We start from the raw sequence: 133,278 nt of genomic DNA on the forward strand, positions 1-133,278 counted from the left end.
GAATCGGGAATATTTTGAGTGGTTGTTTAAATAATATTGATATATAGTGTATTTGATAAATAATTGATTTAAGACGTGAACTTTATAAAAAGATATTTATTGAGTATTATTTATGGAAGATAGAAGCACAGAATACATCAAGATATATTCTGTGATCTAAGTATTTTGTTGTTAAAGATGTTCAAAATTGTAAGCGTTCCATAGTAAAAATATATTATTAAAAAATCACTTTAACACTTTTCCTCTTTTCTCGATTGAGTATTAGTTTTTGTTGTAGGTACATATAAACTATTACAATCACTGAATACATAGTTAGTGAAAAAATTATCATATTTATTAACTGAATTAATAATTTGCAATTATACAAAAAATAACAGTTATCCAAGGACATTCAAAAGCCATCTCTTTAAGTTAGTTATGACATTGTCAAGAAGTAATATTTCTAGTCTAGTCTAGTCTAGTAATATTTACATATCCATACCAGTATTTTTACTACACGTAATTTGCCATGTAAAGACAGAAAAAGTAGGTATAGCCGTAAAATATTTGCGAATTATGTACCCATAGCCTTAAGTAAATGGTCACTATAAAAAAGCCTACTTTTTATGGTCGCCTAGGGCCCCATGATGCCTTAAACCATCACTGCTTTTTCTTCGTTTTTTTAGTAGTATTGATATTATAAACATTCTTCTTTCAAGTGCTACACGTAGAATTATTATATCTTCATTATTGGACACCCTTTATAAATAATTATATTAACGTTTATATAACTAAATAGAGAATAATTACCTTTCAAATGAGCTAGCACACGATCCCTATTCTCATTAAAAAAATCATGGATTACGTCATCACACCCAGACGTATGACCTCACTAGTATGATCTATATGCCAAAAAATCATAATATAAAAATAACAATCCACCTTTTTCGAGATTTATTTCCAAAAACACTCATTCTCGAAATAATGAATTTCAGAATTATTGTGAGTTTCATTTCAGAATAAATATTATAACGTGGTAACTGGCCTGAAAAGACTTATGATAAAATTTTTTAGGCATGTTCAATTTTTCACAGAGAAAATAATCACACTTGAACCTTAGTATATGGTGTAGATGTCATGGTGATTTATCCCAACATCATCAGTACACACATGAAAACATTATATTTATCTGTAATGAAATCTATAATGACTTTGTTTTAATAAATGGAACAAATATGATGGCAGATACCTACATGGAAATTATTACGATTCAATTGTTGCCAATCATTAGAGAAGTAATTTTTTATGAAATATAATAATTAGATATAATATAGGCTAACGCGTAACAGCAAAATTGTGTATTATGTAAAAATTGCGGCATGGTGAATAGTTGTAACGGATAGAAAATTTTTCCGGCATAAAAAAATAAAATCATGGTCAATGCAATCAGTTTTAATGTATCCAATAGGATCCTTATTATATTAGGAGTTGTAGGAGGAATACTTGTTTTTGGAGCGGTATTTTTAGGGTTTAAAATAATACCGGATGCTGTGACGACAAAACTTTGGGAGGTAAGAATATTCCGTATACATACAGCTCAACAAGTCTTAAATGCCCAGAGCCTGAAATTTTTCGACTGTGTTCCTCCATTTTCCTTTGTCCATGGCCGCAGTTCTCCAATTTGTTATCCCGATTGTTTCAAGGTCTTCTTTTACACTTCTAGCTACTTTTTCCGTGGTCGTCCTCTTCTCTTCTTTCGTTCGCATCTCAGCAGCGATTCCTTTGCCCACCTTCATCTCAGTCCATCTCAGTCTCTTTGTTCTGACCATCTGTATAATTTCTGGTTTCCGATCCTATGATCTCGGCATTTTTTCGTCTCCTCCAAACGTCTTTATCGCTTTTCACTTCCCCGAATATCTTCCTTAGAACACTTTGCTCCCAGATGTTCACATTTCCTTGATTTATGTTTCGCTCCCGTAAAGGACTGTGGCCTGGATCACTGTTCGGTGTAGTCTCATTTTGCCTCTCTGGAAATGTTTTTTGATCTTAGTTGTTTATGTAGGGCTCCGACAGTCTTCGTTCCTCTCGAAATTCACTTCTCAATTTTTTGGCTTTCTTCCCCTTTACTTGTCAAGGTTATTCCTAGATACTCAAACTCCTTCACCTTCTTGAAGCAATACTCTTTCTTCTCGTTGTTTGTGGTAGTCTTTACTTGCGTGTCTTCTTATGTGGTTTGCCCCATTTCCATATATACTTTATCTCTTGCTAGTGAATAATCAGTCCATACTGCTTAGCCTCAGCAGATCCCCTTCATTTCTTGCCATTAACACTACATCGTCCACAAAGGCCAGGACCTGGCTTTTGTTGTCATAAATCATATCTTTGGTTCGTATTCCACTCTCTCAATATTGCCTACAACAAGAAATTGAAGAGTAGGGGAGAATGGGGGAATGGGAACCACTTAACTATATTCTTTAATAAAAAATAAATTTTAGAGTATATAAAAAATCGGTCCAGGCTAAGAGCTACTTTAAAATATTAATTAACCTTCGCTATTATTATTGCGTAAATTTATTTAGTTATGTTAAAGTTATTATGAAATTACTAAATATAGTGAATGGCTCCAATTGCCCCAATAGGTCGGGTAATAAGAACCACAATTTATTTTAAGTTTTATCTGTATTAACTTTCTAATTTTCATAACAAAAATAGTAATACATTGTTTTTAACTCATTTTGTTTAAACAAAAGTCACAGAGATAATCTTTAGCTGTGTCAACCCCCGAACAATCTGCATGTACCCATCGACCACAAGCTGTACAGCGATACCACAGTTCTGCCACTTTTCCCAGAATCATAGCAGATCAAACATAAATCTGTTTCATCTTCATTATCCGAGTTATCATCACAAAGGTCTTTATCACTGACATTTTCTTAATCCGATGAGTCCCATCTGATGAGTCTTCATAATGGTTCCCATTACCCGTTTTGTTTAGAAAATTTTAACCTATGAAAAAAATTACCAAAACCAGGTGATTAAAAAAACAAATCACATGCAATTATTCTTTAGGTAGTTAAGTTTAGTTTGCATAAAATAGTTTTTAAGAAAAACATGTTGGGACTAACTTACCGTGAATTTTGTAAACCACGTGTATTATAACGATTACTTCAAAAAGTCTACTATGCTCACACAACATTCAAACAACACTGAATAAACATCTGCAACGATGTCGCTGCATCTCTGCATTGTCGGTAACGTGTCGCCAGTGTCAGCAAGTATTTAAAAGCGCGTAATTTAAATAAAACTGGGTGGCTCTCATTACCCGATGGCTCCCATTCCCCCATTCTCCCCTACTGTGGACTAGAATAGAAGAATATTACGTACGTGCTTAAAAATTTGTATCTTTATAAAAATTAAAATGAAAAATTCTAGTAATGAGCTACCATAATTTAAACAAACTTACAATGAAGTAAAAAACTTTTTATGTATAATGTTGTATTTTTTTATTAAAAATTATAAACTATAGACTATACTAGACTATTAATATCTTCCAAACGTTTTTGATCCAGTCCGACTGGGTCGTAAACGTTTTGAAAATATTTATAATTCATTTGGATAATTTTTTTAAATTCTTTGATAAAAAAATATACCATTATACATAAAAAGTCGATACCTCAAAGCTGACGGAGAGTAGGCAGACGTAAAAAAACTAAGAAAAAGACAGTAGGTACTAAACAAAGGGAAAAATGGAAAATTCCTGGCTTGAAATAAAAGATCTCTAAAAATAGAGTTTGCAGGTTAGGAATTTCGGGACTTATTACATCTCTAATGTTTATACAATAAGCTTTACACAATAAGTTTATACAATAAGTTTATACAATAATACACTCTAAAATGAAACATATTACAAGAAATTAATTTCAAAATGTTTTTTTTTATTATTTTTAATTTTTTGAAATTATAATTTTTTAGACCAAAGTATTAAAAGAAAATACGCAACAGTGGGACATTTTTGTAAAAACTCCCTTTCCATTTATTTTTAAAGTTTATGTGTATGATGTTCAGAATCCTGACGAAATCCTACAAGGAGCTAAACCCGTAGTGAAAGAAGTTGGACCATTTGTATACAAGTAAGTTACTTGGTAGTTTGCATAAAATAAATAAACAACCCCCCTACATGCGACACTAATATATACACGAAATTTTCGATTTTCAAAATCTGATTGAATTGAAAATTGGGCCAAATTCCATCTTAAAATTTAGAAAAAGTCTCGCCCATCCATATGTTAACCATCCATTTTGGTCCAAGGGTGTGGACTTTACGGCCCTCCCCATTTAGGGTCTGTTTTTCGTTCTCGTTCCCAAAAATTTCGAAAATGTAAGTACGACCTTTACGACTTCTGATAGTACTGATCATTACCTTTCCAACGAATGTACCGGGTGTCCCAATAAGAATGGCTCTCGGCTATATCTCAGGAACCGTTTATAGTAGAGCTTTGAAATAAAAAAATTTATAACAAAAGTTGCCTCAGGAAAAGCCTGGAAATTATTTTCATAATTGTGGGACCACCGCTAGAGGGCGTAATTGAATATCAAAAATTAAAAAAATCTAAATTTTACAAAATTTTCCTAATGATGGGGCACTGGAAATCCGATCGTCGTATTCTTCATAAAATTCTACGCATACTTGATTTGACAAGTTTAGGTCTACCTTTGGAAATAAGAGGTAGGGGTGAGTGGGAACCTTGTTATGAAAAACTGGCTGTGAGTCCGGTTCTGCTTAATCAAATTTTTCAAACTTGGTCTTGTTGAAGATAGATCTTTTTCATCAATGTAAAAGTTATGATTTCGAATCAACTTACTGAGTAATATGCCAGCTAGAAGGCGTTATTTAATTTTTTTCAGAAATCTAGTGTTTCTTGGAAAATATTAAATACAAACATGCATTTTTAATACCATATTACAAAATTAGACAAAATTAACAACAGAATAGCGAAAACCGCATGTTAATACCTTTTTTCTATCTCGAGATATCTTACAAAACGTGTAAATTTTAAAACATAACTGTTACTGTCACCGGTAAACGAAATAATTCATTAAAAGTAGTGTGCTATGGAAACAACAAAGAAACATTTTCCAGCTCTCAACGTATATTAGGTCTTTTCAACGCTTCTCATTTGTTTCGAGCCTCGTTCATATCTCGTATATTAATATTATACACGGATTATACGGCATATGACAGAGGCTCAAAACAAATGAGAAGCGTTGAAAAGCCCTATTACAAAGAAATAAAAACAACTATTTAGTGAGGACATAAACATTCAAATTTTTGCCCATCATTTTCGTTGCAAACATTTACTCTTTCAAGAGTAGATTGAACAGCAGTCTCAATTTCTGCTCTCGATATGCTGTGAATGGCGTTTAGTATTCTCTGGATAATGTATTCTAGAGTAGTGTATGATGGGCAACAATTTGAATATTTAGGTCGTCACTAAGTAGTTCTGTTTGTTCTGTGTTATATTTAATTTTAATAGTATTGCTTCTCTTTATATTGTTGTTTTAATTAATTATATTTTTATACGTTGACATCTGGAAAATGTTATTTTGTTTTTTCATTAACTTAGTTTACCGGTGATAGTAACAGTTATGTATAAAATTTACACGTTTCTCGAGATATCTTGAGATAGAAAAAAGGTATCGACATGCGGTTTTCGCTATTCTATTGCTAATTTAATCTAATTTTATAAAGTATGATTAAAAATGCATACTTGTATTTAATATTTTCCAAAGAAAACTAGATTTCTGAAAAAAATTAAATAACGCCTCCCAGCTGGCTTATTGATTATTAGGATGGTTCAAAATTATCACGCTTACATTGAAGAAAAAGATCTGTCTTCAACAAGACCCAGTTTTCAAAATTTGATTTAGCAGAACCGGACTTACAGCCATTTTTTCATAACAAGGTTCCCACTCACCCCCACCTCTTATTTGCAAAGGTAGAGTTAAACTTGTTAAATCAGATATGCGCAGAATTTGATGAAGAATACAATAATCGGATTTCCAGTGCCCCTTTATTAGGAAAATTTTGTAAAATTTAGATTTTTTTATTTTTGATATTCAATTACGCCCTCTAGCGGTGGACCCACAATTATGAAAATAATTTCCAGGCTTTTCCTGAGGCAACTTTTGTTATAAAATTTTTTATTTCAAAGCTCTACTATAAACGGTTCCTGAGATATGGCCGAGAGCCATTCTTATTGGGACACCCGGTACAATTTTGAAAATCAGTTATACCATTCAAAAGTTACCGAGCTCAGAAATATGACTCAATTTCTATTTAAAAATGGGAAAATGTTTGTATGTATGTATGTACAAAATATGTGTGTATGTGCGTGAAAAAGTTACACCGATCTGAATTTTTTTTTCTGTTTTTCAAGAGGGGTCAGGGCCGATTCAAAACCTGTGTAGTTTGTGACTTTTGACCACCCATAAGCCAGCTATAGGACTGGTTAAGTACAAAACGGCATATTTTTTGGGGGTATAGCGTTGAGTTAAGCTTTCAAATGGTACCTAATCGGTTAGGATCAGACATACACACGGCTCAGTATAGCCAAAAAACTAAAAAACTTGGTACTAGCCGCTTGGTACTATCGTATCTCGGTTAACAGGATCCTGACTCGTGGTCGAAATTTATTTTTATTTTAAAAAACTAAACTTTTAAAATTTTGGTTTTTCGACAATTATTCACAATTTCAACCTACGAATTGCGCCAATGACTGAGCGTTTGTAGGAGGTCTCTTGACGCGTCTAACGGTGTATATATCATATCTGGGAAAATTATAATTTTTAAGTTATAGGCTTTATAAATATGATCAAATCTATTTCCTATAAGAAAAAACGGTTTTTCAAGCTCATTAATTCCTGTAATACCTTCAGTTATCATGCATAACCTTGGATGCATCTGATACTACTCGTCAATACGTTTCAAACTCACGTTTAGTTATCAAAATCGGTTAAGCTAGTTATCGAGTTCCAAAAGTATAATCTATTTAAACATTATCACCGAAATGGCATATGTAGTTGTAGTGGTTACGACGCTAAATTTGATCGGGCAATTCGAGTTCATTTACCGGCCATCCTCTTATTTTTTTTAATCAATTTCGAATAGAAAAAAAATCTACTGTACATTCGATGGACATTAGATTATTTGGGAGATAATGCGACAGAGGCGACCATTTATAACGCTTAACGTGTAATCGAGAAACATTACATTCAATTTCATACATTGAATTTATAAATAGCTTTGAAAAACTCCTGATACAAGAATACAAAACCGCTAAACGCCGTAAAAATGAGTGGCGCATACAATATTCCTGCTACAAAAGAACTGATATCAATATTACGTGGCGCGAAAATGTATTTTCATTTTAATGGAAAATAAAATTCTCTTTTAATTTTAAAATATTTTTCCATCATATTTTCTAAATTTGAAGTAAAACGCTTCTGAAAAAACAGAAGAGCTTTAAAATGCAAACTGTACCAAGGTTACTCTTTTGTGGCGCGTTTTACTTCAAATTTAACAAATATGTACCATGGAAAAATATTTTAAAATAAAACGAGAATTTTATTTTTCACCGAAATGAAGATATATTTTCGCGCCACGTAATACTCATATCAGCTCTTTTGTAGCAGGAATATTGTATGCGCCACTAATGTTTACGGCTTTTAGCGGTTTTTTATTCTTGTGTATTATACAAGGGATAAAAATAACATAATTTATAGCGACTAAAGGTATAATCGAAAACAATAGTGAGCTGTAAATATTTTATTATTGTTTACTCAAAAGTTTTTAACTAACTTGTTTATTAATGGTTTTAAAAATATCACCTTTTTAGCCTTGCAAATTCACAAACGATATTATCAAATACCGTCTTGTAGACCAGGGCATTTAGAACTAAAAACACCAGAATCAATCTAAATATAGCACCTAGAGACTTGAAACTTTTTGCATTGTGCTGAGGATGATGTCAGGAAAAAAGTCTACAATAGAAAAATTGGCGTAAATGCATAATTGCATTTTAAAGTGCATAAGATGCATCCAAAAGTGCATAAACATGTCCAAATAAGTATATTAAAGGTCCGATTTTGTTATTGGGGGTTGTGGAGTCTCTTAACACGAATTTGCCATCAGACCGTCCCCGGAGCACCTGGAGCTCAGGGTCACTACTAAGACACTAAGGCAGTTTCTTCTACTATTTCGGCGACTTTAAAACACAACTTTCAGCTTCCAGTTGCAAGTCTGGCACAGGAAGTCCGATGTTAAATTTCTCACCTTTAATATCACCTTTGAGGTATATGCTCTCACTCGACGCCTCATTTGCTGTTCTATTAGTTCTAATAATAGACGGAGAGCTAGAGCCGAAAAATCATCGTCATAAGTAATATGGAGTTTTTATTGTGAAATGTGTCCATTGTATATTAACAATTATGACCCCTTTCAGGCTGACACCTCAGTGGATACAGGAAGTAGCAATAAGGGATGAAAGGGAAAAGTTAGTGCAGTCATTAAAGGTTTTCACCTCCTATTTTGTTAAACCTTCATCGATTTGAATGAAAATTGGTGACTAGTTAGAGCATACCTCAAGAAACAAAACTGATTTGGTGCCAACTTGCACTTTTACCCTGATGGTGGATACCACCACTTCCCGGGGGTGAAAACTATTTTATTAAAAATAACCCCACAAATCGATAGAGGGACAAATTTTAAGTAAAATTTGTTATATCTTGTTATTAAAATAAATAAATACTTTTTGAGTTATTAAAGATCAAAGATTTCTCTATTTAAGAGCACATGCGTGAAGTTGCGGATGATAAAAAAACATATTAATTAATTGTATGTTAGTAAAATATTATTTTTGTATTATTTCGGTATTTTATTGAATTTATTCTATCAAAATATAAACTGAATATATCCAGAAACTGGGGGTGTCCAATAATGGGTACATTTGACATATTCGAATACATTTTTGCTAAATTTATAATATCGAAATAATATAAAAATAATATTTTACTAACATACAATTAATTAATATGTTCTTTTTATCATCCGTAACTTCACGCATGTGCTCTTTAATAGAGAAATCTTTGATCTTTAATAACTCAAAAAGTATTGACTTATTTTAATAACATGATGTAACAAATTTTACTTAAAATTTGTCCCTCTATCAATGTGTGGGGTTATTTTTAATAAAATAGTTTTCACCCACGAGAAGGGGTGGTATGGCGGGTCCCCCAGGGAAAAAATGCAAGTTGGTACCAAATCAGTTTTATTTCTTGAGGTATGCTCTAACTAGTCTCCAATTTTCATGCAAATCGATGGAGGTTTAACAAAATAGGAGGTGAAAACCTTTAATGACTACACTGACTTTTCCCTTTCATCCGTTATTGCTACTTTCTGTATCCACTGAGGTGTCAGCCTGAGCGGGCGGGTCATAATTATCAATATACAATGGACACATTTCACATGCCAAACTTTATATTACTTATGACAATGATTTTTCGGCTCTCGCTCTTAGACTATAACGTTCTAACGATAGACTACATAACAATAATCCACACACAACCACAATTTACCGGTTTAAGGTTGTGAGCTCATACTTATATCTGGGATCATTGATCACAAACACATAGGGTCACTACAGGAAGGAATAAAAGGACTGGAATGAAAGGAGTGTCAAATTTCAAGAGCGTTAAGAATGAGGTTGACCAACCGCTTAATATTCCCAATACTGACCTCTTCTTCATTGTGTGGCGTGCTTGTTTTCAAGCGTTGGCGATCGTCGTATTAACAAGCTGATGAAATCTTTCTCAGTGAAACAATTCCTCGACCGTTCGACCTGTCCATTGTCTAATGTTACGCAGCCAGGACAGTAGTAGTTTTCTTCCAACCCAGCGTTTACCAATGATCAACCGGAGTAAGCGATATTTATGTCCTCTCATTATATGACCGAAGTATTGAACCTTTCTCATTTTTATGACGGTGATCAATTCTCGCTCTTTGTGCATGGTCTACAGCACACGTTCGTTGGATATGTGTAACGTTCACGGAATTTTGAGCATGCGACGGTAACACCACAACTCTAACGCTTCTAATTTGTTGAGATTCTTCACTTTTGATGTCCAAGTTTCACATCCATAGAACAAAACGGACCAGACGTACCACTTGAATACTATTAGACGTGTGGTAAATGATAGACTTCTACTGCACAATACAGAACGTCAGCTAATAAAGCTTTTTCGTGCAAGTTCTATTCTGGTTGAAAGGGTACCCTCCGTTAAGATAGGCAAAATGCCCTCACTCTCAGAATTAAATTTTTTTAATTTTTTTAGGTTCTGTGCAATTAAAAAATGAGATAACGCGGATTTTTAGCTCGCCACCCCACTTACCCCTCCCCCCACAGCCAAAAACGTAGATTTTTAGAATAAATTTTTTTTAGTTGGGTTACAATTGATTTAAAAATTTCAAAAAATTTACACGTGTAGCTGAGGCTTTTACAAAACATGTCCATTTTTATGGACCCTTAGGTCGAGTGTATATAACCTCAATTTTTTTTTAACTTTTTAAAACCTATAACTTTTTTTCGGAGGGGGCTGCAGGTCCAATTTTTTTTGGATATTGTGTGTTTTATCAAAAGCTATGTCTCTGATTTTTTTCAGATTTTTCCATCAGGTGCGCCATCTTGATAAATCCGGAAAACTGTTTTTTTACGGGGTTTATAGGGATTTTCTCCCTTTTATTGACTGCAACATAGATCAACTCAAGGTTTTGTTAATAGATTATGTATAATTTTAAATAAATGAGTATTTTAGGATTATCAAAAATTGGGCAAAACACCTTGTAACCCTCTAAAAACCATGTTTTCTAAGTTATATAAGGGTTTTTGCGGGCTTAATGATATTTTTTGAGATCGATACAGCCTGAATATTTTTTTTTTCATTTTTTTACTTTATATGTGATTAAAAATAAGACTAATCGCATTTTTAGCCCACCACCCCCTCCCCCTGCCCCCACAAAAACGTCAATTTTTCTATTTATTTTTTGTTTAAGGTTGCAATTAATTTAAAATTTTTATGAGGCTTTTACAAAACATATCTATTTTTTATAGACCCGTGTAGGTCGAGTGTACAATACATATAACCTCAAAATTTCTTTTTTATTTTTTTAAAACGTATTTTTGACTTCCAATCGATATTTTTTTAAAACGTCCAATGAATATTGTACAACTCTCTCTCGCGGACGGTTGCTTCAATACATGCTTAGCGCTCATTTTTAATTATTAAAAATAATAGTAATAAAATAATGACAAAAATTTCTTTAGGCTATTGCAGGGGGGCTTTAAACTTTGAGTTGGTCACTTTATGACTTTCATAATAATAATTTTTAATCGAGTTATTAAGCCTCGAAAATGGCCATTTTCGCGTTTTTCAAATTTGAAATTGCATGTAAGTCGAAAACAGTCAATTTTATAGAAAAATCATAAGATACCTTTTTTGCTCAACTTGATCCAGAGAATCTAAAACAAATTTGTCCGAAGAGAAAAAATTGATTTTTTGAATTCGTTTAAAAAAATGTTTAAACAATTTTACGACCGCGGTATTGCCTGGCACCTTGTGGGTTTGTTATAAGGACCAGTTTTTGAGTCAGTTTGTGCAAAAAAATTAATCGGAATAATTTACCTAACGGGACAAGCATACAGCGTGGACTATTTGCATTATGAGCCAAACGTAGATGGTTTGTAAAATACACAAAACACAAAAAAATTAGCAGCCATCGCCAAAAAAAGTTATACGTACCTATTAAAAAACAAAAAAATGAGGTTATAATATGTACACTCGACCTTCGGGTCCATAAAAATAGATGTTCTGTAAAAGCCTCAGCTGTGCGTGTGAATTTTTTGTAATTTATAATTTAATAATTACTAACTATTCTAAACGCGAAATAAGCCACAATTTAACTAAAAAATGATTTTATTAACGTTTCGACGTCCACCACGGACGTCGTTGTCAAAATACAAAATATTAATAAATTAAACAAAAATGTTGCATGGTAAAAAAATCTTCTAATAATTTAATTTAATCTGACTTATATAGATCGTTCCAAACCATTTTTTCAGTACGTCACAGATTATCGAATTCTCTCTATCGCATTACAGATGGAAAATCAAATCATTTTTTAGTTAAATTGCGGCTTATTTCCATTTAGAATAGTTAATTACAAAAATGCCACAAAGAAATAGCTTCAGAACAACATTTATAATTTAATTGCAAACCAACTTAAAAAAAAATAAAATCGAAAAATTGACATTTTTGGCTGTGGGGGAGGGGGAATATGGGAAGTGGGCTAAAATTTGCGGTGAGTTATAATTTTTTAAAATCATATAGAACGTAAAAAAATTAAAAAAAAATTCAGGTTGTATCGACCTCAAAACATATAATTAGACCCGCAAAAATCCTTACAAAACTTTAAACAAACATGGTTTTTAGGGGGTTTAAAAGTGTTTCGCCCAATTTTTTAATAACCTAATATACTTAGTTATTTCAAATTATACATAATCTATTAACAAAACCTTAAGTTGATCTATGTAGCAGTCTATAAAATGGAGAAAATCCCCAAAACCCCGCTAAAAAAACAGTTTTCCGGATTTTTCAAGATGGCGCACCTGACGGAAAAATCTAAAAAAAAATCAGAGAGATAGCTTTTGATAAAATATATAAAACGCAAAATAATTGGACCTGCAGCCCCCTCTAAAAAAGGTATAGGTTTTAAAAAAGTTAAAAAAAATTGAGGTTATGTACACTCGACCTAAGGGTCCATAAAAAATGGACATATTTTGTAAAAGCCTCAGCCACATGTGTGAATTTTTTGAAATTTTTAAATCAATTGCAACCCAACTAAAAAAAAATTAAATCTAAAAATATACGTTTTTGACTGTGGGGGGAGGGGTAAGGGGGGTGGCGAGCTAAAAATTCGAGTCATCTCATTTTTTAATTCCGCAGAACGTAAAAAAATTAAAAAAATTGAATTCTGAGAGTGAGGGCATTTTGACTATCTTAACGGGGGGTACCCTTTCCTCATCACTTCTCACCCTGCAGTCAATCCAGCTACCCAAATGTCTAAAGTGTTCCACCCTTTCCAGGATTTTGGTATCTAATTTTAGTACTGATTCTTCGATATTAATTTTTCCGACCATCATCCATTTTGTTTTATTTGCGTTGATTGTTAAACCCTTTGCAATACATTCGTTGTCTACAGCGTTCAACAGGGTTTGAAGGTTTTCTAGGCTATCTGCTATTATGGCAGTATTATCTGCGTATCTGATGTTATTAATAATTTCACCACCGATTTTAACACCTTCGCGACGATTATTTAACGCTTAAATACTGACCTACGGATGTGAATCTTGGACCCTGAAACAATCGGAACGCCATTGAAATGTTCTGTGGGATACGAATGCTGCGAATTCCTTAGACCAACCGTAGGACAAATAATTCAATTATTTTAAGAGAGCTAAAAGCTATTGAATATTGCATTGTCTTCTGGTTCTGAGCTATTCTGAAAATTACAGTTCTCTAGCTAGTCAGGAAGTATTTTTAAAATCGATTACAAGATTTTGCCGGACAAAGTGACAAAGAACAAGTGAAGTATAGAAAAGCGTTTTAATATTGCGAGGAAAACCAAAAATATTCAAATTACAACTTTTTTTATTCAGCCCCAATGCCTTGACAACTAATGGACGTGGTACAGTTGATTTCGAAATCAGAAAGTGTAATGTGTGGTGTGTGTGTAGAGTAAATGTCTTATTACTTAGTAAAGTAGACCTCATTGTCTTTACAAAAATAGAGAGATGCTAATTGTATCCGAACGGATATCTATCCTGTGGATAGAAATTATTTTCATCTATTAATTTTTAATAAATGAAAAATTTCTTTCTCAGCTGATATTCGAACTCACAACCCTTGGATTCAATGTAGGCTCTTTTACCACTGGGACACAGATGGGGTAAACGAAAACTTGTAACAAGGGAAAAAATGAAAAGCATTGATTACAAAAATTCTTAAAAATGAGTTAAATTATAAAATAAATATTTAACGGATCTCGTTATGTCGCTATCATTTCTTTGTATTTTACAAATTAACAAGCTATTTTTATACATTTAATTAATTTATTCTTACTATACCATTACCATTTTAAAATATCATCTCGAAGATTTGTTGAGTTTAGATCACAGTGAAATGATCTTTATGTATTTTTAATTCTAAATCAACAACATAAATTTAGCCTTGACATTTTTAGATTTTCACATCACATTTGTGGTAAGTTGACCAGTTCAAATGGCAAACACCAATATATTGCGATGTCAATGATGAACATTAGTTAGAATTTTTAAATAATAAATAATGTTATGGATAACATGTTGCCTAAAAAATACGGAAAAACAAAACCGACATTTTTACTAAAACTAAAAAGAAGTATTCAAATGTCATAGTTCCAAGCAATGATATCAATATTAAAATAAAGATCTGTTTTAAAAAAATATCTGGTGATCGAGGGTATTCTTCACTGTATAGTCTATAAAACCCACTCAAAATGTATTTTAGAACTTTTTTATGGGAAAGAGGTTGTAGATCTTCTAAATACCGTGCCCAGTCACGTCCATATAGGATGACCTGTCGTATGTTGGATCTAGGGTTGTAAGGCCCATCTGCACGCACTCCCTCTAGAAGACACGTGTTCACAGATACACCCATAGTTCTGTTTCTACCAACTAAAGTCCATCCCCTAGTCCGGACGACTCAGCCAGTAAGTCTTATCCAGACTGGTCCATCACATGAATAACCTGTCTTCCCTCTCTTTCTCTCCCTTTCTCTCTCTTTCACTCTATTTCACTCTCTTTGACTCTATTTCTCTCCCTGTCTATATATTTCCCTCTTTCTCTTTCTCTCTCTTTCTCTTTCCCTCTTTCTCTCTTATCTTTACTGCAGATCCCCTCTAAATGTTTTTATTTATATCAATTCGAGTTACCTACCAACTCCAGTATTGTAGCACCAGTGTGTAACACAAAAGAACTAGGCCGCGTTACTCAAAATCGGAAGATATAATAAGAGTGCCTCTTTGGATCATTCTTACTAGTATATAAACAAAAATATAATTGGAGAAAACAAAAAAACATATAAGATGACAGCTACTAGGGCTAAGCTAGAGCAGTGTTTTCCGCCTGTATAGATCACCAGCATTGAGAAATTGAGCATAGTTATTAAATCTGTTATTGCAGGATAAATAAACGCAAAATTAAAAAAACTTAAGTTGTCCTGCTTTCACCAAAAACTTCAAAGATGATGTAAAAACAAAACACTTTTTACCAGCATACTGCAACTTGATCTCTGAGGAACAACTTGCCAATATTTGATTACCTCGTATAACTTTATTGACTGCTTACTATATATCACAAACCATTACTACAGCTAAAGATAAAAAAATCTCAAACATCGCTGTACATCGCCTGTACCTACCAGCGAATTTGCCGAGAAGAAAATATTATTTCTCAACGATCCCATGCCAAGGGATTTTTGCTTATCTAACCATTTAATTTAGACAATAGAAAAAAAGTATCAGACGCAATCCAAAAACAAATTACTCATAGCCACTTAAGACATTCTTAGAGGAAGCATTATTCGGCGTTATTTAAACTAAGATAAACAAACACTAGTAGTAAACCTACGTAGGTATGTGTTTTCGTTTTAAGTTTTAAAACGCAAAACTTTTATGACTTCTGGGAACTACAAACATTTTTATGATATACAGGTCGAATCAAAGTCAAGTACTACTTCTGAATTAAATGGAACTAAAAAAATAATAGATTTTTGAATCGTTACAGTGTTGCCTTGTATTTGGTCTTTTATCTCACTGCTGCCTGCATTATGCTGTTTGCACTTACCCTACCTACCTTGTTATGGAATTAGTTTCTGTCCTCATCAAACATTATGCACTCGAGTACACAGTCTTCAGCCATATCAGCCACATCACAGTATGTGCAGTTTCCATATGTACCTTTCTTATCGTTTCCAGAGAGGACCTGAAGGAGCAGTGCCCTATTAGGAACTGAGTGGGAACGCAATTAGTGCCTCTGTTACCGCACTCCGTTATGTTGCAATTTCTAGCTTATCGTTTTTCCTGCTCATCCTTCCCAGATAAATGCTACTCTGAGTAGTGCTTTTCTTTGGGTTTTTCTAGCATCATCCTGTATTTATTGTGTTTAAGCACTTGTTGTCTCGGCGGTAAAGTGGAGTGGACCAGTTTAATTAATATTACCCTTTTGCATAATATTACACTACAGGAAGATTTGATTTTGATACTATTGATTGTTTGGATCAGTTCAGATTTATCAACTTGTCTTATAATAAATAATGAATTCGAGACCTTTCGTGAATTAGGGAGATAGGAAATGGGATCATGTTGTAGCAAAATAGTTGATGTTATATTTTTACTCACATTACTGTGCAGCGTTGCTTCAATAAAAGTAAGACAGTAACGTAGTAAATGAAAAAACAGTTATGTTTATATTTTGTTTTTGTTTATACTTATTACTTTTAGGGTTTACAAATGGAAAGGCGAGATAGAATGGGCTACACCTGACGAAATAGCCTATAATGCCTATACACGTTTTGAATTTGATAAAGAAGCTTCTGGAATTTATTCTGATGATACTGTGGTGACAATTTTAAACTCTATGTACTATGTACGTATCTATTTTTTCATTATAATTATAAATAATATTTTTTAATCAACTACAATTGTAATATTGTAACTGCCTTTATTTACCAATGTTGACCTTTTCACTTGTTTTTGCATGAAACAATGACACAAAGTGATTTTGAAATAAGATGGATTCTCCACCAGGGCATTTCCTCAAACAATTTTTCCATCAATTACAATCCACCAAAAATGTGAATTAGTACCCACAATTTTAATTAATGTTTAATATACATACAGTGAGGACGTTTAGGTTGAAATAAATTCATTTTCTCGAGAATGGGCGCTTTACGAGATAAATCCCAAAACAGGTCGGTTTTTATTTTTAAATTAAAATTTTTTACGTCATCTACCTTGGCATGATGACTTAATCGATGATTTTCTTAAATGAGAATAGGGGTCGTGTGCTAGCTCATTCGAAAGGTTATTCAATTATCTATTCATTAATATAAACATTGACATAATTATTTATATAGGGTGGCCAAAATATTATTTTTGAATTAAAGTAATTGACGCAAAAAGAATTTAATTTATTTAATTCATAATACATTTTATTGCTGTCAGAAAATATAAAAATATCTTTATTTGAGAAATAAACATTGCTATTCGCTTAAATTAATTGTTCAAACTGCTACCCACCCACCTCTTGGCAGTTTGAACATTAAAATTTTAGCGAAAACCTATGTTTATTCGTGAAATAAACATTTCTTTTCTGTTTCCTGACAGCAGTAAAATGTATTTTAAATAAAATAAATTAAATACATGCATACATACTTCCTTTTGCGTCAGTTATTTAATCAAAATTTTTTTTTGGCCACTTTGTATAAATTATAATATTAATGTTTATATTATTGAATGGAGAATTGAATAAACTTTTAAATAGGTAGGACACGACCCCTATTCTCATTTAAAAAATCATAGATGACGTCATCATGCTCAGATAGATGACGTCACTAGTATAAAAAATATGCCAAAAAAATTATAATTTAAACATAAAAATCGACTTGTTTTGCAATTTATCTCCAAAATTGTCCAATCTCGAGAAAATGAATTTATTCCAACCTAAACGTCCTCACTGTATTATGTTGTATTTTAACTGGATCGAGCCTAACTGATTATTTTTCCTTCCTGATGGTTGGGTTGTCCCTATGGTTGCTGATGATGGCTGTGTTGGGCCGAAACGTGTCCAATATTGTAATCTTACAATCGTTTTTCATAAATTTTGTGGATTATCTTGGAGAAAGCATATTATTACTAATATTTATGTTTGGTGTTTCAGAGTGTACTATTGAAGATTGAAGACACACAACCTGAAGCCATGGGCATAGTTGAACCAGCGCTACCGTCTATTTTTGGCGAAAACGATGGCATGTTTACTAAAGTCAAAGTAAAGGACTACCTTTTTGAAGGATTAAAGTTTTGTGAAGATGAAGGAAAAAGTGGTGGCTTTGCAGCTGTTATGTTTTGTAAACAGGTTATTGGAAAACTTTCAGAATCTAAAAATTTGAGACTGGAGAATAAAACTGTGTTATTTGCCAATCTATATTACGTAAGTACAATTCTTTCTTCTTTCGCCCTTTAATTCGTCCAATTTTCAACATAGGCTTCCCCCAGTTTCCTCCATTCTGTTTAGTGCTTTCTGTTTCCAGTGCGTTCCTCCTATATTTTTAATGTCGTCTCCCCATCTCATCTGGGGTCGTCCTCTTGCTCTCTTTCCTGTCCATGGTCTCCATTGTTGTATCGTGGTATTCCACCTAGTGTCCGTTTGTCTAGCTTTATGACCTGCGAAGCTCCATTTTAGCTAGGCTATATGTTGTTCTGCGTTTTTGACTTTTGTTTTATTTCTTACCCAGTTGTTTTGCTTTTTGTCTGTATACAGGGTGTTTGGTAAAGAATGGGTCATAGCTTAACCATAGATTCCTGAGGTTAAAATAGGTCGATTTAAGCTAACTTACCTTAGTACAAAAGTTGATAATAACCGAAATACAGGGTGTCAAAGTTAAACTTTTATTTTATTTATTTTTGAATATTTCCTGACAGGCATGGGACAACAACTCCCAAGGGACTACACCCTACTAAATTATGTTAAACAAAAGTTTCTGGCCACTACCAGAGGCGTACGATGGGGGAACGTGAATGGTTGACCCTTCCCAAATTCTACGCCACTGGCGGAATTTCTATTTGAGTGCAATTTTTTGTTTCTCCAATACTTTCTATGTAAATAACATTCGTAACGATAAAGCCATTAGTTTTCGAGATATTTGAAGCTAAAAACGAAGGAGCATAATACACTAATCAAAATAAGTGTGCCTTTTCATTTTTAACTTCAAATATCTCGAGAAATAATGACTTTATCGTTACGAATGAAGAGTATATTATTTTCATAAAAAGTATTGGAGAATCTAAAAATTATGCTAAAATAGCAGCTTCATCAGTGGCGTAGAATTTGGGAAGGGTCAACCATTCACTTTCCCCTGTCGTACTTCTCTGGTATTAACCAGAAACGATTATTTAACATAATTTAGTAGGGTGTACAGTACCTACACTTTCTACTAAGTATCATAAGGATATGTCAAATAGTTTTATAGTACCGGGCACACATAGTTCTTAAAGTTTTAAATAAAGAATAAATTATCTAAAAATATGAATACTTTAAATTAATATGACATATCCGTGTCGTACTTGGCAGAAAGTGTAGGCACTGTATACCCTATTAAATTATGTTAAATAATCGTTTCTGGCTACTACCAGAGGCGTACGACAGGGGAAAGTGAATGGTTGACCCTTCCCAAATTCTACGCCACTGATGAAACTGCTATTTTAGCATAATTTTTAGATTCTGCAATACTTTCTATGCACATAATATACTCTTCATTCGTAACGATAAAGTCATTATTTTTCGAGATATTTGTAGTTAAAAATGAGAAGGCACACTTATTTTTATTAGTGTATTATGCTCCTTCGTTTTTAGCTTCAAATATCTCGAAAACTAATGGCTTTATCGTTACGAATGAAGAGTATGTTATTTACATAGAAAGTATTGGAGAATTAAAAAATTGCATTAAAATAGTAATTCCGCCAGTGGCATAGAATTTGGGAAGGGTTAACCATTCACGTTCCCCATCGTACGCCTCTGGTAGTAGCCAGAAACATTTGTTTAGCATAATTTAGTAGATGGTATCATACCAGCACCACTTACCAAATTTCGTGTTGTTGTCCCATGCCTGTCAGGAAATATTCAAAAATAAATAAAATAATAGTTTAACTTTGACACCCTGTATTTCGGTTATTATCAACTTTTGTACTAAGGTAAGTTAGCTTAAATCGACCTATTTTAACGTCAGGAATCTAAGGTTAAGCTATGGCCCATTCTTTACCAAACACCCTGTATATGGTTTACTGGTGAATTAGACCAGGGCATTTAGCACTAAAAACAGCGGAATAAATCGATGTTTAAATACAGCACCTAGAGACTAGCGACTTTTTGCATTGCATTCAGGAGGATCCCAGGAAAAAAGTCTACTATAGAAAAATGGGTGGAAATGCATAATTGCATTTTAACTTTCATAAAATGCATCCAAAAGTGCATAAACATGTCAAAATAAGCATATTAAGTTCAAAATTTTGTTACTATGGTATCTTTGTGATCGCTGAACATAACTACGCCATCAGAACCGACCACCGGAGCACCTGGTGCCCAGTGTCACTGCTAAGGCACGTCATCTTCTGGAGTTTCTAGGGATTTTGGCATTAAATTGGTGCAAAAATAGATTTCTCGAGGGTTTTTGGGGTTGCTGAAAACGAATATGCTATCAGAACAACATCCGGAGCATCTGTTGTGCAGGGTCACGTCATCTTCTGGAGTTTCGAGTGATTTCGGCACTAGAATGATGCATACCGATAACAGGTTTTTTTGGGATTGCTGAACACGAATCGCCATCAGAAATGACCCCTGAACCACCTGGTGCCAAAGGTCACTGCTAAGGCTTGTTATCTTCTGGAGTTTGGAGGGTTTTTGGGTACCAGGAGCACCGGGAGTGCGTTTCGATGCATCCACTTTTGGATATTTTTTATGCAGTTTAAAATGCAACTATGCATTTCCACAAATTTTTCTATAGTAGACTTTTTTCTTGACCTCATTCTGAACATAATGCAAAATGTTGCAAGTTTCTAGGTGCTGTATTTAAAAATCGATTTATTTTGTCTAGATCTATTTTGCCCTGGTCTAGAAATGTCACTTGTAGGTATTCAAATATTTCTGTCCCTTTAAGATTTTAATATTTTTCTTGTATTGTTTATATTGTCAGGTATTGACTTTTATGTACTCCTGGTCTGTTTATTCCATATATCTTAGTGTTTGCTTCGATTATGTCTTATACATCTACTTTTGCTTTTCTTCTAATCCTACACAAAACTACCATCCTTTTGGCGTTATTCATATCCTGTTATTCTTGTGTACCATTTCCCTACCGTATCATCTTTGTTGCTACTGGCATCTTAAAAAACAAGGGTTTTAGCTTGACAGATGAGAAGATGGTTCATATTATTATGCAGTTGTGCAATGCTACTGACTATTTAATTAATTTTCACATTACATTGATTTTGCTTTGAAGATAATCTTCAAAATCTGTGTGACACTCATATCAAACACTCTCAAAAGGTAAATTTGCAACGAATCATTCTGCCGATATCCGCTACGTCACAAGTGGTTAACGCACACACAGTTTTTCCCAAACTTCTGTAATACTCTTCTTCTTCTTCTTCTTCTTCTTCTTCTTCTTCTTCTTCTTCTTCTTCTTCTTCTTCTTCTTCTTCTTCTTCTTCTTCTTCTTCTTCTTCTTCTTCTTCTTCTTCTTCTTCTTCTTTACGTGCAATCTCCGCGAAGGAGGTTGGCAATTATCATAGCTATTCTGATCTTAGATGCTGCTGCTCTCAATAGTTCTATTGATGTGCATCCGTACCATTCCCTCAAGATACGCAAACCATGAGATCCTTCTCCTTCCTACATTTCTCTTGCCCTGGATTTTCCCTTGTAGGATTAATTGAAGTATGTTTTATCTCTCATTACGAATAACATGCCCCAGGTATTGCAGCTTTCGTGTCTTGATGGTTTTCAATATTTACATTATTTTGTTGATTCTTCTCATGACTTCGTTGTTTGTTACACGCTCTGTTCATGATATCTTCAGGATTCTTCTATACACCCACAGTTCAAATGCTTCCAACTTTTTAACAGTCGACGCGTTAAGTGTTCATGCTTCTATCGCGTAAAGCAGAGTCGACAAAAATATATCACCTTGCCAGCCTAACTCTCAAGTCTAATTTCAGTTCTCTTGCACAAAGTAATAGTGTGTAATATTTCTTCTCTCTAATTAATATAAATTCGCACTGCAACTAGGTAAGGGAGAGATTCTTGGTTAAAGTTTGAGTCTAGCAGATGGATAGTCGCTCATCAGTAGCACGAACCTAGTATAGTAGAGTATCAAAATCGTAGACACTAAATTCTGAGAAATCATAATTAAGTTTTAATGACAACACTTTTGCCAGGTTTTGATTACAGATAATTTATTAACTTCTATATTAATAACTTATTAACTTACTCGTAGAAAAATAATACTCACCTTGGAAGATTTACTGTAAAATCTGGCCAAAAATCTAGAGAAGAAGCTGGAATATTAACTCTCTATAATGAAAAGGAATATATTTCTACCTGGGCGGGAGGAAAATCTACTTGTAATAAGATTGGGGGAGTCACCACCGTTTTTCCTGCAAACATCAAACCAGACATGGAGTTTGTGTCATATGCAGAAGATATTTGTAGGTAAGGAAAATTACTTGCTAATAATTCAATTCATATTAAACATTAAATCACGAAGATTATATTTTTTCTCTCATTCTTTAGATTATTCCCATTAAATTTCCACAATTAAATTTCCTACAACATAGGATTGGTTAAAATTTTTAAAAATTGTCACCCTTGTTGCAACATATGAATAATTGCGAAAAAAACCATAAAAAAAAACAAGTATTCGCATTGTACGTTTGTCAACCATTTATGCTAAACTTAGGACCTTCATAATATTTTACCCAGAAAAAACTTTATGATATAATAAAATAATACTGAAAATTTCATTAAGATCAATTTAATAGATTTTGCAAAATAAATTTTGCAATCCCGCTTTCGCAATAAAAATTCATTTTTTCAAAATGCTGCAAGACTGAAAATAAAGCAGATAGTAAGTTGAAATTTTTTTTAAATATAGAAGACCTTTCATCTGAAATTTGCAAAATTAAAATCGATTAGCTACCACGGCGCTAGGAATTTTTTTAAATAAACATTAATTTTTGGTGCTACGCGCAGGACAGCGGTGTTCGATTCACACAAGTTGATTTTCACCAAAATTTCTTCCAATGTTTATCTGATATTATATTATTTTCTTGCTCTATATTTTGTTGTATTTTAATATTTTAACTCCACAAAAATCACACTAATTTGATTATTGTTCGTGAAATATTGTTTAAACAATTGCATATGTTTAAAAATAATAAACTTTTATTCTCTAAGTTAAAATATATTATGAACAAAGAAAACTTTGCTAAAAAAAGTGTTATTTGAAAGGACGTTTTTATTTTGCAATAAACAAATTTATTTATTTATATCGAAATGTACTAAAAATTAAAATTTATCAATCATTTTCAAAGGTCATTGGAATGCCCAATCAGAGCAAACGTATCCGCTGTCCTGCGCGTAGCACCAAAAATTAATGTTTATTTAAAAAAATCCTGACGCCGTTGTAGTTAACCGATTTTAATTTTGCAAATTGCAAATTAAAGGTACAGTATTCTTATATTTGTAAAAAAATCTAACTTGCTGTCTATTTTATATTCAGTCCTGCAATATTTTGAAAAAATGAATTTTTTTGCGAAACTTGGATTGCAGAATTTATTTTGCAAAATCTATTAAACCGATCTTAACGAAATTTACAGCATTGGTTTATTTTATCAAAAAGTTTTTTTGAGTAAAATATGAATGGATGAAAGACATAAAATGCGAGTTTTTTATGGGTTTTCCGCAATTATTGCTATTTTTCAACAAGGGTGGCAATTTTTAAAATTTTTAGCTAATCCTATTTTATGGGAAATTTAATTACCCAACTTTTATGTTTGTGTTATTTTTCTCGAAAATGAATACTTTTAAAGTTATAATCAAAAAACGAAGAAAAAAGTCGAATTTGTCCTTCATTTTTTGACATTTTGATTATTTAAACAATGTTCCGGACCTTTTAGAGTGGGAGGATAACTCAAATATTATTATATGAGTTATTTTCAAGCAATTTCTGCAAAAAAATATGAGTCACCTCTCAACATCCAAATGTAATAATATTTTTACAGATGCGCCCTGGTCTATCTATCTTCTGCTTTTCTTAAAACCGTCTGCATATGTGTGTTTAACTCGGTCCAGTAGCGAATATTTTTCAGCCAGAATATTTGTCGTCTACCTTTTTCCTTTGATTTTATCCTTTATAATCAACTGTGACAACTCGTATTTATCATTTCTAACTATGTGCCTCAAATATGCCGTTGTTCTGAAGCTGTTTCCTTGTGGCATTTTTATAATTAACTATTTAGATGGGAAATAAGCCACAATTAAATTGAAAAAAAAATGTATTAACGTTTTGACGCCCAAATCGGGTGTCGTTGTCAAAATACACCCTACTACTAAATTAAACAGAAATTTTGTTGCTTAGTAAAAATTCTTCTTTTTGGGTTTTTTCTGGGTTTCCCTTGTGATTTACTATGGAATCTCTAACGCGAGAATTTTACTGTCACCGTTGCATTTGGTTGTCTGTTTAAAGACAGATCACATGCTATGATTTTTTGTTGTGGCGGATATTCTTGAGTTTGGGGTTGATTTCATGTAATCGAATGTACTATCTTTCAGGAAAGTCGTCCTAGGAACGCCACTCATAAATATTAGCAATATCATTTTAAAGTATTATACTTTAAAATGTAAAATATATGTCTGAATTGCCGATATAAATGAGTCAGATTAAATAAAGAATTTTTTACTAACAACAACATTTTTGAAAAAGGCTATAGCGGGATAAGATGGTCAAAAATGCCCCCGCACCGATCAGCCTCGCTACTTATGTTTTCGATAAAGGATATAAAAATATGCAATCATGCACATTTTTAGCTTCCCAGAGGTCCTAAAACTTTTTAAATCGAGAAAAGAAGAATTTTTAGGTTTTATTTTTTTTTGAGCGCAGTTTTAAGTTAAAAAATCTGAAAAAATTCAAGAGGTTGTATCTTTTGAATACAAAACAACCTTATTTTTTTTAGATTTCTGTAATTAAAAATAAGCCCAGGAAAAATTTTTGAAATTTTCAAAAAATTTTTAGGTTATGATAATATGATTTGGCCAACTTTTAAATAGTATTTTTTTATGTACTTTTTGCCGTTCTTTTGAATGGCAGAGGCAGAATTTTTAATATCGAAGCGGAAAGGACGAAAAAATTGAAAAAACCGTTTTTGGCTGTGACGAGATGCATATCGGGACAGCCAATTTTAGGATTTAGGATCCTGACTACAACAACTGAAAAAAAAACTAAAAGTGTGAATTTTGTCATAAAATTTGGTATGTGGGGTTTTAATAATATTTGGAACAAGTTTTCCAAATAACTTTATTCGATATCTCTAACGCGAAACAAATCGAATAGCATATCGAAAATTCACCCTGTTTGTATTAGGCCGCGTTTAAAACTTAAAGTTTAGTTGACTATTTTAAAAATTGTGAACCATCAACCTCTATGACTGTGCAAAATTTCAAATCTGTATATATTTTGATAGCCGAAACATAGGGGTGTCTTCATCTTAAATGCGACACACTGTATCTTATTAATTTGATAATTTATTGCAACTAATATAGTCGTATTTTTATAGATTAAAAATATAAAATCAAAATACTGACTAATTCACTAATTTTATCATAAAAAGTTCAAATTGATTGCATTGAAGTATTGAACCAATTAATGTGTAATACTTAATATATTATAATATACAGAGTGAGTTTTATGTATGGAAACAATCAATTATCTCGGAAATGGCTTGCACGATTTTTTTAGATTGTGGTGCGTAGGGGTTTTCTAACGTGGCCGATATTATAGTAATACTTACATCGTTGTCAGATCTTCCGTTTTTCTGAATATCTAATTAACTTTCTTATTTCAAATGGAACACCCTGTATATTTTTTGCGTTTTAAAGTCCTTAAGAAATACTGATTATTTTCCATGTTATATTCCCTATACCTAAAGGCCATAATTTCGGAGTTATTGCTAGGTACATTTATTTTAAAAAACTTTTTAAACAAATTATAAAAATCAATTTTTTCGGCCTGGGTAGACAATATTTTAGGTTTCTTTGGACCATTGGGAACAAAAAAGTTCTTTTGTAATTTTTCTCTAAAGTTAATCCTTTTCGAGTTATAAATAATTTAAAACTGAAAAGAAATCGAATAATGACGATTTTCAAGGGTAAAAAAGACAAATCAAAAATATTATTTTTGAAACTGCGAAGTACAGAAATTCAAGCTGAAGCCTTATTTTATCAATTAACAATAAGTAATTTGAGCTTGTTTCATTCTAAAATACTGTTTTTTAGTTGTTGATGCAGCCCGATCGCCCGTCCTCTCATATGCGCTTCAATAACATTTATTAAAAAGCAATGTTTTAGAATCAAACGTGCCAAAAAATTTTATAGCGAGCTCCTGGAAGAAGGGTTTAGCTTGAATTTGGGTAAACAGCAGTTTCAAAACTAATATTTTTTATTTTTGTTTTTGAACCTTGAAAATGGTCATTATTCGATTTTTTTCAGTTTTAGATTGTTTATACTCGAAAACGATGAATTTAGAGAAAAATTATAAAAGACCTTTTTTGTTCCCAATGATGCAAAGAACGTAAAATAATGCCTACACGGGCCTAAAAAATTGATTTTTATAATTTCTTTAATTTTTTTTTAAATCAATGTAGCAATAACTCCGAAACTATGGCATTTAGGTATAGAGAATATAATATACAAAATAATAAGTATATCTTAAGGACTTCGAAACGCAAGAAATATATAGGGTGTCCCATTTGAAATAAGAAAGTTCATTAGATTTCCAGAAAAACGGAAAATCTGACAACAGTGTAATTATCACTGTAATATCGGCTGCATTAGAAAACCCCTACCCACCAAAACCTATGAAAAACGTGCAAGTCGTTTCCGAGATACTTCAGGGTTTCTATACATAAAACTCACTCTATATTATATATAACTATTATAAAATATAATATATTATATTATAATAATTGTAATAATATTATTATACATATTAATACGCATTAATTGGTTCAATATTTTAATGCAATCAATTTGAACTTTTTATGATAAAATTAGTGAATTAGTCAGTATTTTCATTGTATATTTTGAATCTGTAAAAAACACTACTATATTAGTTGCAATAAATTATCGAATTGATAAGATACAGTGTGTCGCATTTAAGATGAAGACACCCCTATGTTTCGGCTATCAAAATATATACAGATTTGAAATTTTGCAGTCATAGAGGTTGATGGTTCACAATTTTTAAAATAGTCAACTGAACTTTAATTTTAAACGCGGCCTACTGCGAATCCACAAATAGGGTGAATTTTCGATATGCGATTCGAAATATCGCGTTAGAGATATCGAAAAAAGTTATTTGGAAAAGTTGTTCGCACTTCAAAATTCACACTTTTAGTTTTTTTTCAGTTGTTCTGAAGCTATTTTCTTGTGGCATTTTTACAATTTTAACTATTTATAATGGGAAATAAGCCACAATATTATTAAAAAATGATTTTTATTAACGTTTCGACGCCCAAATCGAGTGCCGTTGTCAAAATACAAAATATTACTAACATAAACAAAAATGTTGTTGCTTAGTAAAAAAATTCTTCTAATAATTTATTTAATTTGACTCATTTATATCGGCAATTCAGATACATATGATACATTTTAAAGTAGAAGACTTTAAATTGGAGTTAATTTTAAGTTGGAGTTGATTTCATGTAATCGAATGAACTATCTTTCAGTAAAGTCGTCCCAGGAACGCAACTCATAAATATTGGCAATATCATTTTAAAGTCTTCTACTTTAAAATGTATCATATGTACCTGAACTGCCGATATAAATGAGTCAAATTAAATAAATTATTAGAAGAATTTTTTTACTAAGCAACAACATTTTTGTTTATGTTAGTAATATTTTGTATTTTGACAACGGCACCCGATTTGGGCGTCGAAACGTTAATAAAAATCATTTTTTAATAATATTGTGGCTTATTTCCCATTATAAATAGTTAAAATTTTTTTCAGTTGTTGTAGTCAGGATCCTAAATCCTAAAATTGGCTGTCCCGAGATGCATCTCGTGACAGCCAAAAACAGTTTTTTCGATTTTTTCGTTCTTTCCGCTCAGATATTAAAAATTCTGCCTCTGCCATTCAAAAGAACGGCAAAAAGTACACAAAAAAATACTATTTAAAAGTTGGCCAAAATTTCAAAAATTTTTCCTGGGCTCATTTTTTATTACAAAAATCTGAAAAAAATCAAGTTGTTTTGTATTGAAAAGATAAAACACCTTGAATTTTTTCAGATTTTTTACAGTAAAACTGCGCTCACAAACAACTAAAACCTAAAAATTCTTCTTTTCTCGATTTAAAAAGTTTTAGGACCTCTGGGAAGCTAAAAATTTGCATGAGCGCATAATTTTATATCCTTTATCGAAAACATAAGTAGCGGGGCTGATCGGCGCGGGGGCATTTTTGACCATCTTATCCCGCTATAGCCTTTATTAGTATTTTGTATTTTGAAAACGACACCCGATTTGGGCGTCGAAACGTTAATAAAATTATTGTTTTAAATTTAATTGTAGCTTATTTCACATCTAAATAGTTAAATTATCAAATACGCTGCTTTTCTACTTTTAATGGTAGTCAAAACTTCTCTGTCTTTTTCCATTTTGTACAACACGCTGATTTAAGCTATTACACTGATCCCTCTATTGTCATTTTTGAACTTTTGTCATCTTTTTTTGAAAATGGAGGATATTTAGATGATATGTTAATATGGTATGATAGATTCCACTCATCTGGAATCTCCTCTTCTGCTTCGATTTTATTGAATAACACTGATATAAAGGATACGAATGATACGATCCTTGTCACTCCATATTTCAGCAGTTCCCTTTTTATGTTCCCTGGTTCTGGTGCTTTGTTGATTTTGGTTTTCTTTATTTTAGTTATATATTCATCCGTGATTTCGACCTCTTTTTGTTACAAGGTTTTATGAGATATATTCCGGTCTATTCTAATGCAATCATTTTGTGTAATGCTTTGTTTACTCCTGTAATGTAATTTTATAAGTGGGTTTTCCGATAAGTACTTAGCCTCTACGCCCGATGGCACTACTGTCGCAGGAGAAATCTACCATCGTGTAATACATTTTTGCAGACGGCCTGTGTCAAAATATCAGCCAAATCGGACTCGTATTCGTAGTTTTGTTTTAGTGCAGCCGATATGTGAAACAATTGTGCATTTAATGATAGAAGTATATAATTTGGACCACATATACTGCACATATAAATGTTCAAATTTAGATATGAGGCCATCTCAGATTTTGCCTTTTACAAAAATGGCGGGGATTCAAAATGGCGACTATACATTGTGACTAATAGCACGATAACTTTTGAACGAGACTTCAGATTTCAACCAAATTTGGTATATAGGTTCTTTTTTTTACGTATAAGATCATGGTCTTGAACCAGAAGAATCGGTTTACCAGAGGTTGTGTTTTTCCTGATTTTTATTTAAAAATATGCTGTTCTTTTTCAATTTTTTCACCTTGTATGTATTAATTTTTCAAAAAGTTAATACCACCATTGAAAAGAGCGTAAAAATATTTTTTAGGAAATATTTTTAACTTTTTAGTTATTTTAATTACCATTTATTTAATAAATGCATAACGTATGTTCACATGTACCTATGGGCGGCAGATTCATTTTGAATGCCCGCAATTTTTGTAAAAGACTAAATCTGAGATGGCCTCATATCTAAATTTGAATCTTTGTATGTGTAGTATGTGTGGTCCAAATTATTTGCTTCTACCATTAAATACACAATAATTCTTATATTATTATTTGCACGAATCTACCGCACATAGGTACCTACATGTGAAGATACATTATGCATGTATTAAATGGTAATTAATATAACTAAAGAGTTCAAAATATTTCCTTAAAAATATTTTTACGCTCTTTTCAACGCTGGTATCACCTTTTTGAAAAATTAATATATACAGGGTGAAAGAATTGAAAAACAACATATTTTTACATAAAAAAAAACAGTAAAAACACAAATTCTCGTAAACCGATTCTTCCGGTTCAAAACATCGATATTATTCATCAACAAAAGAACCTATATACCAAATTTGGTTGAAATCTGACATCTCGTTCAAAAGTATCGTGCTATTAGTCACATATGTATAGTCGCCATTTTGAATGCCCGCCATTTTTATAAAAGCAACAAAAACTGAGATGGTCTCGTATCTAAATTTGAACCTCTATATGTGTAGTATATGAGGTCCAAATTATATGCTTCTACCATTAAATTCACAATAATTCTTATATTTGCACGAATCTGCCGCATATAGGTACATGTGAAGATACGTTTTGCATTTATTAAATGGTAATTAACATAAATAAAAAGTTAAAAATATTTTCTAAAAAATATTTTTACACTCTTTCTAATAGCCGTATTAACTATTTGAAAAATTAATACATAGAGGGTGAAAAAATTGAAAAAAAAAAAACAGCATATTTTTACAAAAAACCAGGAAAAACACAGCTTCTGGTAAACCGAATCTTCCGGTTCAAGACCTAGATCTTATACATCAAAAAAAGAACCTATATACCAAATTTTGTTGAAATCTGAAGTCTCGTTCAAAAGTTATCGTGCTATTAGTCACAATGTATAGTCGCCATTTTCAATCCCCGCCATTTTTGTAAAAGGGAAAATCTGTGATGATCTCCTATCTAATTTTGAATTTTTATATGTGATATGTGGTTTAAATTATATGCTTCTATCATTAAATGCACAATTCTTATAATATTTGCACGAATCAGCCGCACTATTTTGACCGCTTGTGTAAGCGTAGTGTCGCAACATGGTGGGTTCCGTGAGCACTTTTAGCTCGCCGCTATTTGATGGTAATATTATAGGTTTTACCCGTGTTGAGCTGGCCCCCCCCCCCCACTTGCAAACATTAAAAAACAAATAGCCCTGATTTATGAGCTATTTATGAGCTCTCATATTCCGCAAACTAAAAATTTTGAGCTCGTTCCACTGAGCAGGAATTTAATACCCCAGTGTCAGCTCCCCCCACTACTTAAAAATAGGAATATTGAATCGGTTTTTGCGGCAGAATTACGAGCTATTTATGAGCTCTTGAAATTATATAGTTTCGATTTTTGAGCTCAGCCCCTTCACCCCCAAACAATCCTTTAATTGATTTAACTTAAGAGAAAGATGCTGAGAAAACTTAAAATATATCGTATTACGAATATAATTGCTATAGCTTATATACTCTCAGGGGCGGCTCGTGATAGTACAAGATGGTGAGGCACATTACACTTGAGGAATATTACAGTAGACTCTCTCTATAACGAACACGGGTATTACGAAGTTTCGCTTATAACGAGGTATGTCCAACATCTGTGTACTTACCGAGGCCAGTGCTGTAATAAATTCCACCGCCTGTAACTTCCTTCCTATTTATCTGTCGACCGATATTGAATATCGTAGGAAATTTCCAATTTGCGATGGCCAAGTTTCATTGTTGAAGTCGATGATCGACACCTAATAAACTATGTAGGAGGCTTTAAAACATTTCAGTAGTGGTGATATGTACTGTTTTAAGTTCCTTTCGTCATGTAAATCAAATATTAAACAGTAACTTACAAGTTACATGACGCTAGCCGGAATGGCGTTACGTCGCTGACATCTGTCTGTCGTTGGTCTTCTTCTTTTACATCCTAAACATAATATATTACATAATATTGTTGTCTGATATAACGAGATCCGCTTATAACGAGGTAATTAGTACGCCATTTCAGTTCTCGTTATAGAGGGAGTTTACTGTATTATTATGGTTAGCTTTTCTTTAATAGCCGGAAGGTCGATTTTGTGGCGTCATAACGTCACAAAACGGCACCGTATTTATTTTAAGGCTTGCAAACGAAATTAAATAACAATTATTTTATTCGCAAAAGAAAGTCGAAAGTTCTAAGTCTATAAGATCGTTCATACTCTTATTAGCTGTTTTTTTAGCTAAAAATAATTAATATGATACCACATATCAAAACAGTGTGCGTCAGATGTTTCGTCCTTTCTTGGTCTCATCAGCGTTGTACAGTCATATTAAGCAAAATTTACATTATATACTACATGACAAGAACGTACAACTGATTTCAGTGGCGTAACCAGGGGGTTTTTAGGGGTTATAAGCGCCCCATACCCTTAACATCCTCCTTAATTCCATACCCCCGGAGACCCATACCCCCTTAGGATCATCCTGGTTACGCTGTTGACTGATTCTTTTATTATTAATCACTTGCCAAAATGAAATTATTGTGCGCAATCAATATACCTTGAAACACGTGATAATTTCATTTGGAACCAATCTTATACTGTAAATGTATTGAATATATAGGAAATAAAAACAAGCAAGTAAGCAAATTACTGTTATATTATAAGATTGATTTTTTATGTTAAATAAACTAAGGGTTAAATTTTATTTTTTTGGTTTTTTTATATTTTTTATTAAACAGCGTGCTTAAAAGTAAAATTATTATGAAAGAAATCATAATTTCTAATTTTTTTATTAATTTACTTATTTAATTGACATTTAGAAAATGGCATACAGCTAGTCACAGCATGATAACATATATTCTAAACATCTAATTATACTAATAGTAAGTAACCAGAGTGTAAGAAGGCCAAGTCCACAACAAACTGCTTTAACAAACTACCTAACTAAAACTGCAAAACCACGCTAGAGGCATATTTTTGCCAGCCTCTGAAAGGATATTTAATCCCGGCTCCAAAAATATTTGATTGCGGCCGGCCGATCACCGCCGGTTTCGTAATATGCTAGACAAGGACCCATCTGAGGCAGTGCTTCTGCTATAATTTGAGAAAGTGAGAATGAGACGCATATATACTCCCACGTAGGGTAGGTACCTACCGATGTATTTATGAAGAACGCTTAACAAAGATACGGGGTCAGGGCCGTACCTACCTATTTTTATTTTTTATCATAAAAATAAAGTTATTAAGTTTTATAATAAAAATTAAGTTACTTAGCAAGTTTCAAAAAGTTAAATTGTATTTAAATAATTGATGATGAAATAACGAAAATAAAGTTATTTAGCAAATTTCAAACAGTTAAATTGTATTTAAAGAATTGATGATGAAATAACGAAATAACGTAAAGAGTCGATTGATATACCGGTGAGGCACTGCCTCACCTGCCTCATAGGACTAGCCGCCACTGTATACTCTAAGAATAAACTATTAAATCAAGAGCATTTCGATTATTGAGCTACAACCCCTTCGCCAGAAAACCACCCTATCTTCCCGGCTTAAGAGAAAGTTGTACTTCAAATGCGTTAAACTAATTATTTGGCGACTACATATCATTTAATAATTTATAAGCTTCCAAATTACGCGCATTTAGATCAGTAAATTGCAATTTATTTTGTATAGTGCAGTCACTGAAGGTAAAAATAAACGATTACCTTCAATTTCGGTGAACCTTCATCGATTTTCACGAAAATTGGTCAGTGGTTAGAGGATACGTCAAGAAACAAAGGTGACATGGTACTACCTTGCGCCTTTACCCTGAGGGTGGATACCGCCCCTTCTCGGGGGTGAAAATTATTTTATAAAAAATAACTGCACAAATCAATAAAAGAACAAATTAAAAGCAAAATGTATTATATAAAGTTAATAAAATAAGTAAATACTTTTTAAGTAATTAAAGATCAAAAATTTTAATTATTTGTGAAAAAAATGCATGTTTTGAAGAGGTTTTTTGTAAATCACTGAAAAACTGTAAGTTTTTACAAAAAAGTTAATAGTAGTTTAATTCGTATAGCTTATATTCTAAGAATAAACTCTAAAATCACGCGCCTTTCGATTATTGAACTACAACCCCTTCGCAAAAAAACCATCCCATATTCCCGGCTTAAGAGAGGGTTGTACTTAAAATAATTTAAATTAATTATTTGTCGACTATATATTGTTTAATAATTTATGAGCTCGCAAAATATACGCATCTCAATTATTGAATTGCCATTTTCTTTATATAGTGCAGTCACTGAAGGTAAAAATCAACTATGACCTTCGATTTCGGTAAATCTCCATTCATTGGTGAGCGGATTTTGATACTATCAACTTTTTCTGGATCTTATTTTTCATAGGTATTTCTAAGTACTTTGACAAGTATTTAGTACCTAAGTGTTATAAAATGGATCTCTTTCCCGTTATTTAAGCTTGAACCCTTAGATTTGAACAGTCGCGGAAAAAAATATACATTTAATTACCAATAACTTACTTTAAATTAACATTAAAGGGTTTTTCAAGTAAGCAATTTATTATATTTTTTATTAGCTTCAATTTTAGTGATGAAAACTTTTTTGTAAAAACTTACAGTTTTTGAGTCATTTATGAAAAATCGCTCTAAAGCATGCATTTTCTTTCCAAAAATTAAAATATTTGATCTTTAATAACTCAAAAAGTATTGATTTATTTTAATCACATTATATAACAAATTTTGCTTACAATTTGTCCCTCTCTCGATTTGTGGGGTTATTTTTAATAAAGTAATTTTCACTCCCGAGAAGGGGTGACATATACCCCAGGCTAAAACCCTAAGTTGTTATTGTCAATTCGTGAAAATAAATGGCGATTTACCGAAATCGAAGGTAATAGTTGATTTTTACCTTCAGTGACTGCACTATAGAAAGAAATTGGCAATTCAATAATTGAGATACGTATATTTTGCAAGCTCATAAATTATTAAACGATATGTAGTCGCCAAATAATTAATTTAAATTATTTTAAGAACAACTCTCTCTTAAGCCGGGAATATGGGGTCGTTTTCTTGCGAAGGGTTTGTAGCTCTATAATCGAAAGACGCGTGATTTAAGAGTTTATTCTTAGAATATAAGCTATACGAATTAAACTACTATTAACTTTTTTGTAAAAACTTAAAGTTTTTCAGTGATTTACAAAAAACCTCTTCAAAACATGCATTTTTTTCACAAATAATTAAAATCTTTGATCTTTAATAACTTAAAAAGTATTGACTTATTTTATTAACTTTATATAATAAATTTTGCTTTTAATTTGTTCTTTTATTGATTTGTGCATTTATTTTTTATAAAATAATTTTCACCCCCGAGAAGGGGCGGTATCCACCCTCAGGGTAAAGGCGCAAGGTGGTACCATGTCACCTTTGTTTCTTGACGTATCCTCTAACTACTGACCAATTTTCGTGAAAATCGATGAACGTTCACCGAAATTGAAGGTAATCGTTGATTTATACCTTCAGTGACTGCACTATACAAAATAAATTGCAATTTACTGATCTAAATGCGCGTAATTTGGAAGGTTATAAATTATTAAATGATATGTTGTCGCCAAATAATTAGTTTAATGAATTTTAAGTACAACTCTTGATTTTATAGTTTATTCTTAGAGTATATAAGCTATATGAATTATATCCGCAATACGATATATTTTAAGTTTTCTCAGCATCTTTCTCTTAAGTTAAATCAATTAAAGGGTTGTTTTGGGGTGAAGGGGATGAGCTCAAAAATCGAAAGTATATAATTTCAAGAGCTCATAAATAGCTCGTAATTCTGCCGCAAAAACCGATTCAATATTCCTATTTTTAAGTAGTGGGGGGGGGCTGACTCAGCCCCCCCACTAGGGTATTAAATTCCTGCTCAGTGGAACGAGCTCAAAATTTTTAGTTTGCGGAATATGCGAGCTCATAAATAGCTCATAAATCAGGGCTATTTGTTTTTTAATTTTTGCAAGTGGGGGGGGGGGGCAGCTCAACACGGGTATAGGTTTTTTGGGTCGCTGAATCCAATGGTAGTGGTCTGGAAGCCCAAATGTGGTGCGTTTAATTGTTGTTAATAAATTATGGTAAAATTAGGTGTTTTTCAGGAATTATTAGAACCTCTGTAAATAAACTGATAGTGTTAAAGTCTTCTGTGATGTATCTTTGGTCGCAGAATCGAATGCGACTAGTCGCGATTACTCAAAATATGTTCTTATTTTGTTAATAACAAAATAATTGTTTATTCGCCGAAAAGCTCGAAATGCGTTATCTACAGCAAGTTTGTAGCCTTTTCATAGTATTTTTATACGCTAAATCAATTGCTACAAGTGGTGATAGCTTAAACCACGTTCCGACTTTGTTATTAAGAAATTATTGCAAAAATAACGGTTTAGGTATAGTACGTTCACTCACGGTTTTTGCTCTATATTTTAAAAAACCACTTAGAATGACATGAAATTTGGCATAAACGTAGCTAACACGTCAAACAAAAGAAGTGATACTGTGCCAATGTCTGCTTTTACCCTGGGGGTGAGTATCACCCCTTTTCGGGGGTGAAAAAAGAAACCTTTAAATAAGCCCGGAAGTGGATAAACTGATTAATTCTTACCAACTTTTGTTCTATACAGTTTTTTTGTTGAAAAATGAATATATTCGTTCGCAAATAACTAGAAAAGTATTGACTTAGTGAAAAAACTGTATAGACCAAAAGTTGCTTAGAATTGATCAGTTTATCCAATTCCGGACTTATTTTAAAGGTTTCTTTTTTCACCCCCGAAACGTGGTGAAACCGTGAAACCCACCCCCAGGCTAAAAGCACATATCGGCACAATATCACTTGTTTTGTTTGACATGTTAGCTACGTGCATGCTAAATTTCATGTCATTCCAAGTGGTTTTTTTTTAATTAGAGCAAAAGCCGTGAGTAAACGTACTATATAGTATTTTTACTACATAAGCGATATTACGTAGATCAAAATTTTTGACGTAAGAGAACTGTCAAAACATTAGAATGTGACTTTTCATTATTGCCATGTTTATAATAAACATGGCAATAATGAAAAGTCACATTCTAATGTTTTGACAGTTCTCTTACGTCAAAAATTTTGATCTACGTAATATCGTTTTTGTAGTAAAAATACTATACACTACACCGTTATTTTGCAATAATTTATTAATAACAAAGTCAGAACGTGGTTTAAGCTATCACGACTAGTGACAATCGATTTAGCGTATAAAAATACTATGAAAAAGACTACAACCTTGCTGTAGATAACGCATTTCGAGCTTTTCAGCGAATAAACAATTATTTTGTTATTAACAAAATAAGAACATTTTTGAGTATTTGCGACTAGTCGCATTCGATTCAACGACAAAAAATACATCAGAGAAGACCTTAACACTATCAATTTATTTATAGTAATTTACTAATAATTCCTGAAACCCCAAATTTTCCCATAATTTGTTAATAACAATTAAACGCACCACATTTGGGTTTTCAGACCACTTCCATTGGATTCAGCTACCTAAAAAACCTATAATACCACCATCAATTCGCGGCGAGCTAAAAGTGCCAACGGTACCCTATGTTGCGACTAGACTAGCGGGCGTGTTTGGGGATTTAAGAAAAATGAAAAAAGAGCAATATCGGCCGTGATTCGGCTCTTGCTTTTGGAAGGCAAATCACTCAGCAAAATCAAAGGACGCTTGGATATTGTGTACGGTGACTCTTCTCCTTCGATGGCGACCGTCAAAAATTGGTTTAACGAGTTTCAACGTGGTAACACGTTAGTTTTTGATAAGTCACCTCCAGGTCCCCCAAAAACGGCTACGTATGGGCAGACCGGCGACTGAAGGTGCGCGAGATAGCTGAGACAGTAGGCATCTAAAAAGATCTTATTGGTCATACCCTGCATAAAATTTTGGGCATAAGAAAGCTGGCGGCGTGATGGCTGCCGCGTTTTCTCACTCCGAACAATAAACGCAACCATGAGACCACTTCAGAACACTGTCTGAGGTTGTTTAGGCGTAATCCAAATGATTTTCTACGTTGTTTCATAATCATCAACGAAAGATGGTTCCACTGGTACACAGTAGAGACCAGGGAACAATCGATACAGTGGAGGTCACCCCGCGAACGTGCTCCGAATCGGCCGTAAAGGCGATGGCCACCATTTTATGGGATTTACAAGGTGTGATCTACTACCTGGAAAAAGGCAAAACAATCACTAGTCCAGAGAACAAGATTTTTCTCGTGACACATCCCCCTCCAGGCCGAAACCAATATTTTTGCGTAGTATGGACCAGTGCCGGCGCTAGGGTATAAGGTGCCCGCCTGCAAAACTAGCACAGGCGTCCCCCCTCCCACTCCACACACAGATACTCGTACAACCCCAGCCTCGGGAACATTATGTGTGTTCAAATGGAACAGTGAGACCCACATGTCCGAAGATCAAACCGGTTACACTGTGTAACCTGACCCCGTATCTATCTGACCCCCAAGCTGTACCACCACCCCTCCCCGTCGCAGTACATAACGAATAAGGAGGCTTTGTACTGAACGTTACCTTAGATGCCCTGGGTAATGGAACATCCTCTGTATTACTTTATGTGTTAAACCCCCTGATTTTAGGGGTAGCTAGAAGAGCTTTTCTCCCTATTAATGACTTGATTTTGGACTTGTGTCCTAAAAATGTGTGTTCCGGGCAGCGACTTAAGTCGTTGTCCCGCTATTCGCAAATGTACCCGGTAAATACATTTCGGTTACAGTTTTATTGGACCCATCATCTGACACAACAACTTCACTTTAACTTTTTTAAGAAATTGGCTAACGGTCGGTTTTATAATCAGTTAAAGTGGATAAATTTTTAGTTGGTACCTTTATCATTGCAATTCATATGGGTAAATGTCAACTTTAAAGTGAACTTTAGTTAATGTTCACTTTAAGTTGATTATGAAACCGGGCGTAAGAGAACTGATATTGTTTTTTTTGTGTCATTTTTTCTTTTTCGGCTTTTTCTTTTTCGATTTGTGCCCTAGCTTCCTAGATAATTTTTTAATCCATTTTTATTTAACTAAATAAAAATAATAACTTAAGCGTAGATTAATATTAGTATGTACCTACCTACTGAGTACTTAACAAATATAATTTTATATTAATTGAATGCTAATAGATTATTTAACTGCAGAGTACAACTTACAAACTATTCTGTATTATAATCACATGAAATAATACTGAATCTAAAGAGCTCTAAACTAAATTTAAAGTAAAATCCTTATTTTAAATATTATGTTTTTATGGGATTAATACTTAACTTGATACCTATTAATAGGTACATTAAATTAGAGAGGCGCGGGCGGCAAGAAAACAGTATCACAATCTTGTTTACTTTACTAGAAATTATTCATTTCCTCTCATAACTGATGATACAACACTAACAACTTGCAAGAAATTTGAAGAACATAAACAAAGCATTCTCATAGCAAAGTTGTTTGCTTGAAATATGATATCTTTGACCAATAAATTATATTACTACATGGTAAGAATTCTATGCGGCGTTGCATATTTTTGTATATTATTTGATATGCAAAACTAACAAGCACAGATTAGGGTATTACGACGAAATTAAACCACATTTAAGAAAAAAGATTTTTTTTATTTTAGTATTTTACATAATACCAGCAGAAAAAATGCTCATTCTGGCGCCCCCCAAACAGGGGCGCACGCCTGCAATGCATCCCTTGCAGGCCCGTTATCGCCGGCCCTGGTATGGACATCTATACATATTAATAACCTATATATTTCCTGCAGCCGATTTAGTCCTGTCGCCAGGGGGGTACAACGGCCTCCTTAATTCAGATGGACTTACCCAAGTTTTTTTTATGTATTTTGACCCGTAGAACACGAATTTTTTGGGTAACAGTTGATCCGGATGTCGATAAGATTGTTATAGACCAAGAACTTGAGGAATCAAATAACAGCGATTTTTGGCAAAACAAAACAATATTTTGTATTTTTTGGGTCATTTTAAGCAAAAAATATTTCTACAAGTTTTTTAGTAGGATGCACAGTTTTCGAGATAAACGCGGTTGAACTTTCAAAAAATCGAAAAACTGCAATTTTTAAACCCGAATAACTTTTGATTAAAAAATAAAATAGCAATTCTGCTTAGCGCCTTTGAAAGTTCAAGTCAAATTATGTCGGTTTTGATTATTTGCATTGCTAAAAATTTATTGTGTTATTGTTAAACAAAGCTACAAACAACTAGTGCGTGAGTGATGTTTCTATGATTTCTCATTTAAAATCGAACGAGTAGGTAGAATAGGTACTAGTGCAATCAAGACTATTTCTACGTTACATGCGTTAAAACGCATGTAAAAGCACGGGAAACCCTACGTGTTTATAGCTTTGTTAAACAATAAAAAAATAAATTTTTACCAATGCAAATAATTAAAACCGATATAATTTGACTTAAACTTTCAAATGCGGTAAGCAGACTTGCTATTTTATTTTTTAATCAAAAGTTATTCGGGTTCAAAAATTGCAATTTTTCGATTTTTTTAAAGTTCAACCGCGTTTATCTCGAAAACTGTGCATCCTACGAAAAAACTTGTAGAAATATTTTTTACTTAAAATGGCCCAAAAAATACAAAATATTGTTTTGTTTTGCCAAAAATCGCTGTTATTTGATTCCTCAAGTTCTTGGTCTATAACAATCTTATCGACATCCGGATCAACTGTTACCCAAAAAATTCGTGTTCTACGGGTCAAAATACATAAAAAAAACTTGAGTAAGTCCATCTGAATTAACGAGGCCGTTGTACCCCCCCTGGCGACAGGACTAATTTTGATGATATAGTTATAAACAAATAAAAATCAAAAAACGGTAAATTTTCGCTTTTTTCGTCTATTACTAAAAAGTGAAGCATTCTAAACAAATTTGAGAATAAGAAACTCATAAACCATATAAAAAACTTCAATATGACGTTCGCTGAATATGTCTATCCTTATTTATTTCTTAGAAAATTGCAAAATTAGTCATAAATTTTAAGATTTTATAAATGTTCATAACTTATGTAAAAATTAAATTAGAACTTTCTTATTACACGGAACGCTGAGACTTCTTAAAATTATATTTTAAATCTCAAAAAAATAATTTAAAAGTTATTTAATTTTTTTGTCCCAAATTCATTTTTTTTGCAACACTATAAGTCAGAAAATTATGAGGTTAGAGTAATACTTCGAACAGTTTATGAAAGATGATCATTTATACTATTAACTTAATTAAAAAATGACAGAAAGTAATTTTAAACAGTGTAAAATTATTTTGCAAACACATGTCGATTTTTTCATATTAAGAAAGACTGAATTTTTATAATTTTTATACACACTTAGAAAGAAAAACAATTGTCCTAGGACAATTGGGGACGAAGTTAGTACCCCCCTTTTTTAATTCACATGTTCTTGCAAAATACTTTTGCACTATTTAGAATTATTTTTTGTCATTTTTTTAAATTAAATTAATAGTGTAAATCTTCTTCTTTCATAAACTATCCAAAGTATTACTGTAACTTCATCATTTTCCGACTTATAGTGTTAATAAAAAAAATAATTTGGGAAAAACAAATTAAATAACTTTTAAACTATTTGACCAATTGCTTTGAAATTTAGGCTGTGATTTAAGCACCAGAAGTCTCAGCATTTCGTGTAATAAGAAGGTTGTAAGTTAATTTTTACATAAGCTATGAATATTTATAAAAACTCCAAATTTATGATTTATTTTGCAATTTTCTAAGCAACCAATAAGGAAGACATGTTCAGCGGACGCCATATTGCAGTTTTTTTATACGATTTATGAGTTTCTTACTCTTAAATTTGTTTAAAATGCTTAACTTTTTGGTAATAGACGAAAAAAGCGAAAATTTACCGTTTTTGATATTTATTTGTTTATATGTAACTATGCATATCATCAAAATCGGCTGCAGGAAACATATAGGTTATTATTATAGATGTCCATACTATTGTCCATATATAAAAAATTTGGTTTCGGCCTGGAGGGGGTTGTGTCACCAACAGGATATTTTTTTCCTTATTTCTCTGAACTACACAGGGATTTAATATGCCAAATTATTGTGCCGACTCAACGCCGAATTTAAAGAAAACAACCCCAATCGTGTAGGAAAAAAATACTCTTCCACCATGACAAAATTTCGGCTTACACCTCGCCGTCTCCATGGACAAATTGGTCGAATTGGTCTACGAACTGCTATCTCATCCACCATATTTTCCAGATTTGGCCCTGTGCGACTTCTTGTTTCCAAACCTAAAAAAGTCACCCGCTGGGCAGAAATTTAAGTCGACTGAAGAGTTTATCACCGCCACGGAAGCCTATTTTGCAAACATATTTTTAAACCTCAGACGCGTTAAAGAAGGTGGAGCATCGCTTGGGTCAAGTGCGTCGAGCTAAAGGGAGACCCATGTTGAACTGCCCCCCCCCACTTGCAAAAATTAAAAAACAAATAGCGCTAATTTATTGGCTCTCATTTTTCGCAAATTAAAAATTTTGAGCTCGTTACCCTGGGCAGGACTTTAATATTTTAATGGGGGGGGGGGGCTGAGTCAGCTCCCCCAACTAGTTAAGAATAGGGATATTGAATCGATCTTTGCGGCAGAATTACGAGCTTTATGAACTCTCGAAGTGACATAGTTTAGATTTTTGAGCTCATCCCCTTCACCCCCAAACAACCCTTTAATTGATTTAACTTAAGAGAAAGATGCTGAGAAAAATTAAAATACATCGTATCGCGGATATAATTCATATAGCTTATATATTCTAACAATAAACTTTTAAACTAAGCGCATTTCGATTATTGAGCTAAAACCCCTTCGCAAGAAAACCACCCCATCTTCCCGGCTTAAGAAGGAGTTGTACTTAAAATGATTTAAATTCATTATTTGGCGACTACATATCGTTTAATAATTTATGAGCACCCAAAATACGCGCATTTAGATCATTAAATTGTAATATTTTTTGTATAGTGCAATCACTGAAGGTAAAAATCAACTATTACCTTCAATTTCGGTGAACCTTGATCAATTTACACGAAAATTGGTGAGTGGTTAGAGTATGGTTTTTCAAGTAAGAAATTTACTATATTTTTATTAGCTTTAATTTTGGCAATGAAAACTTTTTAAAAACTTACAGTTTTTGAGTTATTTATGAAAAATCGCTTTAAAGCATGCATTTTTTTACGAAAATTAAAATATTTGATCTTTAATAACTTAAAAAGTATTGATTTATTTTAATAACTTTATATAATAAATTTTGCTTATAATTTGTCCTTCAATCGATTTCTTGAAGTTATTTAAAAAAAATCATTTTCACCCCCGAGAAGGGATGGTATTCACCCTCAGGGTAAAAGCGCAAGGTGGCATGTCACCTTTATTTCTTGAGGCACCTACTCACTAATTTTCGTGAAAATTAATGAAGGTTCACCGAAATTAAAGGTAATACATAGTTGATTTTTACATTCAGTGACTGCACTATACAAAAGAAACTGCAATTTAAAGATCTTAATGCTCTTATTTTTAGGGCTCATAAATTATTAAACGATATTGTAGTCGCCAAATAATGAATTTAAATCATTTTAAGTACAACTCTCTTTTAAGCCGGGAAGATGGGGTGGTTTTCTTGCGAAGGGGTTGTAGCTCAATAATCGAAATGCGCGTAATTTAAAAGTTTATTCTTAAAATATATAAGCTATATGAATTATATCCGTGATACGATGTATTTTAATTTTTCTCAGCATTTTTCTCTTAAGTTAAATCAATTAAAGGGTTGTTTGGGGGTGAAGGGGATGAGTTCAAAAATCAAAACTATGTCACTTTGAGAGCTCATAAATAGCTCGTAATTATGCCGCAAGGACCGATTCAATATCCCTATTTTTAAGTAGTGGGGGGGGGGGGGCTGAGTCAGCCCTGCCCAGGGTAACGAGCTCAAAATTTTTAATTTGCGGAATATGAGAGCTCATAAATAGCTCAGTAATCAGCGCTATTTGTTTTTGATTTTTGCAAGTGGGGGGGGGGGGGGTGCAGCTCAACACGGATTAAAGGGAGACTACGTTCAGAAATAAATCACCACTTTTCCAAAATTTTCCTTTGTCTTTTGAAGGCTAAGTATTTATCGGACCGCCCTAGTATGTATGATATTTTGACTTCATTTATTACTTCTATGTTTTTAAATTTTTTTCCCATGCTTCTAATCTAAATCGGGGGATCTAAACATTAGAAAACTGCTAGCAAAAAGACTAAGTTTTCACTCTAATGGCATATAAAACAACATAATGCTATTCTACATCCCACCAGAATGAAAACAATGGGAACCTTCTCTGGTTACACCTCCGAGGCTTCTACAATTTGCAAGCCATACGGATGCTGAGACAAAGGAAGATGAGGGAATTCTACAATTTACAATTCACGTCCCATCTGCTCAGCGCGGTAAAGTTCCAACGAGAATGGTTCCCTTCATACTCCAATCAGAGTAAATGTAAATCAAAAATGAATAACCATTTTCAATTTCGTTGCAAAACGAAAATACAGCCGAACCATATTCTAGTCCAATCAGAGAGTGCAGCAAGCACCTCTACCGATTTCGAAACTTATTAGTCTCTCATCAGGAGGCACACTCTCTGATTGGACTAGAACAGCGATACTCAACCTTTTTCTTTCCTGGGCCATATAGTAGCTATTGCCACAGCTTGCGGGCCGCAATCAAGATGGTAGTATACAGGGTGTTTCATTGGGAAACGGAAATACTTGAATGGCGAGTAGAGGTAAATGAGGCGGTTCTAGACATACTAAATTTATTGCGCCTCTGACTTTATAACCGAGTTAGAGAGTGTTTTATCGATTTTGCCCATAACTTTAGAACCACCTTGTATATTTTTTTGATATTTGGTACACATATGTCACATTTATAACCCAAATCACCCAACTACTAATCACAAGAAAAATCCAGGTCCAGAGTAAACAAAATTTTAAATCCATCGTGACCTTGAATCAACATCCTGTATATTTAAATTTTCAAAACCAGTTTTCACATTTGAAAAGAACTTTAATGGAGCTTCCATTTTTTGCGCAGACAATTCAATGATTTTAATTTTGAAATTATGTCGAAAACTTTCAAAAGAAAAATTTCGATAATATGTAATTTCAAAATTAATGTCATTAAATTATCTGCTGCGCAAAAAATTGAAGCGAGCAATTAAACAATTTTCAAATGAACAGACGAATTTTGAAAATTTTAATATACAGTGTATTGTTTCAAGGTCACAATTATTTTAAATTTTTTTTGTTAATCCGGACCTGAATTTTTCTTGTGATTACTAAATGGGTCGTTGGAATGTAGTAAATAAGTATTGATTATTTTTAAAATGAGTATTTGTTCATTAACTTTAATAATTTATTATTAAAAGTTAATAATACTTTGCTTTTTAATCAGAGTTCTTAAAAATTTCAATATAATTTAAAATTAAAGTCATTAAATTGTCTGCCTCACGCCCAAACACGCCTCAAACACTATCAAATAATTTGAAAAACACGTGAAATTTGACAAATAATTTGATCACAGGGCCCTTTAGTTAGCCTTCGGGCCGCATAAAAAACTCTAGAGGGCCGCATGCGGCCCGCGGGCCGCAGGTTTAGTATCACTGGACTAGAATATGGTTCGGCTGTATTTTCGTTTTGCAACGAAATTGAAAATGGTTATTCATTTTTGATTTACATTTACTCTGATTGGAGTATGAAGGGAACCATTCTCGTTGGAACTTTACCGCGCTGAGCAGATGGGACGTGAATTGTAAATTGTAGAATTCCCTCATCTTCCTTTGTCTCAGCATCCGTATGGCTTGCAAATTGTAGAGGCCTCGGAGGTGTAACCAGAGAAGGTTCCCATTGTTTTCATTCTGGTGGGATGTAGAATAGAATTATGTTGTTTTATATGCCATTAGAGTGAAAACTTAGTCTTTTTGCTAGCAGTTGCCGGTAGGGCATCTATGCCATTTCGTTCGTTGAAATCCGGGACTGCACGCTGGGGGTTTGTTTTGGTTGGATCAGAGAGAGCAGCATATGTGCCTCCTGATGAGAGACTAATAAGTTTCGAAACCGGTAGAGGTGCTTGCTGCACTCTCTGATTGGACTAGAATATGGTTCGGCTGTATTTTCGTTTTGCAACGAAATTGAAAATGGTTATTCATTTTTCATTAGAAAACTGTATAATATATTTTGCAGATCTGTAGCCCTAACCTATGACTCGGATGAAGTTGTAAAAGGCCTGAAAGGATTGAAATTTGTAGCGAAAAACGATACCTTTAGCAGCACGAAAAAAGAAAACCTTTGTTTCTGCCTTAATAAAACGAAAACTTTTGACGGAAATCAAACAGAGTGTGCTAAAGATGGAATTACTGATTTGACATCATGTACAGGTAAGATATAAAATAAATTAAATATAAATGGTACTAAAAATACATGTATTATACAGTGTGCTAGAATAAGTGTTACCCCCCCCCCCCCTACTAACTTCCCTTATTTTAAGCACATATGCAAACCGCTCGATTTTTAAAATAATTATAGTTAATTACAGCATCAATGTTTCTAACCTTATTCGATCCCTCTTCAGGTGACACGCATAACTTTGATTTTTTTAATGGGAAAGTACATTATATGACACCTCATTTAAAAGCTTTTCGAATACTGATTACAAAAATGTATAATACTTTAATCCTTTTTGAGAGCGTAGGCGCAAAATTTCGGTCGAATTCTTTTTGAATGCGTTCATTTTTTTCGAATCATGGGAAAACTAATAAGTATTTTTGAAAAATTATAAATAGTGTAATGCCGTTGTCTTTCATTCTGCGTTTAAATTTTTCAAATACACTTATTAATTTTCTCAGCATTCGAAAAAAAAATGAATGCATTTAAAAATCATTGGACCGAAATTTTGCGCCTACGCCCTTAAAAAGTAATAAAGTATTATACATTTTTGTTATCAGTATTTCAAAAGATTTTAAATGTGGTGTCACATGATGTACTTTCCTATTTAAAAAAATCACAGTTATGACTCTCACCTGAAGAGGTATCGCGTAAAGTTCGAAACATTGATTCTATAATATACATACTATGATTATTTCAAGAATCGACCTATCCGAGCGTTCTGCTTATGTGCTAAAAATAAATTTTTAAGGGGGGGGGGGGGTGGTAACACTTATTCCAGCGCACTGTATGTATTTTGTGAAAATAAATGGCAGATCGAATACTGGATACGGAACAGATATCGTCAAATTAGGAAGGTATCCTTGAATGTTGTAGATACTTGTTTAAATTAATTAATGACAGATAAATTTAACGTATAACATATAACCCACACTGGACAAAAGACAAACAGATTACTACGTTAGATACATATCGAAGATGGAGATACCTCCATTATTATTAATTATCCATCATGGGGGGTGTCCAATACAGAATTCATCGCATAGAGAGTGACAGTCAATGGTCTGATCAATCATAAATCATGAGTAGAAGAAATCGAGTCCCTAACAGAGTAAAAACGCAGATGAAATCCTCATGAAATCACATGCTACTGAGAAGATGAAGGGTATGCGCCTTAATGTCCTAAGAGCTAAAGTTCATATAGACTTTGTGTTTGAAGGAGAAAGGACTATAACTATTAAAAAAGCGACGTACCTGGGAGTAATCCTACGTTAAGTACTTGGTTAGCAAGAAACAAATGAGAGTATTGTAGAGCCAACAAAGAATATACTCAAAGTCGGACTACTAAGGACTGGAAAGAGAAGAATGCTAATAAGAGTGGTCTACTCCAATTTGCTCTATACATTATTGGTATATTTGCGACATTTGCAGACGACACATGCATTCTAGCAGTCGGAAAAAAATCACGAGGAAGCAAAAACCATGCTACAACATTCTGTTAAACAAATTAACATCTGGACAAAGTTATGGCGTATCAAATTGAATGAAAACAAAACGAAATTTGGTCATGCATGTTATCCTTCACATTTATATAAGTCGAAAGTAACTGAATCTGAAAATTGTGAACATTGTGGCGTGAAGGGTGACTTAGACCATTTATTTTTTGAATGCATTAAAAATATACAAGAATCAAATAAATTATTGTTTAAAAATAAATAAATTGTTTTATTTTTATTTAATAATACATTAACAAATATTTTAAAATCAATCTCCTTTTAATCGACTCTAATAAAAAGTTGTCTTTTCCGTCTACGAATATTTAACATTCCGTATATATGAATTTCGCACCGAATAACATTCCGTATACGTGAATGGCATCTCGCCGCCTATTGGTTGAAATATGGCCGCGTGCCGCAAGGAACCAATAGAAAACTCCTAGGTGCCAAATACATATACGGAATGTTTAGATGCGTCCGGTACTGGGCAGTGTCCGGTACTAGGCAAGTCTCCCCTACAATGGAGCTGTTTAATTTGACCGATTTATAGGGAGTAATGGGGAAAATAAGAAGACGTTCAAGGAAGAAATGTTTGGAAGCAGTAAAGCAAGAGTTGTCAGAAACAGGCTAGAGAGGCGTGAGAAATTGGAAAAAAGCAAAGAATCGGAAAAAATGAAGGGAAATAACCAAATTTTTGGAAGCCATGGGACTAAAACGCCCTATCTATTTACATACACACTTTTTAGGACCGCTAATTAATTTTTCTTTGACTTTTTTGAACTTCAATTATAATTCTAAAAAAAAGGTTGTTTTTCATATGCCACTACTAATATTTTTGACCAAACCAATAAATGAATATTAATTTTAACAATAAATAATAAAGAAGAGCTTTTTATACATATCGAACGCTATGCAGGTAATATTGTAATTTATTCAATCGATCCATTTGACCTTGCTCAGACCTAAGAATAATATTAAACAGTTAATTAAGGAAATATTTTATTTGAGATGGCAACCGTTAAGTGATTAAATTTATTAGACGCTATATGATAATGAATTGAAATATTTTTTAGTATTATACAGCCAATCAATCGTGTTATTATACAGAGTGGATCAAATAAACAGAATAAATGGGGCGTGTTCAAAAAAGGCTCGGAGACGGCGATTGGTATTTTTCTCCTCTTATTTTTCTTCTTCTTTTTGTGCAGACATAACTCTGTCTGTTTTCCTGTTTTTTAATGTGCTCCAGTAAGTTGTTCAATCGTTTTCGTGGTTTTCTCACTATAGTCCATTCTTTCACGGTTTTTGCTCTAAATTTTAAAGAACCGCTTGGATTGACATGAAATTTGGCATGCGTATAGCTTACATGTCAAAGAAAAAAAGTGATATTGTGCCGATGTGTGCTTTTGCCCTGAAAAAGGGGGTGAAAGTCACCCCCTGTCGGGGGTGAAAAAATATATGTCCAAAATAACTCGGAAATGGGTAAACTGACTAATTTTAAGTAACATTTGTTCTATAGAGCTTTTTCGCCAAGTCAACACTTCTCGAGTTATTTGCGAGTGAATATGTTCATTTTTCAACAAAATAACCACATTTTTAGACGGTTTTTCGCAAATAACTCAAAAAGTAAGCATTTTTTCGAAAAAAAAACGTTCTTAGCAAAAATATAGCCTATAAAAAAGTAAAAAAAATGGTGTACGCGTTGGGTCTCTGGATCTCGTAGAACCAGAGTTATAGCCAATGAAAAATAGATTCATATTCACCAAATTTCAAAAAGAATATTTCGACGTGAAATGTCCAAAAAATTAAGCACTTCTTGGGGAAAACCCATTATAACTTTTTTAAAGTATTTTAAAAAAGCTTTATTTCTGTTTTTACAAAAAGTTTCTAGCGTTAAATTTAATAAGAAAGTTACGCTCAAAATAAAGTTGGTACCTTTTGTTTTTGCAAAAAAATAATCGGGCAGACCAACCCCTATGGTAGGGGAGCCCAAGCGGGGATTTTTGCAGTTACTCGAGCGCGTCAGATTATCATATGGGGAGAAACCTGGTACCCTGCAGATGTACCTCTACCATATATTGGCTCTTAACACAGGGGAGTTCGTTAAGGGTGGCCCGAAAAAAAAAATCTATCCTTAAAAAAACTCGAAATTGTCAGATTAAGATAAGGTAAGTTAAGTACATGCACAAGAGTGTATATTTCAAAAGTCTGACGATTTGAGCCGGGCGTAAGGAAATGGGGGAGTCCCAAAGTTTCACAAGAAAAAAGCGAATATTTCGCGAAATGAATGACAGATCGAAAAACTAAAAAATATGTGCTCAATATTTTTAAAAAAATCTATCGAATGATACCAAACATGACTTCCCACGGAGAGGGGTGGGGGGTAAATTTAATATCTTAAATACGAATCCCGCGATATTTCGCGAAATGAACATCAGATCGAAAAACTGTAAAATATACTTATTCAATATTCTTGAAAAATCTATCAAATGGCACCAAACACGACCTCCCACGGAGGTGGGGTGGGGGGTTACTTTAAAATCTTAAATAGGAGCCCCATTTTTTATTGCAGATTTGGATTCCTTACGTAAAAATAAGTAACTTTTATTCGAAACATTTTTTCTAATTATGGATAGATGGCGTTATAATCGGAAAAAACGATTGTTGGAAATGGAAAATTAAATTAAAAAATGGCGAGCGCCCACTAAAATGGAAAACTTTACTTAACTTTTTTTGGTTTTAGGACCTACTCTTCACAACCCAATAGGTCCCCATAACGCTCGAGTGACTGCACATTTAGCATACTTTGCTCCCCTACCACTAATTAGCAACTTAAATGAAATTAATCGTTACTGCTCCACAAATTATTTTACTTATCATCATAAATTTCATCGATTCAAAGTGCTTATTTTTGAAAACATTTGGTTTCAAAGTCAAATTTTTAAAAATTTAAATTTTGAAAAATATGTTTTTTTTCAAAATAACTTAAAAATTGTTAGAGACACCAAAAGTCTCGAAAAACAAAAAAAGTCAGATTTGCTTTTCTGAATATCATGTATTTTTTTGTTTTTCTGTTAGACAAAAATTGACTAAGATTTGGTGTTTATAACTTTGCATACATTCGTGATCAGTGACTCGTTCAACTCCTTTTAACTACAGCCCTTTCAATAATAAGGACTTTAAACCTATGAAACTTACAGATCATATAAACAATATACAGGGTGTAACAAAAATACAGGTCATAAATTAAACGACATATTCTGGGACCAAAAATAGTTCGAATTAACCTAACTTACCTTAGTACAAATATGGACGCAAAAGAAGTTACAGCCCTTTGAATTTACAAAATGAAAATAGATTTTTTTGAATATATCGAAAACTATTAGAGGTTTTTTGTTGAAAATGGACATGTAGCATCATCATGGAAAGAACATCTTAAAGAAAAATTATAGTGAAATTTGTGCACCCCATAAAAATTTTATGGGGGTTTTGTTCCCTTAAACCCCCCAAACTTTTGTGTCCGTTCCAAATAAATCATTATTGTGGTGCCATTACTTAAATTCAATATTTTTAAATCTTTTTTGCCTCTTAGTATTTTTTCGATAAGGCAGTTTTTATCGAGTTGCGGCTTCTTTTTTAATATGTTTACATAACATTTTTATGAGGGTTTTGTTCCTTTAAACCCCTCAATTGTTTGTGTACGTTCCAATTAAACTATTACTGCGGTACCATTAGTTAAACACAGTGGTTTTAAAACTTTTTTGCCTCTTTGTATTTTTTTGATAAAGCATCTTGTATCGAGATGTGGCTTCTTTTTTAATATGGTTCAAAATATACTTAAAAATGTAAATCATAAATAAATTTTCATATTATTACCAAGTCTCCATAACCGTACTTTACCATATACAAATCTGTGGTGGATTTGACAAATATTCAAATATCTCGATAAAACCTGACTTTTAAAAAAATTACTAAGAGACAAAAAATTTTTTAAAAACTTGTGTTTAACTAATGGCTCTACAATTATAATTAAATTAGAGCGTACACAAAAGTTTGGGGGGTTTAAAGGAACCAAACCCCCATTAAATTTTTATGGGGTGTCCAAATCTCATTATAATTTTTTCTTAAAATACTACTGCCATAAGAATACCACATGTCCAGTTTCAATAAAAAATATCTAATAGTTCTCGATATATTGGAAAAAATCGATTTTCATTTTGTAACTTCAAAGGGCTGTAACTTTTTTTCCGTGCACATTTGTACTAAGGTAAGTTAGGTTCAATCGAACTATTTTTGGTCCCAGAATATGCGATTAAATTTATGACCTGTATTTTTGTTACACCCTGTTTTTTTTATACACGTAGGTATGTGTATTTTTGTATACACGAGTCAAGAAACTTGTGAAGTCGTAACGATTAAGTTCATTCAAGATACTAATTAGGGGGTGATTTTCTCGATTTTTTTACCAAAACCAAAAGGGACTAACTTTATTTTGAGCGTAACTTTTTTAATATTGACGCTAGAATTTTTTTTATAAAACAAAAATGAAGCTTTTTTTAAACACTTTAAATAAGTTAAATGAGTTTACCCCGAAATGTGCTTCATTTTTGGTTATTTCACGTTAAATATTCCATTTGGAATTTGACGAATATGAACCTATTTTTCATTAGCTATAACTCTGCTTCTACTAGGTGTAGAGACGTGATGTATACACCATTTTTTTAAATTTTTTACAGGCTATATTTTTGCTAACAATGTTTTTCGACAAAATACTTACTATTTGGGTTATTTGCGAAAAACCGTCTAAAAGCGTGGTTATTTTGTTGAAAAAATGAACATATTCACTGCCAAATAACTCGAAAAGTATTGACTTGGTGAAAAAACTCTATAGAACAAAAGTTACTTAAAATTAGCCAGTTTATCCATTTCCTGACTTTCTTTGGACGAATATTTTTTCACCCCCAAGAGGGGGTGAAAAGCACCCCCAGGGCAAAAGCACATATCGGCACAATATCACTTTTTTTCTTTGACTTGTTATCTATGTGTATGCCAAATTTCATGTCAATCCAAGCGGTTCTTTAAAATTTAGAGGTTTTGCAATATTTTACCGTTAAAGAACGGACTACTAATTGTCTTCCTATTGAGGAACCGTCTCTTGCTGTCTTTCTGCTCTACTCCTGTTCTGTTCTACGCTTCTGTTTCTTACCATGTCCTTGATGTTCCCTACCTTGCATCTCCGTCGTATATCTGTACATCTATAGCTCTGTTCCATAGTGTTTTACCATCGATTTTTCGAAGAGTTTCCATTGCTGCTGTTTCTAGCATTCTTTTTGTTCTAAAAAACCAATACAGAAGTAAAAACTTCGAGATGTATTCTGGTATAAAATCGTTTATTTAAAAAAAAAAAAAAAAAAAAAAAAAAAAAAAAAACGATTTTATACCAGAATACATCTCGAAGTTTTTACTTCTGTATTGGTTTTTTAAACTATGGTATACAGCCAACTATTGGGATTTTCCCATTGATTTTTTTTTTTTTTTTTTTTTTTTTTTTTTTTCTTTTTGTTCTCTCTGTCAGGTCAAGTTTCTGTATGTCATTATTGGTATGATGACTGATTTTAAATTCCACCTTTCATTTTTTTCTATATTTTCGATATTTTTATTTTTCCATGTTGTTTCATTCAGCAGCCTGCGGCTCTGTTTGCTTTATTCACTTGGCCTTCCACTTCTATTTCGATTTATCCCTATATTTCACATCTTAGCAGATTTGTTGTTATAACCATAGACATATTAAGGTTAGACAAGGCATACTGAGCAAAAAAGCGTAACGCGCTGGCAGTCGATCGGTGGTCTCTGTATCTCTTTTTACAAAGTGTTAAATTTTCACATATTATTATATTTTTGACTGTGTTAAATCTGCAATTACAACCCTTAATTTTAGATAATAACAAAGAACAACCCTGTCCTGTCCAGTACCAGGGCCCCCGCTACCATATGTGCAAAGTGTGCAATGCACACGGGCGCCATCCTTTAAGGCGCCAAAACCGAGGGTCAAAAATTGCAAAAATATTTACAAAAAAAATCAAAAAGAAAAAATTAATTTTAAAATAAAAGTTGAGAAATTAAATAGTTCAGTTTTACTTTGTTTGGATGACATTATTAGTCTTTCTATAGATATAAAATAAAAAATCACCCTATAAAAATAACAAACACCCATTCCGTAGACAAAAATGTAGATAAGAAATACCTAACTCCTAACTATTTTATGCCCTATTTAAGTGTAACAAGATGGTCCAGCAGAATTGATTCAATAAACCCCTTAAACTTTATTCAATTAAGATTTGCTATGGTGTTGCAATGGTGTTATTTGTTCCTATTTTATTTGAAGCACCTACCTACCTTCAAAAAAATAAATAAAAAACATTATCTTAAGCCTTAAGGGGCTCCAAAATCCTTTTTTGCACACAGGCGCCAGTAGTTCTTACGGGGGCCCTGTCCAGTACTACCTAATTCATCCCCACCTAATTTTATACCTTCCAATAGACAATATTTGGACATTTTCGAAATTGTGAGAGAAAATACGATCTTTTTTTACTACGATCCGTCGAAGGATCAACTCTAGTACCACTCATCACTTGAGGATATATGAATCTGTTTTACCTCTGCTCGCTGAAAGGTCACCTGTCACCTTCTATATCTGTACCACTCACCTTAGCGTTGAGGGTATATATTATCTTTTACTATTGCTCGCCTGAGGGTGAACAACTCTCTCTGCTAATACGTACCCCTGAGGGCGAACAGCCGTTCTTTTGAGCTATAACGAACATCATAATTGGTAATTTATCTCTATCAAGTGTTAGCTTTCGTTTGGCTACACATGTCCGCTAAATAGTTAAAGACAATAATTAGATAGTCAATAACCGTTGACCGATATGAAAAATCACAATTCGTGCACGGATAGTTTAATTCGCAACTGTTACGCCATACGTGAGTTCGCGCTAGTCAAAACGAGACACGTGGAACGTGGAACAGTCAATTCGTGTGTGACCAGCATTAGTGTTCGAGACACAAAGCGCGACAAGGCTTCATAGAAATTTGGTAAGACTTTTTTTATGCATATTAATATTGTATGTTGATAAACCCTTATAAATTCCCTTTTAAAACCACCAAACCTTATAAAGTCTACCCCTGAAATTATATTGATTATTTCATTCATAGGAGATTCTGGCCAATAGAAAGCTACAGCAATCTAAATTAAATCGATTATTTTTTGATGATTTTAACTTCCAATCGTATAGTAAGATATTTGATCACGTGTTTAATTCTGTCCAATCAGATTAAAATTATACTGAGAATTATCTACTGTAGAAAATTACCGATAGAATTTTTTTAAGTAGATTGTTTCTGTTTAATGGCTACCAGTTTCCTAGTTTTGACAACTGTCACATTTAAGAAAATATCCATAATATACGTATTAAAAAATAATCTTACGAATATCACACGACAGTAAGAATAAATAAGAAAATAATGCTTCATTCTTACTCAAATTTGTTGTCATTGGGCAATAGCCACTCGAGCCCTGCGGGCTCTTGTGTCTATTGCCAGACAACAAATTTTCGAAAAACTGTCGCATTATTTTCAATTTATTCTCTCTCTTGTGATATTATACCCGATAATTTTGATAATTTCACGTCGTCAAGTATATTACGTCAGATGCCCTCCGTTGCTACGAAAAAATACATTCAGTGACATTAATGACAATTAATGTTTTAAAAATTATAAAAGTGATGACTTTCAACCGTCAAATTAATATTTATAACAACTGTGTGTTTAATTGTACTAATTTGTACTTACATAAATAAATTATAATAAAATGTGGGTGTTAAACAGTTTTATTCATGAAATAATCGCAACAAATTGCACTCGATCTCTAAAATTAATATAGAATTTTAGAGCTCTTGTGCAATTACTGCTGATAATTTCACATATGTACAAGCTTTACCGTACACATAGCGATCCCGCATATCTGACAGACCAAGATGGCTAGACCACTCAAAGTTGGAAATTGACATTACACTTCTATGCACAGAGCGGCCCATACCTTACCTTATCTATTCGTTATTATATATGTTAGTAGATCACTGATCACGTATTTGACTTTTTAAAAAAAGATTTTATTTGTTACACAATAAGTTTACATAATAGTACAAAGTTAAATTCATTTAAAATGACTACAATAACTGGGCTGGTCGAAGTTGCAGCTAAGAGTGGTCCCGGCATCTGAAAATGGTAATTTATAGGTTTGGTATAAAGTGCTGAATCGCTGTTCCCATGAATGTTGGCCAACGGTTCGTACAAAGTTCCTCTGCTGCTTGCTCAGCAGTTTCTGTGGGAATGGTATGATGAAATATGAAGTCGGCGAACTTAGGCTAGGTCAAGGTTAATATTTTCTCATATAACATATATATAGTTGTAACCATGAATTTTGTCTTCTTTGAGAAAATTATTCTTATTGGTAATATAGTATTTTTAGTTGCTTATTTTCTGCAGTAACAACTTTTCATGTGTCATGTAACAGTAACAGTGGCCATTACAAACTTTCTTATTTCAATTACAATACCCCCTAGATATTATTCAATTTTGGTCTTCCTCAAAATATTCCAGATATATCTCATGTACAATTATATACCTCTTTTTAAGTGTTCCAGATTAATTCCTGAAACTCTCTTTTCCAAGATAATACAAACAAATTACATGGATTCAAACCTTCCAGGCAGTATTATCAACAAAATAATTAAAGACAAGTGGCCTATGTTTCAATATATTTTTACTGACGGCTCCAAAATTCAAAATAGAACCGGAAGTGCAATATATCACTGGAATTCTGAATACAAAGAATCATGCCGATTGCCTAATGAAGCTTCAATATATACTGCCGAATTATCAGCTTTATTACTTGCGCTAAAATATATAGCCTCTGTTGGTATGGACAATTATATCATTTTCACCGATTGTAGAAATATTGTGGACAAACTCACTTCTACACAATCGACAAAAAGTCTAAACCACATTGAGATAGAAATTAAGAGTCTATATTATGATATTACTTCCTCGGGCAGTTCAATTATTATTTGTTGGGTTAAAGGACATTCTGGAATATTTGGAAATGAAGAAGTCGACAAATTAGCTAAATCTGCAGCTTTAACCAAACGAAACATAAACAACATACTTCTACCAGTAACCGATATAGATAATATCAGTAAAAACCATTGCAAACAAAATTGGCAACGTGTATATAACCAAAGTACAACGGGAATAAATTTTAGAAATTGCCAACCACTAATTCCCAATGAGAGATGGTTTAAACAAGAATCAAATAGGCTATTAAATTTATAAAAACAATAAACAGAATGAGGTCAAATCACGCACTAACCCCAGCATACAAACACAGCATAGGTATCAGTGATAACCCATATTGCGCCTGTGGTGGAATGGGAGATCTACAGCACCTAATATTGGAGTGTGGACAGTACAGACAAAATATTAAAGTGATGTATGAAAAGTTAATTGATCTAAATTGTCCTTTACCTGTCAATTTAAACGAAATTCTTTTTCCAAAAAATAAGCAGACGTTAAAATGTCTTTACGAATATGTAACGTCCTGTAAATTTAAATTTTAAATAGGCTTAGATAATAAAATTAAAAATTGTAAAAATATCACACAAAATTGAAAAATGTATTCATTAATATATTATAACACCCTGTAAATTTAGATAATAAGTAGGCTTAGATATTAACTTAAAATTGTTATTGTAATACCATACAAAAAAAAAACAAATAATCTGGCTAATTGGCTATGTCAAAGCCATTAATAAAAAAAAAAAAGTGTTCCAGATATACCTACCGATTTGTAAAAAATAAAAAATACAATAATGTGAATGTAGAAAATGTTCAAAATGCTCGCCACGAACGTCTGAGCAACAACTTAACCTTAAATAGACATTTGTTTTAACGTTACTTCACATTTTAGGCGTGATCATTACGGATTAGGGCGATTAGCACGATTAGGGATCATCTAATCGCAAGTGTAATTCATCTTCTTAAGTCAGCTAAGTTGAGTTGTTTAGTTTTGTATACAATGTTTTGACATATCCCCATAAGAAGTTTAATGGCGTCAGATCAGGAGATCGTGCTGGCCATTCCATCGATCCTCACCTCCCTATCCAATGATTTGGAAATATTCGGTTGAGGCCCGGTCAAAATTGATTTGGTAATGGAGTGGTGTTCCATGTTACTGAAAGTATATCATAGCATAATATGATATTATCATAGTTACTGATCGAAGGTAACCGACATGTCCAAGCGTTTTGTTGAATACGTTCTTACTTATTTATTATCGAGTTTATTCCATCTGGTTGTTCCACTCTGTATGGTTGGTAAAAGTTACGGGCTATTTTATAACCCGATGTAAAATAATAGTTACATACATAGTTTTAAAAATATTTAAATAGTATACCAATTATTTTACGTTGAATTTTAAATCTACTTTACTGCTTATTACAACAATATAAAAATATCATTTATTAACACGTGATACTTAAAAACTATCAACAAATTTCCATGAAAATTTTAATAACTCAACTACCCTTATGATTTACGACAATTAAAAAGAAATGCAGGAACAAAGAAGTTCGTGCCCATATTTGTAGACTTACGCGGTGATTTCATCATTTTCTGGCGCTTTGTTCTTTTAGTCCAGGACGCATCTGTTTTGAGATGGACGTTGAGAGGTGACTCATATTTTTTGCAGAAATTGTTTAGAATTAACTCATATAATAATAATTGAGTTATCCTTCCACTCAAAAAGGTCCGAAAATTGTTTGAATAATTAAAATGTCAAAAAATGAAGGAAAAATTCGATTTTTTCTTCGTTTTTTGATTAAAACTTCATTTTATAATGAAGTGATTATAACTAAAAGTATTCATTTTCTAGAAAGTTGCACTGACATAAAAGTTGCATGATTAAATTTCCTACAATATAGGATTGGTTAAAATTTTTAAAAATTGTCACCCGTGTTGCAAAATAACAATAATTGCGAAAAAAAACCATAAAAAATTCCGTCATTGTCCTATCGTGTTTAAGTGTCATTTTACTGAAAAATGTCCAGTTAGGAAACCTGTAGTGATTTTGAACTGATTTCTGTTCATTTTGCGCAGTTCTTCAGCTCGCGCATGTCTGAGGTATAAATATTTTCCCATGCCTAAATTCCTTTGCGTGGGAATTTTTTCTCAGTATTCTTTGTATTGTCTTCGTATCCAGCCTCTTAATAGGTCTCTGATTTTGCTTTTGGGAACACCCAGTGTCGGTTCTATTCTAGACCGAAGTGTCTTGTTGCTGATCCTCGTTTAGCAAGTTCGTCAGCTTTATTATTTCCAGCGATCCCTTGATGTCCATGTACTCATATGAGTTTTACCTCGTTATGGTTCGCCAGGGTATCAAGTTCTTCGAGACATTTCCATACAAGTCTGGAGTTTATCTTTGGGTTCTTTAAAGCCCTCAACGAAGCTTGGCTGTCTGTACAGATATTATTGATTCTATTATTAGTATAAGTCCTCAATCTGTTTATCCTTGCACAGTGCTGGATTGCCTATACCTCACCTGAAATACATAGGTATATTTTTCTAGTGGGATAGAACTATTATAGTCCCTATCTTCGCTATGTACTCCTGATTCCGACCCATCTTCTGTCTTGGACCCACATTTATACCAGGTGTGGCCCTCATACTTTGGATGTCTGGCAGGATCACCCAATACCTTCCTGGAGTGTATTTCCACCTGGAAAGATATTTCTATTTTATATTAGGGGACTGAATGATCTGTTGTCCTCCCCCATATCGGTTCCTTGCATATATCCTTGATACTGCAGTGCCCTTTGCCCATTTAAATTTTACTTTGATTTCACTGCAGTTTTTGTAACCCATCCTTGCCTCACCCTTCACTATGATGTGTAAGGGAGGAAGGTCTAGCAAGACTTTCATTTCTGTAATTAACTATTGGTAGTAGAAGTAAGACGAAGATTTCTAAGAAGAAGTACAGACTAAATGAAGACGCTGGTGGGAAAATTCTTTATGATACTGTTCATCTGGTACAGGATCGCAGTTAATGAAGGTAAACAACAATAATGGCAAACTAACCATATTTATAGTATCAGTACACCCCAGAGTCGGATTTATGGCAATGGGGCCCCTGGGCAGAATTAATGTGAGACCCTACCTCGTACCATTAAAAAAATTGTTGTTGTAACTACGGTAAACAGTGAACTACAGGGTTTTCCCCGTTTAGAAATTAAAAATGTTGATCTACTTTTATAAATATATTTTTAAATAATAAAAAATACAAGAGCTGTATTTTGTTACAGTAAAATATTAAAAATAAACATAGTAGAATGTATGGTTAAGTCCAGGTACTTTTCGAGATTTTTTAATTGAAAATTCGTTGATTATGTCGGACATGTCTGGTTGCTTTAAGACATCGTGTTTAACGCCCATTATAGAGAGATGATTCAAACGCTCTTAGCCCATCAATAATCATAGACAAAAGTCGATTTTTAAATTAACTTAAATTTTGAGAATGTTCTATCTCCACTGCACTTAGTAAGCATCAGAACTAAACAAACGAAGTGTCACCACAATGTTTGGAAACGCATCATTCACATTGTTTTCTTTTAGAAGTAGGTACATTTGAAGTTCTTTTCTTCAAATATACTTATATTTGATGTGCCGATTTCCTCTTTAAGTAAATTGAAAAATTCTACAACTTGTACCAGTTCGACAAATAGATTTTCATCTAAATCATTGCTGTCAATGTCGGTAAGCTTCAGTGAGTGAGCTTCAATTTCAGTGAAAGTTAAATTTTCCAAATAATGTAAAAATCCAAAATTGGAATGAATGGATTCACATGCAGAAAGCCTCTGACTTAAAGAAGAAATGAAGTGAACTATAACAGCAATAACATTTTAAGTCCTAAGTTTCTCTGATGTTGCCATTTCATTCTCTGAAATATTCCTTGAAAGGATATACATCCTTTAAGTGATGTAATTGCCGCCACTCCTGAACTAAGGTCAATATTTGGATCTTGGAAAATACGACTTAGGCTGTTTGTCCTCTTTAAGATTCCATTCCAAAATATTGCAAATATTTCTGTTTCCAGTAAAGTAAACACATGCATCATACAAACCATTTGCATACCTACGAGTTTCAAATTGTTGCTCATCGTCTTATGAAATTTTGGATAATGCTATAATCTGATTATAACCTTTAACTAGTTTTTTTTTGGCGTCACTTCTAGATGACCCATAGGCGTAACCAGGATGATCCTAAGGGGGGAGGGTTACAACTACTGGAAGGTCTCTGAGGGCTATGGTGTTAAGCGTATAGAGCTCAAAGTACATCCCAATGAGGGGGGGGTTATAACCCCCAAAACCCCCTGGTTACGCCTATGAGATGACCATCTTGTAGTATTTACTCTTTTAGGAACAATAATATTTCTGCCACGGTCGGCGTTGCTCTCGCTTAAAGACGCTTTTAAACATTCGATTAATAAGTTGTAGAGGAAAAATACATAAAGTATAGTTCATTATAGTCCCTCCAAGAAATCAAAGAATGCTGTGGCAGCAGGACAACACTCAGCTGCAGCTTTTGCAACTAAATTTAGAGAGTGGGTGGCACACGAACTCCACAATGCCAAGATATGATGTTATCTAATTCCAGCCTGAACACCATTGTATTTTCCACTCATAACTGATGCGTTGTTATAGGACTGTCCCCTGCAGTTTTTCAAATCGGTATCATCAATGTCATTAGAGAATTAAATATATCTTCTGCTTTATGATGTCCGTGATTTGGCAAAGATACATTTTCAACAGGATAAAAACCTTCTATATAACGAAATATCACAGTTAATTGATCGACAAAAATTGTTCTATGTGAATAATGTGCTGATTTTTTAAGTTTCGGACTTTGTGGGGGCTCCCGGAATGTGGGGGCCCCGTGCAGCTGTACAGCCTGCCCCCCTTAAATACGACCCTGGTACACCCTGACAAGTGATGATGAGGTCATTAGTAAAACAAAATATTTCAAGCCTGATCTTTTTAAAATATATAACCATTTCTTAAACTGTATAAAGGTTAATTTTCGAGAATCTCCTTGTATAAAAACCATAACGATCTAATACAGCGGTTCTCAATCTTTTTGAGTGATGTACCACCTATAGTTATTTTTATTATTTTTGCTACCACCTATATTTTTAAATTGTATTATCAATACTTACTAAGTACTAATATTTTAATTTTTTCTCTGTTCTGTGTACCACCGCCAATAATGATATGTACCACCAGTGGTACATGTACCACAGATTGAGAACCTCTGATCTAATATATTTTATTTTTAGTCACATGTTGTAGTTTTAATCCTCCTCATATATCATTAAGCAAATAAAACCACAAACTAAAAACATTCCCATCAATATCTATTAGTAATTTACATTCACTTGATACATAATTTCTTAATTTCGCGTAACAGGTGTCCCACATATTCTCAAGAGGTCAAAAGTCTCACGGTACCTATAACTTACTATAGCCACTCAGTCTGTAGAAAACCAGTTGTTGAAACATTCATATAAAATCGTAGAAATCCGCCAATATCCTCAGTTAATCATGTATCTTATACGGGTACTACTCGTAACGGTACTTTCAATCTTGTGTACTTTCGGTACTATCAACGCGAAAGTGTACGATAGGTGTGATCTCGCGAGAGACCTTCAATATGTTTACGAATTTCCTAAAGAAGATATATCTACATGGGTGTGTATAGTGCAACATGAATCTCAGTTTAACACATCAGCAATGAACCGCGGTTCTGGAGATCATGGCTTATTTCAGATTTCTGAGCTGTTTTGGTGCTCAGTCGATAATGTAGGTTTCGCCTGTAATGCCAACTGTGCTTCCTTCAGGGACGACGATATCAGCGACGACGTTAAATGTGTCAAGAAAATCTTCAAGGAACATTCCAAAATATCTGGAAACGGTTTCAATGCTTGGACTGTCTATGGCTATTACTGTAAAAGAGACACTAACAAATATTTAGACGGTTGTCGAGAAACTGAAATAGATACAATAGGAAACATCTTACCCGAAGACACTTTAGAGTTAGATGAAGACGGGTACCATTTTCCTGCACTTCCAGTCATTCCTAAAATATACAACCGCTGTGAGCTAGCTAAGGAACTAAAAGATGTTCATCGAGTACCAATGGAAGAGTTGTCTACGTGGGTATGTATAGCACAACATGAATCTAGTTTTAACACTTCGGCGAACAATAAAGGAACTGGTGATCATGGTATCTTCCAAATTTCAGAGCTCTATTGGTGCTCTAAGTTTCGTAAAGCAGGAGGTTGTGACGCTAAATGTTCTCAGTTTACAGATACTGATATAACAGATGATATTAGTTGTGCTAGAACGATATTTGATGAACACAAAGCTATATCTGGTGATGGTTTTACTGCTTGGAGCATCTATCCACAATACTGCAAAGGAGATACAAGGAAATATATTGGAGGATGTCCAGGAGTTGATGAAACACTTACAATACACAAACAGAGCAAGTCGATTGATATTTTCAAACCAACAATCAATTCAAAAATTTATAACAGATGTGAATTAGCAAGAGAATTGAAGTATACACATAATATTCCTGAGGAACAAATATCCAAATGGGTATGCATAGCAGAACGAGAATCCAACTTGAATACTTCTGCCCTAGGTAGTGGAGATCATGGTATTTTTCAAATATCTGAACAGTATTGGTGCTCTCCATATGGAAGAGGTTCTGGATGTAATGCATTTTGTGGTGATTTTAGAGACCATGACCTCACCGATGATGTTGCTTGTATTAAGATTATATTTAACGAACACGTAGGAATTTCTGGAGATGGCTTTAACGCATGGGCTGTTTATCCTTTGTATTGTAAAGGAGATACTTCATTTTACACATCAAACTGTTTTGAAGGAGATGATAATTCTGTTATACAGTCCAAACAACAATTTTTATATCCTTCTTCTCAAAAAATTCCTTCAAACAATAATATTTTACCAAATGTGCAATCCAGATATAATTCAAAAATTCCTAAACAACCACAATTTACTGATTTTAAAACAAATTTTGGAAACGGGGTATCAAATTACATAAATCCATCTACTAAAGTAGAAAGAAACCACTATTCCAGTACCAATAACAATAAGAGATTATACGATTACACTTTTTCTTCATTTGCAAAACCAAATACATTTGATGACTTAATCTCCAGTGGAAGTAGTATATCAGGATTGGTTTCCACTACTAATGACATCACAAAATCTCCCAATAAGTTAAACGAATCTTTAACGTTAAAATCAACAGAAGATAAACCCATTTTAAAACTAGAAACTGATTCTAAAGATTTATCAAATGAGACAGAAGCTCCTACGAACACATTAGGTTTATACAGTTTGGTTAAGCAATCATCATTGTCTGATCTTTCAAACGATTTCATTAGTAATAAGCCAAATTCACGACCAAGAGCAAGGCAAATGAATACAAGACCTAGATCATCTATGCCACGTGTACCACTGGATCCTTATACAGGCCAACCTTTCGAGAGACAAAGACCTCACCGTCCACCAGGTCCACCAAGACCTCCAGGACCACCAAGACCTCCAGGATCCCAACGACCAGCAATGCCAGGTCCATCAAGACCGCAAGGACCTGGTAGACCTCAAGCACCTTCAAGACCTCCACGGCCTCCACCATCCCGACCTTCCGGTTCGCGACCAAGACCTCCCCCCACGACGTTAAGACCTTTCAGCTGGAACAATTTGCCCGGTGTGATATTTACTTTGTGGCCTAGTTCGACTACAGGACCAGTGTCTACTTCGGTGTATTCTACAACCCCTAAACCGTTGTATTCTACGGAAGCGACAAAAGTAACTGAAGCTACAACATCAGACAAAATATTTGGTATTATTACTGATTCCAGTATACCAACTGTTCGTGCAGTAAAGAGGGAACAAAAGTTAGGAACTATTAACTTTCCTGGATACATATATTCTAAAACTCCTTATGGATTTAAACTAAATCAAAATAAATAAATTGTAGTATTCGTTAAGTAGTTATTTAAAAACTGAAAAGACTGAATTAGTTTTAATTACTTTAGTTAATGACTTTTCCGTATGTTTTAAAGGTGGCCCTGTGATGGTATCTTTTCCTCATTTATTGTATGGAGATAAGGAATACCAGGAAACTGTTATAGGCATGGAAGCCAATACAATGAAGCACCAGTCATTTATTATTTTGGAAGAGGTAAGATTTTTAAAATAGTTTGAAAATTATTTTCCTAATTTTTTTATTTTTTTATTAACTTTACTTTTATTAAAATCTTTCTACACAATCTCAACATAAATGTTTCCAACAAATAGATGCAGGTAGGCAGTTAGTGATGTACCCCTTTTTAAACTTCTTCTTCTTGTTGTTCTTCCTTTAGTATAGATATGACTCTTGTCTGTTTTTTCAATATGCCTCTAGTAAGTTGGCTTTCCATCGTTTTCGTGGTCTTCCCACTGATCGTCTTCCTATTGGGGAACTGTCTCTCGCTGTCCTTACTACTCTATTCGGTTTGTCATTCTGGCTACAAAAACCAACAGCAAAATTGAACAATTTTTTCAACAGACAGACAAGGTTTTTTCCATCATTAAAAAACTGCATAAGAAATAGAAGTTTTTTTATATCGTACATGGGATCCATCTCTCTTCATAGTGGTATTTTGAACTATTTGACCACAGCTCTGAAGATGGCTTTATAAGCAGAAAGCGCTCAGCTAAGAATTGTTTATTTTACACACTTCAAAAGTACACTCCTCCCTGTCTACCTGTATTTTATGAAATGTTTTTCCTTGAAGCGTGTTTCTGAAATAAGTATTATGTTTGATTTATGATCAGTTATAAATGCATACAACTCATTTTTATGTTGTATCAAGCCATTAGCATTCCATAGTGCAAATTTTAGTGTATTAGTCATTAGTTAATTTTCAGACATATTTGTAAGTTTAGCACGGTACTCATTTATTCCATAAGCCCTTTCATCATATGATTTAACTCATGTATCTCATTTGTCTGAGTAACCGTTGGAATCTTTTATTGGTTGCTATTTACCATTCGAGTGTATGTAAGTCTTTCTTCTATAATTCATCTGTGCATCTTCTATAATTCGTTGGGTGGTTATTACTGTCAAGTACACGTGTTACTAGATCAGATCGAATTTTCCTAGGACAGTGAGCTGTTGAAAATTTAGAGGACATTTTACCCACCTGTATTGATGACAGTAGACATTTTTTGTGTGATCATATTTTTGGCATCTAGTACGTTGTACTAATTCTCATTTTAATCTTGCAGCTTTGACATAAACTTTTGCGTTAAATATTTTCATATTCAAAGTTTTTTGCGTTGTTATTGAGTTTTACACATTTTCTTATCATTTGAAGAGATTATTATTGTTATTCATAATAATTATCAGGTGTTTTCCTTTTTTATTTCTTTTATATTATCTTATTTCTCTATGAATAATACGCGTATTTAATACTACAATGAACAACGTACCTATTGATGAAGATATAAATTTTACATAAATAGTAATATCTAAATATACAGGGTGTCCCGAAAAGATTGGTCATAAATTATACCACAGATTCTGGGGTCAAAACTAGGTTGATTGAACCTCACTTACCTATATACAATAGTGCACACAAAAAAGTTACAGCCCTTTGAAGTTACAAAATGAAAATCGATTTTTTTTCATATATCGAAAACTCTTAGAGATTTTTTATTGAAAATGGACATGTGGCACTCTTATTGTAGGAACATCTTAAAAAAAATTAAATTTAAATTCGTGCACCCCATAAAAATTTTATGGGGGTTTGGTCCCCTTATACCTCCCCAAACTTTTGAGTACGTTCCAATTAAATTATTATTTTGGCACCATTAGTTAAACACATTGTTTTTAAAACTTTTTTGCCTCTTACTACTTTTTCGATAAGCCAGTGTTTATCGAGATATTTTGAATATTTGTCGAATCCACCACATATTTGTATATGGTAAGTACGATTGTAGCGACCTGTTAATAATCTGAAAATTTATTTATAATTTACATTTTTAGGTATATTTTGAAAAAGAAGCCACATCTCGATAAAATGTGACTTATCAAAAAAAGACTAAGAGGCAAAAAAGTTTTAAAAATACTGTATTTAACTAATGGTACCACAATAATAGTTTATTTAGAACGTACACAAATATTTGGGGGGTTTAAAGGAACAAAACTCCCTTAAAATTTTTATATAAACATATTAAAAAAGAAGCCGCATCTCGATAAAAACTGGCTTATCGACAAAATACTAGGAGGAAAAAAAGTTTTAAAAACGTTGTGTTTAACTAATGGTACCACAATAATGAATTAATTGGAACGTACACCAAAGTTTGGGGGGGTTTAAGGGAATAAAACCCCCATAAAATTTTTATGGGGTGAAAAAATTTAACCATATTGTTGTTTTAAGATATTCCTGCCATAATAATGATACATGTCCATTTTCAACAAAAAATCTTTAACAGTTTTCGATATATTGAAAAAAATCGATTTTCATTTTGTAACTTCAAAGGGCTGTAACTTTTTTTTTGTGAGCACATTTGTACTAAGGTAAGTTAGGTTCAATCGAACTATTTTTGACCCCAGAATGTGTGGTATAATTTATGACCAATTTTTTCGGGACACCCTGTATAATAGAATTTATTTCTTTTTGAATAAGCCTATTTTTAAAACTGTTGATTTCTATCATATATTTCATCATAAATCAAGTACCTATCAAACATCCTGCTTGAATAAGATTGCGAAATTTTTGTAGTATTATTATTTTAATATTTCACACAGCTATATAAAATAGCTTCTACAAAATATTACTAAACCATTACATTAATTTTTAATGTAACATCTTTTTTATTCACAAAAAAACCCGCTTTGACCTAATAAGGTTATTAGCGGAGTAGTTCTGTCGCCAGGGGGTACATGAGCCAGGGGGGGTTTATTCAGATGGACTTGCCCAAGCTTTTTTTTTTTATGTATTTGGACCCGCAGAACACGAATTATTTGGGTAACAGTTGATCCGGATGTCGATAAGATTGTTACAAACAAAGAACTTGAGGAATTACATAACAACGATTTCTCACAAAACAAAACATTTTTTTTTGTATTTTTTGGGTCATTCTAAGCAAAAAATGTTCTTACAAGTCTTTTCGTAGGATGCATAGTTTTCAAGATAAACGCGGTTAAACTTAAAAAAATAAACTAACTTATGAATAAAAAAGAAAATAGCAATTCTGCTTACCGTATTTGAAAGTTCAAGTCAAATTATATCGGTTTTGATTATTTGCATTGCAAAACATTAATTTTTTTATTGTTAAACAAAGCTATAAACACATAGTGTTTCCCGTGGACAATTAAATACATATATGCGTTTTATTGCATGCTACGTAGAAATTACCTCGCTGGCACTTGTACCTACTCTACCTACTCGTTCGATTTTAAATGGGAGATCATTGAAAACATCACTCAAACATCTGTTTATAGCTTTGTTTAACAATAAAAAAATTAATTTTTAGCAATGAAAATAATTAAAACCGATATAATTTGACTTGAACTTTCAAATGCGGTAAGCAGAATTGCTATTTTCTTTTTTAATCAAAAGTTATTCGGGTTTAAAAATTGAAATTTTTCGATTTTTTTAAAGTTCAACCGCGTTTATCTAGAAAACTATGCATCCTACGAAAAAGCTTGTCAGAACATTTTTTGCTTAGAATGACCCAAAAAATACAAAAAATGTTTTGTTTTGCGAGAAATCGCTGTTATGTAATTCCTCAAGTTCTTTTTATATACCAATCTTATCGACATCCGGATCAACTGTTACCCAAAATATTCGTATTCTACGGGTCAAAATACATTAGTATTTTTGTACATTAGTTAGTCCATCTGAATAAAAGAGGCCGTTGTACGCCCCCCGCCGACAGGACTAGAGTGGTAACAGCTAATTTCGGTTTTAGTCAAATCAACAGCCATTTTCTCGTGGAATTTTGAGAATCAAGGTCGATTTCCTTGAAAATTTGGATTAAGGTAGTATGCATTTATAACCTTTGTTCAAATCTACCCTACACCGAAGCGGGCTTTTGCCCTGAGGGTGAAAACAACCCCATCTAGGTGATAAAATTTTTTTCAATCAGAATAATTATGGAAGTCGATAGATTGACCCATTCTGAGTAAGTTTTGTTCTATTAATTTTGTTTGCAAACGTTGATACTTTCCAAGTTATTAGGGATTTAAACTATGCATTTTTTATATAAAAAAAAAAAGTTTTATTATAACCGTTTTTGGTGCATTTTTTGGGAAAACTTGAGCGACATATTTTAAAGCTCATAAAAGTATTCATAATATAAAAAAATGTTTTAAATATTATATGTAGGATTTTTTTACTGAAAATTCTGATTTTTTTTTATTTTTCTATCATGAATACTTTTACGTTTATTTAAGAAAAATGCACTTTTTTTAAATTATAAAAATGTTATTTTTAATTTAATAAACTATTTTTTCTAAACTCTGCATTCCAAACCGGTCAAATCACATGGATTTTATCAATTATACCTAAATAGAGCTAATTTCAAGTGGGAAGCTATTCATTTCTGTTAGGATTGTAATGGCGAGGGTTTAATTGCTACATTTAAAAAAAGCAGGGAGCGACTTCATTTTTGACATAAGTCAATTAGTTCTTACGCAAAAAGCTTTTATCGAGCTCATTTGAAAGGTTTTTAATGAGCTTTAAAATATGTCTGTTAAGTTTTCCAAAAAAATTGCACCACATTCGAGTTATTTGAGATTGAAGGTTCTCCATTTCGAGATTCTTCGAAAATGACCATCTTTTAAAGAGCAATACCCCAGTTGTTATTGGGTTTACATACTTAGGTCTTTTCGACGCGAATCTCTTTGTTTTTTATTAGCTACAATTTTTTTTAATGATTTTTTCTATAAAATTAAATTTTGTAAAATTCATGAAAACGGTTATAAAACGTGAGCTTTTTCAATGAATAATGTTTCAATCGCTAATAATTTGGAAAGTATCAACTTTACAAAAAAATATTATAGAATAAAATTTACTCAGAAGTGGTCAATCTATCGACTTAAATATATCGACCAAAATAAATCTTAATAATTTAATTTCTTTGCGTCGCATCCCGAGGACGCTCCATAAAGATGTAGTTCACGCTTAAAATACTAAAGCAGGTTTGGCAATTAGGGTTTGGCCCAGGGGCATATTTACAGATGATAGCGTGTGTAGACACCAGGGTGTTGAAATCAGTTAGGGTTTGGAAAAACAGTACATTTACAGATGCTAGCGCGTGTTGACACCACGGTGTTGAAATCAGTTAGGGTTTGGAAAAACAGTACGTTTACAGGTGCTAGCGTGTGTTGACACTAGGGTGTTGAAATCAGTTAGGGTTTGGAAAAACAGTACATTTACAAATACTAACAGATTTGGACACCTGAGTGTTAACACCTTTTTTAGTGGTTATACATGCATAGATGCTAACGGCTATTGACACTGATTTTATATACCTACTGCTGTGGAAAAATATTTAAGTGATTTAGGTATTAATAAATAATTAAACGTTGTTGGGATATAAACAATAATATATTAACACAAAAGAACAACATAAAAAATAATGTTGTTCTGAGGCTATTTTGTTGAGGCATTTTTATAATTAACTATTTAGATGGGAAATAACCCACAGTTAAATTGAAAAAAATAATTTTATTAACGTTTCGATGTCCAAATCGGGTGTCGTTGTCAAAATACAAAATACTACTAAATTAAACAAAAATGTTTTTGCTTAGTAAAAAATTCTTGTAATAATTTATTTAATATTTATATTGGCAATTCAGACATATATTATACATTTTAAAGTATTTTTTACTAAGCAACAACATTTTTATTTAATTTAGTAGGATTTTGTATTTTGACAACGACACCCGATTTGGGCGTCGAAACGTTAATAAAATAATTTTTTTTCAATTTAATTGTGGCTTATTTCCCATCTAAATAGTTAATTTTAAAAAATAATATTAGATTAATGAGCAGATCCATGCCTTTTAGCGTTAGGTTGATTCTCTTTGATGTTTCTCATCAGGCTTCTGCTTCTTTTTTCCCCTTTTGTTGCTTCGGTTTTGGAAAAAAAGTATGTTTACAGATGCTAGCGTGTGTACATTTACAAATACTAACAGATTTGGATACCAAAGTGTTGAAAGCAGCTAGCTTTTTTAGTGGTTATACATGCATAGATGCTAACGGCTATTGATTGATTTTATATATCTACTGCTGTGGAAAAATATTTAAGTGATTTAGGTATGAACAAATAAAATTAAACGTTGTTGGGATATAAACAATAATATATTAACATCATAGAAAAAAGTGTTGTGTGATTTGGTAGAATGCGATCTTATCCTTCAAAAAATATGTCACGTATTTCAGCACCTGGAAAATTGGAAGGATACTACAAATCTGGCCTCCACATAAGTGGTCTGTAGCTTCGACATAATAGGTGTGAAATTTTAAACGTTCTTGCTGTTGATTGGATAGGAAGGGTAGCGTTATCTAGCCTCCACGCTAGGTACACCATAGCCTCCATACGGTACTTCCAATATTTAATATTATTTTATTCAAGTGGACAATAAAGGTAAAACACAAACAACTTTTGTTTCTTTATTATTTATTTATACAATAATGTGACATTTTACATAGAAATATGAGTATTTAATTTCGATTAAATATATGTTTACTTGTTGAATTTATCGGCTGCACACAACAGCTGATCGGCCATTAGACCCAACAACAAAACGCGAAATAAAATGTGTATTTTTAAACTGTTGGATAAACAGTACGTACAATCAGAAAAACTTACCTTTAAAAAGGTACTCGATTATGAAATAACAAAAATATCAAAAAACACGACTGAATATCAGCTTTTTATGGTGACACAAACTAAACACAAACACCAAACACATCAACATCACATAACCGACCATATAAAATAAGTGAACGACAACGAACGAACGAACACGAACACAGATTACAGATTCACAGATAGCGCAGGATTTGTCAAAAGTCATGTTCCACCAATCACAATGCCGACATCAGCGCCTCTGACTAAACGGAAGGAAAATAAATACGATTACATGTTTTTTATTAGAGTTAGCGGGGCATGATTAACATAAAAGAACAACATAAAAAATCTTAGGTTAATGAGCAGATCCATGCTCTTTAGCGTTATTGGTTCTCTGTGATGTTTCTCAATAGGTTTCTGCTTCTTTTTTCCTTTTGTTGCCTCGGTTTTGAAAAAACAGTACGTTTACAGATACTAACGTGTGTTGACACTAGGCATACATGCATAGATGTGTGTTGACATACATGCATAGATGCTAACTTCTATTGACACTGCTTTTAAATGCAACTGGCATGGCGGCTATTGCGTTGCTGGTTTGCGAAAAAATATTGGGAGAATATAACAGTTTACATAAATTAGTATGTATAAAGAATTAGTTAATAAACAAAATTAATTACATTAATCAATAAGCAAAATAAAATATTTAGACTTTTATCGATATTACTTAATTTTGTTATTATTATTTGAAGACCTAAGTGGAAGAAGAAGGTATGTTACAAAGCCTACCTTTTGAGATATGGGCAGTGAAAGTTTTTATTCCTCTACTTTTATCATGAAAATATTGTTTGTGTTATTTGGTTTTATTTATATTGCTATTATAAGCATTCCTTTACGTTGATAATTTGTTTTTCTACGAGCGTACAAAAATGTCTACTTTCGCGCACGCGTTTTAGTTTAGAAAGTTTTACTTTTCCGCACGTGTTACTTTTCTGCACGCGATTTACTTTTCCGCACGCGTGTTAATTTAGATATGTTAATATGGCCTTAAAGTAATTATAATACATGCAATAATAGTATATTACTTTATGAGGCGGAGAAGCATGACTTTTCTTGACGCGCCCGATATTACGCGCCGAACGAAGTGAGGCGCGTAATAGAGGGCAAGTCAAGAAAAGTCGCTTCTTTGCCGAATAAAGTATACTATTTTTTCTTCAAACGTAGCAATTTTCAACCATAAATAGTACAATTCATACGCTATTTTTACTCGAAATTAACTGTGACAACTATCAAAGTCGTCTAGATGTTAGAAATTAAAATAATTAAGTCGTCGGTGATTATTTAAGAGGATTCAATAAGAAATAAGAACGATAATGCTCAAAAAATTTGAAACCCTCATGATTCGCCAACATCGGGAATGATTGCTGACAGTTGTGCTCGACCATCAGTATCATCAACAATTACCAATGCGTATCAAGAGTCGGGAACATTTTTACACGGTTTCAATTTTGAAAATGCCTCATTAACTAATTGTACTTTTAATATTACTATAAATAAAAATGATGACATTTGTATTGTTGCTTTGTGACATGTTTCATATTGTTGCCATGACAACATTTTTCCCTCCGCCGTAAAGAAATGGGAAAAAAACTGCTGCCGGCGGAGACATCAAACTTTGACAGGATCAAGTTAGATAAGTAATGTCATCATTATTTGACGTTTGAAGAAAAAGTAATATTTAGATATTATTTACTAATTTATTTCAAATATATCTTATTGTGTTCATCTTTTAATGAAATTAGCGCGAGAATTCGATGAAATAAAATAATTTTGACATAATATTCCAAAGTCAAATCAGTAGACAATAGCAGTGGTTTTGAATCGTCATCATGGAAACCAAGATCGTCGTCATACTAACCAATTATGCTGAAAGTTTGGTTCTGACAACCTTGTCAAAGAATTAATTTGTGTATGTATTTTCATATTAATTAAATTAATTGATTAAGATTTGGTCGTTTTTTAAAGACTGGTAGAAAAAATATTGTTCCTAACGCTTGCGGAAAGTCTCTTTTCCGCACTCGACTGCTTGCCGAACGACGCGTCGCGTGCGGAAAAGTATGACTTTCTGCACTTGTTAGGAAAATAACTATTTTATTTTTAGTATTTTTTCTAAAAATAAATAAAAACTGTACATACCGCCTTCTTCCATTAATTTTAGTTTGTATAACTATCTTTTATCTGAATGGATGAAAGGGGTATGTGGCGTGGAATAATACTCTATAATCAGCTTTACAGAAATTTATGTAATTGAATACAAAATAATCTTCTTCTTCATGTGCCGTGCTCGATTATTGAGCGTTGGCTATCAAATTGGCTATAGTAATTTTGTTAATGGCAGCTCGGTAAAGGGATGCAGTGGATCTGTTAAACCATTCTCACAAGTGTCTAAGCCATGACGGTCTTCTTCGACCTGGCCTTTATTCTTCTGTATACCTTACCTTGTAATATTAAATGGAGTATATTACACAGACTGAGTTTTATATATGGAAAGCCTCAATTATCTTGGAAACGGCATGCACGATTTTTTATAGATTTTGGTGACAAAGGGTTTTCTAATGCGGCCGATATAATAGTGACAATTACATTGTTGTCAAAACTTCCGTTTTTCTGTAAATCTAATGGATTTTCTTTTTTCAAATGGAACACCCTGTATGTTTTTGCGTTTTGAAGTCCTTAAGAAATGCTGATTTTGTAATTTTTTTCTAAAGTTAATAGTTTTCGAGTTATAAACAATTTCAACCTGAAAAAGACGAAAAATATTTCATACCTCCTTCAATTCAAGAATCGTATTTTAAATATTACATACCTCTTTCATCCACTAGAATATCTCTTATTAAGCTTTTTAGAGATACAGTATAAGTATCATATGATAGTGAAGTTACATACCACCTTCATTCACTAAGAAACTAAAAATTTTAGAAAATGTTACTTACCCCCTTCTTCCACTTAGGTCTTCATAGTATATTACTCAACGAGCATGCATTGATAGGCAGCTACTACTCACGATGAAGTTTGCGGTACGAGCCGAAGGCGTAAATCATCAGAGTGAGTAATTGCCATTACATGAGAGTAGAATACTATACTTTTTCTACGACTTTTTTTATTTTAATTAGTAAAAAAAATAATATTGTGAGCTAGGTACTCGAGATTAAAATTATAATATACAAAAATAAATGTTGCTTTAAAAAATTTAAAAAAAACGGCAAATACTGTCTTATGTATTGTAAGAATACAACAAGAAATAGTCAATTCAAGTTCTATTCGTTTCCGAAAATTTTAAGCACTTTGTACCTATTGTCAATGTAATAAATAAGAAATGGCTATTATTGGTGGACGTATGTTATAAAGTTATAATGTACGTTTTTAAATTTAACTATATAATATAATATAATAATATAACTATGTTATAATATACTCAAGACAATATAACTTTATAAAATAAACACAATAAGTGTAAGTTATAAATTCCAATAAACACAGCAAATGCGCTAATGTTACTCTCACTAAAAATGATAAAGGTCAAAATTCATACATATTAAACAAGGTATAAACGTAAAAGTATACTCAACCATTGTTACATTTTTTATAATTCTGTATAATTTTAATCTCGAGTAGTTGAAAATCATGTTTTTTACTAATTAAAATAAAAAAGGTCGTAGAAAAAGTATAGGATTATACTCGCACGTAATGGCTATTATTCACTCTGATGAATTACGACACTTGCCTTCGGCTCGTGCCGCAAACTTCATCATCGTGAGTAATAGCCATCATTACATGATGAAGCTCGTTGAATAATATACAATTATCTGCGGTTTATATACAACTAATATACTAAAAGTGGCATGCACTACTTGAACCTTACTTCAGCCCGTGAGTAATGACCCGTGAGTAATGACCCGTGAGTAATGAAGTATTCCTCACGGGTAAAGTATTGGGTGTTATTATCTATTTATATTTCCCATCTAAATAGTTAATTATTATAAAAATGCCACAAGGAAATAGCCTCAGAAGAACATTATTTTTTATGTTGTTCTTTTGTGTTAATATATTAATATATATAACTACTAAAAAAGCTAGCTGGTTTCAACACTCTGGTGTCCAAATCTGTTAGTATTTGTAAATGTACTGTTTTTTCAAACCCTAACTGATTTCAACACCGCGGCACACCGTGGTGTCAACACGCGCTGGCATCTGTAAATGTACTGTTTTTCCAAACCTTAACTGATTTCAACACCCTGGTGTCTACACACGCTAGCATCTGTAAATATGCGGCCCGGGGTGAGTGAATCGGGGTGTGCCATTTTCAATCTTCGAATAACTGCTTTTTCTGTTATACGCATAGTTTCTCGATCGTTCTTTCTCCCCTTTCTTTTAACCTACCAGGGTGTCGGATTTGGGCTCGCTATTTTAATTTCCATTTACCCATCTCTTCTATACTTCTATATTTCCTGCCATTATTTTCAATTCCTCGAATGATTTTTCTTTAACTTTTCCCGCCTCTATTACTTGCTGTATCCATTTTTTTCTTGGTCTGCCTCTTTTTATTTTTACAATGTTTTTTGCTTCGTGGATTTTTCTTGTAATTATGTTGGGCTGCATCCCATCAAATGACTATACCAGTTCATTTATTGTCTCTTTGCAAGTTTGCTCATTATTGGTTCTTGGCCATTCTTCTAATAGTTTCGTTGCTTAATCTATCCCATTTTGTCTTTTCAGCTATCCTTCTTAAATGTCTCATCTCCATTGCATTTATCCTGATCTATGGTTTTTCCAGAATTGTCCAGTTTTCACGTGTATAAAGTACAGTCGATATCGCTAAATTCATTTGTCCCTTTGCTAGTTTGTTCATTATTGGTTCTTGGTTGGCCATTTTCCTAATAGTCTCGTTGCTTGATCTATCCTATTTTGTATTTCCAACTATCATTCTTAAATATCTCATCTTCATTGCATTTATCTTGCTCTTATGATAGTTTTGATGTTTTTTCAGAATTGTCCAGTTTTCACTTGGATAGAGCACAGTCGGTATCACTAGTCTAATCGTGCTATATATTTTTATTTTTGTCTCTCCTGTAAGTTTCTCTTTTCGCAGTATTGGGGCTAACGCATAGTATAACTTGTTTGATTTCCTTGCTCTATTTGTTATTTGAAGTCTATTTTCTGTCGTTTGTAATTAGTCCAGAAAGCCAATGCGCATCCGCTAGGAAAAATATTCTAATTCGGATTTTTTGCACAATGTTACTCAAAAAGGACTCCTTTTAACAAATTTGCATGTTGCCAGGACCAAAAGGTGGTCAAAAATTTTTTAAACGTTTTTTTTTGTTTTTTCCTAAAATTATTTTTTTTTGTATGAAAAAAGGTTTTTTTAGTTTTTTTGGATCATTCCAAAGAGAAAATGTCTTTGTTGACTTTTCTCTAAAAATGATAGTTTTTGACATATAAGCGATTAAAAATTGAAAAATTGCGAAATCGGCCATTTTTAACCCTCAAAAACTATGTGAAAAACTGAAAATTTGAATGTTGCCAAGGTAGGTAGATATTCTTTAAACATCGATTGATGAAATCCCTGAGAGTTTTTTGCAATACAATATTCAAAACTCCTTTTTTTAATTGCTACTCAAGCATGCGCGACACTATTTTCCACCGACAGTATGGTGCAAATGAAAAAAATCCCGAAACATGTCGGTTTTTATTTTTAAGTTATGATATTGTGGCATATATGGTATACTAGTGACGTCATCCGTCTGGGCGTGATGACGTAATCGATGATTTTTTTAAATGAGAATAGAGGTCGTGTGGTAGCTCATTTGAAACGTTCTTCAATTCTCTATTCAGTAATGTAAACATTTACATAATTATTTATACAGGGTGTATTTATACAGTGTATTTATACAAAGTCGCCGGTTTACGAAATAACGAATTTATTCCTTTCATTTGCACCACACTGTCGGTGGAAAATAGTGTCGCGCACGCTTGATTAGCAATTAAAAAACAAAGGAGTTTTGAATATTGTATTGCAAAAAACTCTTCGGGATTTCATCAATCGATGTTTAAAGAATATGCACCTACCTTGGAAACATTCAAATTTTCAGTTTTTCACATAGTTTTTGAGGGTTAAAAATGACCGATTTCGCAATTTTTCAATTTTTAATCGCTTATATGTCAAAAACTGTCATTTTTAGAGAAAAGCCACCAAAGACCTTTTCTGTTTGGAATGATCCAAAAAACCTAAAAAAACTTTTTTCCATGCAAAAAAATAATTTTAGAAAAAAAACAAAAAAAAAACGTTTAAAAAATTTTTGATCACGTTTTGGTCCTGGCAACATGCAAATTTGTTAAAAGGAGTCCTTTTTGAGTAAGATTGTGCAAAAAATCCGAATTAGAATATTTTTCCTAGCGGATGCGCAGTGGCTTTCTGGACTAAATGATAATTCCCAGGTATTCGTAAGTTGTAACTATTTCCAGTTCTGCGTTTTTGCATTTTATCTTTATTTCCTTATCTAATTTATCTTCCTTGTCGTTGATTATCATTATCTGACTCTTTCCCTCATTTATTTCCATTTTTAGTTCTTCTATTCTATTATACCCATATATCCATTGGCTTTCTAGACATAGTTGGAAGCTCAAATATATTGACAGTGTGCCGGATCTTGTGTAACGTGATATTAATTGTGTTCCAGTGGATTTTCCAAGAGATATGCTGTTGCTGCTTAAACATCTGCTTCATAATACGTACGGTATCCGCCAAAATAAACAGTACGAACTTAAGAAGGCTGTGAAATTGCACACGCAAGTTGCATTTATCATATTTGCTATGCTTGTCATTAGTTGTCAACTTGACATTACGCTACGGTTAGTTAAAATCTGTGTCATTATGGTTCTTTTTACCGGAGAAAAAATTTTTTTAGTAGAACATTATTTCCGTTCATACGGAATTGATCGGAATAATGGCATATGTTTAAAAGAAGTGTCAGAAAAATAGCAATAACATTTTAACAATCGATAACATCGATAACCTTTTGTCGTGCGCGTAATTTAAGCATCCGTAAGCCATGGTTTCAACATAATAGCGCAACAAGCCATACAGCCGAACGCTCCATAAATTTGCTTCGTGAACATTTTTGTAACAGAATAATTTCTTGTCGCACAGATTTCGAGTATCCACCTCATTCACCAGATTTAATACCACCTGATGCCTGCCATCGGGGTATGATGAAGAATTTCATATTTCGCTTCGAAAATCTGACAGAAACTGTTGGAGAATTACGGCAAAGAATAATAACTTAGGTATTTTCAACATTTGCAGCAACCACTTTTCTTAAATGTGTTTAATGATCTTCAGAAACGTTATAAAGCTTGTTTGCAACGCCATGATTCACATTTTGAACGTCATGATGCACCATGCATCATAAAAATTAATTCATAAACATATTTTTTATATTCGGTACTGTTTATTTTGGCGGATACTGTATTTGAACATCTTTTTGAGTGTTGACTGTTTAGGGTAAAAATGGGTATGCCCAAGTCGTAAACGGGAAATAATGATTTTTTGTTTTCGTCTGGATACCTCAAGTGGTTGTTATGGTCCAATCTTATTTTTTATCTCATGAAGTTTTGATGTTTTGGATTTTTGATGTTCCAGTTTTCGAACAGGTGCTTTACGAAGTAGCTTCTTACAAATTGTTTTGTAGTATTTTGAATTTTAAAGAAGACTAATGTATCAGAAGTACTTAACGTCATTAAGGTACCAAGGGTATTATAAGGATATTAACGCTTGAGATCAATGGTGTAAATACCGAGGGCCTTTGGCCCGAGGGATAAACGTTTACCGAAAGCGTTATTATCCATAATACCCGTGGTGCCTTCAACGTTTAATGCTCGACTAAAAATATTCTATATATTATGCAAAAAAATTTGAATGAGTTTTGAATAAATTAGATTTCAAATAAGTAGATTTACCAGCAATATAGCCCAGTAAATGAACGAGAAATACAGCGATACCGTGTAATTTTCAGGGGCAACTCCGAATTGCATGAAAATTTGGATTTAGGTTCTACTTACCCTCCACTTCAAAGTTGAAATTGTGCCGTTGGTTGCTTTTACTTGGGGGGTGACAATTACCCCTTCTCGGGGGTGAAAAAATATAGGTTCAAGATAAGACCGGAAATGGATAAATTGGCTGATTTTAAGCATTTGCGATTGAAAATGTTAATTTTTCGACAGAAAAACTACGTTTTTAGACGGTTTTTCGCAAATAACTCAAAAAGATATCGGATCGAAAAAAATATTCTTAGCAAAAGTGTAGCTTATAAAAAATTTAAAAAAATTTTGTATCAGTAAAGTCTATCAATCGAGTAAAAACAAAGTTGTAGCTCATTAAAAATACGATCTTATTCGCCTAATTCCAAATCGAATATTTCAAGGTGAAATCACCGAAAAATTAAGCACTTCTTGGGAAATTTTTTTTCTTGGGAAATTTCTTGGGAAATCATTTAAACTTTTTTAAAGTGTTTATAAAAAGCTTTATTTTAATTGTTCATAAAAGTTTCTAGCATTAAAAATAAGCGAGCTCCGCTCAAAATAAAGTTGGCCCTCTTTTTTTTTTGGTAAAAAAATCATGAATATCTCCCCGTGTTTAGCTTCCCAAATGAAATTAATCGCTACCGCTTTACAAACAATTTACTTACTTATCTATCTTTTATATGATCTGTCAGTCTTGCCGGTTTAAAGTGCTTATTTTTGAAAGAGTTATTGTTGAAAAAGCTTGAACGGGTCACTATCCACGAGTGTATACAAATTTTGAACAGCCATGTCTTAACCAATTTTTGTCTCACGGAAAAACAAAATGAAACTAGCATATTTATAATAGCAAAACCTACATTTTTTTACTGTTTAAGATTTTTCTTATCACTAATACTTTTTAAGTTATTTTGAAAAAAAAAAGAAATTTTTAAAAAAATTTTAGAAATTTTTTTTTTACTATAAAACCAATTTTTTTCAAAAATAAGCACTTTAAACCAATTAAACTTACAGATTATATTAACAATACACATACAGTTAAAATGAATGGTAAAGCGGCAACGATTAATTTTATTTAGGGTGCTGAATAGAAGGAGATTTTCACGATTTTTTTTTACCAAAAAAGGGGCCAACTTTTTTTTCAGTGTAACTCGTCTATTTTTGACGCTCGAAATTTTTGTAAAAAACAAATATAAAGCTTTTTTTAAATACTTTAAAAATATAAATAAACTTTTCCCGAATATTGCTTAATTTTTCGGTCATTGCGCGTTGAATTGTTCGATTTGGAATTAGACGAATAAGAACGTACTTTTCATGAGCTACAACTTTGCTTTTACTCAATTTATAGACTTTACTGATACACCGTTTTTTTCATTTTTTTTATAAGCCACACTTTGCTAATAATATTTTTTTCGATAAAATATTTACTTTTTGAGTTATTGGCGAAAAACTGGCTGAAAACGTAGTTTTTTTGTCGAAAAATCAATATTTTCAATCGCGAATAACTCAAAAAGTATTAACTTACGTAAAAAACTTTATAGAACGAAAGTGGCTTATAATCTGTCAGTTTATCCATTTCCGGGCTTATTTTAAACATGCGTTTTTCACCCCCCGAGAAGGGGTGCCTGTCACCCCCCAAGTAAAAGCAACCAACGGCACAAATTCAACTTTGAAGTGGAGTTTAAGTAGAAATTAGAACCTAAATCCAAATTTTCATGAAATTCGGAGTTGCCTCTGAAAATTACACTCCAAAACGGTCATTTATTGGGCTAATAGTAGTAACGTAATTGTGGTAACCATAGTTTTACTTAGGTTGTTATTTGTCAACTTGACAGTATTTAACTAGATATTTAAATTTAATACCCTAGGGTGTTATTTTGAAAAATATCGCCCTAGGGAAATATATTATATTTAACTGACTTTGAAATAATGCCATTATTTGTCAAATAATATACCAGACATTATATGTAGTTATTAAGGTACCAAGGGTATTATAAGGATAATAACGCTTGAGGTCAATGGTGTATATACCGAAGGCCTTGGGCCCGAGGGATATACGTTGACCGAAAGCGTTATTATCTATAATGCCCGTGGTGCCTTAAACGTTTATTGTCCGACTAAATTATTCTTTAATTGCAAAAAATTTGAATGAATTTTGAATTAATTGTGATAACTATAGTTTTACTCAGGTTGTTATTTGTCAACTTGACAGTACTTAACTAGTTATTTAAATTTAATACACTAGGGCGATATTTTTCAAAATAACGTTCTAGGGCATTATATCATTCTTAACTGACTTCGAAATCATGTCATTATTTGTCAAATAATATACCAGTCGGACATTAAATATATTAATATACCTCCATACCTTAGAAGGTTAAAAGTTTAGTTGGCCTGTTAGTATGCTAGCATATTATATGGCAAACTAGGTTAAGTCTATATGATGATGATGATCACAATTGATTCTAATTTTTGTTTTTTTTTTCTGTCAGCTAAGTGGTCTGCCGTTATACGCTGCCCAAAGGATCCAATTCAATATGTTTCTAAGACCAGTAGAAGGTATGGAAAGCCTGGCAAACATGAGCAAAGCACTGATGCCATTAATTTGGGTAGAAGAGGTAAGCTTAATTGCAGAAATATAGTTACAGCAAATTCGCTCTACTGAGATTAATATTGATTGACATATATTCAGAATAAGAAACATACAACACAAAAATTCGTACCTCATACTATTAACAGCTCAAATAAACTTACTATTTCATTAACTCGGGAGCAGTCGCGCCGTTAGAAAGAATCTAACATTTTATCCTTTTCCGTGATAACTTGGTGAAAAATTTTGCAACATAACTTTCCACTCGTAAGTGCCTTGAGGAAGATTGTAGTAATGCGTAGGTATTTTTTATTCTTTTTTATTTTTTTGGTGGAATTTATGGCTTTGGTAAGAACCAATTAGCTTTAAAATTGTTAGAAATACATATTTTTAACATAACAAGTAAATTAAAATATAATAACTTAATAAATTTGTTTTAAATTCGTATTGTTAGATTTAATCTAAGGAGTGACTGCTTACGTGACAGAAGAGAGCGCGACTGTTCCCGGGTTAAATAAAGAAGAATTATTGCAAATAGTGAGAGTATATACTGAATTTATAAAATTTTTTGGAATTTATTTCATCAAAATATTTTTATTTTTTGCAATAAATAATTTTCTCATTTGTTATCAATACAGTATATCTATTTATTATGCAATTTACTATTTTTTGGGAAATACTAAACAGTCCTGTCGCCATGGGGGGTACAACGGAGGCTTTTATTCAGACGGACTTACCCAAGTTTTTTTTATGTATTTTGACCCGTGGAACACGAATTTTTTGGGTAACAGTTGATCCGGATGCCGATAAAATTGTTATAAACAAAGAACTTGAGGAATTACATAACAGCGACTTCTCGCAAAACAAAACATTTTTTTGTTTTTTTGGGCCATTCTAGGCAAAAAATGTTAAATGTTTTTTCGTAGGATGCATATTTTTCGAGATAAACGCGGTTAAACTTTCAAAAAATCGAAAAATTGCAATTTTTGAACCCGAATAACTTTTGATTAAAAAATAAAATAGCAATTCTGCTTACCGCATTTGAAACTTCAAGTCAAATTCTATCGGTTTTGATTATTTGCATTGCTAAAAATTTATTATTTTATTCTTAAACAAAGCTATAAACACATAGTGCTTGAATGATATTATAAGTTCGTCCGTTATAACTTTTCCCATGCGTCACGATTCATTTTCAAACAAATTAAGTCAAAAAATAAAGTGAAACTAACGTCGATGTGTTTTGTACATTTCGAACATTTTGTATACTATATACTACACACATCGGCGTACGTTTCACTTTATGTTTTGACTTAATTTGTTTGAAAATGAATCGTGACACATGGAAAATATTATAGCGGAAGAACAATATCAATGATTTCTCATTTAAAATCGAACGAGTAGGTAGAGTAGGTACAAGTGCAAGCGAGGCAGTTTCTACGTAACATACATTAAAGCGCATGCATTGGGCTTGTAAAACTCTATGTGTTTATAGCTTTGTTTAACAATAAAAAAATAAATTTTTAGCAATGCAAATAATCAAAACCGATATAATTTGACTTGAAAATTCAAATGCGGTAAGGAGAATAGCTATTTTATTTTTTTAATCAAAAGTTATTTGGGTTCAAAAATTGCAATTTTTCGATTTTTTAAAAGTTCAACTGCGCTTATCTCGAAAACTATACATCCTACGAAAAACTTGTAGGAACATTTTTTCCTTAGAATTGCCCAAAAAATACAAAAAAATGTTTTGTTTTGCAAGAAATCGCTGTTATTTAATTCCTCAAGTTCTTTGTTTATAACAATCTTATCGACATCCGGATCAACTGTTACCCAAAAAATTCGTGTTTTACGGGTCAAAATACATAAAAAACTTAAGTATGTCTGAATAAAGGAGGCCGTTGTATCCCGCCTGGCGACAGGACTATAAGCAACAATTTAATTTAAAAATGAAATTTATTTTAAAAATAGATTTTATTTTTAAATTAAACTGTGGCTTATTTCCCAATAAAATAGTAAATTATTGTATAAGATGCCACAAAGAAACAGCTTGAGCAACAACATTATGGTGTAAATAAATAATTTTTTATTGGTTTAAGATTTATTTTATTTACGTTTGTTTACTCTTAATATTGGCTATGAGCTCACTGGCGAATCCAGGGGGTGTCATGGGGGTCATGACCCCCCCCCATAATTGTAAACCCACGTATCCTAAGGTTGGTAAGACTAAGTCACCTTGCATCAGAGATAGGTAATTAAATCACCCTCAAGACCCAGGATCCCTCCCCCCCAAACATAATTTCTGGATCCGCCACTGAAATGAGCTTGTTGGTGTGCTTCGTTGTATAGTAATTTCCAGCCACCTCTAGTCTGTCAAAATGTAACTTTACACAAAAAATTACTAAAATCTCTAGAGGGCTGTGTCCCAGATTAGCGAACCGACTATCTTCTTCTTAACGTGCCCTATCAAGTCCCCTTGACGTGGCCGATTAACATGGCGAAACTGTCTCTGTCTCGAGCTATTCTAAATAGGTGTTCTGCTTTCTTTATTCCTGTCCACTCCCGGATATTCTTCAACCAAGAGGCCTGATTTCTACCAATTCCTCTGCGTCCTTCGATTTTACCCATCATAATAAGTTGAATATAAGAATATTATACCGGTATCCCCTTACTACGTGTCCAAAATAGGCCATCTTTCTATATTTGATGTTATCAAGCAGCTCGCGGGCAGCATTTGCTCTCTTAAGGACTGCCACATTTGTCAGCATAGCCGTCCATGGTATTTTCAGTATACGTCTGTGCAGCCACATTTCAAAGGCCTCCAAAAGGTTAATGGTGAATATTTTTAATGTTCATGCTTAACGTCCAAGCTTAGTCCATGCTTTTAATGTCGGTCCTCGATCCGACTATAACATAATAAAATATATTATATTATAATATACAATGTAAGTTGGAATCAATCATAGAATCATATATATCATATTTTTTCAGTTTTATGCGAGGTGTGTCAAAAAATAAGAATTTCGCTCAAGAGTAAAATTACTTTTAAATTTCACAATATAGAAAATTTTTATTGTGAAAAGTTATTTGGAATTAAAAACAATAATTACATAGCCATTACATCGTTATAAACAAAACAAAATGCAAATTTTTGTCAAATTACCGATACCTAACTTATTTTTATTTAGCATAAACATTTTTATTTATAGTATGATAACTTTTCCGTTCTGAATTGATAAGAAAATTTTCACAAAACAAAATGTACCTATATTAAAAATCTAACGAACATTAAATAGTCAATAAACTTTTCTTATCTTGTGTGTAAACAATTCCTATTTTTAAATTTTTGCGCTTTGCACAAATTAGAATAGAAGGCAAAACTTCAAAGGCCTTCGGCGTAAATACCGGACTCAGACAGGGAGACCCGCTGTCCCCATTACTATTTAATCTACCATTGGAATATGCAATGCAAAAAATCTATACCAGAGTCAAACCAGGCATAACTGCCAGAGTAGCAAAGATTGTTCTTGCATTTGCAGATGACGTAGATGCAGTAGCATAGACAGCACTGGAAATTAAGGACATAGTTTCAATCTTTGAAGAAGCAACACTAAACGTGGGATTAAAAATGAACGAAGAAAAAACTAAATACATGGTGGTGTCAAGAAAGGAACAACGGCGAATAAGACAAAACATTACCATAAACAATTATAATTTTGAGGTTGTCAAAGAATTCAAATACCTAGGAACAACAATTATTACCAGTGACATAGAAGAACGGGAGGTTGAAATACGAATACAGGCGGGGAATAAATCTTTCTTTGTTGTTCAACATGTAATGAGGTATGAGGTCAAGCTTCTCTCAAGACGTGCCAAAATATTCTTCTTCTTCTTCTTCTCGTTGTCCTTATGCCCTATAAGAGCGTCGGACTATTATTATTATTACCGTCGTATTACCTATCCATCTTTTACCCATTTCTTCCACGCCTTCCGGTCTCCTGCCATTTCCTTCATCTATTGCAGTGTTTTCCCTCTCTTTGTCCTGATTTCCTCGATTTGTTCCATCCACCCCTTTCTAGGTCTGCCCCTCCTTCTTTTTCCCCCTGTCTTTTCGCATCTGTCACCTTCTTTACTAGTCTGTTCTCGTTCATCCTAGTTATATGTCCAAACCAATTCAGTTTTCTTTTTTCAATTTTTTTCTCTATTGGTTCCTGACTTAGCACGTTTCTGATGTTTTCGTTCCTTTCCCTGCCCATCTTCGTCTTGCCAGCTATTTTTCTCAGCTGCTTCATTTCTGCTGCATTTATGGCTCTTTCATGTCTTTTATTTGTGACCCATGTCTCGCTTACATATAGAAGAGTTGGTACTGTGATTGTATTATATACATGTATTTTTGTTTCCTGGCTGATTTCCGTTTTTCCCAGTATCGTATTACTAATCGCATAATATATTTTCTGTTTTATTCGTTCTCTGGATTAACTCTTTATAGAAGTTAAGACTAATTTTAATAGTTTTATTTTAATTAAAATACAAATGTATTGTTACAAACTTATCCGTCATTCAAACCTCATAATATCTTATAAAAGTCAATAGTCAAAAGGAACTCTTCTTCTTTTTTATAATCTTGTTTAAGGTAGGTAATACAACATCCCCCCTCAAGATGATACATCTTCAACATAACTACTGACTAATCTTCACGATAGCGTAAAGGTCTGACAACCGCTCTCCCAGAGCGCGTTGTATTCTTACTCTGCTCAATATTAAATGGTCCATCAGTTTTCGTTGGCGTTGGAAGTCGTACAGGCGTTTTGGGTTGAGTTGGGTGACTTTCCACTTCCTGACTACCTTTCTCAATGTTTGTTGGTCTTTGGGATGTTAGTTGTTGAGTAGTCGGTGTAGTTTCTGGAGTCGAATTTGTTTGTTGAATCCCTGGCAGTTGTTTCAATACTCCATCGGGGATACTGCTTAGATATGGAGCAGGGATCAGATGAAAACGGTTTCTCCTTATGGTGCTTATGGCGGTTTTAACTATGTATGATCTTGGATTAACTTCGTTAATGATTTCACCATGTCGTTTCAGGTCTGTGATCCATACAAAATCACCAATTTGAAGTCGACTCAAATTCTTCGGTCCATGTTTTCCATCATATAATTTTTTATATTTCGAGCGGTACTTCCTCTCCGCGCTTACTAGCTTCTTTGATGATTTAAATTCAGCTAATGCGATTGATGGTAGATTATCTCTCAATTTTCTTCCAAACATCATTTCGGATGGACTGAATCCGTTCTCTAGTGGTGTGTTTCGATAGGACAGAAGTGCTATCTCTATGTTGTTCTTATTCTTCTTTATTAAGGTTTTTGCGACTTTTACAGCAGCTTCTGCTGCGCCATTTGCTTGGTGGAATTGTGGGCTACTTCTCGATGTAGAGAACCCCCATTCTCTTGCAAACTGTTGGAACTCTGATGTTTCAACAGCATGAAATTGTGCAGTGTCGGAACAAACCAACTGTGGTATACCATATCTTGCAAATATTGTTTTGCAGATGTTTATTACTTCCTGTGATCTTATGTTCTGAACAGGAAGTACTTCAAAAAATCTGGAATAGTTATCAGTTACGACGATATACCATTTTCCTTCAGTTTTAAAAAGGTCCATTGATATCACTTGCCATGGATAATCTGGAAATTTAGCTGGCAATAAAGGTTCATGATGGTTTGTCGAGTTTTGAATACAGATAGGACAAGATCTTACTTTGGCTTCTATCTCTTGAGAAATTCCTGGCCACCACATCGTTCCCAGAGCACGACGACGAGTTTTAGTTATTCCAAAGTGGCCAGCGTGCAATTTTCCAACATCATTGCCCTGAGCTCACATGGAATGATCATACGGTTTCCTCTAAGAAGGATACCATCCACAACTGATAGTTCATGACGTACTGGGTAGTATGGTTCAACATCACCTGATAATGCAGACTTGTGAGGCCAGTCTCCCATTATGTAGTTCTTCAGTTGATTACAGGTTTGATCATTGCTTTGTGAGTTAGCAACTCGTGTTACATTCTCGTCAGATGTGTGAATACCTGCAAGAGTGACTCCATGAATGAAGGCATCGATTTCTTCTTCTAATTCTTTGTCATCTTCTGAAGGTATGGGTTTACGAGATAAAGTATCAGCAATATATAAATTTTTCCCTGGGGTATATACAATATTGTAGTCATAACGCATCATGCGCATTCTAAACCTTTGAAGTCTTGGGGACAGATCATCGAGATGCTTAGTTTTAAATATTTGTATAAGTGGCTTGTGATCGGTCTCTATGGTATATTGTTTTCCTATCAGAAAACTCTTTAGTCGATCGCTTGCCCAGGTCAGAGCTAGTGCTTCTCTTTCTATGTTTGCATAATTTTGTTCAGCTGGAGTCAAAGTCCTCGAGATGTATGCTACAGGTTTCTTATGACCACCTTCAACTTGAAGTAATACAGCTCCCAGTCCTTTGGTAGAAGCGTCACTGGATAGGATTGTAGGTTTATTTGCATCATACATTGTTAAACAAGGTGCTGATATAAGCAATTCTTTTATTTTCTGTAACTAAACTTGTAATTGGTTGCATAATCTCACTCCTATTAGGGATAAATTTCGCTAGGAATGTTACAGTACCCATAAGGCGTTGAACTGCCTTGACATTTTTTGGTGCTTCCATGTCTACAATTGCTTTCACCTTGCCTGGATCTGGTGCTACCCCATCCTTCGACAACACAAATCCCAAGAAATCGATTTTCTGCTTACAGAATTCAGTTTTGCCCTTATTCAAGGTTATACGTGCTTTTTTGATTCTCTCGAGCACTTCTCTTAGGCGGTCATCGTGTTCCTCTTTTGTGTTTCCCCAAACCAGCACATCATCCATATGGACTAGAGTATTTTTTGCCCCTTCAAGGACTCGTGACATTCTTTTCTGGAATTCCTCTGGTGCCGATGTAATGCCGAAAGGTAATTTCTGGAATTTAAATCTTCCAAATGGGGTTAAAAAGGTTGTGTAGTATCTTGATTCTTCGGCTAAATTAAGTTGCCAGAATCCATGATTTGCATCAAGTTTGCTAAAGTATTTAGCCCCTCTAATCTCTGCAAGTTGTAGCTTTACTACGGGAATTGGGTGAAACTGACGTTTGACACTTTTATTTAATCTTGACAGATCGACACAGATACGGACCCCTTTTCCTCCTTTCTTTATGTTTACTACCATTGGGGCACACCATTCGGTCGCATGATCTACAGGAACAATGACACCATTTCTCTGCATTTCTTCCAAAGCTTCCTTTACTTGGTCTCTCAATGGAACTGGAACAGTTCTTGGTACAGAAATAGCATATGGTTCAGCATTTTCCTTTATTTCAATTTTGTATTCACCCTCCATATTGCCTAGTCCTTGGAATAATGAGGAGTATTCTGCGACCCAATTTGTCTCAGTGCTTATAGAATAAATTCTTTTTACTAAATATAAGCCTTGGCATGCTTTCCTACTCAACAATGGGACATCAATATCTTCAGAGATAAATACATTTTCTGTAATTTCGCTATTTTTATATTTTAGTTTTAATTTTACTGTATGTAGTATTTTGAATCTTTCTTGCTTTTTTGCACTAAATACTTTATTCGAAGATTCATTTAGAGGTAGTTCATTTATTACATTACTCAGCACTTGGACAGGTACCATTGTTACATCAGCATCAGTATCCAGTTTGAATGTGATTGGTTCAAGCATTATCTCTTTGCAGCTTACTTGTAGTTTTTGTGTCCACACATTCCTGTCATCACTCGCTTTAATTTCATGTACATAAGAGTTTTCGTCACTATCAGGCTCTGAATCTTGCTGAATGGCATGTACATTTTTATTTTTGGACTTTTTATTTTTATAACACATCTTGCTGTAGTGTCCTTCATTTTTGCATGTACCACATTTAGCATTTTTTGCAGGACAGTTTGCTAATTTATCATGCCAATCATATCCACATCTAGGGCATTTTTTCGTTTTCTCACCTTTACTTGACTGTTGGCAATTTTGGGGCTTCTGTGATTTTTTGTAAGTTGATTGTTTTCTTATAGCAGAAACATTTGGTTCATTTAGGTTTTGTTTTTGACGGATCAGCTCTTCATGTTGTCTTAGACAGGTTACAGCTTTTTCGAGAGTAAGTGCAGCATCAAGTTGCAGTTGTGTCACTTATGCTTGTATCTCTCATTCCGATAATCAACACTAATAAAACCATATCATTGTTCAAAGTCCCCCAATCACATGTTTTTGATAGACTATGTAAGTCAGTAATAAATTTCTCTGCAGTATCACTCCCTTGCTTATGATTTAGGAATTTGGCCCTTTCATAGATAATATTTCTACGGGGTATAAAATAATCTTCAAATTGTTTTAATGTCTCATCATATGTAGTTGGAACTGGTGAAAATGATGAGAATATTTCTTCAGCTCTTACCCCCATATTATAAATTAACACATCAATTTGTTTTCCATCAGATGCTTTATCAAGGCCACACCCTCGTCTAAATCGTTGAAAGCGGTTTTTTCATTGTGCCCAATCACTTGGATGGAAATTAAATGATTCGGGAGGTGATAAAGTGAGGTTTATCGACGGTGATTCATGAACTGGAGCGTTATCAGGCATTTTTTTCCAAATTGATGCTTAACTGTGCTGTTTTCGTACTTTGTATTTTTGTACTAACCAACCTCTAAATTTTTCGAGTTTTCTCATCCGTATTTTTACAAATCAGCTGCCACCATGTTTTATTCGTTCTCTGGATTAACTCTTTATAGAAGTTAAGACTAATTTTAATAGTTTTTAATTAAAATACAAATGTATTGTTACAAACTTATCCGTCATTCAAACCTCATAATATCTTATAAAAGTCAATAGTCAAAAGGAACTCTTCTTCTTTTTTATAATCTTATTTAAGTTAGGTAATACAACATTTTCGTAGCTTTCTTTGTCCTATTTGCAATTTCTTGGTCTAGCTTTCCGTCATTCGATATTATCGTGCCCAGCTACTCGTAGGCCGTCATCCTCTCCAATTCTTGTCTTTTACAGAGCACTCGTGTTTCGCCTGCAATATCCTGCTCCTGCTGACCTATTTTCATCGTCTTGCATTTGCTGACGTTTATTTCTAATTTCGTTTTTCTATTTCCTCAGTCCATACATTAGTTAGTCGCTGCATCTTTCTCGGGTTGTCTGCTAAGATAACGACGTCGTCAGCATACAGTAGTAATCATTCTATCATAACTGGTGTTAGGTGCGTGTAGCCTATTATTGTTTTTAAGTGGTTTGTTCTTCTTTTTACATTTTTAAATAATTTATCCATAATTATGACGAATAGGAGTGGACTTAGGATATCTCCCTGTTTTATCACCTTGTTCATCCTAAATTCTGGTGATCTGCTACCTCCCATTTTCACTTTTCCCACCACTCTGCCGTACGTACTTTTAATTATCTCTAATAGTTTCCTCTGTATTACAAGCTCCTCTACAGTACGAGTCGAACGCTGCTTTAAGGTCTATGAAGGTCATATATATGTTTGTTCCACGATCATTATTTTTTTCTATTATATTACGTAATATGCTTATGTTGTCAACTGTTTGCCTTTTGGCTCTGAATGCTGTTTGTTCGTCTTCAAGTTTTTCTTCTACCTCTATTCTTAATCTTCTTTCAATTATTCTTGTATAGAGCTCGAACACTACTGATGACAGGCATATATCTTTATAGTTTCCACAGGTGGATTCTTCTCCTTTCTTATGAACTGGCATCAGTAAGTTTTCTTCCCACTCTCTCGGCATTTTGTTTGTTCTCCATGCTTCTCTCATTATTTCCAGCAACCACTTCTTTCCTTCTTTCCCTACCCATTTTAAAATTTTCAAAAAAATTTCCGAAATTTTCCCTCTGGTAGAAATTTTTTTTTGAAAATTCAAGAAAAAAAACTACAGAACGATGTTTGTCATTGTTCAAGAAGTATGTATGTACACACATTTTCAGATCAAAATTTTTCCAAACATTTCCCTCTTTTCGGAATTTTTTTTGGAAAATTTTGGGTACAACTCTACGTCACGCCCTTTTGAATGCTATACTTAGTGTGTCTACCAATTTTCAGCTAAATCGATTCGAAAGTAACCGAGAAGCACTGTTTTAAAAATTTTATTGACCGTCCTCTTAAGGACGTCGATATCCTAAAAGAATTAAGTTTTCTGTTCGGTTCCCAACATTTTTGTCAGGCAATTACATTTCTTGTTTAAGAATATAATTACTTGTAACCTACTACTTTTGTCGGAAAAATGGTTGTGAAGATAAGGGATGCACGAACCCAGCATAAAAAAAGGTAAAAAAATGGTAGATTCTGTTAAAATTAGCCATGTGGTAATAAATTTATTATTTTCATAAATTTGACATATTTAGCGTGTCCGACGCGTCATATTATGGCAAAATATTTTTGTCCGGCAAAATTGTTTTCGCTGTTTATACAAGGTGTCCCAAAAGTAGTGGAACCGTCGAATATTTCGCGAACTAAACATCGGATCGAAAAACTGAAAAATACGTGTTCAATCATTTTCAAAAATCTATCCAATGATACCAAACACCAACCCCCACTACACCCCCTGGAGGTGGGGTGGGGGGTAACTTTAAAATCTTAAATGGACACCCCCAGTTTTTCTTACAGATTTTAATTCGTTACGTAAAAGTCAGCAACTTTTATTCAAGACATTTTTTGGAACTGTGGATAGATGGCGCTATAATTGGGAAAAACGATTTATTCTGATACCATAGGTAAATTATAGAAATGGTCTAATATCTCACGAAATGCACTTCCAAATGAGAAACTAAAAAACAGATTTTTAATTTTTTTCAAAAACCTTTCGAATAATAATAAACGTGACCCTCCAACCCACCCCCTGGGGGTGGGGTGGGGGGTAACTTTAAAATCTTAAATAGCATCCCCACTTTTTATTACAGATTCGGATTCATCACGAAAAATTTTTAGAATTGTTAATAAATGGCGCTTTGATTGGAAAAATACGATTTATTAGCGCCATCTATCAGAAATTTTAAAAAAATGTTTCGAATAAATGTTGCTTAATTTTTTATGGCGAATCCGAATCTGCAATAAAAAGTGGGGGTTGCTATTTAAGATTTTAAAGTTACCCCCCACCCCACCTCCAGGGGGTGGGTTGGAGGGTCATGTTTGGTGTTATTTGATAGGTTTTCAAAAAAGATTAAAAATCTGTTTTTTGGTTTCTCATTTGGAAGTGTATTTCGTGAGATATTAGACCGTTTCTATAATTTACCTATGGTATCAGGATAAATTATTTTTTCCAATTATAGCGACATCTATCCACAGTTCGAAAAAATGTCTTGAATAAAAGTTGCCTACTTTTACGTAAAGAATCAAAATTTGCAAGAAAAACTGGGGTTTCCATTTGAGATTTTAAAGTTACCCCTCACCCCACCTCCAGGGGGTGTAATGGGGATTGGTGTTTAGTGTCCTTGGATCGATTTTTAAATATGATTGAACGCGTATTTTTCAGTTTTTTGATTCGATATTTAGTTCGCGAAATATTCGACCGTTCCGCTACTTTTGGGACACCCTATATGATAAAAACCATTGATTAAAATAAAATGACCAACGTGGTTATAAATTTTTTGACAGACAAACGCCCCACTACTCTAATGCGCTAAGCTCCAAATTTGTCCGACTCCACCCAAATAACAAGTACAAAAAGTTTCGACGGTGTGGTCATAACTAATAATTTTACATGTGGGCCCAAGAACTATGTACTTAATTGCATATTAATACATAGTTTTTAATTCCAAACCACTTTTTATACTAACAATTTACGATATTGTGAAATATAAAGGTACTTTACTCTTGAGCGAAATTCATATTTTTTTACATACCTCGTATAAAGCGGAACTCAAAAGACTCGTATACTTGGCGAATAATCGTTACTTAATATACTTGCCATGTCGTGTGAGTGGGTTACTAGTAGATACCTACAATAATTATTATTGTAATAACCGTAATAATTGTACTGACAAAAATTAAAAATACAACGAGAAAAATAATAATCGAAGCATTATTTTACTGTTACTACCTACCAGAAGTATAAACTACATAGTAAAGATAGCGATAAATGTGGATAATTTGCTAATGTTTTTTTTTTAATTTCAGAGTCTCATCATTGAAGACAAATACATAAGTCTTTTGCAAGAGAGCCTTTTCAAAACCCTCAGCACCGTCAACATACTCAAATGGTTCGTGATAGTAATTGGAGTAGCTTGCTTACTGATATCAGCTTTGACCTTGATCTATAGACAAGCACCTTGATCTTTCCAGGAACATCCTCTGCCGTTTGTTCATTGAGAAGAATGATCACTGAGTTTGTCACTTTGGCACCTTACACCATATTTTGGTAACAAACACAGAAATTTTGTGATAATAATATTGTATATCATTTATTATTTTGTATCTGTTTAAGTACCAGAAAATATATGGAATTTAATTATCAATAAAATCACTGATAAAAATTAATCATTGTAGTAATCATTTTCTGATTCTTTAGTTAATATCTGCTTAAATAGCATTAGTAAATAGCATGGTCACTCCACTTGTCACACTGCATATCTGAATAGTACTTTGCAAATAAATTTGTATCATTTCCTTAGTTTACAGGCAAAAAATGTATCTTATATCAATAGTCCTCTTCTCTTTTATTTTGCCTTGTGTTATCATCTGCAGTAATAAATATTCCTCTTTTCATTCTTCTCAACATCTCAGCACTTGTTACTCCATCCACATCCACACATGTAGATCCACATCTCACATGCTTCTAGCCAATCACTAATTACCTTCATTAATGTCCAGGCCTACATTTCATAGAGCCACACTAAAAATGCATATGAGCGCAATATTCTTAACCCTCTAACCGGCAAGCGTTCTTTAAAGAATTCGTCTTTGGAAATCTGAAAAACCTATACCTCAATATTATTATCGTTTAAACTTGTGCAGTTCCGTCCATCAACAGGTGTTTAACATTTGCTGAAAAGATTAATGCCATCCAAAATTTGGTTTGCACGCTGCTTTCAATATTGTTCAAAAAGTCAGTGTAGACGCATCGATAATTATTTGTCGAAACGACCACGTGTTGTATCAAATATAATTTGTATTCTAAATATCCAATCGAATTGGGAATTTTTTTAGTAAGTAACATAAATGTATTTTATCAATCAAAATTATTAGTTGGATTACAGAATGAAACAGTTGTAAAAAATGTTTGATAAAGTGAAGCGTTCTTTGAAGAATGCTTGCCGGTTCAGGGAAAAAAAATAGTGAACTTATTTTTGTTTTTTTTATTTTAGAAAGGTATTAGTTTGATTACAGAAAAAAAAAACAGTTGTAAAAATGTTTGACAAAGTGAAGCGTTCTTTGAAGAACGCTTGCCTATAAAAAAATATATTATTACTGAAACCAACTTTTTTTGCTTAATCTGGCAAGTGTTCTTTAAAGAATGCTTCACCAACCAACTTTTTTATGCTTAATCCGGCAAGTGTTTTTTAAAGAACCTTCACCGTTTTTACCAAGAAAGTGAGCCAATAAACTTTTTTATCTGTTTTATTGCTTTTTTTAGTTTCTTTTACCAATAATTGCCTAAAGAAAAATTCCCAACTTTCTATCTCTATTATTTCGGTTTTGCCTGCTAGAGGGTTAATGTTAATTGTCACCAAGGTCACTACTCGATAGAATTTTTCTCATTTTTCTCTCAAGAGGACTGCTTTTTTGTGTATTTTGTTAGGCTTTTATTTTCTTTAAACGGATTTTCAAATTGTATTATTACTGGATTACGATATGATGCCAGGTCTGCCCCAAGTATGTTTTTACCGATTTGATGGAATTATGATATAGCCTCTTGTTGTTCAGGATATTTCTGGATTTCTGATTCTTTAGTTAATATCTGCTTTAATAGCGTTAGTACTTATCATGGTCACTTCCACTTGTCACACTGTATCTCTGAATAGTAGGTACCAAGGAAACTGCATTTGTACCACTTTCTTAGATTACAGGCAAAAAATGAATCTTATATCAATACTAATCTTTCCTTATATTTTGCCTTGTATTATTATCCGCGATAATAAATCTTTCTCTTTTCATTCTCCCCAACATCTCAGCACTTATTACTCCATCCACCCAACTTATTTTTAACACTCTTGTGTAGATCCAGATCTCAAATGCTTCTAGCCAATCACTAATTACCTTCATTAATGTCCAAGTCTATATTTCAAAGAGCCACGTTAAAAATACTTATAAGTGCAATATTCTTAAATTTAATTGTCCCAAGGTCACCACTGGATAGAATTTTTCTCATTTTTCTCTCAAGGGGACTACTTTTTTGTGTATTTTGTTAGGCTTTTATTTTCTTTAAACGGATTTTCAAATTGTATTATTACTGGATTGCGATATGATGCCAGGTCTGCCTCTAGATATCTTCGTCTTAAGATTCCATCTTCTATCAAAGGTTGTATTTCAACATGGCAATTCTTATTTTACTTACAGCAGCTCTAAATAGTTTCTTAGAGCTCAGACTAAACCATTCCCTTAGATTTCGTAACTCAGTTACCTCTTATTTTGCCCTCTATAATCAAACGGAGCAGACTATAACGAGAACCTCTTGCTATATGACCGAAATGTTCAAGCTTTTCCCTCTTAATTGTCAAAATGGATGCGGATTGCCCAAGATAGGGAATCACGTTACGCTGTTGCACGTGTACCAAATTCCGACATTAATATTCATATCTACATATAACAAACAGATAGGACCCGTACAAAGATTCCAGTATCTTGGTTGCTGCATAACATACGATCTTGACCACGAGGTCGAAATTCATAGGTATAGAGTATGCTAGGTCCGCTTTCCAAAGAATGAAAAAATTCCTAATAAACTCTACTCTTGTAAAAACATTCATTTATTCCAGTTAGTTTATTGCTATAGGGAGTGGAAAGATGGACACTTGTAATTACAAGTATGAGGCGTATAGAAGCCTTTGAGATGTGGCTTTTTCGAAGGATGCTGAAGATCTCTTGGGCAGAGCACGTGACCAACAACAAGCAGGTGATCAGAAGAATCGGAACTGAAAGAGAACTCCTAAATATTGTAAAAAACTAGTTATCTAGGACATATTTACAGAGGAGAAAGATACAACTTTTTACGACTCATAATGGAAGGGAAAGTGGAAGGAAGCAGAGGTCCAGGAAGAAGAAAATTCTCCGGGCTGAAAAACGTAAGAAACTGGACAGACATTCGATACTAAGAACCGCTCAAGATCGAGAGCAATTTGCTGTACTTATAGCCAACCTTCAGTAATGGAGAAGGCAACTTAAGAAAAAGAAGAGAGGCATAGAAGAGGGAAGAGAAAGCCAATATCCAAGGATGGATGTTTAGGGCTGATTAGATTAGTATATTATGGTAACTTCAAGTCGTCGTATCTCACGTATTACATTCTCTCGTAATTATTATATTGTGGATCTTCCCTGCATCATCAATAGAGTTGATGTTCCAGGTACCGATCTTTTGGTGGTACCGTTCGTCTGATGACAACTAGGTGGCTCCTCGGTTTACTCGTAGTTGAGATGTACTTTCCATACCGAATATTGGTCTCTGATATTCATGACCAGTAAGTGGTGTATCATCATCATCATCATCATCAACCCGCACTCGTCCACTGCTGGACGTAGGTCTCCCTCAGCTCTTTCCATCTTTCTCTGTTTTGTGCGGCTTGCATCCAGTTGCCGACAATACGCTTCAGATCGCCAGCCCATCTGGTTGGTGGTCATCCTTTGCTCCGTAGTACTTCTTCTCGTGGCCTCCACTCGACAATACGTTTTGTCCATTGGTTGTCTGACAATCTGGCGACGTGTCCTGCCCAATTTCACTTGAGCGACGCGATTCTTTCGACGGCGTCCGTTGTTTTTGTTCTACGACGTATTTCTTCGTTTGGGATTCGATCCCTCGGGGAGACACCCAACATCTGGCGCTCCATAGCCCTCTGAGTTATGCGAATCTTGTTCACTACCTTTTTTGTGAGTGTTAATATTTCCGCTCCATAAGTGAGTACAGGCAATACACACTGGTCAAAGATTTTCCTTTTCAGGCATATCGGTAAGTCCGATTTAAATACATAGCTCAGTTTACCAAACGCTGCCCAGGCTAATCCTATGCGACGTGGAGCTCGCACGTCTGATTATCTTTTTCCAACCGAATTTCATGTCCCAAGTACTTATAAGATACAGTCTGCTCAATATCCATTCCATCAACAACAATATTACGATTTAGCACCAGATTAGTCATTATTTGCGTCTTGTTGATATTAATCTTTAGTCCGACCTCTAAGGAAGCCTGATATAACTTGTTCAACATTATTATTGCATCATCCATATGATCGGCTATAAGGACGATGTCATCTGCGAATCTCAAATGACTGAGCTTCTCTCCATTTATATTGATACCGTATTCGTTCAGATCTGCCTTCTTAAAAGTGTGTTCTAAAAGGGTTGTGAACAGCTTTGGTGAGGTGGTGTCTCCTTGCCGTACTCCTCGCTGCATACAGAACTTATTAGTTTGTTGATCAGAGATTCTTACGCTAGCCGTTGTTTTGTGGTAGATATGTTTTATCATGTTAGTGTAGCGATGGTCTATTCGGCATTCTGTCAATGCTTTTAACATTTTCTGCTGGTTTATGGTATCGAACGCTTTCTCGTAGTCCACGAATATCAGTGCCAATGGTTTGTTGTATTCCACCGACTTCTCTATCAAGTTTTCTATTACCAGTAAGTGGTCGTTAGTGCTATATCCGGATCTAAACCCAGCTTGTTCTCTAGGCTGATAGAAGTCTAACTTAGCGTCCAGTCTTTTTTTGATAATTTTTGTGAAATTTTATATATGTGATAGCAGACTGATAGGACGGTAGTTTTTTAGATCTGTTATGTCACCTTTCTTGTGCAATAAAACAATGACTGCATTGTTCCATTGGGAAGGGGTTTTTCCTTGGTAAATTCATCCGGTGAAAAGTTTGGCTAAAACCTGGATAATTTTATTTCCACCTTGTTTGATTGCCTCGATTACTACTCCGTCATCGCCAGGGGATTTATTATTTTTCATTTCTGAAACTGTCTTTTTAACTTCGTATGGTGTTACTTCTGGCATTAATTCTGATCCCTGGTTTGTGATTTTGGGCAGGGGCTGATCTTGCCTTGCGTTGGTGCTCTCATACATTTCGCGATAAAACGATTCGACAACCTTAAGGATTTCGGCTCTATCCGTAGCAATGTTGTTTTCTTTGTTTCTGTATACATTTCTGTAAGTGGTGTATACATTTTACTATATCTAAAAAAATAGTAATTTTATTCCCTAAACCAATATGCAAAATCCTCATTATTAAGTTGGATGAATATATCTCAGAAGCATCGAACGATACTTCTTAAGCTGACCACTCACGGTACTTCGGCGTCGTTCAACTTTGTCGAATTCGACTAATTGGCAAAATTGATTGTGTGTGAGATCCAAAGAAATCGTACAATTAACCGCAGATAGACTCGCCTGTCTGCTGCAGTATTGCAGAAATTGATAGAAAAAAATATCATCGACAATCTTGTCGAAATACACCGCAGTACCGTGAGTAGCCGGCTTTTTAAACGGCTGTTATCAAATCCATCATCATATTTTAAATATGTAATTATCGTCGTCAATATTTTAGGCTGAACTGTTAGTTGTAGTAGGTACACACACACCCAAACTTATATGGAATCACCATGTATTTCAAAGTAGGTAATATTTATTTCGTTTGAAAAAACTTGTTATTGTTCCGAATAAATTGAAAATAAACAAATATATAAGACAATCCGATAGTACAGCTAGGTACGGTATAGGTTATTTGATTGAGTTGCGAATTGAACGAAAATAAATAAACTAACTTTTGCGTCCAAAAACGAAAATATGCCTCATGTGGGGTTATAGCCTAATAAAATAAAAAAAAGTCAATATGTAAATTCGTACAGGTTAAAACAAATTTTATATCAAAGTTTAGGTGGGTACAAAAGATATTTTCAAGAAAGTATCCAAATCATACAAGGGGATCATTGTTTAAATAATTAAAAAGGGGTCATTTTTGCAAAAAAATTACTTTTTTAACTGCTGAGGTCATTCAATTATTAATGAAGGTCTATAGGACTTTTTTCTGCAAAGTTTAAGGGTAAATTTTTCACATAAGACTTACTAAATTAAGTTTGACCCCCTATTTATTTAAATAATTATACATAAAACTTTAAAAACAAATTTGCAAAAAAATATTTTTAGCGTTTTAAATAAGCAATATAAAATATCTTATTTTACAGAATAAGTTGCGCTATGTTACCAGTATTAAGGAAAAAAAATTGGTCGAAAAATATTTAATATTTTTTGAGATATTGAATTTGTTTATTAAATGTTACCATATTTTCAATTGCAAAAACGCGGTTGTTGCCAACGAAATATTCACCTGCTTAAGATCTCATTATTTTTATTTTTATGTATATTTTCAATAAATGTATTGATAAATTCAAATTTCAGTTAAACTCCCCACTAAAATGGCATTTGAAAATTATTCAAATTTGTTTATAATTTGTTTTTTTAATAACGTCGCGGGGATTAAGTATTTTGAAATGCCGTTTCCATAATTGGGTTCCTGGGAATTTTTTACTAATTAACAAAATTTTTTTGTCATTTTTCTTCTTCTTTTCTTTTCTTTTCTTTGAGTTATATTACTACGGGCCCTTTTAGGGTTAAATTTTATTAAGAATGTCGAATCTCTGAGTTGTAGATTCTAGACCTAAAAATATTAAGATTTAACTAAAATCTCTTAAATAAAATGTGGCTACTTACTGAGTTACAGGGTGTTTTATTTAAAAATTTAAAAATTATTGTTACCACATACTTTAAAACTATTTGACGTATCCTTATCATACTTGGCAGAAAGTGTGGCTATTATACACCCTATTAAATTGTCATTAATAAACGTTTCTAGCTAGTGCCAGAGGCGTACGACAGGGGATAGAGAATGATTGACCCTTCCCAAATTCTACGCCACTGAGTGAATTACTATTGTAGCGAAATTTTTCGATTCTCCAATACTTTGTATGTAAATAACTTTATTGGTATCGATAAAGTCATCAGTTTGAGAGATATTGGAAATTTAAAATGAATGAATGAATGAATCAAAATAACTATGCCGTTTTATTTTTAACGACCAATATCTCGAAAACTAATGACTTAATCGTTACCAGTAAAGAGTATATTATTTACATAGAAAGTATTGGAGAATCGAACAATTTCGCTAAAATAGTAATTCCCTCAGTGGCGTAGAATTTGGGAAGGGTCAACCATTAACTGGCCCCTGTCGTACGCCTCTGGTGGCAGCTAGAAACTTTTATTTATCACAATTTAGTAGACTGTATAGTACCCACACTTTCTGCCAAGTATGATAAGGATATGTCAAATAGTTTGAAAGTACTTGGTAAAAATACTTTTTAAATTTGTAAATAAAACACCATGTAACTCAGTAAGTAGCCACATTTTATTTAAGTGATTTTAGACCAATATTAATATTTTTAGGTCTAGAATCTACAACTTAGAGATTCGACATTCTTAATGAAACTTAACCCAAAAAGGGCCCGTAGTAATATAATGCCAAGAAAAAAAAAGAAGAGGAAAAAAAGACAAAAAAATTTGTTAATTAGTGAAAAATTCCCAGGAACCCAATTATCGAAACGGCATTTCAAAATATTTAATCCCCGCGACGTTATTAAAAAAATAAATTATAAACAAATTTGAATTATTTTCAAATGCTATTTTAGGGGGAAGTTTAATTGAAATTTGAATTTATCAATACATTTGTCGAAAATATACATAAAAATAAAAATAATAAGATTTAAGACAGGTAATTATTTCTTTGGTAACAACCGCGTTTTTTCAATTGAAAATAGAGTAACATTTAATAAACAAATTCAATATCTCAAAAAATATTAAATATTTTTGGACCAATTTTTTTTTAATAATACTGATAACATAGCGCAACTTATCCTGTAAAATAATATATTTTATAGTGCTTATTTAAAAAGCTAAAAATAATTTTTTGCAAATTTGTTTTTAAAGTTTTATGTATAATTATTTAAATAAATAGGGGGTCAAATTTAATTTAGTAAGTCTTATGTGAAATATTTACCCTTCAACTTTACATAAAACAATCCTATAGACCTTCATTAATAATTGAATGACCTCAGCAGTTAAAAAAGTAATTTTTTTGCAAAAATGACCCCTTTTTAATTATTTAAACAATGATCCCCTTGTATGATTTGGATACTTTTTTTAAAATATCTTTTGTACCCACCTAAACTTTGATATAAAATTTGTTTCAACCTGTACGAATTTACATTATGATTTACATGTAGTGTAATTTTATTTTACTAGACTATTATAGAACTTACAACGAGGAAAGATTATTGGTCTTCTGGAGAAAGTAATTTTTTCAGATGGACATAGCTGTTGAGCTAGGCGTAATACAGGGCGTTCTGTCCAAAACCTATGCTAGGTAACAGGAACTAGGAAAGCTCAAGAATAAAGCAAGGGAAAGTCGCCAAAAGTAATAACGGCTCTCCAAGATCGTTTAATTGTCCAATCATCTGGAAGACACCCAACCATTTCTCACTTACAGCTCCAAAGGCACCTTTTGAAAGCTACAGGTGTAACTGTTTCAGTTGAAACTATAAGAAGAAGAGTTCGTACCAAGAAGTACAGTCGAACCCGCTTATTGGAATAGCCTTCGTGCCAAGCAAAAATATTCTTATATCCGGGATATTCTAATAACCGATCGTTGGTGGCTAGCCGAAATAAATGTACCGAATATACGTAATGATAGTACATACTATGTTTAACATGTATAATATGTATATGATTTTAGGTCTTTTTATGTCAATAATACAGTAGTGTAACTATTAGGTACTTATTTATTAAAAACCAAATTGCATTATAATGTGGATGCATACAGGAATAATATGAAATGTATACAATATATTAGATGTGTAAATATTTTCGTATTAAAATACATATAAAAGAGTTACTTATTTTGTCTTGAAAAATAATAGGTAATTGTACTTATTTTTTTTGTTACATAAACTACTAATCAGTTAGTTGCTCTAAATTATAAAATTAGAAAAATTTCCATTGGATTGACCCTCCAGAGAACTTCTTACCTACGAGCGGTTAGGATAGCCGATAAGCTTGTTTCTAAAAATTTTTTTATAACAGGCTAATGGGTGGCAATATGTAAAGAAATTTGCAGACAGATGAAATTATTTTATGACCTGTGTCGGCGAACGATTGAATTCGTACTCATAACAAAGTAATAAAGTAATAAAGTGTATTACTTGACAAACCCTAAAAATTTAAACAGCACTATATTATGCCTTCGAGGCCTTTGTCGACAATCCATAATACCAGACATAATTTAAATTTTTGGGAAATTGTAGGTAAAAATTAATTCGTTGACATGAAGAATATTCTATAAAGCGGTACTATCTTACTAAATCATATTCCAATAAACGGATAAATTTATTAATGAGTAAATGGAAAGGTTTCGGGACCTCGAATTTTTATTTCATAAACTGGGATATTCCTATAAGCGGTACTCTAATAAGCGGGTTTGACTGTATACAGCAGGAGACAGTTATGGGCTCCCGAGTTATCCAGGCAGCACAAGATTAATCGCCTAAATTGGTGTCTTCACCAGCAAAACGGGAACATTGGGAATTGACAAAATGTGCTATTTTCAAAAAAAGTCAGGATTTGTGTAAAATCAGATGACCCATGAAATCGTGTACTTAGAGGTCGAGGAAGACAAGCAAGAACGAAAACTGTCAGATCTGTTCACAAATATACAAGGGGAAGTGTAATGTTCTGGAGAGGGAGAGGAATTGTGATCCGTAAAAATACTCCTTTAATTTTCATACAATCAACTTTAACTGCTCACAGGTATGTTGATAACCTGTAATCAGGCTTTGAAGAGTTGCAACAGGAGAAAACTTAATTTTATTGCATGATAATGAACCTCTACATACCATTAGAGTGACTACAGACATCATTGAAGCAGAAGGCATCCCTTGTTTGGAGTGGCCTGCTTGCTCACCCGAGCTTAATCCTATAGAGTATTTGTGGGATATGTTTAAAAGAAAAATTAGAGCTCGCCGGAATAATCCACAAACACCGCACGGCTATTTACAAGCTGCTCTTAAAGGATGGAGCAACCTACCACAACAAAATGTTGATAATTTGATTAGGAGCGTGCCCGCTCAAACTGAAGCTTTCATAAGGACTAGAGGTGATAACACTGACTACCACAAAATACAAAAAAAATAAAAGCAATTTAAACATTATTCGTTTTATATTGAAATTTTGTATGCCATTGACTTTAAAACAACTACTTTCAATTTTTTTATTAAATACTTTATTGTTTTATTTAATTGTTATGAATTTGATATTAAATTGCTTTAAAATAAATATTGTTTGACTTCGTGTGTTCGTTTTTTTAAATTCGCACGGAATAGTAAGAAATATCAGATGATTCCATATAAGTTTGGGTGTGTGTATAATATTATTCAATAAGCTTATAATTACTGCTATTATTCACAAGGCTGAAGTTAAGACATAAATCATCCGTTTTATTTTTTCTTTTCTCCAGTTTAAAAGAGTTTCATCGCCACCATATACAATTTTCTTATTTTTCTGTTAATAAATGCAATGTTGAAATTTGAGCTGCTTATTTTACTTCTGGTGGAGTTAAAGACATTTCATTATCTATATATATCCATTTCATTTTCATTTTTTTAATCAAATTTGTTTTAATTTTTAATCAAATATCACAGTAATTATTATTTCGCAATTACAATTATTATTTAACGTTTTAGTTAAAGTAATTAATTTGAATTTTAGATGAGAGTCATTGTTTACTAATAAAATATGTAAAAATTGCAATCGTTAATGTATACCTAACTATCTGACAATTAGTTACATACGGAATAGTATATTGTGCAACAAGTGCAGAAAGGTACTAATTTCTCACGAGTTTGAAAAGTTGCGGTACGAGCGCAAGCGAGTGCCGCAATTCAAACGAGTGAGAAATTACCTTTCTGCACGTGTTTCACACTATACTTTTTCTACAAGCACAGTTTTTCCTAAAAATAAAAATCACAATTTCCAAACGACGATTAATTATAATAGGTACCTATGTGATAAATTTTAAACTGTATTTAATTAATACCTACTAATCAATTTAAATTCCTTATACCTAAATAAATTGCACAGAAATCAGTTAAAAAATTAATGCACTGCCTTAATGTGTTTAAATTTAAACAATTATTACACATTATTGACATTATATTTATGCAGTCACGGATTTACACAAAACATACTTATTGGTTATTTGATAATTATAAAATGTTTAATAAGAATAAAATTGTAAAATAAAACAGTTGTAACATCCATAATTTAGTTTCTATGCTATAGTTAAATATAATAATTGTCTTATAGGTTATATATTTGTCTAAAGTTTAACCACGGATGTAAACAGAATATAACGTTACTCAGAATGAGGTAGTCAACTGTGCAGAAAAGAACTTTGCGGCACAGAAACGTCACTTTGCGGCACATAAACGTCACTTTTCTGCACACTAATGTCAAATATCTTATACTGTGAGAAAATATCAAGTTTACTAACATAAAACCGTGCAGAAAAGTGCACTTTGAATAGTGGTTGTAGAAAAAGAGTAGTGATAATAAATAGTGAATATTGATTATTCACTGCTAATTTTCCATAATATATGCCATTTTAATAAACAAAATCTTAAAACAGTAGTGGACAAAGTAATTGAATCGGTCATTTCGAAAACAATATAAGTCCATATTTTGGGTAAAATGAATTTTCGACGCCATGATGTTTTTAAGATTTAAATCAATAATTCCGGGCGAAAACAGCGCCAGTTATAGACCTGGATCCCGCGTACCAAAAAAAGTTTATTAACAGCAAGCTGAAAATTTGTTAATAGCTTAACTATAGTTGGACAAACGTTGATGTATGGGAACAAAGGAACAGGGGAAGTTTTAATTGTGAAACTTGATATTAATTGTGGAACTTGTCATCCTAACAAGTTTATGATTGTGAAAACTAGCAGGTTGTTTTTAAGTTTATTTAATAGCAAACTTTATACAATAAATGAAAAAATGATTTTCCGACAAATATGTTGGGCATTTTAATAATTTCGATACTTAGAACATGTCAAATGACAGGAACTATGTTGGTGGCAAATAGCAGTCTGATTTTTGTATCAGAGTTTAATGAAAGGGTAACAAATCAATAATTGGAAGTTCTGTCCGACAAAATAGATGGGACGTTTTCGTAGTCTGACGTTCGAAACCTGTAACCTGTTCCACAATTAAAACTTCCCTGTTCCACTGTTCCCATACATCAAAGTTTGCCCGTCTAGACACTCTTAAGCTATTAACACATTTTCAGCTTATAGGGCAGTCAATGAGGGTATTTGGCTCCGAATTCCATCCTACTACATCGATTTACTTGATATATCACAGTAAGTAGGGAATAGCTCAAGAAACAAAGTCTACCCTATGCCGATGTGCGCTTTTATCTTAAGGGTGGTTCCCACCCCTTCTCGGGGGTGAAAAATGTTTTGGTTAAAATAGCCACGGAGGAGGCTATAGAACCTAATTTTAAGCAAATACTGTTCCATAATTATTTTTTGAAAACTCAATACTTTTTGAGATATTCGTGGTTGAAAATTGGCCATTTTCATTGAAAAATGACACCTTTTCGGACGGATTTTTGCGAATACCTTAAAAACTATGCATCTAACAAAAAAATTATATAAAATATTTCTGTAGGTTATAAAAAAACAAAGAGATTCGCTCCTTCATAAATCTTCTAGTTAAAATAGAAAGAGGGATATGGTAGGTAAGAAGAGTTTGTTTTTTCTTTCTGCATGCTCAAATTGGTGTATTCAACTCGAAATAACAAAGAAACGGTCGATTTTAAGTGTATAACGATACCAGTAAATTTTATAGTGCTTGAAAAGACCTTTAAAATGAGCAATACTAAATGTCGATTACATTCAAACTAAGCGAGATATTCTGCAAAAAAGTTGATGACTAATGTATTTTAAGAAGAAATGAGAAGTATATTTAACCCCTCATCCATCAGTAATTAAATACATCGTTTTCCTTCTACAATACTTTTTTATAGTGTTATTTCTATGTCCAAAAAGTTTGACTGGTTTGAAATGAATGGTTTTTGAAAAAATAAGATAAAAAAAATGTAGGGTTTTTCTGATAAAAATTTCCTTTTTATTTTTCATTACTGTATCTCTTATCATTTTGAAGTTACATGGAAAAAGAGGAAGATTTTTAAGAAAATTTAAAAATGCGCTCTATAATTTGATCTTTTTTTTTCAAAAAACCATTCACTTTAAACACGTCCATTTTTTTGAACATAGAAATAACACTATACCTAATAAAAGGTATTGTAGAGGGAAAACGATGCATTTACATTTTGGTGGATGGGGGTTAAAATTACTTCTCATTTTTTCTTAAAACACATTAGTTATCAATTTTGTTTGCAGCATATCTCGCTTAGTTTTAATGTAATGGACCTTGAATATAGCTTATTTTAAAGGTCTTTCCAAGCACTAAAAAAGGTATTGGAAGCATTATATACATAAAATCGACCGTTTCTCTGTTATTTCAAGTTGAATACACCAATTTGGGAATGTACCAAAAAACAAACTATTTTCACCTACCACCTCTTTTTGTATTATAACTAGAAGATTTATGAAGGCAAGTATCTCTTTGTTGTTTTATAACCTACAAAAATGTTTAATATAGTTTTTTTTAGTTAGATGCATAGTTTTTAAGGTATTCGCAAAAAACCGTTCGAAAAGATATTATGTTTCAATGAAAATGGCCAATTTTCAACCACGAATATCTCAAAAGTTATCAGTTTATTCTCAGTTTTTGCTTAGAATTAGGTTCTCTAGCGAATTCCGTGGTATTTTAACCAGAAAATTTTCCACCCCTCAGAAGGGGTGGGAACCACCCCCCAAGATAAAAGCACACATCGGCATAGGGTAGACTTTGAATTAGGAGATAGGTAGAGGCTAGGCCCAAAATTTCATTAAAGTCCATGCAGTAGGATATAATTCGGAGGTAATATCCTATTCTTGCTCCCATTGACTGGCGTTTTACTATTAATAAACTTTTTTTTGGTACGCGAGATCCAGGCCTATTACTGTATATATTGTGTCTTTAAATATTGTATGGCAGGTCAGTGTGTTATTCGCTCAGTTCGAAAACAACACAGGTCCTTTACTTGTATATTTTGACTGTGTTTTGCTGAAAATAAAGAAAGTTTTAGTACAAATATTAAACTTTATAATTCATTTCGAAAACAACATAAGTTCACAAAATTAAAAACTTAATATCAAAAAAACTAAGTAACATTTAGTTTTTTCTTGTACATAATATACATACATGATATATCTAAATTTCTACGTATTTTGAGTGTTTCTTACTGAAAATAAAGAAAAAAACATTAAAAATTATGGTTTATTTCGAGAACAATATAAGTCCAGAAAAGGTTGCAATAAGAGATAAGTTCCGTTAATGAAACCTACGCGTTGCACCATTACGTCTTGGATAAATTTTCAGCTTGCCATAATGGATTGCCAGAATCATAAAAATGATAAGAATCGAATATTGGGGTGCAACGTAAATGAGACTTAAGGCAGCCCTATCTATAAGCTGAGGTAGGCTAAGCTGGAGCTTAAGATTTGTTAATGCAACCAGGCATAAGTAACATTTAGACTTATTTTGTTTTTCAGAAACATGTTTTTATATCCTATAATGCTTATACAGGGTGTCCAGAAACTCTACCGACAAACGAAGACAGGAGATTCCTCAGGTAATTTTAAGACAATTTAACCAAATTCACCCAGTCCGAAAATGCTTCCCAAGGGAGCTAGAGCTCTTTGAAAATGGCGTCTTGTATCTAGTTTTTCTTAAATACCTCCAGAACGCTTCTAGTTAGAAAAACAAAAATTTGTACGCATATTTATCTTCCAGAGATAAATCGATTCCATTCATTGCGAATTTATAGTACCTACTGGTCACAGGCGTCCGTTTTGGGTAGGGTAACGGTTATTTTATCGTATAACTTTTTTATCTTTACATTTTAAGCATCTTTTACTTTGGATTATTAAATTGTAAGGTATGCTAGTACTAAAAGGTACTCTTGATTTAAGTCGGTAGTACACACCGTTTTCTAGAAAAATCTATTTGAAAATTTTTCGCCTCTTGAATTTGAAAAAAAATTAAAAAAAATTTTGAAAAAAAAACGGTGTATTTTACCAACTTGAAGCAAGAGTAACTTTTACTACTAGAATACCTCATAATTTAATAATCTAGGGTCAAAAATGCTTAAAAATTAAAGACAAAAAAGTTATGCGATAAAATAACCGTTGACCTACCCAAAACCGACGCATATGACCGATGCTAGAAATTCGCAATTAAATCGATTCATCTCTGGAATATAATTGAACGTACAAGTTTTCGTTTTTCTAAATAGTTTTTTTTTTATTTTTTTTTGAAATTGAAAAAACGAAAAATTTTCAAATTAATTTTTCTAGAAAACGGTGTATCCTATCGACTTAAAACAAGAGTTCCTTTTAGTACAAGAATACCTCACAATTTAATTACCTCACAAATTTGCATTAGATGGAATCGATTTATCTCTGGAAGATAAAGACGCTTACCAATTTTTGTTTTTCTAAATAGAAGCGTTCCGGAGGTATTTAAGAAAAACTAATTACCAGACGCCATCTTTAAATAACTCTAGCTCCCTTAGGAAGCATTTTCAGACTAGGTGAATTGGATTAAATTGTCTTAAAATTATCTGAGGAATCTTCTGTATTCGTTTGTCGGTAGAGTTTCTGGACACCCTGTATAGTAGCACTTCAATATACCTACCTAAGTATTAATGGAAAGATTTTTACGTTTCCTGAAAAATTTACAAATTGTAACATATATGATTTTCGAAATGACCGATTCAATTTGACTTTTAGATGAAAGACCTTGTTTACTAATAAAATAGGGGAAAATTACAATGATTGTTATACGTTACAAAATATATCAGTATGCGAAAATGAGTAAAATTCCAAAAACTGTTATTTTTATTGCGTAGATACTCTAACACGCATTTTCATCACAAATTAGTACATACCTAATATCAGCATTTTTTTCTTTCTGTTTGTTGTAAACAAGCGTTGTTAGATTAGTAATATAAATAAAAATTAAGTAGGTACTTGTGAACACATAATTAAGATAAAAAATACTTAAGAAAATATAGTTATTGGAAAAGAAAAAGAAATGCATACCAAAATAAAGAATGAAGTTCTTCAATCAACAAATCATTTTTTTCTTCTTCTTTTCGTGTAGATATGACTCTGTCTGTTTTTCAATGTGCCTCCAGAAAGTTGTCGTTCCATCGTTTTTGTGGTCTTCCCACTGATCGTCTTCCTATTGGGGAACCGTCTCTCGCCGTCCTTACTACTCTATTTGTTGTCATTCGGTTTATGTGGTCGTTCCACTCTGTTTTTCACGCAGTTATTAATGTTGTCCACCTTGCATCTCCGTCGTATATCTGCACTTCTAGTTCTATCCCATAGTGTCTTACCAGTGGAGTACTGATAGATCAGCGGGCCCTGGTTCCAGTTGCGGTCCCGCCCGCCCAATAAAAACATACAGTGTATATCAAAAGTTTTTAATAAACATTAAATATAAATCATCAAATCATATATGTATATGTATATCATAAAATATATCATAATATATTTTTTATAAAAACCCAAACTAATTTATAGTTCATTTACTCACGGTTTTTGCTCCGAATTTTAAAGAACCGCTTAGATTGACGTAAAAGGCATACACATGGCTAACACGTCAAAGAAAGAAAGTGTTATTGTGCCGATGTGTGCTTTTGCCCTGGGGGTGAGTTTCACCCCTTCTTGGGGTTGAAAAATATACGTTCAAAACAAGTCCGGAAATAGATAAATTGACTGATTCTAAGCAATTTTTGTTATAGATCATGTTATACCAAGATGTTATAGGATTACAAAAACTTCATCTACCATAATTGATTATATTGTGTCAGATTTCTCACCCCTTGATGTCTGCGCTACAACTGCTAATGCGGGACTATCTGATCATGAAGCGGTTTATACGAAGTTTAACATCTTTAGCAAGTCCTCCTCGAAAACTCGACGTTTAGGCAGGATTTTTTCCGGTCGGAACTTTCGTAAATTCCAAAATTTATGCTTAACCTCTGAGTGGCACTTTCCTTCCATGGACGTCGATTATAATTTCAGTGATTTTTTGAATAAGCTGGTCTGTATATTCAATAAAGCATTTCCTTTAATCACAATTAAGCAAAAACATCGCAAACCCTGGACTACCAAAGGTGTCCGCATATCAGCCAAAAACATGCGTTCATTACTGTATATCAAGAAATTTACTACCAACGTCTCTGTTACTGAATATATCACCAAGTACAGGGCAATCTATTTAAAACTTATAAAATCGGCTAAAAAATTGTATTATCAAAATCGTCTCAGAAGCTCCAAAAGTGTTGCAAAAGAAACTTGGTCCATAATAAACGATCTTCAAAATAAAACTCACACAGCTCAAACATTTTCCCTTCCAGACCCAGAAAATCTAAATGAATATTTTGTTAATGTGAGTAAAAATATAACATCAACTATTGTGTCACAACAAGATCCCATTTCCTATCTCCCTAATTCAGGAAAGGTTTCGAATTCATTCTTTATAAGACCGGTTGGTAAATCTGAACTGATCCAAACAATCAATAGTATCAAAAGCAAATCTTCCTGTAGTACCGATGGACTATCCATAAAAATTTTCTCAAATATCCCAGACAATGTGTTGGGAGTCCTCATCTCTCTAATAAATGATTCTTTTGAGAAAGGTAAATTTCCAGAGTGCCTAAAGACGGCCATATTACTCTTCATAAGGGTGGTGAAAAATCTATTGCCTGCAATTATAGACCTACTGCATTACTACCGGTACTCTCCAAAATTATTGAAAGACTAACAAAAACCCGACTTATGTCCTTTCTCGTTGATAACAAGATTTTATCACAAAATCAGTTTGGATTTTTAAATAATAAATGTACCAGCGATGCCATGTTTTCTGTACTACATGAGGTTTATCAAGCATTAAACAATAATCTCCACACTGCCACTGTTTTTTGTGATTATGCCAAAGCTTTTGATTGTGTAAATCACGACATTTTGATAAAAAAACTAGATTTCTATGGAATTCGAGGTATTTCTTTGAACTGGTTTCAATCTTACTTGGAAAATAGGAAATAACTGGTTAGAGCAAATGATACAGACTTTAGTCTCAAAAATGTTGTATGTGGGGTACCGCAAGGTTCAGTATTGGGTCCTCTACTTTTCCTTATCTTTATTAATGACATCACTAGTTTAAAAATCGATGGAAAAGTTTTTCTTTTTGCTGACGATACCAGTATCACTTGGAGCAACTCAAATATCGCAACTCTTCATGCTACTATAACTTCTGATCTACTCACAATAAAATCCTGGTCAGATTCTAATTTACTCTCTTTTAACGTAGATAAAACAGTAGCATTACCCTATAAAGGAACTCTTCAACCCTTATCTCTTCATAACAGCCAGATCAGTATCGTTGATTCTGTAAAGTTTCTTGGTATTTTTTTAGATAGCAACCTTAAATGGTCCCTTCATATCGATGTGTTAAGCAAGAAACTATCCTCAGCTTGCTTTGCAATAAGATCTGTCTCTAAGGAAATGGATTTAGCCTCCTCCAAAATAACATACTTTTCATTGCTCGAGTCCCATCTTCGATATGGTCTGCCTTTTTGGGGTTTTGGTACAGCTGCCCAATCCGATGTTATTTTTAAATTGCAAAAAAGAGCAATCAGATATCTGTTTGGCCTCAGAAGAACAACACATTGCAGAAGCTACTTCAAAGATCACAGAATTCTAACATTACCTTCTTTATATATTTTAGAAACTGTTTGCTTAATTCGTAAACATCTACATGTTTTTCCAGAAAGACCTAGACATGACTATTCCACCAGAAATTCTACTTTTGACATCTATTTACCGATCCCGTCCAGTGAGTTAGTAAAGAAATCTATATTATATTCTGCAAAAAAACTATACAACCATCTCCCTCTACAACTTAAATCTGCAACATCTTTCCCCAAGTTCCGTAAAATGACTAAAGCCTATTTATCTGAAAGACCATATTATTCAATAGCAGAGTTTCTTAACCAATAACTAAGAAATTACAGTATTGTTATGTATAAGTAGAATCTTAATCTATATTTGAGTGTCATATGCAGCAGCATTACTTATTAAATTACTTATTAAATTTCTTAAGGTAGATTACGCAATTTGCAATTTTTTTTTAATTTTGCAATAGATTGTTACTGATGTTTATTTGACTTTATTATGTTTTATTGATATTGACGATTTGTATAATTTTAGTAAATTGTATTTGTTATTGTTTTTATTTATGATTCTTGTAAGCTTTGTCTATAAAATTGTTAAATTTTTCATGACAATAAAGCATATTTCTATCGTTTTTTCACAAGGCAATATTTTTTGAGTTATTTGCGAAAATCATTATCATTCATCATTTTTCTACAAAAAAACTACGTTTTTAGACGGTTTTTCGCAAATAAGTCAAAAAGTATTTTATCGAAAAAAATATTCTTAATAAAAATATAGCTTATAAAAAAGTGAATAACATGGTGTATATACGAAGTCTGAAGTGAAAGTAGGAACAGAATCGTAGGTAATGAAAAGTAGGTTCTTATTCGCCAAATTCTAAATCAAATATTTCAACGTGAAATAACCAAAAAATAAAGCACTTTTCGGGAAAAACACATCACACCTTATTTAAACTGTTTAAAAAAGCTTAGTTTTTGTTTAAAAAAAGTTTCTAGCATCATTAATAAATTTTGTTTTCAAATTTTTTGATGCATAGGTATTCTTCGTTTTTCTACACAAAAACTAAAATTTATTAAGCTAATTAAGCAGTTACATTTCCTAGTGTGTACTTGTGTGGTTCAAAATGTCCCTATCAAATTAGAAAAAAAAGCAAAAAGCGCGTTAGAACGGGCCCCTTCGGGTCTCGGGCCCTGGTTCCGCGGAAGCCGCGGAACCATGCTCAGTACGCCACTGTATCTTACCATCGATTTTTCGAAGTGTTCTCATCTCTGCTGTTTCTAGCATTCTTTTTGTCCTTTCTGTATCAGGTCGTGTTTCTGCCGCGTATGCCATTATTGATCTGATGACTATTTCGTAAATTCTGCCTTTCACTTCTTTTCCGATATTTTTATTTCTTCATATTGTTTCATTCAGGCAACCTACAGCTCTGTTTGCTTTATTCACCTTATCTTCCAGTTCTGTTTCGAGCTTTCCGTAGCTAGATAGTGTAATGCCTAGATATTTAAACTCAATGACTTTCTATTATCTGACCCTCCAGCTCTAATTTACACCTTATTAGATTTGCTGTTATAACCAGTTATAACCATCTATTTAATCTTTTTGGCAGGGCCCCCGTAAGGGTTACTGGCGCCTGTGTGCAAAAAAGGATTTTGGCGCCCCTTAAGGCATTTTGGGTTATGTTTTTTTATTTATTTTTTAAAGGTAGGTAGGTGCTTGAAATAAACCAACAAACTGAACTTTAGAAATCATATTTACAGTCCATTCACTCAAGGCAAAAAAATATTGTAAAACCTCTAAATTTTTAAGGACCGGTTGGATTGACATGACATTTGGCATACACATAGCTTAGCTAACGTGTCAAGGAAAAAAGTGATATTTTTTTGATTTTATTCACCCCTTCTCGGATGTGAAAAAAGATACGTTCAAAAAAGTCCGGAATTGGATAAAATGACTAATTTCGAACAACTTATCACTCTTTTTCTACTTATAAAGTTTTTTAACTAAGTCAATAATACTTTTCAATACTTTTCTAGTTATTTGCGAGTAAGTATGTTAAAAGTGAAAGAAAAATTGTGTAAGTACAAAGTAATTCAAAAATGGTTTACCTGCAGTCAGAAAAATTAAAGAATACCCATGAACGATCACATCTATCACTTATTTTGTATCTGCTGTCTTTTTCTATAACAAACGTTTGTTATTTATAGAAAAAGACAGCAAATACAAAATAAATTATTGATGTGATTGTTCATGGGTATTCTTTCATTTTTCCGACTGTATATTAATGAAGTCTGCAGACCCAGTAGAAGCAGAGTTAGTTGAAGCTAATGAAAAGGTGTTTCTTATTCGTCAAATTACAAATCGAATATTTCAATGTGAAATAAGTGTTTAAAAGAAGCTATATTTTTGATTTTTTTTGGGTTTTTTTTTATATCAAAAGTAAGTAAGTTACGCTCAAAATAATGTTGGTCCCTTTTTTTGGTGTAAGAATCGTGAAAATTACCCCCTAATTAGCATCCAAATGAAATTAATCGTTACCGCTTCGCCACAAGTTACTTTACTTATGTATTGTTTATATGATCTGAAGTTTCACTGATTTAAAGTGCTTATTTTTGAAAAGGCTATAGTTAAAAGGGCTTGAACTAGTCACTAATCACGAGCGTATGCAAATTTTGAACAGCCATAACCAATTTTTGTCTTACAGCAAAACAAAAATGCCAAAATATTCAGAAATATTTGGAAAAAAAGGAATTTATTCAAGATTAAGATCAAGTTAAAAACTCGAAAAGTATTGAACTCGTGAAAATGTCTATAGAACAAAAGTTGCTTATAATTAGTCAATTTATCCAATTCCGGACGTATTTTGAACGAATGTTTTTTCACCCCTGAGAATCAGTGGCAGATCTAGACCTTTTCCTTGGGCGGGGAAATTTTCCTTAGGGGGGAACTTTCAATTAAACACCAATCGAAGACATAAAAAAGATGTAAACTCAAACTACTAAAAGACATAAATAATAACTTAATGCATTAAGTTCACTTAATTTTCCTAACTAGCGTGTTTATTGGGTTGAATTTGTCTATCTGTGGTTTAACTTTCATGTCGGATATTATATTTTTATGTTTCAATATATTTTTTTTTTATTTTGGACCTTGTTAGGGGGGGAATTTCCCCATTTTTCCTCTCCGTGTAGCGGTTCTTTAAAATTGACAGCAAAAACCGTGAGTAAGCGGACTATTATTTGTAGACTAAAATACTAAAATAAAAATATCAAAATGAAGCAAGCAGAATAAAAGCATAACAAAATAAATTAAAATGCCTGACTTCTGATATGCTCTCACAAATGGGAATCGGCAGCAACTGGTTGATATACTAGATAATAAAATTTCGTGTGTATTTATCCTTAATCCTATTTAATTTCTCAACATTGATTTTAAAATTAATTTTTGTTTTTTTGTTTTTTTGTTTTTTTTTTGCAATTTTTGACCCCGGTTTTGGCGCCCCTAAAGGATGGTGCCCGTGTGCATTGCACACTTTGCGTTGTGAGCGGCCGTGGTGTAAAGGCATAATCGCTGGCCTCATACGCCAGTGGACGTGGGTTCGATCCCTGCCAAAGACAAACCATTTTCATTTCCAATAATGACACGAGCCGTCTCACCGTGCCTCGGAGAGTACGTTAAGCCGTCGGTCCCCCTGGGCTAGTGTACATCGACACTAGTTACTTGAAACAGGGTTAAAGATGTAATTGGCGCTGGAACTATCCGAAAGGATCTCCCCGGCAAAAATGCCATACGATATTATTATTATTATACTTTGCACATATGGTAGCGGGGGCCCTGCTTTTTGGAGACATTAACATGTTACATTTTGTAGCGGTTGCGGTTGTATTAAATTGGTGCAGCATACGTTGTAAATCATCTTCACTTTGAGAGAGTAGTATTGCATCGTCTGCATAGCATATTATTTTAAGTTGCTTTTCTCCCATTGAGTATCCTTTTTTGTTTTTACTTTTTTTATTATTTCATCCATGATCAGTTTGAACAATATAGGACTCAGGGAGGCTCCCTGTCTTATCCCATTGCCAGCTTCAATTAGGTCAGTTAGTTCTTCATCTACTTTTACTTTTATTGTGTTGTTCTTGTAGATATTTTCAGGTAGATGAAAATCAATTGCTCACTTAGTCAAAACAGTATGAAAAACATGGCGGCTATGTATACGTTCGTCGCATGATGAAAATACCTATATATAGGTTAATTAGATTGCTCTATATTACAGTTTTATAATCTTATTACCAAATTATGTAGTACCAAATGAATCAGTAAAATTTGTTTAAACAATTATTAACTATTTTGCAACCGCAAGTAAATATTGTACTATTGTAGTAAGTCAAATTTTAGTTGTTTTTTTTTTATTTACAAACTAGCCAGACCACAATGAGATGTTACCACATAGGTTTTGAATATTTTTTAAAGTAAAACAACCCTAAAGGGCCAAACATTGTTTATATATGTTTTAAGTTGAATTTGTTTTGAAAATTGTATATATAAGTCATTTGGTAACAACAAATAACCACATGTGGTAGTTATCATACACATAGTAATAATTTGTGTAAGTTTTCTATTTGTGTAATGACTGTAATGGATTGTAATTTTTGTAATTTCTATTTGTGTAGGTAATGTGATTTCACTATATAAAATAATAAATATATCCAAACTGTCCGATTTATCTCTTTTTCTTCTTCTTTTCCCCTTGATAGAAGTTTGTCGTATTTAAAAATTAAATTTTAAATAAAAACCTGCAACTTATATCACAACTCACCAAATTTTGGTATTTGTGTGCAAAAATCAAACAGAGTGAATAATCAACGGAAATTAAGATAAGGTTAGATAAGCCCAGATCAGCTTTCGTCAAAATCGAAAAAATTGTTAAAAGTTACGATATAAAATCGAAAATAAAACGTTTACTAAAATGCTCCATATTCTCAGTTCCTCTAAATGGAGTGGAATCACGGACTTTAACTAAAACATCAATGAATAGACAGACTAAAAGCATTTGAAATTTTGTGCTCTAGGACATATGCCAAGGATTTTCTGGATAGACAAAGTGACCAACGAAGAAGTTCTACATAGAATGGGTAAAGTGCGCGAACTATTCATGACCATAAAATGTCGCAAAAAGGAATACCTAGGCCATATCATATAATGCATAAAGAACAACGATACAACTAGTGCAGTGAGTGCGAGCTTATTATATTGACTCAGAATTCCATCCTACTGCATCAATTTACTTGATATTTTCCCTGTAAGTAGGGAATAGCTCAAGAAACAAAGTCTACCCTATATCCTATGGCACTCTTTTTTTGAGGTGGTTCCCTTTCTCGGTGGTGGAAAGTTTTTTGGTTAAAATAGCTACGGAAGTCTCTAGAGGAAGTGTCTAGCTAGGGAGTGTCTAGAAGACGCTTCTGTACGGAAGCGTCTAGGAAGTGTCTACTAGAAGTGTCTAGTGTCTATTCTACTAGAAGTGTCTAGTGTGAAAATTTGCAATTTTTATTGAAAAATGCACCTTTTCGGACGTTTTTTTTTGAGAATACTTTAAAAATTATACATCTAACGAAAAAAGAGACTATATAAACCATTTTTGTAGTTTATGGAAAATCAAAGAGATTCATTTCTTCATAAATCTTCTAGTTATAATAAAAAAAGAGATGCTGAAATCGGTGTATTCAACTTAAAATAACAGAGAAATGGTCGATTTTAGGGATATGATGCTACAAATACCTTTTGTAGTGCTGGAAAAGACCTTTCAAACGAGCACTGTTAAAATGTCCATTATATTCAAACTAAGCGAGATAGGCATGGTGCAAAAAATTAATGACTAATATATTTTGAAAAGTATATTTAACCCCTCATCCACCAAAATTTAAAAGCATCGTTTTCCTTCTACAATACCTTTTATTATAGTATTATGTCTATGTTCAAAAAGTTGGACGGGTTTAAAATGAATGGTTTTTGAAAAAAAACTCTACCGAGATCAACTTATACAGGGTGCCCAGAAACTCTACCGGCAAACGAACACAGGAGATTCCTCAAATCATTTTAAGACAATTTAACCAAATTCATCTAGTCCGAAAATGCTTCCTAAGGGAGCTAGAGCTCTTTGAAGATGGTGTCTTTTAATTAGTTTTTCTTAAATACCGCCAGAACGCTTCTAGTTAGAAAAACGAAAATTGGTACACATATTTAGCTTCCAGAGATAAATCGATTCCATCCATTGTGAATTTCTAGTACTAGTGATAGGCGTCCGTTTTGGGTGGGGCAACGGTTATTTTATCGCATAATTTTTTTGTCTTTAACTTTTAAGCATTTTTGATACTGGATTATTAAATTGTGAGGTATTCTAGTATTAAAAGGTACTCTTACTTTAAGTCGGTAGCAGACACCGTTTTCTAGAAAAATTGATTTGAAAATTTTTCGTTCCTAAATTAAAAAAAAAATAAAAAAAAATTTCAACAGAAATCGATGTATTTTACCAACTTAAAAGCAAAAGTAACTCTTAGTACTGGAATACCTCATAATTTAATAATCTAGTGTCAAAAATTCTTAAAAATTAAAGACAAAAGAGCTATGCAATAAAATAACCGTTGACCTACCCAAAACGGACGCATATGACCGGATAAATAAACGTACCAGTTTTTGTTTTTCTAAATAGTTATTTTTTTCATTTTATTTTTGATATTCAAAAACGAAAAATCTTCAAATCGATTTTTCTAGAAAACGGTGTATCCTATCGACTTAAAGTAAGAGTACGTTTAAGTACTATAATACCTTATATTTTAATAATCTAGACTCAAAAATGCTTAAAAATTAAAAACAAAAAAGTTATGCGATAATATAATTTTGCCCTACTGAAACGAACGCCTATGACCGGTACTAGAAATTTGCAATGGATGGAGTTGATTTATCTCTGGAAAATATTTATGTGTACCAATTTTCGTTTTCTAAATAGCAGCGTTCTGGAGATATTTAAGAAAAACTGATTACCAGACGCCATCTTCAAATAGCTCTAGCTCCTAGAAAGCATTTTCGGACTAGATGAATTGGGTTAAATTGTCTTAAAATTATCTAAGGAATCTCCTGTCTTCGTTGGTCGGTAGAGTTTCTGGACACCCTGTAGAGTGCATTTTTAAATTTTCCTAAAAATCTTCCTTTTTCTCAATGTAACTCGAAAATGATAAAAAATACTAAAAAAAATACAGTATAAAAATGTAGGGTTTTTTCAACAATTTTGTTTTTGTTTTATTACTGTATTTCTTTACCATTTTCGAGTTACATGGAGAAAAAGGAAGATTTTTAAGAAAATTTAAAAATGCTCTCTGTAATTTGATCTTATGGAATTTTCAACTACGAATAACTCAAAAAGTATTGAGTTCTCAAAACAAATATGGAACAGTTTTTGCTTAGAATAAGGTTTTCTGGCCACTTTCGTGGTTATTTTCACCAAAAAAGTTCCACACCCTAGAAGGGGTAGAAACCACCCCCAGGATAAAAGCGCACATCAGCATAGGGTAAACTGAATTAGGAGAAAAGTGTATTAGTAGAAAATATTAGGAGACAAGTAAAATCCTTAAGATTGTAAAGAATTTTCGTATAATTTCTTATTTATATAACATTTCTGTAATTAATTGTTACATAGTTTGGAAAATACGTAAATTTACTTTATCTGAAAAAAACATTAAACAGTGACATTTATCAATACGCAGGCATTTTTGAGATACCTTATTAAGTATTTTAAACTTTACCTGGAATTCTTTAACACAGGTCAGGGTTTCTGTTTAACGTGTTAAATTTCTAAACATATAGGTAAAGGATGTTTCAAGAAATTAAAGGTAACACCGTCTCCAGGATAGATAAAAAACTGAAAAATAATGGGGGTTTATTCAGTAAAAAGATTTTGTAACGCCATCCGTTTTCAAGATACAGGGCGTTGAAGAAAACAAAAATTATATACCTACATTTTTTACGATTTTGCATAAACAACTGACAACATTGTAATGAAAGGACAAACACAAAAGCAGAAACCTTATGGAAAATAGGTCCCAGTGGATTTCGTTCATACTTTGGGAAAATACTCTTTGAAGCATCCTGATAAAAAGTTCTCATGGGCACAACTCAATCGTATGAAGGATTTTCAAGATATAGAGGCCCAAACTCGGGAAATTATAAGATTTACGGGGTATTCCAATTCCGTGAGTTACTGGTTATTTGGCAACATGTACAAGTTTGGATCAAGGAAAAGTACTAGTAATCTAGGATTTTTTCCTGGCTATCCAATGGCGACCTTTCCCAGCAAACAAGTTTGCGCCCAGTTACGTGATGATTACGTTAAATTTACGGCAAATTTCAACGAATACGTAACTCGGTGATTTATGACGGAAAAAAAACGTATTTCAGTGCCAAATCATTCACCTATATATTAGGACTTCCTTTATACATGTTTGACATTAAAAATAATTATAAAATCATAATGACGAATATAGTACATTATTTTTTTATAATAGGTGTGAATGTCGGTTACATCGCAAAGGTACGTTTATTTCACGTAATAATCACGAAACAGAAATAACTTCCTTTGGTTAAATTTTGAGAAATAATTTGGAAAACAAAATTTTACAACGGTGTTGGTTAAATACGCATCGCTTGAATTTTACTTACTGTATTTTATGGACGTCGAAAAATTAGATGTATTTCACGTAAAAGTAATGTAAATAATACCAATATTTAAACAAAAAGTTTATGATTTCGCTTTTAAAATCATTTAGCATAACTATCTCAATCCAACCTTGATTTGACGCTATTTTTTTCTTTAAAAGTATCACAGGAGCTAAAATGATGAAAGTATCACAGTTAAGTCTAATTTTCAAATCGCGCGCGGTGATGACGTACTACCCAGCCTTTCTCCTCCTTTAAATACTATCACGTGACCACGGTACATGATTAACATAGTTGGTTCGAAAACTAAATTAATCGATTTATCGAATAATAGATACGTTTCGATAGGATTATTTTTTTATATTATTCTGGTATTGAAATAGATTTTTAGTAAGACCAATTAGTTAATAGTAGAAGAAATTTAAAAACAAAAAGAAAATACGTAATACTAATTTAAAGTAAGTAGAATATAGTTTAACTGTAATTTAAAAATAATCGATTTTTAAAATCGATGATCATAACCACTAATATCAGCTTCTCACAACAAAAAGTGAAAGTGAAACGTGAAGAGCTTTATTTCCTTCGTTTTATTTTAGGCGGGTTTGGTTTATTTATAATAATGTCTTCCGTATTAACGTTTACCTCACTGCTCGAGGGTTGAAGTGCCGATGATGCAATTAGAAAAAAACAAGAAAGTGTCGAAGTGCATGTCCTCCTAGAAATAAAAAGTGAAAAGTGACCTGTGTACTCTGCCTGTGTTGTTTTGTGTTGGCAAATTTTTTAATGTGTCTTTAGGTCGGTACCATTTTTGGTTCATTATATTGTATAATAATAATTATACAAGATAAATGTTTTAAAGTCTCTAAATTCTACTAAATAAATACATTGTTAACACTTTATGTTATGCTTGTTTTATTTATATCATATGATAATAGTTACGTGATTCTTCAAGTTAATTAAGGTCGAATTATTTACGTGAACCTAGGACGTATCTTTCACGTGAATACTAATATATTATACATTCCCTAAAAGATACGTTAATCAACACGTATTTGCAACGTGAATTTCCCGAAACATTTTATTGCTATTTAAGGTAAATAACACGTCTATTGAAGACGAGTTTTTCACGTAATTTAAAGACGTATTTTCAATGTGACATTCCAACCAAATTTTCACGTGAAATTCACGTAAGCAATTTACGTATATTGGTGACAAATGTACCCAAAATTCACGTAATTAACACGTCGGTCTGTTTGCTGGGTTACTTTGACCTTGACCTTCAACGGACGTCATCTTCTAGAGTTTCGAGGGTTTTCGGCATTCAATTGATATAAACAGATTACTCATGGGTTTTTGGGATAGCTAAACACGAATATGCCATCAGAATTGTCCTCCGGATGACGTGGTGGCCAGAACATACGCAAGGGACGTCATCTTCTAGAGTTTCGATGGTTTTCGGCCTTTAATTGATGCAAATAAATTACTGGTGGGTTTTTTGAAGTCGCTATACACGAATATGCCACCAGAACCGACTCCCGGAGCACCTGATTTCCAAGGTCAATGGAAGGGGCTCCTGGAGTTTCGTGGGTCTTTGGTACTACATTAATGCAAACGGATTAGTTATAGGTTTTTGGGGCTGCAGAATACGAATACGGGATCAGCACAGACACAGGAGCACCTGGTGCCTAAGACAGGTTATCTTCTGGAGTTTCGGAGGAAACAAATGGATTGCTCTTAGGTTTTTGGGGTTGCTCTTTTGGATTACTCTTTCGTGTGTGTACTCACTAAGTGAGTAACTTAAGTACTCAATTATTTTAATTATTTATAAAAAATATAAACTCAATTTATATCTGACAATGTTTTTCCTTCATTTATATTAATATCGATTTACTACATTCTATTTTGATAGTGGTATTCATCGTGGCCACTAGATACTCCAGAGCCTTTTATCTAAGTCATATTCGTATTCAGCAACACCAAAAACACAAGAGTAATCCGCTTGCATCAATTTAGTACCGAAAACTCTCGAAACCCCAGAAGATGACGTGCCTTAGGCACCAGGTACCCCGGTGTCTGTTCTGATGGCGTATTTGTGTTTAGCAGCCCCAAAAACTAATGAGTAATACCCATCTGCATCAATTTAATACCGAAACCTGTCGAAACTCCAGAAGAAGACCTGCCTGAGGCACCAGGTGCTCCGTGGATCGGATATGATATCGAATTCACGTTCAGCAGCCCCAAAAACCTGTGAGTAATCCGTTTGCATCAATGTAGTACCAAAGACCCTCGAAACTCCAGGAGCCCCTTTCATTGACCTTGGAAACCAGGTGCTCCGGGAGTCGGTTCTGGTGGCATATTCGTGTTTAGCGGCCTCAAAAAACTCTCCAGTAATTCATTTGCATCAATTAAATGCCGAAAACCATCGAAACTCTAGAAGATGACGTCCCTTGCAGTGGCCCTGGCCACCACGATATTCGGAGGTTAATTCTGATGGCATATTCGTGTTTTGCGATCCCAAAAACCCATGAGTAATCTGTCTATATCAATTGAATGCCAAAAACCCTCGAAACTCTAGAAGATGACGTCCGTTGAAGGTCAAGGTCAAAGTAAAGATCGCCATTGGATAGCCAGGAAAAAATCCTAGACTACTAGTACTTTTCCTTGATCCAAACTTCAACATGTTGCCAAATAACCAGTAACTCACGGATTTGGAATACCCCGTAAATCTTATAATTTTCCGAGTTTGGGCCTCTATCTTGAAAATCCTTCATACGATTGAGTTGTGCCCATGAGAACTTTTTATCAGGATGCTTCAAAGAGTATTTTCCCAAAGTATGAACGAAATCCACTGGGACCTATTTTCCATAAGGTTTGTGCGGGGTCCTTTGGTGAGTTCTTCTTCTTCTTGATGTGCCTATCCGTGACGAATATTAGCGATCATCATGGTAATCTTTATTTTATCTACAGCAATGCAAAAAAAGCTGCACATACGTTGTGTTGAACCACGTTCTGAGATTTTTTTAGCCAGGATGTTCCTCCTCTTCCTGGACCTCAATATAGCTTGAGCATCGATTTTCACTTCGTCTATGCACCAAGTTCCAGAATCAGCTTCCATTTCTTCCTATCATTCGTCTTGGTTTTCCAATTTCGCATTCTTGATACTGAGAGACGTCTTCCACCTGGTCCTTAAATCGTGGTCTGGGCATTCTCTCTAAGTGGCCTAGCCACCGCAGCCTGTTTATTTTGATAGATCTACCAATACTAAGCTCACTATGAAGCGGCTAGCTCAGCCTTCTTTAAGTTGAAACCTCTTAGGGTTGTTGTTCGGCATAAACTAATTAATATGAAGAAATTAGGAATTATTAACGGAACAAAAAGTTTTCAACACATATTCTTTATTCAACTATTAGATACTCAATTACATCTTATTGCTTATATTTATCATGTAACCAAATTAATAATTGACAACTTGAAAATTAAAATCAGCGAATCAGGGATCGATGCTAAAGCCAAGAAAGAAACTATGGACTTAACTGAACTTTCTCAGGAATTCCCGTTGTTGTGGACTCTAGTCGACCAATGTTCGGCCGACTTCTCCTGCTTCTTGGGTGTTAAGTTAGCTTAACCCTAGAATACGGGACAGTTTTTGCCAAACGTAAATACGGGACTATCGTAAATTTTACTACTCCATAGAAAAAAGCCTATATTTTTTACTTTGAATTTTTTATTCAGTGTATAGAAAACAATTAAGATTCTTAGAATAAAAATAAAAGCATAAAATTATGTAACAAACATAATTTGGGTGTTTTTAGGAACATAGGGTACAAATATCTCCTCGGTGTTCTCCGCAAATTGGCTTCTTGCACTCCTTGCAATAGTTGGTGGTAATGCGCCTTTTTTTGCCTGTACAGTAGAAACAAGTCTTCCTCATCTTTTTCTGGGTCATATTTGCACCATCTCCTTTAGTTATGTTGAAGATTTCAGCTATGTCTTGGCGAATATTTCGACGTAAACTTACGGGGTTGTATCTGATTATTGCAATGACTATGACTGCTATCGGAGCCATAGGATTCAGTTTCCAAATTGTCCTTTTCCCAGTCACTATCACTATCTTCAAACGGATCTGGATCACTCTCCTCCCCGTTCATAATACGTGCCGCTTCCTCCTCCAGTTGTTTTGCGGACAAAAACTTTGTATTTGACATTCTAATAAGAAAAGCTCAAATATTAAATAGTATATTATGCAATGAGAATGAAAAAACAATTTACCTTAATTTTTTGTTACTAAAACACTTAAAACCAAAATACAAACAATAATAGCCAGCTGATTTATTATATGAATAAACACGGGACTTTCGTAAAATTTACGAACCAAGCGACGAAAAATGGTCTTAGAATTGGAAATTATAACAACAGCCTGCTACATTATTAAGTTCAATACTAATGTGGAAGGTACTCAATTGGGGAAATCGTTAAAATAAACGAGAGGGGACAAAAATGCCCAATGTATTATGAGCGTCGTAAAATTTACGAATTACCAGTATTCTAGGGTTAAATTAGATTTCTCACGTGATGTTCTTGATGTTCGGCCGGCTTTTCCTTTGCTGATTGATTGCTGCAGCACCCTAGGGTGGTCTTCGGCTGGTGTTAAGCCTTAACTTCGGAGGTTGCCATAAAGTTGATTGGAAACGGTTCTAAGTGGTCCCAAATGGCTAGAACAAAAACAGGCCGCTGTAGACTTGATAATATAGTACACGTTTTGTCCGACAACAGAGGAATCCCGGCAAGTGGAAAGTCCCCTTTTCCCCAAGGACTTGCACACCGACCCAAAATCCTCTGATGTCGTCAAAACTTAAAATGTTGCTTTTGCAACTAATAAATAAAGCAAAAATGTAACCAAAAACGAACCGACAGTAACCTTCGGTGTTATCAGTTCATAAAAAGTAATCATTTACTTTATTAAGACTGGAATCGTTTAATATTTGATATGTGAAAATATATTTACAAAATTAATCTACATCTGAACGATTCATCTTAACAAAATTCATTAAAAATTATTACAGCAAGAATTATTATAAAATTATTAAAGAAGAAAAACTTAACAAAAAATGCAATGTGGTTTTTACCAACTAACTGAAATAAAGTTTATTAAACAAATAATATTGTCACGGTGCTCATGTTAACAATAATTATTGGTATAAAGAAAAAGTAGAAATATTCTCTATTACCTACCCAGGTTGGCAAGAGGAACTGGCACCAAATAATTCTACCTTAGTATATTATTTTTTTTCTATGGAGAAAGAATTGGAAAAGAATTTGTATCGAGTACTCATCCTAGAAGAAGCCTCTCTTTTTGGTGGACAGCGCCGAAGCAGATATAGTCACTGAGCAGAATACGAGGGGACTTTAGAAACTAGTCAGAGCATTTATAGGAGATAGAAATAGGAACTTATAGAAACGGAGGAATAAAAGTGAAAATTAAGAAGGAAATTATTTTAAACGAAAATTAAATACCATGGATCAAAAATAACTGAAAGTGTTTAAAAGTATATAAAAAACAACGATGTGACGTTTGAAACGTTACACACTCTCTATACCGGGGAAAAAAATTTTGAAGATCAACTGAAAATTTTTTTTGAGATAACACCACTCAGCAAACAAAAACGAAGAGAAAACAATAACATAGGGTAAAGTCAAACAATAGTATCAATATCTAAAGCGGAAGAAGAAAAAAAAACAATTAGGAAATAATGTAATGACAATTACATGTCATTATAGGTAAACAATGTAATGCAATTATAAAGAATACCAAACTCAAAAAAATAAATTCAAAATGATGAAGCAAACAAAGCAACTAGCAAAGTGAAAAGCTTGGAAACGATCTAACTACAATAATTGAATAAGATAAAATACAACTTATATTGTACTGGATTGAGGATGCAAAAAAAAATTGAAAATTGAAACTACAACATACTTCTATAAAAACTTAATTATTCCGTTCAAGGCAAAAAATTCAAAAACGTGATAAAGGTAATAGAGTTCAAAATTATGGCATCTACGCCATAAGCCGTTTTCTTCCACGCCTTTATAGATATGTCTGAAGATTTTATGCTCAAAACAGCTTAACCTTTCTTCATCTTCATTCTTTTTGTGATTATGTTTGGTGTTAAAAGTTTCTTTAACCCATAGTACGCTTTATTTGGTATACATACGTCTGTTATTTTCTGCAGTTACTGTATTACTTTGGTTGATTTGTGAGCCTAGATATACGAACTTTCTTACTCCTTCGAAAGTATATGTTCCAATCGTTAGATCTTCAGGTTCTGTTACTTGATTATTATTTGAGACCTTCGTATACTTAGTTTTATTAACATTAACTTGCAGCCTTATTATTTTTGCTGCTGCTTTCAATGCCGTGAACGATTGAACCAGATCAGCCTTTCTTCTTGCTATGATATCGATGTCATCTGCATAATACGCTAGTATTTGTACACTTCTATTAATAATGGTCCCGCTGGTTGTTACATATTCCAAATTCTATAGTAGCTTTCTCTAGGGCAATGTTGAATAGAAGGCAAAATAAGCTATCTCCCTGTCGAAATTTTGTTTGTGTCTGAAAAGTTTTTGATATTCCATTCTGCACTTTAGCTTTACACTCAACTGTTGAGAGGGTTGCTTTCACCAATCTCACTAAGTGTATTGGGATATTAAATTCTATCATGGCTTTGTATAATACGTTTCTGTCTACACCAGAGGTTCTCAAAATGGGTGACGCGGCACCCTGGGGTGCCTCAAGCGTTTGCCAAGGGTGACGTGGAACATTTAAGAAAAGTCGAACAACCGGCCGCTGCGCCACTGTCCAATCGAAACATGGTAACTCCCGTCTATTTTCCCGTCGTCAGTTATTATACTCCCTACCAAGGTTTTCATAGGTGGATACTTTTTTTAATATTATCTGATTGCACTTTATTTCTCTGTTGTTTAGGCCTTCCTTGTTATTTATTATCATTGTTTTGGTTACCTCTTAAGCTTTCGTTTTATTTTTCTGTGTGCCTTACACCTTATTACTATTAATCCATATCATGTGTTCCTTTTTTTGTTCTTCAATTTTACTACATCCTTTCTGGCTCTTGGCATTTGAAACTTCAACAAAAAAAATTATAGGCATCAATTTCAATCCTATTCTTTAATTAATGTACGGTATTATATTATATATCTGTTATTTGTAGTCTAAAAACAATCATACACACAAATATTTACATATTATACATATAATAATTACATACAATTGAACACATCTAAGATGAACGCAATTATCAATCAGTAGCCTCCGTCCTCCATAAATACTGAAAATGAAAATATTATTTTTTAAAGTCTACTGTCCTTAAGTGACTTACTGAAATTTGAATTGCCCGCCAAAAGTGACATTTTTCTCAGCCAAAATTTGGCAACACTGTATTCCATCAGGGCGAGTTTTAACCGCAGCTACTATTTGTACTTGTGCATTCTCGATGGCGACCGAGAATCAAACAACCGAATTCGACCGACGCGACTGCTACCTGCATTCATTCCACAGTTTAATTCTTTCAGCCGATGAGTAAGACTACGTAAATATTCATACGACGTAAATATTCATTGGAATTAATATATATTATAAATCTGGGTCTTTGAAAAGGAAACGTAGTGAAGTCAGTGAAGCATCTGAATCAACTGATTCAGTGACAACTAGCAGATATCGAGAAGATGCAAATGTCCACGAGATCTATTTGAGTCCAGCTCATCCAAGTTGTTCTCCCTCAATTCGTGGAAAGGAGGTTCCTTACCAAAAAGAAATTCAGGGAAAAATAAGAAGGTATGATCCTAGCTATCTCACGTTATATGGTTTTATTCAAGTTGGCAACGAACAGGCACCAGAAGGCCAATGCGAAGGCCAAATTGTTGCTAATGGGTGCTTGGTTCTATTTAAATTAAAAAGACATTTGGAAAGTAATCATCCTGGTTTAGCCGATAATGCCGAAGAAACCTTCAAACGTCGTGCTTCATCTTTTCAGGCAGGGTCATGCATGATGGAAAGAGTCTGCAAAAATGAAAACGAAAACGCCACTGAAGCATCATTTATTGTTGGTTTGCACATTGCAAAAGCTGGAAAACCTTATACTGATTGCCGAAACTATATTGCCGAGGAACTGATTAAACCTTGCGTGAAGGATGTCGTACAATGCATGTTAGGTCCAGATATGACCAAGAAGATTGATAATGTGCAGGTGTCAAACAGCACTATAAGCAAGAAAATTAACACTATTTCAGACTTTATAGAGAGAGAGCTTATAAATAGATTAAAAACTTGTGAATTATTTAGTTTACAGGTTGATGAAAGTACCGAGGTTGCTGGACTTGCTATTCTGCTTGTGTTTGTGAGGTTTCCATTCGGGATGAAACTAGAAGAACACCTTATGTGTGAAGAGCTTAAAAGTTATGCCACTGGTAAAGAAATCCCTTTCAAGGCTCTCCACGAGTATATAAGAAAAAATGATATAGAGTGGAGTAAATGTGTGGATATTTGCAGTGATGGAGCGGCTGCAATGGTTGGTAAAATTAGAGGGGCGGTGTCTAGAATAAAGGTAGTGGCAGAAAATGTCTCCAGCAGTCTTTCAAAATAAAACATAGACAGCGATCGTGGGTTCAAACCCCACCAGGTGTCAGTTGTTTAGATATTTATTAATTTGGCTAGTCTTTACTATGGCTATGATATTTTGGATAGTCTTTACTATGAGACTAGGCTAATGGGCAACTGCGAGACTTGCAAGACTCTTGCTGCAAGACCAAGACCAAGACCAAGACCGGGAGCGCAATACCAAGACCAAGACCAAGACCCGGTGTACTGGCGCAAGACAAAGACCAAGACTGTCTAAGTCTCGTCTTGGTCTTGCATTTGGGCAACACTACTTCTCATAAGTCGTCTGATATGAGAACAATATCATCGGCATATCGGAGATGATTTAATAGCTTTCCATCGATGCTAATACCCTATAATTCCCACTCTAGTAGTTTAAATGCATAGGTACACCATGACTTTTATAAATAGTTTTGGCGACAGCGTACTTACCTCCCTGTCGTACCCGTCTGCCAATTTTTATCTTATCAGTCATACAATAAAGGTTATTGCATGAGAATAGTAAGACCAGTACAAATTAGAATATAACTATTGACCGTAAATGGATCAAAATTACTACTAGAATACGCGGATAATATTGACATTGTGGGAAACACAGTCACCAACATGACGAGTCGTATAATTCCAATATCCGCTAACTCCACACGCAACATATTTTCAGTAAAAGCAAAAAACTGTATTTACTATTTCAGAGCACCTGTCTGAATGAATTGAAATTATTCCATTATGGAAAGTAATTTTAATTTGTTGATAACCCTGATTTACGTAACTTAGTTAATAAAACGAAAGATAAAAATTTATTTATGTATAAAAAAGTGGATTTAGCAGGTTTTGAAACTAACCAGTGGAGTTAGCGTGGAATTAGCGGATTTTGGATATAACGTGAATTTAACGACTTTTCCTTTTTATTTTTTTATTAGGACATACTTTTTCAACTTGTTTAGTTATTTCTTCCATTATTTTAATTAATAAAAGCAAATTACTGACAACAATATTCACACAGTTTTGAACTATACCGCCATATTGAAATCTTCAGAATGAAAGGAGCTGGCGGGTTTTGGAAAAAATTCGTAACGTTACTGTTAAATTTAGTCGGGAGTTGGCGGTTTTAGGTACAAAACGAACGCAATATCATCTAAAAAATTGCACAATCTATCTAAAAACAAAGATAGTTCAAAATATGCAAAAAGTGGAGTTAGCGGATACTGGAATTATACGACTTTCAATAAATTAGAGGTAGAGGCAAAAAAAGCTGGTGTAAGGGCCAATGAAGAGAAAATCAAATATATGTGCATTAAGAGACAAACGAGACCAGATAGAATAGGGCAAAATATTATAATTGACCCATATAAAGTTTTAAACAGTATAAAGTTCTAGCTTTTTAGATTGTCTCAGATCGACAATCACCACGCATAACGGATGGCAGAAACACCTTAAAAGGAAGAATCCAGGCAGCAAATATATGTGTATATACCCTCTAAAACACGATTAAATCTAAAAGCCTAACTCTCTCTTGTCGTTTCCCCATTCCTAACAATGTTTCTCCATTGGTCTCTATCTTCAGCTGCTCTGAGAGCTTCGCAGAATGAGTTTCCAGCTGAATGCTTTATTTGCTCAGACCATCTAGTTGGTGATCGTCCTCTTGATTTTCTCCCCGGAACGTTTTCAGAAACAATTAATCTCTCCAAACTGTCGTCACCTCTGCGAACCACGTGACCAAAGAATTGCAGAATTAGTTGCAGACATATTGTGGACAACTTTTTTAATATTGAGTTGGTTTAGAATGGAAACGTTTGTTCTATGAGCTGTCCAAGGTACGCGCAGCATTCTTCTCCAGCACCACATATCAAAGGCATCAATTTTTGGCGTTCGCATGCGCGAAGAGTCCAAGTCTCTGCTCCGTATAGAAATAATGAGAATACAAGGGCATCCACCAGTCTAATCTTGATATTTTGAGACATAGATCTGTCTTTCCAAACTTTAGTTAGGCGACTCATCGCAT

General features: G+C 33.2%; 2 protein-coding genes across 2 annotated transcripts; both read left to right on the forward strand.

The window, feature by feature from the left end:
* The first annotated feature begins 1,289 nt into the window (after nt 1–1,289).
* LOC114329374 (sensory neuron membrane protein 1-like) lies at nt 1,290–95,272 on the forward strand. The gene is made up of 9 exons (XM_050662029.1): nt 1,290–1,550; nt 3,952–4,109; nt 16,631–16,775; nt 18,069–18,338; nt 22,396–22,610; nt 46,281–46,474; nt 65,250–65,368; nt 82,602–82,727; nt 94,913–95,272. The coding sequence occupies exons 1-9, from the start codon at nt 1,413–1,415 to the stop codon at nt 95,066–95,068; spliced, it is 1,521 nt and encodes a 506-aa protein (XP_050517986.1). The 5' UTR covers nt 1,290–1,412; the 3' UTR covers nt 95,069–95,272.
* Nucleotides 62,593–65,199, forward strand: LOC114329373 (uncharacterized). Its single transcript, XM_028278446.2, has one exon. The coding sequence runs from the start codon at nt 62,689–62,691 to the stop codon at nt 65,155–65,157; it is 2,469 nt and encodes an 822-aa protein (XP_028134247.2). The 5' UTR covers nt 62,593–62,688; the 3' UTR covers nt 65,158–65,199.
* Nucleotides 95,273–133,278: the final 38,006 nt, after the last annotated feature.

The sequence above is a fragment of the Diabrotica virgifera genome, chromosome 9 (genome assembly GCF_917563875.1).
Source record: "Diabrotica virgifera virgifera chromosome 9, PGI_DIABVI_V3a".
Classification (NCBI taxonomy): Eukaryota; Metazoa; Arthropoda; class Insecta; order Coleoptera; family Chrysomelidae; genus Diabrotica; species Diabrotica virgifera.

Coding starts and splice junctions, on each gene's coding strand:
- LOC114329374 (XM_050662029.1), top strand. CDS start 1,413: ATGGTCAATGCAATCAGTTTTAATGTATCCAATAGGATCCTTATTATA. Junction 4,110..16,630: donor GTTGGACCATTTGTATACAA/GTAAGTTACTTG, acceptor TATTACTTTTAG/GGTTTACAAATGGAAAGGCG. Junction 65,369..82,601: donor CATTTATTATTTTGGAAGAG/GTAAGATTTTTA, acceptor TTTTTCTGTCAG/CTAAGTGGTCTGCCGTTATA.
- LOC114329373 (XM_028278446.2), top strand. CDS start 62,689: ATGTATCTTATACGGGTACTACTCGTAACGGTACTTTCAATCTTGTGT.